This window comes from Podarcis filfolensis, assembly GCF_964270895.1.
Source record: "Podarcis filfolensis genome assembly, chromosome: 11".
Taxonomy (NCBI): domain Eukaryota; kingdom Metazoa; phylum Chordata; class Lepidosauria; order Squamata; family Lacertidae; genus Podarcis; species Podarcis filfolensis.
Genome location: NC_139613.1, coordinates 48,828,331 through 48,937,091, shown reverse-complemented (window position 1 = coordinate 48,937,091; position 108,761 = coordinate 48,828,331). Strand labels below are relative to the sequence as shown.

Sequence of the window (108,761 nt, the reverse complement as noted above, 5' to 3'; positions counted from 1 at the left end):
TGGAACATAGCAAAAGGCAAAGAAGTGCAAGCACAGCACGTTCTGTTTCTGCTCAGACTAATTATGTGGCAGGAACATCCACTGAGAAGCCAGAGAGCCAGTCTCAGAGCCTCTAGCCATAGTACTAAAATCTCACAACATGAAGAGCACCACTGTCATGTCTGATGCTTGGCAAAAAGTAACCCAAGTCATGGAACTTGGGCTCCATTCAGTTGGTGCACAGCATATTTGTGGTTGAAGGCGGGAGACGGCACATCCAACACATTAGATATCCATATTGATCTTTAATTGTGTTGGGTTTTTAAAAAAATAAAAAGTCTCATATTTTATTGTATTACAATTTGAAATACAGCCATACCTTGCTTTTCGAACAGCTTAGTTCTCGGAGGTTTTGGCTCCCGAACACCGCAAACCCGGAAGTGAGTGTTCTGGTTTGTGAACTACTTTTGGAAGCCTAACGTCTGAGGGGACTTCCGCGGCTTCCAATTGGCTGCAGGAGCTTCCTGCAGCCAATCGGAAGCCTCGCTTTGGTTTCTGAACATTTTGGAAGTCGAACAGACTTCTGGAACGGATTCCGTTCAACTTCCAAGGCATGACTGCATGTAAGAAATGAAACGAGCAACAAAAGTACAATTAAAAACCATACAGCGTAGCGTTCAGCTCATTGCAATTGCTACAACTGGCATCAAGAAAGAATCAAGTGGTCCACCAAGAATCAAGTGGTCCACTCAGCTGTTTTCAAGTGGTCCGTGGAAAGGGGATAAGTCACCACTGATCTGTGGGCACAGAAACAAGTGCCTATGCATGGATGCAGAAGAGACCAAGCCCCACATATTTAGCCCTGTGGGGAAAATGGCTGCCTTTCACCAAGTAGTACAGCAGAGATTTCTACTGAACAATTTTCTCTGCCCCACCATCTCCCTTAGCATGAGCATCTAATGCATAGCACAGTTTTATAGCAACACACCCAGGCATCTGGTAAATCCTCTTCTTTTTCCAGACGGGTGTTCTCCAATTCACCAGCATCCCCCCCAAAAAACATGTGTTTCAAGAAATAGCACATGAGCTTTGCTATCCGACAGCAGAAAATACAGAACTAGCATAAATGTTATTCCCCCCTTCCACTGGTCCATGTTTTCTGTTAGAGTTAACTTAGATACTTCTCACAAAGGTTTACTGATTTGTAACTCACCATTCAACAATAAATCCAAGGCAGCTTACAATAAAAAGCATAGTAAACCAATAACCAGCAATTAAGAAATGATGAAACAAAACAATATTCATAAACCAAGAGGCATTACATCTAAAACATAAAACTCCAGTGACCTAAGGCTCAAAATCATGGACAAATAAAAACTTCTCTTATGTGTGTCAATTGTGAGACCATGGCAGGCGTTATTTGGGGGGAAAGCTGTACAGATAAGGGGTCACTATCAGAAATACCACAGTTTTAATCTCAATTTAGGTGGTTGGTAATGAAGAACCTTATTACCACATCTTAGTTCCAGGAAGTACATACATGTGAGAAAACGCAGCACCCTCCATGTGTGGGTCTATCCCAGACCCAGACCATTTAGGACACTAAAAATCTAAACCAGCATCTTTTAAGACTGGTACTATAAGCTGTGTAAAGTATTGCCATAGATTTATAGGTGATAGAATGTAATTAAGGTCTGGGAATGTCAAAACATTCCTTGGAGGAAATTGCCAGAGCCAAGTGTGTATTAGGGCCAGTAAGGGGTTTGGTGGACCTGCTGATAAGCCTCTGTTATCAGCACAAGTAAAAGCTTGTTAAATAGGCGCACACTTCCTGGGTTGTGTCTTGGACATTGTAATCCTAGCCAAATCAGCAACTGTTGATGAAGTGAGGCAAATGTCTTTGTGAGGTGACCATGGGGGGGGGTCGGGGTGTTAACCATTAGGAATTCAAAGTGTCAAAGAAAATAGGTGTGTAAACAAAAGGGGGTGGAAGTGATGTGACAAGGAAGCAGAGAGGAACAGCTGAGCTGGGATGGGCCTGGCAGAGCAAGTGAGGCTACCGAGAAAGGATGCTGATGCTGAAACTAAGGAATAAGCTGGCGTGTGTTGGGGTGCTGCTGTTGTGAGCCGCTTGAAAGCTTCAGGTCATATATATGTGAAGTGGGAAGCAGTGTCCAGACATGTTGTTGTTTAGTCGTATCCGACTCTTTGTGACCCCATGGACCAGAGCACACCAGGCACTCCTGTCTTCCACTGCCTCCCACAGTTTGGTCAGGCTCATGCTGGTAGCTTCGAGAACACTATCCGACCATCTTGTCCTCTGTCGTCCCCTTCTTCTTGTGCCCTCCATCTTTCCCAACATCAGGGTCTTTTCCAGGGAGTCTTCTCTTCTCATGAGGTGGCCAAAGTATTGGAGCCTCAGCTTCACGATCTGTCCTTCCAGTGAGCACTCAGGGCTGATTTCCTTCAGAATGGAGAGGTTTGATCTTCTTGCAGTCCATGGGACTCTCAAGAGTCTCCTCCAGCCCCATAATTCAAAAGCATCAATTCTTCGGCAATCAGCCTTCTTTATGGTCCAGCTCTCACTTCCATACATCACTACTGGGAAAACCATAGCTTTAACTACACTAGCTCCACAGCTTAGGGCAAAACTAAAAAAAGAGCTCAACAACGTTTACATCCAGATTTTCATTTGTTGCAATATGGCAACCCTATCATAAAGACACTATAGCTACCCTTGTGCCTAATTTCCCAAAGGAAACACAAACGCGGATTAAAAGCAAGTGCCCTGGATTCTCCTCCACTCCTTGCTCTGAGTCTCGGGTCATCTACCCTTGTTGTAATTATTCCATGCCTGTTTCTGCATGATCAATAGTATCAATGTGAATAAACAGCATCATATCAGACAACTCTTATAGGCTGAGGTCCCTTCAGCCCCCCCCTAAAATATTTGAGGGGGCCGGGGCCCTCAAAGTTTATGTACATTGCCATTCAAATGGCATGTGTGCACCACATCTTGTGATCAATTACGGAGTGTGGGCCTTACCTGCCCCCCAACATTTTATTCAACTTTGCACCCCAGAACAGCATCCCTGTTTGCACTGCACAATGCTCAGAAATAAGATTGCAGGCTTAGCTTGTCATTCCTTGATTTTCTAAACTTAAGTCTGAAAAGTTAAATTAGAGTGCAAAAGCTTGTTTCTTTAGACACTTCTGACGATTAAAACTTAAAAGCTGTGAGATGAGGGAATGTGGGCAAAGCTATGATGTGACCCCAGCTATGTTGTCCTGCAATGCAAGACAACTTGCAGACTAAAAGTGCACAAGCACTCTGTAGCTCATGTTAAAAAATGCATGTTGCAAAATAATTCTAGACTAGTTTTAATTTGCTTAACGCTACTACCTCCTGCTGGCGAATTTGAATAATTTACAGCATTAGCCAGTTCTGATATTAAAACAAAGAATATTTATTGGGGAAATGTTCCATTGCACTATACACATTTGTTTGTTGAACTGTCCAGTCCATGACCCTGGGATTGCAACTGAACACTAACAGTGTGAAAGATGTACAATAGCTTTTCAAGGTAAAGAAATGGTCAAGAGTGTTGACAGCAAGGAGACTCTCTGCAAATATTCCCCTCTACTGCGGCTATGCTTTTCTTCATTTGTTTTTAAAGCATTGCTGTAAACCAGACCGTTGTTTCTACCTTACAAAATGTTCAGGTTAGAGGAAGGAAGTATGTCATGGTATGCTAAGCTGGTACTCATTTTTTGATTGTCTGTGCTTTATTCAGAGGAAAGAGTTACGCGGCGAAAAATTTATAAATAACAACCACCAAGTCAATTTCGTAGAGATCTTGTGAGGCCAGATTTTACATGTTGCTATAACAGCCTGGAAAGCTAGTAGCATATTTTCTATAGATTTGACATAAGTTGGAGGAGGGGAGGAGCTTTTTTCCTAGATGGGGTGGGGTAGGGAGGAACCTCCTCCTCTAATAACTATAGTACACACTTTAATAGTAATATACAATGTGCAAGAGTTTAATCATTCTTTCAAAAATTTGCATACCACTTAGCCCCATGATTTCTAAGTGACAATGAGGTTACAATGAGATAGACAAGATAAGCCAGCTTTAAAAAAATAAAATAAAAATTATTGCTTTTTTCAAAATGCAATACAATTACCTAAAGGCAAAACTAAATATATAACAAACCATTAAGACTAAAACACTGATTCACAGAGTAGAACAATACACTGAACAGGTAAGACACACAATTTCTTCCCCACCCTTATGACATATATAATATATCAGTACCTATGGGGTATTACTGATGAGAATCAGTAAGAGGATATATTATTAATTAATTAATTAATTAATTAATTAATATTCACTAAATTAATTGTATTTAATTATGCATGTAGGCTAACAGCAAAGGCAAAAACAGGTAGTGCCTGCTTTTAAAACTGTGGTCCTAGCTCAGAGAGCCCCAGTAGCAGACTATTAAATCCCATCCTTAGGTAGACTAATGAAGCATAGAAATAGGCCATTAAACCTTATTTGATTCTGCTCAGCAGCTGACCCTCCATCTTGACCCCTTTTCAGTGAAACAGATCACACAGCAAGTTTAAAATGAACTACTTACGGTTTCTAGGTCTCAGACATGCATCTTTCCTTATGCAAAGGCAATACAATATTCTGAGTAATACAGCAAAGCAGCCTCAGACACGTGTCTGAGAGGCACGTCTGCCTCTGCTGCTTAGTGTGTGAAGAGGCAAGTGGGGAAACAGGAAATAGGCTTTACTTCCTCCCTCTCAGGAGAAGAGGGGGCCTGACCTCAGTGACCTTCTAGCAATCAGAACTCTGTGGTCCTTAACCCCTTCATGCACTAACTAGTCCCAAAGTGTGGTGCTGTGTAGGGATAGCAGCAGCAAATGAAAAACAGTGAGAGTTGGTGGAAAAAATTGCCTGCTCTGCAATTCTCCTGGCTGCTACTCCTCTCCTGCCACTGCTGGATGGATGGAGATAGATAGATCAGTTAAAAGGCATAGATAACTACAGTGGTACCTCTGCATGCGAACGAGATCCGTTCCAGAGCCCCGTTCACATCCAGAAGCGAACGCAACCCATGTCCGCACATGCGCGGGTCGCGATTCACCACTTCTGTGCATGCGCGTGACGTCATTTTGACCGTCTGGGCGAGTGGCGAAACCCGGAAGTAATGCACTCCGTTACTTCCAGGTCGCCGCAGCACGCAACCAAAAAATACTTATCCTGAGGTATGGCTGTATCTCTGCCTTAACAAAATAAAAAAAAATCCTTCCAGTAGCACCTTAGAGACCAACTAAGTTTGTTATTGGTATGAGCTTTCGTGTGCATGCACACTTCTTCAGATACACACTTCTTCAGATACCTGAAGAAGTGCATGCACATGAAAGCTCATACCAATAACAAACTTAGTTGGTCTCTAAGGTGCTACTGGAAGGAATTTTTTTATTTTGTTTCGACTACGGCAGACCAACACTATACCTACCTACCTACCTATAACTATCTCTGCCTTTTAGCTGCATAAAAAGCAAAAACTGAAAACATCCTGATTTGCAAAATACTGCAAGTTTACCCCTAGTCATTGTGTTTCTTTGTGAATGCCCCCCATGATGGGAAAACATTTAGCTTAGTAATTTTCTTTACAGCATCAGGAAGTTATCTGAATCATGTATGAAGCATCCCTAAGGTGTCTCATTGCCCTGTCCTATCTTGCCCTGCTGGCTCGGTGCATGGGAAGCTCTGGGCATTTCATCACAAACCATCCTCTCCAGCTGCAATGTTTAATGCCACACCTTCCCCGAGGCTCCGTTTATTACATAACAAATGGACCTTTTGTTCCCAGGGCTCGATCATGTGCAATCTCTGCAGTGCAAAATATTGATTAGCCAGGTCTATTAACAGCAGAGAGCTTCTAAAAGCTTGTATGTGGAAACTGGAATGACTCCAGTCCAGTTTCATGACACGCATTAGTTAGGCCAGAGCTCAGGTCCTAGAAGCTATTTAAGTGAGATTTTTTTGCAAGCTCCTGTTTCTCCAGAGGAGTCATTCATATGGGTAAAAATATTTCTTAATGGAAGGAAGGAAGGAAGGAAGGAAGGAAGGAAGGAAGGAAGGACAGTTTGTTTACGGAGCTTTCAATGCAATTCATGTGCTTAGTTTCCCCCAAAAAAATCTACCCTGGAACCAGTTAAACCTCCCCATGGGGGTGCAGTAGGTTTAAGATCACAAGGAAGAAAAAATCCATCAACCAGGAGACATGGGAAACGTAGACTACAGTCATGTGTACATCTACTGGAGAATAAGCCTAAATGGGATTTCCAAAGAAACTTCCATAGTTAAATTAGCTAATTTAACTGCACTTGACTATGGTGGTACCTATTGCTATGTACTTTTAAATATCTTTTTTAAAAAATTTGTTTATTAAATTTGTATACTGCCCTTCATCCGGAGACCACAGAGTGGCTCACAACATAAAAATGCAAAATGTGAACTCAAAATACATAACAAGAACAGGAATAAGAACAAACCAATAACCTCCCCCCCCCCCCATGAACACATTTTAACAGACATAGAATGCTAATCAGCCAAAGTCTAGGTTAAAGTAAAGGTAAAAAAAGGTAAAGGGCCCCTGGACAGTTAAATCCAGTCAAAGGTGATTATGGGGTTCGGGCGCTCATCTCACTTTCAGGCCAAGGGAGCTGGTATTTGTCCACAGACAGCTTTCCAGGTCATGTGGCCAGCATGACTAAACCACTTTTGGCACAACTGAACACTGTGACAGAAACCAGAGTGCACAGAAACGCTGTTTATCTTCCCACTGCAGTGGTACCTATTTATCTACTCGCACTGGCGTGCTTTCGAACTGCTAGGTTGGCAGGAGCTGGGACAGAGCCATGGGAGCTCACCCCGTTGTGGGGATTCAAACTGCCAACCTTCTGAGTGGCAAGCCCAAGAGGCTCAGCGATGGAGGTGGTGCTGTGGCCTGGTTAAAGATAAACGTGGTTACCTCACGCCTAAATATATTTGATGAAGGCAGCAGGCAAGGCTCCCTGGGGAGAGCATTCCACAAACAGGGAGCCACCACTGAAGTCCCATTCTCGTGTTGCCACCCTCTGGACCTCTTATGGAGGAGGCACATGAAGAAGGGCCTTAGATGGTTATTGCACGGTCCGGGTCAGTTCATATGGAGAGATGTGGTCCTTGAGATATTGTGGTCCTGAGCCACTTCAGGATTTATAGGTCAAACCAGCACTTTGAATTGGGCCCAGAAACTAATTGGCAGCCAGTGCAGTTGGGCCAGAATTGGTATAATATGCTCAAACTGTCTTGCCCCAGTGAGAAACCCCTAAATGATTAGGGCAGATCAGTGTTTAGGCCAGAGGAAGCCAACATGGTGCTCTTCAGACGGACTATGGGGGTTCACCCCAAGTATATGGAACTCCCTTTCTGCAATACTGGGTCAAGCACGATTTCTTTACAGTTTCCATCTGTTGCTAAATTTGTGCCTCTTTCCTATGGCCTTTGGAAACGGAATAATTTAATCTGGTGTCCTCCTTTTAGTATTTTACCTACACAAGAAGCAAAGCATTAGACAAATCAATTCCTCACATTCTTTATTGATAAGTGGAACATTTATAATGGAGCAACACTGGCAACAAACATTGTCAGTACCATCTGCTCAACAGAGGGCACTCTAAGCCTGCTTAAATATGGGGTGCATATGGCTTTATTTTCGTTTATAGTAGGGAACCTGTCACTTTCAGTTTCTCTCACTCTTCCTTTTCCCCATCTTCAGTTATCCACATTTCCATATCAGTTTGTGAATTATTTTTAAGATCTCCTGAAAATTCAACAGCATTTTAGTGCGAATTTATCCTAAAATGCACATTTTTGTATGCAATTTTGCCTAATAGACACATATTTGCAAAGCATTTTACCCATATTTTATGCACACTTTACCATAGTATATTCATGTTGAAACACATTATTTGGCTGGAGAAGCGCACTGCAAAATTCTGTGAAGTGCAAATTTCAAAGGACGGCAGTGTTTCTTTTGCATTTTGTCTTGGAAGTGTGAACTAGGTAGGTTTGCCTTTAAACATAAACTGAGTCAAATTATGCCACTTTGTACTTAATCTGTGATTAAATATCTCCCATAAAGATATCTAATTCTGTAAACTCAAGTGTAGGGAACCTCAGGTCCAGGGTCCAATTTCAGCCCGCTTTGCTTGAATTTCAGGACTCTCCATAAGCCACACACTTCCCCTAGGTCACACCATTCAGTCACCATGCCCTGCCCTTCAAGCACCTTCTGCCTGACGGGAACGAGTCCTTAAACAATGATAATGCCGTGCTTGCGTTGATGGAGAGGTTAGTGCATGGGTAAAGCCCTCCGGCTTCTGCATGGCTGAGATGTACAGCCTATGTTCAAAGGTAAGAGTGACATCCCTGGCTCCACCCACCCCTGGAATGGTAGCCCTCTGGCTGAAACAGGTTTTATGTTATTGTTTGAAGAAAAATGAAATAATAAATATATTTTTTAAAAAGAAAACTTACTATTCCAAAACAAGTAGGCAGTTTATGGAAGCTATATACTCCCTGCTACCCAGGTATATAAAACAAAAAGCTCCCCCCGAAACTATTACAGCTTTTTACAGATTGGACATCCTGATGTTCTTTCACCTATGGCACTTTCCTGATCTAAATTCAGGTATTGCATCTTGAAGCTATAGGCATCAAAGGCGTTACAGGTGTGAATTAGATTAGGAAAATAGCTTGGTTGGTGGAGGGAGGGGAACAAACTGTTAACCAGCTCCCTTTCCCCTCAGCTTCATTTGAATAAAAGAAAAAAATGTCTGGTGATCCAATCTCCGATATTCTATCACACATATAAAAAGGTATAAGGGCCCCTGACCATTAGGTCCAGTCGTGGACGACTCTGGGGTTGCGCACTCATGGTGCTCTATAGGCCAAGGGAGCCGGCGTTTGTCCACAGACAGCTTCCGGGTCATGTGGCCAGCATGACTAAACCGCTTCTGGTGATCCAGAGCAGCGCACGGAAACACTGTTTACCTTCCCATCGGAGCGGTACCTATTTCTCTACTTGCACTTTGACGTGCTTTCGAACTGCTAGGTGGGCAGGAGCTGGGACCGAACAACAGGAGCTCACCCCGTTGCGGGGATTCAAACCACCAACCTTCTGATCTGCAAGCCCTAGACTCTGTGGTTTACACCACAGCACCACCCGTGCGGGTCCCCCCCCCATCTTAGGTGGTTATAATTGTTTCACATAACGTGCAGCCAGAATTTAAGAATCTTGAATGATAAATTCGGCACATAAGGCACGTTTTTCATTTAGCCTTGTGTTTGAATAATCTTATGTGGATGTTAAGAAGCCTGGGGTATCTTAACAATTTCCCCAGTAACAATTTCACCTGTTACTAAAGCTTAATTCATCTGGCCTGCTTTATCTCCCCTTCTACTTGATCATAGGAAATCACTTTATACCAGATCAAATAATAATAATAATAATAATAATAATAATAATAATAATAATAAATTTATTTATATCCCGCCCTCCCCGGCCAAAGCCGGCCTCAAAGTATTTATCTGGTCCACTATCATCTACTTACCAGCAGGAGTTCTTCAAAGGCCTGGTTCACAGTCATGATAAGCCATGCAGTGGCAGATTTTGGGCTTTAACATTTCTGCGGGGCCCCGGCTCTCACCTTCCATTGTTTGTGGTTGTTGCGATGCCTGCTGCAGCACCCTCTCAGCTCAGTGTACACTGTGGGCAAACTGGTTGTGCTCCCTTACATCCGCCTCTGTGCATTGCTCCCATTTATAATCTACACTGAATCATGTTATTTAGAATTGTAGAGTTGAGAGGGAACACAAGGGTCATCTGGTCCAATCTTCTGCAATGCAGGAATCCTCTGACCAACGTGGGGCTCAAACCAACGTCCCTAAGATTAAGAGTCTCATGCTTTACCAACTGAGCTATCCCTCGGATGATGTGTTTGAATGCAAGACTATAGTTACATTAGGATTCCCACAAAGCAAATAATCATGCCTAATGCTGCTCAGCTCCACCAACTGAACACTGGAAGAACACAGGTCAAACTACCGTATTTTTCCATCTATAAGACGCCCCCATGTATAAGATGCCCCCTATTTTGTGGGGACTCAGATTTAAGAAAATGGGGGGAGATGGCCAAGAGTGTAAGACGCCCCCTAGTTTTTGACATTATTTTTTAGAGAGAAAAAACCTAGTCTTATGCACGGAAAAATACGGTATTTGTATATTGATCCCAATAGGGTCTGAAGCAGAGTCTTTCCCATTACCTGCTCCTTTTCACCAGAAACATCAGGCATTGAACCAGAGAGCTTATGAATGCAGGGCATGTGTTCTACCATTGCAAGTCAGATCATATTTTACCAAGTGACGCTAGCGCTTTCACTCTTGCTATATGCTTGGCCTTGCCCTCACTGGTTCTGGAAGGCTACTATAGAAGAGTCCCATACGCACAGAGACTTTGCGCCTGCCCATTAGGGGAAATAGGAAGCCCCAAACATATATTTTTTAGATGTCCTTTTTATGTTGAGATTCGTAGAGACACCAGTGATCCTTTGCTGAAGAGGCTCGCCAATCTTTCAGACAAGTCTAAACGTAGTTCTCTCCTCTTAGGCAAAGATCACAAGACGACCTGGCTGATAGCCAGATTTTGCGCCCAGATTTCTAGGCACAGATCATCCTCTAGAATAAAATAGCTTACTAGGGAAATGCTGAAGTCGCCCTTTGGGGTGCCTCAGGGTCAATTTTTATGGTAGCCCAAATCTCAGTTGTACGGGTATATGTATACAGTGGTACCTCATGTTACATAACGCTTCAGGTTACATACGCTTCAGGTTACAGACTCCGCTAACCCAGAAATAGTGCTTCAGGTTAAGAACTTTGCTTCAGGATGAGAACAGAAATCGTGCTCTGGCGGCACAGCAGCAGCAGGAGGCCCCATTAGCTAAAGTGCTGCTTCAGGTTAAGAACAGTTTCAGGTTAAGTACGGACCTCCAGAACGAATTAAGTACTTAACCTGAGGTACCACTGTATATCTCAATTTTAACTCATGAGCTATTGTTGCAGTCTGCTCTGATTGTATATTTTATCTTTATGAATGCTGTTTTTATTGTGTTATGCGAGCTGGTCTTTGACCGTAATAAATTATCTATGAAGGTACCAAGTGACACTATTAAACAAAGCCTTGTGCATTTGAGCTTCTGGTCCAATTCCTGAATCTGGTAACATTTCGCCTGAGTCTCGTTATGACAACAGAACTATCTTCTGTCCCATTCTTACCTTTAGGAGGAACAGCGGAGCAAAGCATATGGTTAACTAAACAAATGCTTGCATGCATATAGAGGATTTTTAAGTAACACACAAAAAACCCTGTATCTGTTAAGATGTTCATAAGTAATAGAAGTAATTGTTACTGCTCGCCAGAAATTGAAACAGCAGCACCACTAATGAGATAATAAATTCCAAGTACAGCCATAGCAACCATCTAGTTTAAAGATAACGGCTCTCGTTTTCTACACAATTAGCAAAATGTGGCAAAAGAAAGCAAGCCAGGGGTGTAGTGCCTTTGGAGGCTGTGCACACAGCTTGCGTTGCTCTCCTGAAACCCAAATACTGCACGTTGCTGCCAATTACCTAGAGGGAGAATTGCACTGTGAAGGATTTACTCAGCCTACTGTCCAGTTTGGGTTTGCTTCCTTAAAAGGCACAGGTACACTACTTGTCTGTAAGCACTTACAGTATTCTCCCGAGTCCTCATTAAAATGAAGCAAACAACACAATTGCTCTTTTGAGCTTTTTCAGCTGCAGCCTCTTGCTGTTTTACTGAGAAAGAGCCTTAATACTTCAGGGGCATAACACTACCAGTCTTTGATATGCTTCGTGTTACTTCCCTTCGTGGCATCATGATTGCTAGTCTTTTTCCACCTTTAAACGTGTTTCTACCAGCCAGTAGTATCTACCCTTCCCTTCACCTCTGACTGCATTGTATACCAATTTTATCTACTTCTTAATTTTGCTGCTTCAGAACAGCTCCTGGTGTGTGTGTGTGTGTGTGTGTGTGTGTGTGTGTGTGTAAATTTATGAGGGTTTAATAAAGGAGGATACCTGCCTCTCAAATTCAGGTAAATCAATGGCATTTAATCTATAATTTAGAGGTGGGAAACAAATTCCAAACCAATATACTGAATCTCCGAATCATAGTTACAGGTAGGTAGCCGTGTTGGTCTGCCGTGGTCGAAACAAAATAAAAAAATTCCTTCCAGGAGCACCTTAGAGGCCAACTAAGTTTGTTATTGGTATGAGCTTTTGTGTGCATGCGCACTTCTTCAGGTATCTGAAGAAGTGTGTATCTGAAGAAGTGTGCATGCACACGAAAGCTCATACCAATAACAAACTTAGTTGGTCCCTAAGGTGCTACTGGGAGGATTTTTTTAGTTTTGTTTCTCCGAATCATGTCAGATCAGTGAATGGCATACAGTATACTAGTAAAGAAGGGCCTTTATACTCGCCAGAAGCACGGCTCTTCCCTCGCCGGCCCTGGATGGAGCCTTTAGAAAAGTCCCCTATGCCCAGAGACTTTGCACCTGTCCATTGGGAGAGATAGGAAGCCCAGAACACTTGTTCTTTAAATGTCCCTTTTACGAAGAGGCACGCAGTAAGTTCATTGATCCCCTACTGGTGAGGCTCGCCCACCTCCCGCAAAAGCAAAAATTTGACCTTTTGCTGTTAGGCAAAGATCAGAAGAAGACCTAGATGGTCGCCAGATTCTGTGTACAAATCTGTAGGTGCAGACCATCGCCCAACTCAAAATAGTCCGGCATGAAAATCCCCAAACTCGGTTCCATGGGTGGCTCTGAGTCAACTCCCTGGGATAGTTTATTGTTGCACATTGTTTCTAAATTTATTGTTGTACACTGTTTTAATTGTCTGTTTTAACCATATTTGCACATCAGTTTCTAATGCTGTGTCATCTATTTCAGAGGCTTCTACTCTGCAGCCTCTTATAGTTGTTTTAACTGTGAGTCTTTTAGTTCCTACGCTCTTACAGTTGTTTTAACTGCATGTTTTAATTTGTTTTTAGCTCTTATCTGTTTTAATTATCAGTTTTTATCCATCCATTATCCGTGTTTAATCTTGTATTTTAGTCAGATGTTTTATCCTATGCTTGTTTCTTTGTCCTTATTTGCTCCAACATTTATCAGTTTAAAAAAAAAATCCTAACTGCTATTTTATTTATATGTTGTTGTTTTTTTATCCTGGTCTGTGACCGTAATAAAGTTCATTCATTCAGTATACTAGTCACAAACCTACATGGTCCACATCCTCCGGGAGCAGAACTGTGGAGCAAAGTGGGCTGTGGATTGCAGCAAGTAGATCAACTTCACATTTTTTTGTTACATTCTCGTTGACCAAACAATCAAGGCCACAAAAACACACAAAATCAATGCCTGCTGGGATTTGAAAATGTGATATAAGCATTTACACTGCAACCCTGCACCCAATTAAATGCCCTCTGCACGTTTATTTGGAAGAATGTTCTACAGCAGCAATGTCGTCTGCTTCCAGGTAAATATATTTAAGATCAGGATGAAAATTCTACTGAAGTCAATGGGTTGTTTCCAGCTAGGTTCTACTCAAAGTAGACCTACTAAAATTAGTGAATCAGTCACGTATATTAATTTCAGTGGGTCTACACTGAGTATGACTAATGTTAGATACAACCCAGTAAGTATGTATACCATTTTAACACACATACCTGAAATTTTGTGTCCTATCAGACTACTCAGTGGGCTTCCAAAGAAATAAAAAGGTATTATTATTGCAGTTTTGAAATTAAAAAGTGGGTCTTCCTTGCTTTCAAGAAAGTCAGTTTTATTTACTGACTGAATTCAGATTCTGCCCTTCAAATTAAAAAACATTTCCAGGGCTTATAAAAATATGCTAAAAGCAACAGTAAAAACCACTAGATAAAATATAAACAGAGCAAGAAACAGCAGGATGAAAGTGGCAGTTAAACACAATTCTGCCAGGTTTTGGGTTTTTTTCAATGTCTCAGGGAAATAAAAATAACTTTGTCTGGAAATTTTAGAATACTTTTGATTAACCAGTTGGCTAGGAATGGTATTTTAAATGCAAGTTAACAGCTCAAGGTGTGAATATTCTAGCTATAAAAATAGCCTTTCTTATCTAGAGTGGCATATCCAGTGAACAGCAACAGACCTCTGTGTGAGAGCATATCTTAAGCATGGACTGGTACTAATGTTCAGCACAGAACAATCACCTTATTTATTATAACATGCAAGTTTCCTGGACAACTTCTTCACCAAGGAAAAAAAAAATCCTTAACATATTTTTTTCAGGTGTGAAAAGGTGACCTCGACTGCTCCTGTTGAACAGGGTGAAGAATGTAAACCATTTCACATGAAAAACAACAGGTAACAGCTCACCTTGATTTTCACTTGTGCTTTGAGTGGCATTCCTACAAATTCCTTCTTGTTAAGCATCACTGAACCTAGTGGGAGTCATTTGTGAGTAAGTATGTATATGATTATATTCCCAATCAGAGGTAAGGGGTGACACAGAGCTTAAGTATCAATGGGCTACATTAATTTTGTATTTGGGACATTGCATTCTGCAATGGTTTATCCCTTATTCCAGGAAATGAACAGCTTTGTCGTTCTGTAAGATTTTTATAAATATGGCTTGAAATCTTACAGAATTGTAAAACCGACAGTTAAGATGCACAAAAAAACCCGTTAGCAACAACCCTTTTCCTCAGCAGTGAAAGAAGAGATTTATACTGTATATAAATAGCCTAAAAACTGCCACCTTCCTGTCTCCCCACACAGAGCCATTAAGTCCTGTAATGACACGGAATGCTTATGAGAATTTTTTTAATGGGATTTGTGGAGCAGGGATGCAAATGTTATCAGCATACAGTGGTACCTCGGGTTACATACGCTTCAGGTTACAGACTCCGCTAACCCAGAAATAGTGCTTCAGGTTAAGAACTTTGCTTCAGGATGAGAACAGAAATCGTGCTCCGGCGGTGCGGCAGCAGCAGGAGGCCCCATTAGCTAAAGTGGTGCTTCAGGTTAAGAACAGTTTCAGGTTAAGTACGGACCTCTGGAACCCGAGGTACCACTGTATTGGTCCAGCAGCACAACGGTGTGTGTTTCTCAATCGAAAGCTCTTCCTGCTGAATTGAAGACCACTCGAGGAAACTTCACAGGCAAAAATGTGATTTGGCATAGGTGTCTGTTGTTTGGTTGGATGGAATATAAACTCTTGCAGGTTATAAGCACTATATCTAGGGCATACCTAACAATAAATTGCATCAGTGATTGATTTGAACTAGACAATCAAATCTTTGTCTACAGATGTATCTGGTATATGGTGTAATATATTAAGATGTGTTTTCAGTTTGGTTCGAATGTTGTTGGGCTGTTTCTGCTCTTTGACAGCTGTTCCTTTATACTTTGCCCTGCTTGAAAGCACTAATAATAAGACATTAAAAAGTAGGTCACTAATGTGGGGCAGTGATTTCTTCAACTCTTTCGTCTTTTGTCTGCAGTCACATCTTGTGCTTGTTCTAAACTGTGACAAGTTGTTTTCGTTTTGTTTTGCAGAAAATGAAAAACAAATTGCTTTCATCCACACGCTTCCCTCCACAGACAGAACATAACTTTTGAAAACACAATAAAAGGAAGTGTAGAATGAAGACTGAAGTTTTATATCACAACAAGACACAGTAAACATCTGCATTTATTTGAACATACCACGATCATTTTAAGAGTCAATGTTTGTGGGAAATTTAAGAACTTTCCATCAATGCATGGTTTTCATTTTTTTAAAAAAACACATCGGTATTATTACTGTCATATTGCAAAATATATTCCTATAAAGCCACAAACATACTTGATACAAATCCTAGAACAATTTGAACTCGGTTCTAACATGAATTAATTGGCCTGTATTAAGGGCACTGTTATTCAAATTTACTTCCAGCTATAAAATTATAGATGTCTTTTTCAAAATATACTATTACACCGGACTCCTTTTAAAGCCTATTTAGCATCCATATTACAGAATACTGCATAAAACTGAAGAAGCTGATTCCCCCCACCCCAAAGCTTGCTTGAACTAATGCAGAAGCCAGATGGAGTTCATTAAATCTAGGCATACAGGGATTAAAAATAAATCCCCCAACGCATCCAGAAAAAAAGTTATTTTAGTACTTGGAAATGAAGAGTTTGAGCATCTTACTTTGAACTGTCTACAAGTGAATTAACGTCACTCACTTCAGTGTCATCTGTCACTCACTTACTCCCATTAACAAGCTGACAGAATTGCTCTTTATTTGAAAGTGAACATCAACTCGCAGACTTTTTTTTCCAGTTAGAAAGGACTTTGTAACACCATTTAGTAATAAAGTCTCGGATAATCAAGAATCAGCTTTGCTAAGTTACCTTCTAAAGTACTACATCTATATTGCCTGTTCCCTTAGCTTGTTCTTCTGACTATAAAGCACCATTCCCGCCCACCCAAAGAATATATATATCTATCTCATTTTATTTAAAATATGATTCTATTTGTAGAATGGCAAAACGTTATGTATCACATTTATCTATGTCATTGTATTATTAGTACAAAAAGTAAAACAATTCCAAAGTACATTTGCACAATCGAGGTTTCACAAAAATATGCACTTTTCTGAACTGTGTTACAATCAGTGGGTACAGTAGAGACAAACAGGCACCTCTGTTTTAAAAGTTTGTTTGACAACAAAAACGATCCTATGGTACCCAGAGCCTTGGGATGACTGTGACTAACAGAATACACTCGCACCTGAACAGCGTAACCAAACAAATTCTGCTAAGGCAAGCACAATTACATCGATTTGCAGGTGATGTGTGTGTGTGTGTACGCGAGTGAGAAAGTTTACATCTTTGACTCTCCGTTACCAATGGTCTTTCAAGAACGTCGTCTTTTACACTTTGGAGAGGAGCCCAGACTCTGGAGCACTTGCCTTAATGAGGTTCTGGATTTCTTTGAATTTGGGGTGGTCTTTGTCGGCTATTAGCTGCAGCAATATAGCTTCACTAGTGGTAACGATAATCCCGGTGCGAGCTAGACGCTGGGGAAAAAAAAAAGCAAAAGACGACAGCTGGGGTGAGTATACGCTGCGTACCTAGTGAGAAACTTTTCAACCACAATACCACTGCCTCTGCAATTTCTCATCACAGGTGAGGGAGGTCCCAGGTAAGGAGGATTGGCAACTTAAGATGATAGACTATGCGGAACTAGCTGGCCTAACGCACAGAAGAAGAGAGCAAGAGGAACGTATATTTAAAGAGGAGTGGGGAATTTTTTGCCAAGTATATGGAAAACCATTGCGCACAGCTGGAAACGCTGGCAGCGTTAAGGTAAATTCAACAGTGTAACAAATACTTGAGCAATGTAAGATGGGGGAATAAAACGGTTATGGCAAAATATGCAGGAATGGTGGATAAAAGTAAATGAACCATGGAAGGGAAAGGAGGGAAGTCATCAAATGTATGGTACTATGCAAGACGCTTATTCTGAGATGTAAAACTGAAAACTTAATAAAAGCTACAAAAATAATACAATTTCTCAGCACAATATATTACAGTTCGTTATTTTAAAACAAGAGAAACATCCATTACCATTTGCGGGGGGAAACTTCTGTTCTCTTTCACTGCAATGTAGGTAGGCTGGATTAAAAATCCAAATGGCTAGGACTTTAAATCACTTATATGGAATAGTAATACACAGGGCTTTTTTTCCTGCGGGAATTCAGTTCCGGCATTTCTCAGGTGGGCGCCATTGCCATTATAAGATAACAAGGGAGGCATTACTAGTGAGTTCTGGAACCTATTTTTCTAGCAAAAGGGCACTGATAATACAACATTACCTATGTCCTTGGTGAAATTAAACAGGATTTAACAGCAGGAGGTCATATTCCATGTAACATATTAAATTTGACAGAGCCTTATTAGAGGAATACCTATTTCCCTAATATCAATTTATTTTTGTCCTGTCACTCTTCTGAGACAATCAAGATATTTTAGCTGCTGGTGGGAGAAAAATATGCAGAATATATTAAAGAATTCTCGATGGAAACACTGAGATCAGATGCACACCTTTGCCAATGAAAAATAAGATTTGATTTAGCATGATAGGTTTGTCAAATGGCTGTAGTCGTGGTAAAGAAGTGGGTGAGAAATTATACAAAAAATGCCTAGTTTCTAGAGAGATGCTATGCTACTCTGGAACAGCAAAAGAAAGCCTTGTGGTATCTTAAAAACTAACGTTATTTATTATTACAGCATAATCTTTCATGGCTCAATCAGATGTGATACCTGGATACTCCTAACCCTTAAACATTCCAAATATCAACACAAAAACACACACAAGGAACAAGCAAAAATGAGGAAGCACTAAATAATGCTTTCATTCAGAAAATGAGGCAGTAATTAAAAGAACAAAGAAACTTGCAAATGCAAACTTCAAAAATGTTTGGTCCAGGTGACATTTAAAACAAATAATGACACAAAGTCAAAGTTGGGAATTATCTTCTTTGAATATGCCCGGTTTACAAGACCATAAGAAATCATCCTAAATCCCCTATAAGAACATGACTGTTGTCCAGTATGTATTAGAAAAGTTGAGGGCAAATGGCTTTGCACTGAGAATTAGGCAGAAACATTTGTCATCACATATAAAAATTGCTCTCTGCAAGCGGGAGGATAGGAAATAAGTATTACTTAGTGCAGACTTATTTAAAATTAATGGACATAACTTAGTCATGTGGTCGGGGGATCAATGCTTATGATGGAGAAACAACAATTTCCTTATTGAAAGGAAAGTTAGGAAAAAAAGTTTAGCATTTTGTTTTTGGTATAGCTGGACAGTTCAGTTCTAATAGTAAGATGGTTAAACAACATGTCTTAATAACATTTAGTTCCAATGATCTTTATTACAGCAGTTGAATGTTTTGTACCCAAACAGAAAATCATAGAAGTATTTATTAATACTTTATGACATCAGTCCGATAAATACTTATGTCTGAGTAACCCACTGAAAACAGCAGAATTACTTCTCGTTAACTGTGCATAGCATTGTACTCTAGGGATGATACAATGAAGAATCAGAGAGGGTTGATTATTTTAATGCTAGACAAAATCAGAGGATGAGTCAGTTGTGGTACAGAAAGGAATTTTTATAGTAACACTATTAGATCGGCAGTCGAGACAGAAAGTCTGGAAAAACACATCTATTATAACCCAACCATCCTGCTATGGTAGAATTCCCTAAATCAAAAACCATTCTTGATGGCATACTGACCGACTTCCCCTCACAAACTTCCAAAAACAATTTCTTATTGAGCTTTCTCCATTGTTGGTCCGGTCATAATATTAAAGCTTAGTAGTTAAAAACAGTAGTGTACAAAACGATCAGCCAAAAGCTTAAATAAAAGAGGCTTTACATGTTTCCTGAATTCAGATAAAGAGGGCAACTCCTAGATATCCCCAAACTGCATGACTTGGACAAAATAAGCAAGACATATGGATCTTATCGGATTTTCTACCATTTTTGGTTACGATATGGTTCCCACTTCTCTTCCATGTAGTATGAATCCTAAAGTCTATCAAAAAGTTAGTGGTTATGCCCGTCTTGTAACAATTAAAGAGATCAACCTCATACACATCCCCATCTCAAAGTAGTTACCTCTAGGGCAAACATTCTGTCCATCATACTTCTTGAAGATGTTGCATCGGCCACAATGTGAACTTCGAGACCTCTGCCTACCAATTCCAGAGCTGTCTGTTGGATGCAGACATGAGTCTTGGAGAAAAACAAAAATTAATTTCATCAACCATCACATAAACAGAATATCAACGACTTCAGGACAAGCTAGCTGCTTGTGTATTTGTTTTCCACACAGTTAGACAAAATGTTCCGAATACAAGTGTATATAAGTGATTAGAGGAAGTTTGGCAAGTTATATTTACAGATAGCATGTAAGCTATTTGTTCTATTATGGAATAACTTATTGGTTTTCATATATCTGTTCGTCTCTATGTATATAAATATTTTATAGGATTATTGCCGTAACACTAAATATACGAAAACATCACTTTTATCTAAATAATAATACTTCTGCAGAAAGTCTATAGGCAAGTTATGAATGTAGTACTTACTTCTACCCCAAATAAAACAACACTGCGAACTCCAGGAATCTCTGCTATTGCAGACTCAACTTCAGGCAATACCATAGAAAACTTTGTTTTTGGTAAGACAAGTTTAGCTGCAGTTAAATCTATTTCTTGCACTGTGCTTCCAAGACCTTTAGGATACTGTTCCGTTACAATAACTGGGATTCCTAAAATTCGTGCACCTTGAAGCTGCAAATGGAAAAAGCCGACACAAGAATTAAACTTTTATTTAAGCAATAAAATAGTCCATAACAATAAAAATTATACAGCAGCAGCAGCTGATAAAATTAGAAACCAGGTATGTTATACTAAGAAACCAGGTAAACTTACTAATCGTTGGCCTACGCTGATGATATCTCCAAAATACTTGATAGCAGGTCTAAATCTCTCTTGCATATCACAACAGAAAAACACAGTGCTTGAAGGTGTGAGGTTGCCCAATGTGGTTAACTGAAATAAAGGAAAAATCAGAAATCACAGGTCAAACAAGTCCTATTTGAGGGGAAATATTTTACATTGGCTAGGAGCCAAATACCCACTTTAGGTGAGTCCAAAGGGCTAGGTGTGTCCAGCAGGATATTGGACTTTTTTTTCTTTGAACAGCATGCCCCCATGTCATACAGTCAACTCACAAATCCTCCGTTTCAAAACCAAGATGTAACAGCAAGAGGAAAAGGAAAAATCAAAAGCTCCTTCAAGTGTGTTGAACTGGTTACACAATTCTTTGGATCCCAGTCATTATCTGCTGGAATAGCTCTGGCATGCAGTCTTCCAGTACCTGAAGACATGTGCAATCTAAACACATTTCAAGATAAAGGTAACAGGCATCGACACAGATTTGTAAATACAGCAACACCGAACATGACGTATTGCAAATATTATACTTGATAAATTAAAAGCTTAATTTAAAAAACAACTAAGTAAAAAACAGCATTCTAAAGTGAATCGCACTAGGTTCTTCCCTATTATGTGATCCCAACTTCACTGTTTACATTCAGACGACTAGGACTGGAAAATTGTTCCCCATTCTAAGGAGCTGTGTCAACCCAACACTTTTGCCCCAGGCAGACTGAACCCTTTCTTAAAGTTGCTCTTTTGAAGTAGCACACAGAGACACAGACACACACACCCTTCACCATAATGAAAGTCCCCCCCCCCAAAAAAAAAATAATCACAAAAAGTTTAAATGCAAAAAACTGGCACTCGATGCAGAAGGCTTCTCTCTGAAAATATACAAAACAAGTTTTTCATTTTCCCGAAGCTAGCACAGGACACAGAACTGAAGAGGGCGGAGATAGCACTCTAAAACCATCTTCACCATCCTTTAAAGCGCTGTGAGTCTTTATCCTTACTAATGTCACTCTGAATACGGGAAGAATCTCTGCTGACCTTTACTAATACAACCATGTTAACCCCTATGCATAATTCTGCAACTCACACATTCTAACGTATGTCTATTTAAGGAGAAGGGTTGCAGCTCAGTAGTAGAACTCAAGTTTTGTGTGTGGAAAGACTCCTGGAGATCTACAGCTAGTCAATACCCAACTAGGTAAACCAATGTCGGTGTAAAGACAGCTTTTTTTGTTTCTAAAACATAGGATGGAATCCAGGGAACTGTGAGCAATATTCTCCTCATGCAATGGGGCTTTCCCAGCTATTCCATCTCACTGCAGTCCCTTGCACCTTCCCAGGGGCTGCAGCTAGAAGAAATCAAAACTCACCTCCCTTATGTTAGTGGAAGTGGCTCTTCGGACTGCACTCGTAATTTTTCAACGGTGTGAGCAACTACTTGGGAATTATTTTATGTCCGTGATAAGCATACGTAAAGTTGCTTAAAAGATGAAAGTTTAAGCTGGAGCTGACTCACCATCATTAAATGCAGTGTGGCTTGACTTTGTAACACCCTTCCAAGTACCCTTTTTGTGCACACTGGCACAGTTTGTACATGACATTTAGCTAAACTTTAGAAGAAACTATGGTTTGACATAAATGAGAAGCAAGCTGGTGCCTGCTGCTCAAAGCTTCCCTGGCACTGCTTCCCCCCGTTCCTATCGCACTGCAAAGCAAGCCAGCCTGACTTCTTGCGATGTCAGAACACAGGTTTGTGGCTTATTTCCCTCAAACAAACCATAAGCAACAGGCCCAGAACAAACCTTGTGGTTTGTCTGAAGAGAAACAAACTACAAGCCTCAGTTCAAAGGACAAGTCAGACAGAGCAGCAGCCGGAACACTCTGAGAACTTGCTTCAAACTACGGTTTTAATGTGATGTCTGAACAGGGCTAATGTGTGCTATCGAGTAAGGACAGCAAACCAAAACAAATGTTTAGCATGGTCTCCTACACCCAGTCTGTTCTGCATCTTTCAGTTCAGCCTCCCTTTCATGAGCAGCAGCACACTATTGATTGTTACTGGGACTTAAAGCTTGCAGCCGTGACAGGATGAGAATGCCTAAATACTGATCAAAATTGGGTAGGGACAAGTAGAGGAAATGAGCGCTTGCACCTCTATTTTGACCAAATTTGTGGGATAGTTAAGTGCAAGTGATCCGAAGCAATATGTTTAAACTAGTCTGTTTTTTAAATAATACGGTGCCTGACTCTGCACAAGATGAGGCTGTTATTGTTCCTCAAAACACGTTCCCTAACTGACAAAGAGGCATTACTGAATGTACAGTTTGTACTTGTATGCTGTGGCGGTGGATGAAAGTTCCCTGCATTCTCCTGAGGTTACATGCCTTACACACTTGCTTTCTAGAGACGTATTCTGCACTCAGCTATGTTTCCAAGTGGATGCTTTGCGTAGATTTTTTATATAACTAGTCTCACATACCTAGTTCAAACTGAATGCATTACCAAATGCCCTTTCCTAAATCTCCAAACTCTTACTTTAATTTTGGACTGAGAATACTTTCCTTGCCAGCTTCAGGATAACATCAGTCCAAAAGAAGGCTCTCCTTCGTATTGCCTTTGAGTTCATTTCCGGCTTTCTGGGGCAGGAGGGCACTTCGTTCCTGGCTTATCAGCTGGGTGAGGTGAAAGGTACTTCCAATTCTTAGTTGAGGTTAGTTGAGAAGCCCTTACCCTCATCAAAATTGAGTAAGCCGAAGTTGAGACATGTCAGGAAAGTCATGCTCCACCTGCCAACATCATTCTCCTGCCTTCTGGAGGTGGGAAGAATCCGATTTCTCCTCCCATCTTCAGGGGATTTCTTGCTACTCTGGCCAGTATTTTAAATGAGGAGATGGAAGCAAGCCCCATTGAAATCACTGGGTGGCGCGGTCTTAAAATTAAAAATGCTTTGGACCCGATTACCTGATGGGCAGTGCAATAGAGCCCCCCTTCACATTTCACCTGAGCCACAAACACCTTACATGGCTCTAGGAGGAAAGCCCTCCTCTCTTTTTGCCTCTGCTACCCAAGCGCATACCAACATTTCTCTGATGAAAATAGGGAAGTCCTATTCCATGATGATGATACAAAATAATATAGCCACTCAGGGCAGCTTCCAACTTATGTAAAATCCTAATAAAACATTAAACATTAAAAAAAAATTCCCTATACGAGGCTGCCTTCAGATGTCTTCTAAAGGTTGTCTAGTTACTTATCTCCTTGGCTCGGGGGTCACATAACTCCATACCCTCCAACATTTCTCTGATTAAAATAGGGATGTCCTACCATACCCTCCAATGAAAATAGGGACGTCCTAAGGAAAAGTGAGACCTTCCAGGATCAAACCAGAAACTGGGACGGCTTCTGTAAACCTGGGACCGTCCCTGGAAAATAGGGACACTTCTGGGTCTGCAAGCGCCATACTGGCATTGGCCTACCCTCCAAGGTACACATGAGCGTAGCCAGGATTTTTGTTTGGGGGGGGAGGGACCGATGCGACGGATCAGTTAGTTATTTCCAGTGTTTTTTTCTGGGGGGTTACGCAGACCCCTAAACATTTTGTGCATCTAAGTTCGGCCTCAACGAGGGGCAGTATTTCAATATCAATAGGAAATGAGAGTACTCCTAAACATTTTTTAAGGGAAAAAGCACTGAGTATTTCTATTGTTTTGATGGGGGGGCAGCTGCCCCCCTCTGCTACGCCCATGTCACTACCCTCTTCAGACCTGCACCTGGCAGCTGTTTTTATAAGAGAAAAGGAATGAGAGAGAGAGAGATTTATGCTTTTCTCTCTGGGCAGGAGGCAGACCTGGAGTTTGTCCCGCGCGTTTGGGCGGCAGGGAACCAGCAAGCTGCCAGCCGAGAGAGTTCACCACCTCCATCTCCTCCTCCTCCTGCAAACGGGAGAGGATGGTGGGGGCGAAGGGATCTCCCCCTTTCCATGACGGGGAAAGTGAGCAGGGGAGACCCACAAGGCGCCCAACCCCGCGCCCCCCGCCCAACCAAAGCGCAAAGAATTGGGTCTGGGTGCACAAGGCTCGCCCCCCTGCAGGCTCCCCCCCCCCCGCGCCCACCTGTATCTGCAGCGGCACCAGGCGCACTTTGCAGCGCTCGCCCACCAGGAAGCCCTTGGGCAGGTCGATGTACTGGCTCCACTCGTCGGAGAAGAGCTGCACCACGAACTTGCGGTGCATGTCCAGCTGGTCGCCGTAGAGGCTCAGGAACTTCTGGATCAGCACCTCGTAGCCCGAGCCGTGCGGCACCGTCGAAGGCCTGGCGAACACCGAGAAGCAGAACAGCACCGGCACCGCGCCGGGAGACGAGCCGCCGGCGGCGGAGCCTTCCACCAAGGGCTGCTGCTGCTCCGCCGCCGCCGCCATGTTCGCGGGCAGCCGCTCCAGTTCCGCGCCTCCGCTGCTCCTCCTCCTGCTGCCGCTGCTGCTGCTGCCGGTGCCGCCTCCCGGCCAGACGGGGCGCGCCGGCGGCTCCCAATCGCGGCTCCTGCTCCTCCTCCTCCTCACCATGGGAGCCAGCCCTGCCTTGGCTCGCCCGGCCGGGGCGGAGCGCGCAGGTGGCCGCCGCGCTTCGCTTCCCCTCGAGCCTCCCGCGCCCGCCCTCAGGCCGCGTCCCCGTTATCGCCTCGCCGGGAGCCGCTCCGTCGTCTCCTTCGCCCCCCACGCAATCCACGCGCGTTGTGCTGGCTGGCGCGGAAGGATACGGGCTTGCGCTATGGAGAGTGGCGGGCGGGGGGGGGGGAATCTGAGGTGGCCAGTGACGGTGCTTAGAGGCGGTGGCCGCGGGGAAGCAGGGCTATGGCGGCTGCTGCTGCTGCTGCTGCCGCCTGGCAGTCTGAGGGGAAATTCGGGATGGGGTGGAAATGCCCCTTCCCTCGTTTCCTCTGCTCTTGTGGTTTCCATCTGCCGGCGAATAATTGTACCACGACAAGCAGATGCCAGCACCACCCGCGCCAAAAAGAGAGAGAGAGAGAGGCTGTGCCACTTTGGGGTTTTGGCCAGTCAAGTGTTTTCATTTCCTCCAACATTTCCCTGATGAAAATAGGAACGCCCTATTCCAGATGTTTTTGGGGTCCATGGCTCCCCCGCCAGTGCTGGGTTTATGTATAAGCTAAACAAGCTATAGCTTAGGAGGGGCCCCCCAAAAAAAATTAAAGGGGGGAAAAACTGGATGTACATTTCAAAAATATAAGATAAAAAACAAATAGAATAAAACCTACCTACAACAACAGTGTTTTGTGTTGTGTGGGCTCCTATGATGTAAGTCATGGGCCCTGCCTGCTAGCCTGCTCCCTAAAATATCACAGGTTTGCTCATTTCTGTATATAAGGGTGCCTACATTCTGCATGTGCAAATGGCTTTAGATATCTAATAGGTCCATAAATTACCATATAGCATATTGTTATGTTCTGAAGTTCTCACCCTGGGCCAGCAGGGGGATACCGTAGATAATTTTCACTCAGGTCCACATATGCAAATAAGGGGTTGAAAGTGACGTTCAGTGATTGGATAGTTACAGAAAGTGGTTACAGTTGCATTGTACTGGAGCTCTATATAAGCAGGCTGGCTGAACCCTTCAGTTCAGTTCAGGTCTGGCCTGTGAATAAACAAAAGCTGTTTGAAGAATCCTTGTGTCGTCTGATATGTTCACCCACAACTTAACACATATATTCAACACAAAAAAACAGTGGCAATTTGTTGTTGACAAGGGACAGTTGGATATACAGGGTGAGTTTTTTTAAAAGAGGCCCCGTGGAACATGTGTACTCTGTATCCACGGGGCCTCTTTTAAAGGACTCGCCCTGTATAAAGGGCCCCATTACCTTCAGTAGGTTAGGGCCTCATCAAACCTAAATCCGGCCCTGCCCTTGACCAACTGCATTCTTTCTGTGGCACCCCTGTGGGGCAGTTATGCTACCCTTTGCTTGCAGAGCAGGCAGCCTCTCGCCCTTTTTCAAACACCCTCCCTTGGGGAGGGTTCCCTCAGCCTCCTCTCCTTGGGAGTCCTCTGGGCAGCCGCTGCCAGCACCCCTGGTCTCTGAGCTGCCCTCCCTGCCCCAAAGAGAGGTACTGCCTCACTCTGCCCCACAGGGGCCTGGGATGCAACCCCTGGCCAGCCCCAGAGGCACCATTTGCCTGGGGAGCTTGTAGCCAGGGCTGCTGTAATAAACAGCTGTGGAAGCCTTTGGGAGGCAGAGATGCAAGAGAGCATTAAAGGAGAGAGGGAAGGAAAGAGGGGCAGAGGCCAATGTTGCCCATGGCACCCCTAACCAAAATTCAAGGCACCCCAGGGGCCACAGCACACTGGTTGAAAACCACTGTCCAGATTCCATTATTATTATTATTATTATTACTACTACTACCCTGCCCATTGTATTGAGTTGCCCCAGCTACTCTGGGTGGCTTCCAACATACATAAAACATAATAAAACATTAAACATTAAAACTTCCCTATACAGTTCAGATGTCTTCTAAAGGTTATCTAGTCACTTATTTCCCTGGCTTGTGGGCCACATAATTCCATGCTCTTCAACGTTTCTCCGAGGAAAATAGGGACGTCCTAAGGAAAAGCAGGACATTCTGAGGTCAGATCAGAAACTGGGTGGCTTCTGTAAATTGGACTATCCCTGGAAAATAGGGACATGGAGAGTCTGAAATGCATCAATTTTTTTCAGTGGCCAGCTTAATTACTCAACAAGGCTTATCCTAATGCTGATTGAGTTCATGACTGCAGCCAATAATTTAATGCTGTTATGACAGAAGCTCCTGAAGTGGTCAGCTGTATGAGCTAGTCATTAACCAACTTGAATCAATTCCAGTTCCTTAATTAAAATATGATAGTGTCAATCCTATTTTGCTCATTTGATTTAATCAGCCTTAATTTGCCATGTGTTACTTTTAAAGACTACTGTAGTAATTTAGCATTTAGGATAGCATAGTAATGACCAGCGTTTTACAGTTTTATTGTACATCTATTGCAATTCCTAATTGCAAATATAGTGTAATGTATTTTGTTGCTCCCCCCCCCTGCCTTTTCTAGCTATGATGCTAACATTTTGGATTGGATGCAATGTATTGTGTCAGTGCAACAAGAAGTCTGGAATGACTCAAGAAGGGCTTGGTTAAACATAATGTACTACACAGGCAGTCTAGGGCTGTGGCAATATGAAGTATAATCCAATCCATGCTAACCAGCCCAGGACGCCCTTTGCACTTGTGCAGTGATATTTTCACAAGGGATGTTTAACTCAGGGTCAACTTACCTGGAGCTAATAACCAATGACTCATACATCACACAAGATTGGCACCTCCCATGTTCCCTGGGGACAGCTTTCCACAAAACAGAAATAAATGTGGGATACAGGATGGAGAACGAGATGAATCTTTTGTCTGATCCATCAGGATTCATGTTTTTGATTTTGACAGCAGTTGAACTGGGAGCAAATGAGCCTCTACAATATTTAGGACAGATAGTCAACCAGCCCAGAAAAGGCCAAGAGTGGTTCTAGAAGTGTTTAATATGGAAATACCTATCTCTTATTGAGCACCCTATTTCCAGGTCAAGGTGGGTGGTAGAAGCGATTGCAGACATTGCCCAGCATTAATTCAATAACATGAGTACCTATTTGACCAAATAGACTTGCTCCTCTGCAAATGCTGATATAGCAGCACACACATGGATATGTATGTTCTTGAGAAAAGACTTGCTTGCATCATTCATCTCAATTGATCTCTCTCTATTTGTCCATTGAATACATGTACTAAATATTTTTTGCAGCAGAATATTTTTATCCAGCCTGCCTTCCACCTAGAGTTTAGTTTCTTTTTTAATCAGTCTTTTCCACAAGTCAATTAAATTATAACCATTGAGTTTAAACCAGGCTAGATTCATGGTGTCTGGTCTGACATCTTAGTGGATAACATACTGAAGGCTGCTTCAAACACACGTAAGTCTCCTACAAGTATATTTTTTGTATAGCAAAGTACATGTACATTATGCTGTGAAGGTACATCTCTCTCCCCCCCTCCCCCGCTTTCACAGGACATGTGTTTTCCCTTATCTGTCTTGCGAGAAGCAACCCTGACAAAATTTTGTTCCTTTGTCCAAGAAAAACTTATGCAATCTTCCTGAGGTATTTTTTTCAAAAACAGTCTTGCCTTTTTTCCCCCTTCCTTCCACACATTCATGTCTAGATTCAGAGTTATTTGCTATTTTCTGCTTTAGTACTGCTGAGCCACTGTGACCTACTCTTCTTCCTTCCATCATTCAATGTCAGCCGAGGTCTGAATTGATATCCTCATTTTGTCTATAGTCTCTGGAGACCTGTCAAGAGCTTCCTCAACAAGCTGAGCTCTGCTCAACAAGATTTTCTTCCACCCAGTTTCTTTAGTGTCCTGAATTTTGAATTACAGAATTATATAAAGCAGTGACTGCTGTCGAGCTTATTTCCCCAATTATTGTATAGTGATAGTATAACCTTTCAAGATGTCATGAGTCTATCTCATATATTAGTTTTACCTTACATTTGCCCTGCTAGCTCCACTGAACTTTTTAAACCATGTGAACTTGTCAACTTGTTCTACATACTTTCCACTGAATGATACTTCTGCAAACTTTTCCTCATTAATTTCAGCCACTGTATTACCAGCTTTTATTATGAGACCATAGCTGTATTATCCTCTCCATCCAGGTAGGTATATTATTGTGATGGGAGCACCATTAGGTTCTTAAAATTAACATTGCCTTCTGTGCCCCAAGATGTGGCAGCTGGGCCTTGGTAGATTCTGTACATTTTGTTTAATTGATTACTGCATCCATTACTTTGCATTGTATACCACCTTGGGAGTTCAATCTGAAGTTGCAGAGCCACTGGCTGGAGGAGATTTGGATGGCGTGGAAGTATTCCTTTGCTAGCAGAGAAAAGTGCTGCTGGGAAGGCAGATCTGTGGCGGATCTCAGCACACCTATGGAAAGCTTAGTTGGGTGTAGATCTACCACCGGTGGTTTCTACTAGCAGCAGGCCCTGAAACAAAACATGTTGATATCTGTTGAGTCCAATACCCCTTCATTCCCCCATCTACTGTTGGCAGAATGCTTCTGAATACAGTCGTACCTTGATTTTCAAACAGCTTAGCTCTCAAACGTTTTGGCTCTTGAAGGCCGCAAACCCAGAAGTGACTGTTCCAGTTTGTGAACTATTTTTGGAAGCCGAATGTCCGATGGGGCTTCCATGGCTTCTGATTGCCTGGCAGGAACTTCCTGCAGCCAATCAGAAGCCGCGCTTTGGTTTCCGAATGTTTTGGAAATCGAAAGGACTTCCAGAACAGATTCTGTTCTACAGGTGAAACTCGGAAAATTAGAATATCATGGAAAAGTTCACTTATTTCAGTAATTCAACTTAAAAGGTGAAACTAATATATGAGATAGACTCATGAGGTGTTATGCTTCTACTTCTCAGAGGTCCAATATCGCTCTATTTGCAGTTCTTGTTTTGCTGATTTCATTTAATATTCTAATTTTCTGAGATTGTTAATTTGGGGTTTTCATCAGCTGTACGCCATGATCATCACAATTATAACAAATAAAGGCTTGACATATCTCGCTTTGCATGTCATGAGTCTATCTCATATATTAGTTTCACCTTTTAAGTTGAATTACTGAAATAAATGAACTTTTCCACGATATTCTAATTTTCCGAGTTTCACCTGTACTTCCAAGGTATGACTGTACTACTTTGCTGGGAATCACAAGTGAAAAAAGTGCTACTGCGCTCAGGTCCTGCTTGCAGGCTCCCTATAAGAAGGTGGTTGGCCACTGTGGGAACAGAAGGCTGAACTAAATGGGACTTTGACCTCATTCAGGCCTTCCTTGGCTTCTGGGCAGGGGGTTCAAAACAAAGTTGGAAAGGCTTTGGATGCAACTGTAGCTCTGCCATGTCTCTACCCACTTCTGATTGCTGTGAATGTCTTTCCCTCAAATGCAGTTTCAAAATTAATAAACAAATAACTGAAGTTTGTTTATTGAAGGGATTTTTACGTTGCTCCTCAGCCAGAAAAGGGTCCCAGTTATCTTCCCACAAGGGTCAACAGTGATGCCGAAATCCAGCATCACCTGAGCTCTGTGACTGAAGTGCAAAGTGTCTGAGGACTACGACATTCACAGCGAAACCCAAAATGCTTGTTTACAAAGCTATTGTACTACCAACCTTACTGTATGCTTGTGAAACATGGACCACATATAAACGCCATTGCCAACTCCTTGAAAGATTCCATCAATGGTGTCTCTAAAACAATTTACACGTCACTTGGGAAGACAGGCAAACTAATGCCAGTGTACTGGAAGAAGCAAAGATCACCAGTGTCGAAGCAACGATTCTTCAACATCAACTTCGTTGGACTGGTCATGTTGTTCGGATGCCTGATTATCGTCTTCCAAAGCAACTACTCTATTCCGAACTTAAAAATGGAAATTTTTAAAGTGTAACACTGGTGGTCAACAACGGAGGTTTAAAGACTCTCTCCACGCAATTCTTAAAAACGACTGAGAAACACTGGCCTGCAAGCGCTCCAATTGGAGAACAGCCTTTACCAAGGGAACATTCACAACCCCTCTATAGTTTCTAATTTGACTGAAGTGGTACAGAAATCAAAATTGTTCCTGAAATAATGTGTTTTGTTAAATCTGGCCTTATCTTTAAATTTTGTGCATTACTTTAGGCAAAAAGCAAAATGTATTATTATTTTTTGAACATGGAGATAGAAAAGGGAAGCGCAGTTCTTAATTTGACAGCAGGCTTCTTGCCTCTAGAAATATATTATAATTGGGAGCAGGAGGGTAATTGCTTTAGGGAATTTGTGTAGAAAGCTGAGTTGCTGGCTCATATCAGACTCCTGAGCTTGAATTACTTTTTAATACATATTCCTGCCTAACACATTAGCAAAAAGAAAAACTCTCATGCATGCAATTGGTGTATTTCTGAAACAGCTTGCCTATTTAGTGTTAGACATAAAGATCCACCACGCTGATTGTTTCTGCAATTATTTGGGTTTCGATTCATTCATCTTCAACTACTTTGCATTTCTTATCATTTGAATTGATCTAAAGGAGTTTCATCAGTTCATTTTTTGGGAGGGGATTGTAGTATGGTAACAAAGGGAAAGATTAGAATGTGAGAGCTAAGCTTGTATTCAGTTAAGAGTCTTCCCTTTCATACTGCTTAAAACTGAAAAAGCAACAGTTAATTCAGGCCCATTGCCATTTTTGTAAAGTATGGAAATCCTAACAAAAACACATTTATATAAATAGATTGGTACTGGAAAAAAATGAAAATGAAGCATTAACAGAGGGGATTGTTACAAATGTGCTTTATATCTGATGATCGTATTGTATTTGTACAATTCTTACTTGTACTAAATGGAAATCAGATTATCTTCTAGCTTTTCCTTATAACCATAATGAAATGAATGGGGGAAATCCATTAAAACTGAACCACTGAACAGCCTGCAGATGGACAGCAGGATGTAACTGTTTAAATAAAACAGTGTAGGCATGATCCAGTCAAATATAAGCACTTTTAAGTCCCATGCTTAACTCTCTTCCACTAGAGTCAACACGACTCTTAACTTTGGCTAGTGCCACAAGTATTTTCTTCGTACCTTGGGAATAAAACAACACAGCATGGAGATATAAACTGGTATGCTGATATGCATAATATACAATTACCATTAAGAATAGAAACTATTTGTAGAAATGTATTATTATTTGACTCGGTCATTATTCAATAATAACTTGAGTCTCATTTTTATTGACTGAAAGTCTAGATAGAGTTCTCCCAACCAATAGATCTGCTGTTCCATAACATGATATTTCAGGGAAAGTTTGTACATCATTAAAGAGGGGCATATTTTCCTCATAACTAATTTGGAAGTTTCTCTACTCAGAATTTGGTGGGAATTTCCCATATATTCCTGAGCCACAAAATTGTAAACATACCATAAGTGAGAGCTGGACCATAAAGAAGGCTGATCGCCGAAGAATTGATGCTTTTGAATTATGGTGCTGGAGGAGACTCTTGAGAGTCCCATGGACTGCAAGAAGATCAAACCTCTCCATTCTTAAGGAAATCAGCCCTGAGTGCTCACTGGAAGGACAGATTGTGAAGCTGAGGCTCCAATACGTTAGCCACCTCATGAGAAGAGAAGACTCCCTGGAAAAGACTCTGATGTTGGGAAAGATGGAGGGCACAAGGAGAAGGGGACGACAGAGGACGAGATGGTTGGACAGTGTTCTCGAAGCTACCAGCATGAGTTTGACCAAACTGCGGGAGGCAGTGGAAGACAGGAGTGCCTGGCGTGCTCTGGTCCATGGGGTCACGAAGAGTCGGACACGACTAAACAGCTAAACAACAACAACAACCATAAGTGCATGATTAAAACTGAAACAAAAATACGTTACGTTTTAAAAATTCTGGTCCTTTATTATTTATTAAAGCAGCTTATTAATACATTTTGTACAATAAAAAAAATCACAGGAACACAGGAAGCCTCATACCAAACTGAACCATTTGTCCATCTTCGTCCCATACCACCTACTCCGACCAACAGCATCCTTTCTCAAGCAGAGAGCAGGAACATCATCCTTTTAACCTGAGGTGCCAGGGAATAAACATCAGGCCTCCTGCCTGAAAAACATGTACTCTACAACTGAGCTATGCTCCCACTCCTTTATCTTCTACCTTTATTTTTTTATTAAAAAACCAAACCTCTACAACTGAGCTATGTTTCCACTCCTTTATGTTCTACCTTTATTGTTTATTTAAAAAAACACCAGTTAATGTGTTTGTAAAATGAGAAAGGAACTTGCTTTTAATAAAGTCAAGAAAAACAGCATTTACAGAATTGGTATTTTAGTTAAGATCTCAGAGATCCATTGTTCATCACTTACAAGGAGTTAATGGGCACTTCTGACTCAACAGCACTGGACCAAGGGTACGAGGTGTTTCTATTGGCTCTCAGGCTCTGAAAAGCTTACAAAGCAATCATTGCGGAATGGTAGGAAGGGAAATGCAGTATACTTCTTTTTAAAAGGTGCTGAAGTTTGTGCACGGGTGTCTTCTTACTGTCTGTGATTGCTAGTTCTATGCTCACTCAGGGATTTTGGCCTGGATCCTAATTTTCGTTCTGTGAATGAAGCTAGATGTTCCCAACAGCCCCTTTCCTCTTAAACCCTCTCTATCCTCTGAATCTCTGCTTCTGAGGACTGGGGGGAAACAACCAAAACAGAATGGCATATGGCAGGTGGGGATGGCGAACAGCAAGAAAGTGAGGCTGCGTGGGCAGAAGAGCCTCTTTACTCACACAGAAATCCTTTGGATCCATGCCCTATTTCAGGGGTAGGCAACCTAAGACCCGGGGGTCAGATGCAGCCCAATCACCTTCTCAATCCGGCCCCCAGATGGTCTGGGAATCAGTGTGTTTTTACATGAGTAGAATGTGTCCTTTTATTTAAAATGCATCTCTGGGTTATTTGTAGGGCCTGCCTGGTGTTTTTACATGAGCAGAATGTGTGCTTTTATGAAAATGCATCTCTGGGTTATTTGTGGGGCATAGGAATTCGTTCATTTCCCCCCAAAAAATATAGTCCGGCCTACCACATTATGTACTGAAGTTCTCACCCTGGGCCAGCAGGGGGATACTGTAGATAGTTATGCAAATAAGGAATCGAAAGTGACATTCAGTGATTGGGTAGTTTTAGAAAATTGTTACAGTTACATTGTACTGGAGCTCTATATAAGCAGGCTGACTGAACCCTTCAGTTCAGTTCTGTCCTGGCCTGTGAATAAACAAGAGCTGTTTGAAGAATCACTGTGTCGTCTGATATGTTCACCCACAACTTAATACACATAGTCTGAGGGACTGTGTACCGGCCCACGGCTGAAAAAGGTTACTGACCCCTGCCCTAGTTTCTAGGGCAATAGAAATTTAAAGGTACAGAAAGTGGATCAGATAGCTAGTTTCTACAAGAATGGGACTGTGTGCCAGGTGGAGTGTCATGATGCATAGTGAAGAAATTTTGCAATCATTCATTGTGCACTGCCATGAGTCTGGCACAGAAGAATGGGACTTAAAAATGTATTAAAATAAATAAGAAGTATTGCTTTACAACTAGGAACACCTTCAAGCGAGGGCTGCTTTACAAATGGCAATTCTCTTAGGGGGAAGGGTTTTGGTTTTTTTAATGAACGAACAAAAACGTCTGTTGCGTACATGTAAAAAAGTTCTTGTTTTACTACAGGTATATGATAGGAAATTCCTAATATGCAAGATACAGGTACCCAGTGTGCAAAAGACATCTGCACAACCTTCTCGTATTATTGCAGACAAAGGTATTCTTCCTGTATATTTGCATAGGAACATAAATCAACGTGTTATCTTTGTTTCATGCTCAAAAACAGAACACTAACAGCACAATCCTATGTGTGTCTAGTCTGAGGTAAGCACGTACAGGACTGCAATTTAATTTATTCAGTTTTTGAAATAAAAGCATTCAGAAGAGTTCTGTGCAGAGAGGGACTACAAGCTGGTACTAAGTTTTTAAACAAAGAATACTACTGTGGTTCAGAGGCCATTAAGATTAGAAAACATTAAAATAAGGAGGATGTGAATAATTTCTGTTTCAGTAAAATAAATAATGTTGCAGTCCTGCGTGTCAGAAGTAATAGCACAATACTGAATATGTCTACTCGGAAGAATGTCCCACTGTATTCAGTAGTGGCTTGGGCCCAGGTGTACAGAATTGCAGCACTAATTATCACAGAGGTATGGTTTTTGCAGAGTTAACAAATCAAAACTGTGGCACGATTCTCTCTTTTCAACTGTTTTTTAAAAATAAATGTTTATAGGCATAACTTGGATATATGGTAAGTTCCGTTCCAGACCACTGCAATAAAGCGAATATTGCAAAAAAAGGGAGTCACACTGTTATGTACTGAAGTTCTCACCCTGGGCCAGCAGGGGGATACTGTAGATAGTTCAGGTCCACATATGCAAATAAGGGATCAAAAGTGACATTCAGTGATTGGATAGTTACAGAAAATTGTTACTGTTGCGTTGTAGTGGAGCTCTATGTAAGCAGGCTGGCTGAACCCTTCAGTTCAGTTCTGTTCTGGCCTGTGAATAAACAAGAGCTGTTTGAAGAACCGCTGTGTTGTCTGATATGTTCACCCACATGGGAACTGTTCCTGAAGAAATGCTTCTCACAGGCAGATGCTCCCTCCGACCATCTGATGCACCTGTTTACCCACCTACCTATTTGGCCTCCCACCGATCCTGACGAAATAGCCAAGTTAATAGCTCAGCTGAAACCGGGCAAAGCCCCTGGGCCCGACCTGATCCCTGCTGAAGCCATCAAACTACACCCAAAATGGTGGGCCGGCATCTTGGCCAAAACCTTCGATGCAATCAACGCTTCCGGTCTCATCCCCAAAATATGGAAGGAGGCCATTATAGTACCAATTCATAAAAAAGGTTCTCCAACGGAGCCGGAAAACTACCGTAACATCAGCCTCCTTTCGATCATAGGGAAAATTTATGCCAGCTTTTTGATGACTAAATTATTGCGATGGGTAGATGAGACTAACCAGATTGGCCATGAACAAGCAGGGTTCAGAACTAAACGCTCTACAACCGATCATGCGATAGTTCTTTATCATCTGGCACGGAAGTACTCCTCCCCTCCCCGGGGCTACCTCTGTGCTGCCTTCTTAGATCTAAAGGCAGCCTTTGACAGCGTTCCTAGAAATATTCTTTGGGAGAAACTTGTGAAACAGGGCATTGATAGAAGACTCTTATGGCTCATAAGCCAGCTCCACGAAGGTACCCTTGCCAGAGTGAGATTCACTCCAGCGGGCGACCTTACAAATTCGATACCAATAAACAAGGGAGTGCACCAAGGATGTATATTGGCTCCCTGCCTATTCAACCTATTCATCAGCGACATGCGAGCACCCCTAGTTAACTCATCTCCAAGTACACACGCGCCTAGACTAGCGGATTACCGCTGCCCACTCCTTTTATATGCGGACGACGCGGTAATTCTATCTTATACACGTGTTGGACTAACCAGAGCTCTGAAGATCTTTGCCACGTATTGTCAACTCAATCAATTAACCATCAACCATGCTAAGTCCAAGATTCTGATTTTCTCCAGAAGCCGGAGATTATACAAATGGAAGCTTGGTGGAGCAAAAATAGAGCAAGTCCTAAAATTTCAATACCTAGGAGTTATTTTTCAATACAATTTGGGGTGGAAAGCTCAAATTCAACACCTACTTAACAAGGCCAAAACCTTGTCATATGCGCTCCTCCGATTCTTCTTTTCAGACGGAGCTTTGCATGTTCCCTCGGCCTTAAAGGTGTTCAAGGCAAAAGTGGTTGCCGTGCTTGCTTATGCTGCCCCGCTCTGGGCCGTGATGACAGATCTTGCTCCCCTTGAGACTCTGCAAAGCCAATTCCTACGTCGGCTCCTAATGCTCCCCCTGTGCGTAAGCAACGCAGCCATGCGACTAGAATTGAAGGTAGCATCCTTAGAAACTTGCCTGTGGAAGCAAGTCTTCAATTACTGGTTATCATTGTGGCATAGATTACCAAACCATTACCTTGTCCAATGCTTATGGCGAGACGAATTCTCTAGCCTTTGGACTAGTAGAATTCATGCCAAACTCCTGAGTTATGGAATCTCTCCCTCAGATTCCCTAAAACTAGACCAAATCACTGCTCAAAGACTGATCCGCCAAAGACTGGATGACATCGATTTACAGCAAAATTATACGCTGGGGGGAGGTGTTTGTTTGCCCCAGAACATTGGTATCACTTTAACTTACTGCGTTCCATCATACCTCTCCTCCCTTTCGACTGTTGCCCATAGACTGGCCTTCACCAAAGCAAGGTTTAACGTTTTTCCCTCCAATGTCCTGAGACATAGGTTCTCAAAGGGCCAAGCCCCCGCCGTGTGCGAATGTGATAAGGTGACGCTGGAGTCGCTCCAGCACATTATGTTCACTTGCCCCTTGTTTAATGTGCCACGGGCAAATTTGTTGGGATCAATCATACAGAAACTAGAGGGTACCCCACCAAAATTCCACCTTGCCCAAATCTTGCAGGACAAGGATACCCACACGACCCTGAAGGTGGCTAGGTTCCTAGTTGCTGTCCTTTCCCAAAAGCGACGCCAAGGAGCACTACAAGCTAATTAAGGCGTAGTATGCCTTTCCATTTTATAGTATTTTATTGTTATAGTGGTGTTTTAGCGATTGCTTTTTTTCCCCCTACGGCACAAGCTGTTATTTATGTGTTGTTTTTACCTGTATGGGCCTATGGCCGTAATAAATGAAATTTCAAAATTTCATTTCACCCACAACTTAACTTTTATTTTGTTTCTCAGTGCATATGAGTGTTATGTTTACACTATTAAGCAAAGACTCCCTGGCTGCAGGGGCGGGAGGGGAAAAACCTGGCTCCAGCCCTGGCCAGCTCCATTCTCGAGAAGAGAGGCAGTAGTAAGGAGGCCTCCATTCCCTGGCTGGGCTTCTTGCTGCTGCACCGACATCCTCACAATGATAAATTTCTGTAAAGCACAATAAAGCACTGTGCAATAAAAAGAGGTATCCCTGTGTAGTTAGGAGGTGACCATTAGGAACAACAACCATCTACTGCTAATAGTGACCAGTTTTTGTCCAGCAGAGGGAGATTATACTATAAAATATGCAGCGTAAGACAGCGAAAGATAATTTCACTGTAGCTTTGTTATTCTCTCAATGTCACTTGTTTATGTTGATCATAAACAACATTTAATTAGGAGATATTTATACAGAAAGTATAAAATACTGAACCAATGATAGTCTAAGGCTAGCCTTGGAGTAAATCTTACTGAATTCGATAGGACTTACTTCTGAGTAGACATGCCTAGGATTGCACTATAAGAGGTAGATTAGTATGCACTGATGGTCAAAACAGAGAAAGATTAATAAAGCATAATCCCTCCCTAATATTTACTGTAAAATTCAACAGTGCACATCTCTTCACCAGGAGACCGTACAGAATATAGCTGACAAACATGTTTAAAGTTTTGTCTTGTCTTGTGCAGTAGCTTGTAAAATCCTTATTAATAAACACTAAAGTTTCACTTGTCCAGATAAGATTCTATCGTGCAGTTCTTTAGTTAATAAAACATAAGACTTCTTACAACTGTCCAAAAAATATAGTGGGTCACTGATTTCAGATGGATTAAATCCTTCCTGGACCAACTGAAATTTTTGTTGCTTGAAAGTTCCTGTGACTTCCATTACTTCCTAGAGGCAAAAGAGAAGATTTTTAGTTTAGTTTGTTTACTGTAAACAAAACAGGCTCACCAAGAGATGTGTTTCATCTTCATTTGGGAGGGAGATGAATATCTTCAGAGTCTGAGGCTACCTTTGAATGACTCATAAAACCATGGTGCAGCATGATGAATCACAATGACCTTGGGTTGCTTATAAGGCCAAGAATCTGGGAGGTTTTGCCTCTGCTTTTAGTTATCCACAATTTGCCATATCCTCCAAACCTGGAATTCTGATTAACACCAACTGTAGTCAGTTTCCACAAACTAGTTCCATAACCCTCGGTTTGAATTTGACATGTCTGAAATTAACAGTTAACGTTAATGACATATATATTTTTAATGTCCCATGACATTACAAACCAGAAGCAAAACTAAATGCTTCTTTAACTCCTCAGCCACAATGCTGGAGGAGAGAGAGGGAGCACATGATTGCAAGGTTTGTTCTTGCTCATGTACATCACAATAAACCATGGTTTAACATGAAATGCAAAATGCAGGTTCATTAACTTGGTTCACACAAGAAGGAAATCCAAATTATGGCTTACTGAGACCACGTGAGCTATGAGTTGTAGTCAATAACAAACCTTGACCACAGCTTGTGATTAGTGAGGAAATAAATCCTGGGAGACTGCACATTTGAATTGTCTCAGTAAGCTATAGTTTGCCTCATGGAGTTCTGAAGTTTGTGTATGGGATCTTTGAAGCAGAATTTATAAAAGTAGCTTTATAATATACCCATATGCTATAATTTGCTGAACTTTTAAATCTATAAATTTGTTTGGAAACTGTAAAGACTATATTACAAAAAATTTAAGAGATAATATTTGATACAAAGATTGATACAAAGGGTTTTAGCTGCCCACATAAATTTCCTCTGACTCATACAACTGTCACAGAAATCAAAGATGGAAAAGGCAGTGAGGCTCATCTCTATACTGACACATGGCTTATTCAATTTTTTAAAATCCTTTGCTCAATCAAAAAGTGTTCTGCAAAAGCCAGTAAGGACAACTAGGTATATCTACCAAGGCATGTGGTCATTTATAATTTCCCTGATCTTATTTTTCTGCTCTTTCTCTTTTTCCTATTGCACTGTGTGAGGAAATACACAGAGATGCATTTGCTCAATTCAAAAGCAATTCTTAACGGTCTTCCTATTAGAAGCACAGCAAAGCTAAAGTCTTGCAGGATTCAGTTCTTAGTATGTATCTTTCAGTCTCACCCAAGAGCAGACTTTATTACCTCCCAGTACCCCTCCCTACCAGATATTGATGCAGGCAAGGACCCCCCCAGTTCCCCTGGCTCACAATATTCCCATTTACAAAATCCAGTTATGAAACGTGGTGGCCAACAGATGTAAGCTGAGACTGTATTTATTTTATGGATAGCCAACACAGTGCATTCCATACGTTGTCGGATGACAACTCACTCCTGCCCATTGGCCATGCTGGCTGGGGTTGGTGGGAGTTGGAGTCCAACAACATCATCCAGAGGGCACCATGTTGGCCAGCCTTGACCCAACACTACAAACAACTGTCTAACTGACTTCACTTTTCAAAGAGTCACTAGCAACCTGGTGCCCCCCTCCAATGTTGCTGGAACTGCTGACCATTGGCAATGCTGGTTGAGGCTGATGGGTATTTTAGGTCAAAGGATCTGGTGGGCACCAGCTGTGTGTGTGGGGGGGTGAGTCTGCTATTATGTAATTCCTAATATGCTCTGTTCTAGATGCGGAATCTCTGCATTCCAACATTATTTCTTTTCCCAGTTGAAATTTCATTTTGTTATTCCTGATTCATGTTTCTAATCCCACTAATCCCTTTATATTATCTTTCCTGGGGTACACAACTCTTTCCAATTTAGCATAATCTGTAGTTTTCATTAGTGTGCTATCTAATTCCAACTTGTTAATGGAAATGGTAAAGAGGACTAAATGTACAACTGATTTCTGAAATACCCATTAGGTAGCTTTCTCTGAAGTCATCACTTAGTGTTCAGTATGTGTGGCTTAGTAGATCGCTGAGCTGATTTCCTGCTAATGATTAAGAGGCTTGGAGACATGCCTACGGTGCTTTGTATATTATTACCTGGAGTCTTATAAAGAGTGGACAGGCATAGCTGGGCAGATACATCACCACATGTTGATAAAGTTGTTCCAGATCTAAAGACTTATTAGGCTTTAAGATGACAGAGGCCATTCCTGCTTTTCCTTCATAACCTGTAGGGGATTATTAATGTTATATTCATTAAAATTCAAAAATGCCCAGCTATCAAATGATATAGTCAGTGCTTCTGATATTACACCATAGTATTGCTTTTGGATAAATGAAGAAAACACCATAATATTTCATGGTTCTGGTCGCACATCACCCCCCTGTTTGTCTGAGCTTCTTTCCATAACTGTTTAAGCCCAGCTTCTGCTGGGGAGGGTGGGATATAAATAAATTTTATTATTATTATTAAACCAGAAAGTTGTATGGGTCACTTAAATCTGTGCTTGCTACAGTGAAGCATATCTGGTTCAGATTCCAAGCTAGCATCACAAGGACAGACTTGCGTTAATAGAGTGCACAGTCTGTTGTTTCTTTTTCCATAAGAGCCCTTCTAAATGCCTATTCTAGTTTTCAGTATTGGGAGCTAAAAAAATGCATTTTATATTAAATGGATGCTCCAGAGCTTGAGGAAGAAAAGGGGAAAAAATGAACAAGAATTGTTTTACTAATACTGCAGGGAGATGGTATTCTTGCTGGTGCATGGAATCTGTTTCCAAACATTTTAAATAGCTATGTGAGTGCTCCTATAGGAATAGTAAAGTTGGGAGCATTCAGGCTTCAGCAGTTGACACAGTGACTCCTACTCATGGGAAACAACTGGGGTTTCTCTATGGTATTTTCGAGAGCTTATGGCAATGAGGCAGCAGAGATGGCATTAAAGCGAAGGAGCATAAGACTTGATTGTGACTTCATAGGTTAGAGCTATGTGAATGTCAGACCTGTAGCAAAGGCAGCAGTTAAGAAACTGTACTTCTCTTTCATTCTGTAGTGCTCTGTTAGATGCTTAGCATAAAACAATGCTAATTTCAAATGCAACTCCCCCCTCTGCAAAACTGTCATAATGATCCCAAATACATGTAGTGGTACCTCTGGATGCGAACGGGATCTGTTCTGGAGCCCCCTTCGCATCCTGAATAGAACGTAAGATGCAACTGCGCATGCAAGGGTCGCGTTTTGCCGCTTCCGCGCATGCGTGTGATGTCATTTTGAGCGTCTGTGAATGCGACGAAACCCGGAAATCTGGGTCGCCACGGAGCATAACTTGAAAACGCTCAACCTGAAGCACATTTAACCGAAAGTATGACTGTATTGTAAGCTTCGTTCATTTTAAGTTTTCTAAGCAAATATTTCCCCTGCTGATTAACAGAATTAAAAATCTGCAAATTACGGTAGGTTATTTACATTTTAGCTAGCTCTCTGTGTTGTTTAGTTTTTGTTTAGTTTTATGCATGCAACATTCAATGCATGTGTGAACATTTTCTTTCGTCCTCCATCCCAAAATAAGGCCATATCACAAACTACTTAAGGCTAAAATACTATATGCACATTTAATGTGGCTCACTTCTGAGTAAACACGCATACAGGATTGCATTGATAAAAACTGGTTTCCCGGCATAGGAAATTTTCTCTTTTGAAAATAGAAACAAAGCCTCTGTATGGAAGTCTGGCACACTTAGGAGGCAATATAAACCTCATTGGAGGATAGTCACCAGCACATCATATACAGACCTATTACTGATGCTGGCCAAGGTGGAAGGTGGGATGGCTGGAAAAATGCTGTTTTGCTGTGCTAGTTCCTTGGCTGATGTACTGACAATACCTTTATCAGGCCTGTTGCTGCTACATGATGACAGCAATGGTGAAGCTGCATCCCCAAATGCCCCATTTCCATTTAGAGGAGTTCCACTTTGGGGTTTTCCTTATTGGTGGGTCAGCCTCACTGTCAGTGAAACCCCTCTGGCAGATCTAGGTGGGTTCGGTTGAGGAATGTGTACACCTCGTCAAAAAACCCTCCAGCAGAGCTGACTGGGAATTTAGATAAGTGTCACTTCTCTGGATCATATCATAAGCTTGTTTGTTACACATTGATGTAAGGTAAAGGTAAAGGGACCCCTGACCATTAGGTCCAGTTGTGACTGACTCTGGGGTTGCGGCGCTCATCTCGCTTTACTGGCTGAGGGAGCCAGCGTACAGCTTCCAAGTCATGTAGCCAGCATGACTAAGCTGCTTCTGGCGAACCAGAGCAGCGCATGGAAACACCGTTTACCTTCCCGCAGGAGTGGTACCTATTTATCTACTTGCACATTGGCGTGCTTTCAAACTGCTAGGTTGGCAGGAGCAGAGCCCGAGCAACGGGAGCTCACCCCGCTGCAAGGATTTGAACTGCCAACCTTCTGATCGGCAAGTCCTAGGCTCTGTGGTTTAACCCACTTTCAAATTTCATTATTTACTTCATTTTTTAAAAAGCTTCCTTCCTAACGAATATCCCTTCAATATTAGCAGATGCCATTTGCATCGACACTATTTACGAAGTAAAATGCCAAATATTTTCCTTACCTTGTACAGAAACCCCATACACGTTGGCTTCCTGTATGAAATCCAACATACCGATGACATCAGAAACCTCGGTAGTGGCAACGTTTTCCCCTTTCCATCTAAAATGAAAAGTGTGCAGGTAAATATGCATAGTACCTCATGATAGCTTGCAATTCTGCTTTTTTAAATTTTAACCATGCAGAAAAAACACCAAGCTTGCATTTCTTTTAAGGACTGTTCTCCGCAAAACAGGAATATTGCACTTCATTTGGGATTTTGGCAGTATCTGCTCATTACTGATAAAACTATGATTTATCATCACTTCCAGGCATGATGAGCTTTCAGGCATATGCACTCCCCTCTTCCTTCACGGTCATGTGAAGATTGGCTAATTGGAAATAGATAGGGGGGGATTGAGAGCTGAGCATTCATGTTCAAAGCCTAAACTCTGGTTAATAACTATGGATTTTTGAAATAAATTTTGCTTAATTTTTTAAAAAGTTGGCTTGTTTCAGTAAACCATAGTTTACTGGACCACGATTGATCTGGTCCAGACATAATGCTTAACTGCAGTTAGCTAAAAATGGAAGTGAAAGCTTACAATCTCCCAGAGAAGGAGAGAGAATGAGTGTGTGGGATGAAGGCTTGCCCAGGCTTTTGTGAATGTAACAAAAAAACCACTGTTGTAGCCAATGTCAGTCTTACTCAAAGTAAACCCACTGAAATCAAAGGACAAGTTATTTTTTAATCGTTCTACACTGAGTAGGACAAATACCACCATTTATCATTACCAATACACCTTTTGACTTCAATATCTTGAGGAATTAAACTTACAAAGGTTAGCTGTGAATTTAATTGTTAGAAAAATCAACCTGTAAACTTTAAAGCAAAGCATATTATTAGAGCATACAGGTGGTGTAGTAGGCAAATGTATTCCCTGCTTCTTACGATTAGCTATTTCCAAGGATTTTTATTTTTAGGTAAAATATTCCCCCCGCTCGGTGAAAATGTTTGTAGTCAGATCTAGAGTGCACTGGGCATAGAACAAAAGTAAGTGTAAGCAGAACTATCTTTCACACACACACACACACACACACACACACACACACACACACTGAGATGGTTTAAGTTTTAATAGTAGCTGTACCTGAATGTATCTCCTGTCCTGTCCCAAAAATAAAGAAAGTTATCTTGATCTTGAAATATCAGGTCCCCTGTATTGAAATAAAAATCTTCCTTCTTAAACACACCACAAAGTAATTTCTTTTCTGTGTCTCTCTTATTTCCAGCATAGCCAAAGAATGGATTCTTTGTGTGTACTTTGGATATTAAGAGGCCAGGCTCACCTGCGTGTAAAATTGTGGAGAAGAAGATAGATGCAAGTTAGCTCAGCACAATCTGTAATTATTTACCAAGCTGTCTAAAACTATCAAAAGGACAGAATGCCTCTTGAAGCATCGTAGCAAAAAGTGTTTGTGTGTATGCGAGTTTCTCTTGCATTGCCTCTCTTGTCAATCCAAAGTGATCACAAAATGCTGACCAAGAAGCATGTTGATTCACTCTAAAAGATCCTAAGAAAAATATAAAGGCAGCTTTACTCTACTCTAAATTATTATACTATGGCCATGATAGATCAAAAGCAGACTGTAGTCAGCATACAAACTCAAGACTTCTTAAGAAGGAAAATATGATGCCACCCATGTACAGAATCCAACTGGACTAGGAGTTAAATCTCACTTTAACACTGGTGATGGGATAACATTCTCCACCAGACCTGAGTGCAGCAGAATAACTTAGGGAGCAGAGAGAATGCTATTTTGGAGAACTCTGTGAGAATGGTTCTGTCACCTGGCATTTAACAACTGAAGCAGGTGCTTCATTCTGCCTACTGGTAGGGCAGGCCATGCCAGAACTCTTCACATCCAGATGTACTGCAATTTGATAACAAACTATGTCTCTGATATATTTGGCCAAAAAAAATGGGGGGGGGGGTAATTCGGAGAGAAATAGAACTTAAGGTGGACTGCTTAGCTCTAAGCCAGTGTGGTTTTAAGGCCTCATTTGGGTTGAAAAAATAATAATTCTGGGCCATTTAGAAAGATTGAAGGTTCTTTCTACATACAGGAGTTTGAACATTTCAACATGCAAATTTCAGGGCCTGTGCATTATGCATGCTACCTTGGTCTTCACATAACTGAGTATGCCCTTGCAGTGTTGTTGGGTTTTTTGGGGGCGGGGAGGAAATAGGACAGAATGGATATTATAGACATGGATTTCCCAAGATCAGGTTGTGTATATTAAGCAAAATCAACACACAAAAGGGAAATTCTAATCTAGCCAAAAAAACCAGTCTAGTTTTTCTAGCAAAAATGTCAAGTGGAAGCTTTAGGAGATTGCTTTCCTGTGGTCTCATTATTTTCCTTAAATATGGATTAAAGAAGAAATAACAAAGAATCAATATGAACTATAAAACAATATGAGCTATAAGCTTGTTAGAATTAAATAATTGTAAATATGTAAATAACATACAAATAAAAAGAAACAAAATTGTTTCACAATCTGGCCACCAGATGACAGCAGTGGCTTGGCGTTATTTGATCCTTAGCTATGCATTTTAAAATTCTGGAGACTTTTCTAGCAAGTACAATAGCAAGTATGAATAAAGAGTAAGGCTTTATATCAGAGCAACTGTTAAGAATTTGCATCGCTGACAGCATGGAAACTGTGACAGGCTGGGCAAAGTACTCAACACTAGGGTCTCATAAGCACATTCAGTTGTGATGCCATCTTTGCTAGAAGTAAACTCATGTAACACAGTGGTTGTAATATAACTGAGTTACACATGGACTCCACTAATGCTTTTCTAGTTTATTAAGTTCAACAAGCAACGTGACCAAAACATTTTACCAGAACTCCACAGTGTTTTTCTGATATTTCAAATCTGTCAATTTCTGTCTCCTTGTGCTACGGAGCAGCACTTACCGTATTTTTCCGTCTATAAGACGACCCCATGTATAAGACACCCCCCATTTTTGGGGACTCAATTTTAAGAAAATGAGGGGAGATGGCCCAAAGTTGTTGAGCTTCTCACTCCCTAGATTGTTTCCCACGCACAGCGGCATCAGGTGGAAGTTGCGATCCCGCCAACTGGCTGGTTGGCAGGCGCGCTGCTTCTTGCCCCCATACCGCTATCCGTGTATAGGACAACCTCAGTTTTTTGACATGGTTTTTGAGTCAGAAAACCTCATCTAATACATGGAAAAATAGGGTATATAATTGTGTTGTAATGTCTATGTGCATCTCTGTGTACAAACAAGCCCTACACCTTTAGCAAAATCTGCCTTATAATATTTAAGTTTTTCTCAGCAATCCTTAAAAATTCAAGCTAAGATTCTCAGCATCCTGAATGATACAGCTTGGTCCAGGGATCCACAGTACAACAATGGCCAAGGTGGTTTATCTCGATACAACTAAGGAACAGTGACTATGCCTGTTAAGAAGCTGCAGTCCTATTAAAGTTTGTGTTCTTGTTTTCATTTCAATTAGGCATCCAGTACCTCTGGAGTATCTATTGCCATCAAAATTCAGGATAAAATCCTTACCTTTCTTGACTCTTTCACACCATCCATGTTTGTTTCTGATTGGCTCTCCTTTTTGCAAATCATACTTGATTAAGTCGAAAGGGAAAAAGAGCTTAAAGTAGAAAGAAAAATGGGCTCAGTAATGTTTACAGTGACATCTTGTGGCAACATTCAATAATGTACATTAAATGAGTTGTGTGCTCTACTCAATGATTGTACTTACCTAAAAGTAAGCTTTTATAAAGATGCAACAAATACATTTTAATTGTAATATTCATATTGTAAACTGCTCAGACTGCTTTTGCTATTGTCTGTATATTTGTAAATAAATAAACATGGGGAATATGTAAACCCTTGGGCACCAATGCTATAAAATGAAGTAATTTCATATACCACTTTCAAAAGTTCTAATGTGCTTACCAAGTTATACAAAATGCATTTCAAAACTTTCTCAAATGTCAGATTGTGAAATTCAAAAAATGTTAGAGGTAAATCAGGGGTGGGAAACCTGTGAGCCTTCAAACATTGCTGAACTACAAACCCTATCATTAGATCATAGCTGTCAACTTTTCCCTTTTCTTGTGAGGAATCCTATTCGGAATAAGGGAATTTCCCTTAAAAAAAGGGAAACGTTGACAGCTATGCAAATAGATATGCTGGTTCAGTCTGATAAAGAGTTCAACAACATCTGGAGGGCCGCAGATTAGTCACCCCTGGAGTAAAGGAATAGATAAAATTGTGGCAGTCAAAATATAGATCCACTAGCTATAGAAAGCTGCATTCTCATGTTACATTTGCATGTGTTTCTAGACAAGAGGCTCTTCAGAATATTACAAACGGTTATAAATAGTCAATGAGTCAAAGTATTCCTTCAATGACCACCTGCTGACTTGCTTCCCTCCTAGCTCAACAGGAAGGCCACTTTCAACCTACACAATTACATACACTATATACACTATGAAAAGGGAGTCACCTTACAGTATCAATGACATACAATAAGATACATATGAGTAAGTTTCAGATATAACATGCAACTTTGGATCCATGTTAATTTGCAGAATATATTGAAAAATGTCCTGTTTCACAACTCATGCTAGATTAAAACAAAACTAAATAAAAAAATGTTCTTCCATTTGCAGAAGAGGATGTGTATTTTTTCCCTCACAAATGGAATCCTAACAACTGTTACAGAACTTCCCTCTCATAAAGGTAAAGGTAAAGGGACCCCTGACCACTAAGTCCAGTTGTGACCGACTCGGGTTGCGGCGCTCATCTCGCTTTATTGGCCGAGGGAGCCGGCGTACAGCTTCCGGGTCATGTGGCCAGCATGTGGCGAACCAGAGCAGCGCACAGAAACGCCGTTTACCTTCCCACCGGAGCGGTACCTATTTATCTACTTGCACTTTGATGTGCTTTTGAACTGCTAGGTTGGCAGGAGCAGGGACCGAGCAACGGGAGCTCACCCCGTCGCGGGGATTCGAACTGCCAACCTTCTGATAGGCAAGTTCTAGGCTCTGTGGTTTAACCCACAGCGCAGCATGTAAAATCTTCTGCAAGCTCTTGTGCTGGTATTGCTAAATAGCACTAGCATTTATTTTCCTTCCACTCATTCTTTGAATCCAATCCATTCAGTATGACTATTTGAAGCAAACCATGTTTGTGAATTGGTGTATAACAGCATAAAACATGCCAAGAACTATGTTACCTCCATCTTTAGAAATGAAATTCTAAACACACTTTCTAGGGAGCAAGCCCCATGAAACGAAATGTGACTTACTTTTGAGTAAGCATGCACAGGATTTCACTCTAAATCTATTAGGATTGTAATAAGATATTACATCTCAACCATCTGTGATACATACTACAATATTTTTAAAAAGTTGCAATGGCTGCATTGGCATGTTAAGGCAAGCCATGGTTAATGGTTTCTGAAAATGTGCAGAAGAAACCTTGGCTTTGAGATGGCCTGCCATAACATGTAGATACAGCCAGTGCATTCTCCCACCTAACACAACTGCTCTTCTTCTGGATTCCTGTTGCTATTCCACTCCCTTTCCTTAAAAATAAAATAAAAATCAATTGACATCTCATGATAACTAATTCACTTGTTGTGAGCATGTGCCTTATTTGCAAAATCATAAAAATGAATCTCATCATTTGACAAACGGAAAAAAGATTCTGTTTTGAAAGTTCAGGGTACCCATTGTCTTCCAGAACTTCAAGCGCTTTCCGGAGTCAGAAAGCCCTTACATCTTGGAGGTTGAATTACTCTCTTTCCTTCCTGCTTTTCATTCCAGTAAAATAATTTTGTCTGTTTGTTTTAATCTCTATTACTATTAATTTTAATTATTTGTAAATGCTTTAATTGCTTTTATTGATAATTTTAATATTTCCTGTAAACTGAGTTAAAGGTATTACTACCATCAAGAGTTACATAGGTAAAGGTAAAGGGACTCCTGACCATTAGGTCCAGTCATGGACGACTCTGGGGTTGTGGCGCTCATCTCGCTTTACTGGCCAAGAGAACCGGCGTTTGTCCGCAGACAGCTTCCAGGTCATGTGGCCAGCATGACAAAGCCGCTTCTGGCAAACCAGAGCAGCACACGGAAATGCCGTTTACCTTCCCGCTGGAGCGGTACCTATTTATCTACTTGCACTTTGACGTGCTTTCGAACTGCTAGGTTGGCAGAAGCAGGGACCAAGCAACAGGAGCTCACCCCGTCGCAGGGATTCGAACCACTGACCTTCTGATCGGCAAGCCCTAGGTTCTGTGGTTTAGACCACAGCGCCACCCGCGTCCCTCAAGAGTTACATAAATTATGTTAAATAAAATGATCTTGTCATGAATCTTTTTTTCTTTTTCACAATGAAAATCCAGTTAGGAATCAAGCTTCAGGAACATGTTTCAGATAACACAAAACTGTAGGATCACAGACATAAAACATGCTTTTCCAGATGTAAAAGCATAAACATTTCCTAATTGTTTTGCTGTTACTAAATGGAAAAGTACCCCCCACACAACACTGTGAAAACTTTTGGCTATCCACTTCCATTTAATAGTTGCTGTCCAGAAAGTTGCAGCTTGTACTTGTTATCCAACACCATCAAAAGAGGTTCTTCTGCAGATGTGTGTGTGGAGGATCAAATGGAGAACAGCTTGGATAACACTTTAACAACTGTAACTCATCATGGCCTTCAGATGCTAGCACCACATTTTTTTAAAAAAACTGAAGCTGAAGTCAATTCCTCCACAGCCAGACCCTCTTTCACCAGTGTCAGAACAGGGAAGAAGAGGATTGTTATCAAGGAAATTATATCTTCCAACCAACAGCACACAGCAGCTTGAGCGCTGAACAAATGTAGTTCTCCTGAAGCGGATATACCATCTGGGAAAAGACACCTGGATTCTCTCGTTGGATTTTCCCATTAACAAGGCATTGAAGAATGACCCACTTCATATCTTTGAATACAGCAGCGGGAGTTACTGGACTGGTTGACATGCAATGCTAAGGTAAACCATGGCTTAGCGTAGAAGTGGGAAACCTTTGCCCAGTAAGTCAAGATTGGACCGCCAAGGGTCCAATTTAGCCCACGAGGCCATTTCCCCTAAAACAGGCCTACTTGCCCATTAGCTGACATCACTGGTGATATCAGTTGATGGGCAGGAGGACAAATTCTGTATTGATTATGCAGAGCTTGTTATAGGTTTATAGTTTACGGTTTGCCTCCATCGTCCAAGTGGCCAGCCCTTTAGATATTTGAAGATGGCTGTCATATCGCCTCTTGGTCTCCTCTTTTCTAGATGCAGCCCTTTTGTATAAGGCTTGGTTCTAAGACCTGTTATTATCTTGGTAGCCCAGGCTTGAAAGGGGTTAATTTAACCTCCGGTTTGCTAGTAAAACTGAATTGCTGTGTCATAAAATATGATGCATGTCCAAAAAGTGTGTCACCAGCCTGAAAAGTTTGGAAAGCTCTGTCTTAGGATCTCTCATCTGAACAAAATAATTTAATATTTCTTTAAGCTGAAAAACTAACATTTTGGAATGTAAATGTAAATAAATGTAAATAAAATGTAAATAAAAAAGAAAAAGAACTATTTCTTGCATTATCCACAGGATGGGGTAAAACTGCATTGTTTTATTTGGTTGAAATATAATGCTTATTAGAAACTCAAGAAGCCCAAGACCCAAATCATACAGCTGTCACTGAAGTCTTTTAAGTACCCCCTGCTACTAATAATGTCCAACAGACAACAAAATCAAATAACTAATATTTTAATTCATAGAAAGCCTCAGCTGGCATAAATTAATACTCCCAGATGGGAACTGACGAACCCACTAATTGAAAAACTAAGGAAATAATTATTCCTGCTTCTGCTTTAGATGACGGGAAAAGGAAATGTAGCATGACTAAACTATGCTACCAGGATATTTGGTTTGAGGAAAAGCAGAAGAGTTGCGCCATCCAATGGCCTTGGGAAAGAGAAATGTTTATTCTTGGGCTCAAATTTTCTCAATTTCTGGTGTTCTGGTGCTCATCTAACCAAAACTGCACAATCTATAAACAACAGGAGGGTTACGGAGCAGCATGGTAAACATCTAGGAAGTATGTGTCTACTCAGAAGTAAGGCCCCCACTGAGTTCATGGGAACACACTCCCAGGTTAGTGTATTTAGAATAGCAGCTGAAGGGGAGAATGTCTCAAAACCAGCCTAATGCAAACTGAGCATGCTCAGTGGCCATGGAATGATGACTAACTGGGGCAGAGGGCAAATGGAAAACTAGAGTGGAGAGAAAGAATGGAATGGAGTGGACAGCAGCACTCCACACTGCAACATTTCACTGTAGATCTCACTTGTGTTTTCACAGCACACAGGAACTGTTGTTGTTGTTTAGTCGTTTAGTCGTGTCTGACTCTTCGTGACCCCATGGACCAGAGCACGCCAGGCACTCCTGTCTTCCACTGCCTCCCGCAGTTTGGTCAAACTCATGCTAGTAGCTTCGAGAACACTATCCAACCATCTCGTCCTCTGTCGTCCCCTTCTCCTTGTGACCTCCAACTTTCCCAACATCAGGGTCTTTTCCAGGGAGTCTTCTCTTCCCCTTCATGGATCACTGCCTTGCCGTGGCGAAGGGGCTTGAATAACTCAGAGAAGCTATGAACTATGCCAAGCAGGGCACCCAAGATGAACAGGTCATAGTGGAGAGTTTTGACCAAATGTGATCCACCTGGAGGAGGAACCGGCAAGCCACTCCAGTATCCCTGCCAAGAAAACTCCATGGACAAAGACACAGGAACTACTATAGTTTAAAGCCACAGCCATTTCTGTGGTTTGGAACAGATGAGCTCCCTTAAGACCAAATTGGTTAAGGTAGGTCAAAGGGTTCTGGAGCGACATACACACAGAACTAAAAATAATGTTAAAGGTAAATTTCCCTAAAAAACCAGAAGCATTTCTTCTGGGTATTACTGGCATTGACATTCCGAGGGGTATAAGAAAATTCTTTTTATATGCAACCACGGCCGCGAGAGTGCTTTTTGTGACATATTGGAAAAATGACAAACTCCCTACCAGAGTCGAATGGTTACTCAAATTGACAGAATACGCAGAATTAGCCTCCCTTTTGGAAAGAATCAGAGATAAAACAGACAAGAGTTCATTCTAGAATGGGATAATTTCAGAAATTATTTGAAAAATAGCTGTAACTTAAACACAGTAGTTGCCTTTGAATGGTTTCTGTAAGTAATATATACAATGGAAAATGATACTGAAATAGAAAAGAGAATTTTTATAAATTAATAATTACAAATCAAAGCAAGATGTTTAATATAAAGGAAACATGGAGAAGACAGGAAGTCATGGGTTCGTGTAGAAAGCACATAGTTAAAACTGCATGTATCATTTGTGATATTTTTATTGTACTGATGATAGTGAGGATGACTAGGTGTTGTATATATATGGAAAATGAATAATAAAGCTTGAATAAAGACTGGGAAAAAAGACTAAACTGGTTAACTTCTATCAAGAGAAAGAGCAATACATTAATTTAATGTGAGGGGGGAAATATTGCGTCTTTTTTTAGAATGTAGAGAATTTAAATATTATGAATAATGTATGAGTTCTTATTTCAGCAGAAGTCTGGCAGCCTTATAAACTCTCAAGATTTTTTTTTTTAAATCACAAAAATACACACGTTTTAGAAGTGATCTTGCACATACTGGATTCAATGGGAATGAGTTGTCAACGATATGAGTTGGCTGCTACAATCCTTAGTTCAGAAATATCTATTTCACTATTTAGCTTGTAGTGCAATGTATTTCCACACAGGACTTTTCAGTACAAGTAAAAAATTACTGAACAAGCATGATTGTCCAGAATGCAGACTTCTCAAATTTCATTGTCAAGCTCTTAGACCATATTCCTCAAACCCTGCAATTACTTATCCCTTTTGGACTTACAAAGCTTGTCACTTACTACACAACAATACCCATTAACTGGGAAGAGATCCAAAATGAAAACTAGTTGAGTAACTGTTCAAAAGACTTGTAGTACTCCAGGAAGTCAAGACACTCAGAATGCTGAGCATGTTGCTGATTCAATCGGTATCTTCTTTTCAATTCCTTTGTGAGAAGGGGGAACACACAAAAAGTACTAAGAGCCTTCCATTGGCCCAACATCCTTTGAGTGTGCAGTCTTTCTTGCTTCACAAAAATGAGCCACTTTGTAAAAGAGGCCCCAGGAACTTTAATCCTTATGTTTTATCCACAACTAAAGTCATTCCAATATTAAGCCATTGCAGGGTGTATAAAAATCCATATGTTTAATGAAAGACTCTTTGATTATATGATTGCTCCCTTTGAATGGAAGCAGGGGTCTAATTTTCTTCAATTCCTGCTTCCCTTTGCAACTCCCTGTTGTTGTTGTTTAGTCGTTTAGTCGTGTCCGACTCTTCGTGACCCCATGGACCAGAGCACACCAGGCACTTCTGTCTTCCACTGCCTCCCACAGTTTGGTCAAACTCATGCTGCTAGCTTCGAGAACACTATCCAACCATCTCGTCCTCTGTCGTCCCCTTCTCCTTGTGCCCTCCATCTTTCCCAACATCAGGGTCTTTTCCAGGGAGTCTTCTTTTCTCATGAGGTGGCCAAAGTATTGGAGTCTCAGCTTCAGAATCTGTCCTTCCAGTGAGCACTCAGGGCTGATTTCCTTAAGAATGGATAGGTTTGATCTTCTTGCAGTCCATGGGACTCTCAAGAGTCTCCTCCAGCACCATAATTCAAAAGCATCAATTCTTCGGCGATCAGCCTTCTTTATGGTCCAGCTCTAACTTCCATACATCACTATTGGGAAAACCATAGCTTTAACTATACGGACCTTCCCTGTGCAGTCCCACAAATCTGCTCCAGAGTTTGGGGAAACCCTCCAAAACAGTATGGTGAAATGAGAACTGAACAGGAAATGGGAGGAAATCATCTCCTTATTTTCATAGAAACATTTGCTGGACCAAGGAGCCTTCTGTTAATGGATTCAGACTTCTCATAGTTAATTTTTAACTCATCAGGCCAAGGCTGTGTCACCCACCTTAGATAGCTTCTCCAGAAGAATACCATAGGTGATGGAATCAAATGTTGCTGAGAGTTCAAGGAGAAGCAAGATAGTACATTGTGTGCAGGAGGGAATATTGACTTCAACATGTGGTGTTATTCCTCATTTGGTTGGCAATGCAAAATGACCATTCACTGGCCACCATCTGAATGATAGATGGTGGGAAACCCACCCATTGGTATTATTACCGTAGCTTTTTGTTCTGATACTGTTGCACTTTCCACCTCACTGCTGGGAGTGCAGAGGATTAAAACTATGGTACATTGGCACTGGTCCGGGCATAGTAGCTGTTAGCACAGCAGAACCACATTATTGCTCTGTTAGTCATGATCACACAAAAATAAGTGGATTTTTGAAAGAGTTTCACAATGAGTTGTTGTAAGTTGGGCTTGTTTACTGCTTGCTATGCTAATGCATGCACTGACAACTCTCTGTTCTTAGTATTTATACATCCACACAAAGGGAGCTTTCTATACACTGATCTAAATGTATCCCTATCCCACAGGAGTCATGCTACTGGAGGGTTTCATTTTATTAAAGCTAAATGACAGCAAGCCCTGAGAAGAATTTCAGTGATTTATGAGCAGAATCCCAGTTGTCTACAGACATGGACAAAGTATTCAGTGATCCCCAAACCAAGTTTTTCAGTGAAGCATCACTAGCAAACAATTTTTTAAAAAATCCACCTCCCCAAAAAGGGAATTTAGAAAGGGAAGGGGAGTAAATATTTAGATCTGTTTCATGATTAAAACCATAAAGCAAAGATTCAAACAACTGCATATATCATAGGTAAAGGTAAAGGGACCCCTGACCATTAGGTCCAGTCGCGGACAACTCTGGGGTTGCAGCGCTCATTTCGCTTTACTGGCCGAGGGAGCCGGCGTACAGCTTCCGGGTCATGTGGCCAGCATGACTAAGCCACTTCTGGCAAACCAGAGCAGCGCATGGAAACGCCGTTTACCTTCCCGTTTACCTATTTATCTACTTGCACTTTGACGTGCTTTCAGGGACCAAGCAATGGGAGCTCACCCCGTCGCAGGGATTCGAACCACAGACCTTCTGATCGGGAAGCCCTAGGCTCTGTGGTTTAACCCACTGCGCCACCCGCGTCCCTGCATATATCATATCTGACCAAAATAACGCAATTAATAACCAGATTATGGATTTAGGGCTTGATAGAGAGCTAGGTTTAAAGCTTGATTTTGTATGAACAGCAGCTTCCCACCGAGTGATTCAGATACTGAAGTTGCTATAAAAAGTTGCTACTGTGCTATAAAAGTCATGTTAATCTGGCATTCCTTCACACAGTATATACATGTAAATAGTCACCTTATAAAAGAAATTAGTTCGACCCACAGATCCAATTTTGCCCGTGTGATTCATGAAGCAAATGTTTCCTTCCGTTGCACCATAAAATTCACATATCTTGATGTCACCAAATCGGTGTAAAAATTCCTTCCAGATATCTGTTCTTACTCCGTTCCCAACTGCTAGGCGAACTTTGTGATTCCTCTCTCCCTCTTTCTGAAAGACATTTTAAAAACACACATAGACATCCTTAAGATGAACCCATCACATTTTAACCTACAGCAGATTCCAAGCTCGCATTTAAAAAGAAAATTAAAATCCAGCCCCCGTCTTGAGTTTATCTACAGATCAGAAACCAGCTGCAATGTGACCCATCATAAAAATCACAACCAATTCCTTGGAGGTTCCTGAGGGCAGCCCTGGTATGGGATGGCTGCTTGTAGAGTTCGAAGGGACTCAAGGGTCATCTAGTCCAACCCCCTGCAGTGCAGGAATCACAACTAAATCATCTATGATGGATGGCCATCCAACCTCTGCTTAAAACATCAAACGAAGGAGAGTCTCCCACCTTCTAAGGGAGTCCATTCTATCACTCTATACCTAAGGCTAGAGACAGACAATAGGAGTGTTTATTTGTGTGCGCGTGTGTTTGTGTGTTGAAGTTAGTATGGTGAAAACACCATTAACAATGGTATGTACAGTCATACCTCGTGTTGCGTTAGGTTCATGTTGCGTCTCTTTGGCTTGCGAATGCAGCAAACCTGGAAGTGTATACTTCCAGGTTTCGCCACACAGGCATGTGCAGAAGCATTCTACACGCTTCACACATGCGCAGAAGTGCTCTATCGCACTCCACGCTTGCGCAGGAGCACCACTCCAGTTGCTGACTTTTCGGGGTGTGAACGACACCCTGGAACGGATCGTGTCCGCAACTAGAGGTACCACTGTATACTTATTCCACTTTTTAGTTTCTCAGGTTTTTATAGTGTTTGAGAGCCTGCAAAAACTCTTGGATTAGAGATGATATCAAGACCACAAAGAAGTATATATACATCACTAACAATGTAACCTCTGTTTGAACCACAATCAGTTCTTAGGAACAGCCTATGTGTTTATGTACTTGTCAACTCATCAACATTTTTAATGCGGTTTTTTTTAATCTGCAGAATTTACACTGCATTTGACTATGAGAAATTGCCATAAGTGACAACCAGCATATGCATTTTTAATCATCACCACCCCAGCCTAGCTAGTTAGCTTTAAATAAGGGTTTATCCACATTTACCTTTTGCTGCACTCTTTCCAGGCACAGGTTCATGCTTTAATGCTCTTGCTTTCTTTTCTTTTTTGGCCTGAGCTCTCCCTGTGAAAACCCACTCTTTAAAGCTGAATAGGAGCAAACGTCAATCTGGGTTTTCTGAAGATTGACCTTTGCTCCCATTGAGCTTTAAACAACCAGGCAAAAAGGAAGTGTGCATATGCCCTAGGTCCCGCTGTGAGCAATGAGATTATAGTTAGTTGTTTCATTGGTTTCAATAAAGATTTATGCTGCAATTCTAAACACGCTTACATGGCAGAATGCCACTTATATGGCAGAAAGCCCTGTTGAGAACAATCAGACTTGTTTTTATGCAGACTGTACAAAGAATTGCATTCCTAGCCACAATTCCCTTTAGCTGAATCAGGACAACCATTTTTAAAATGTGCAGAAAAGTCATTTAAATCATGTTGCTTTTTTGTTTATCCTGCTTATTTTCCTCCAGGCAATCAACTAAAATAGACTTGATTTGAGCACCTACTTTTAAAAGCACCTACCTTTAAAGGAATCTGATTCCTTGCTAATTTCAAATTGGCATGTCATCTGCACCACTGCAGCTACCCTTTGCTGAGGTCACTGAATTCTCTGTTATTGAAATGCAAATCCTGGTAACACCAGACTAAAAACAACAACAAAGACTTTTATTGTGACCTTTTGTTCAGTGATGAAAAAAGACCAGTAGAGAAACCTGCTCAATTCAGACTGAATGGTTTATTCATATCCCTGCAGAAACCGAAACTCTCTAGTAGCCAGTTTGACATGCAGGTAAACTTTGTTTCCATTTATCCTTTTCATTAACAAAAGAAAGCTTTGTTTATTGTAGATATCCCACACAAGGAGACAGATTAATTCAAAGCTGCTATGGCATTGTTTGCAACATCACAGTTGCTGTCACAAATCCATGCAAAGTAACTAAACCAATTCAACACATCTCAAGGCAGAAAATACTTTTGAGGCAACAGCCAGGGCCAGGGGCAAGCATTTGGGATTAAGAATGTAGAGTAAGGAAACAGACCTATAGAGGCAAGTGCAAAGTTGCAAACACTGGAAATACCCTGAGGACATCATGGAAACCTCATACAAATCTGAAAGCTATTAAGTGAGCAAGATTGGGCGAGATGGCCCTACAGAAACATGACAAGAGCTAAGCAAGTCATGCAATTTCATAAATATCATATCAGTCGACTTTAGAAACTTTTTTTTAGAGCAGCTTGGTTTTATTGTTTATGTGAATACACTGTTACTGAAGTAAAGGTAAAGGGACCCCTGACCATTAGGTCCAGTCGTGGCCGACTCTGGGGTTGCGGCGCTCATCTCGCTTTATTGGCCGAGGGAGCCGGCGTTACAGCTTCCAGGTCATGTGTCCAGCATGACTAAGCCGCTTCTGGCGAACCAGAGCAGTGCATGGAAACGCCGTTTACCTTCCTGCTGGAGCGATACCTATTTATCTACTTGCACTTTGATGTGCTTTCGAACTGCTAGGTTGGCAGGAGCTACTGAAATAGTTTGCTGTTATTACTTACCTGCCTTTCACCCTAATATCCCACGGTGGGTTGCAACAATTAAAATACACTATTAGACTAATTCTATGCTTTGGGCGAGATTCATCTAAAGCAGGGGTCAGCAAACTTTTTCAGTAGGGGGCCAGTCCTCTGTCCCTCAGACCTTGCGGGGGGAGCCGGACTATATTTTTTTGGGGGGGGAAATGAACGAATTCCTATGCCCCAAAAATACCCCAGAAACGCATTTTAAATAAAAGCACACGTTCTACTCATGTAAAAACACCAGGCAGGCCCCACAAATAACCCAGAGACGCATTTTAAATAAAAGCACACGTTTTACTCATGTAAAAACACGCTGATTCCCAGACCGTCCGGGGGCCGGATTGAGAAGGCGATTGGGCCGCATCCGGCCCCCGGACCTTAGTTTGTCTACCCATGATCTAAAGAACACCGTCAGCGGGAAGCCCTGCACTGGGACTTCCACTTGTACAATGAGGCTTTCCCCCTCTCCTGTGTGCCCCCTGGAATTGGCTCAGGGGGAGAATCCTCAGACCAGCATGTGGGGGACGGGGGGTGGGGTGTTGTTCCATCTGGCAAGCTAATAGGTTTGAGTATACAGAACATTTGTAATAGAATGACGCTGAATTCTATCTACCTTTGTTGTTTTAAATTATACTAGTTTGTTTCTTTCTACTCTGTTAGCTGCCTTGGCAACATACATTATGTTGAAAGTGTGGGATGTGTTGTGTAAATAAATAAATAACACAACATATTGTTGCTGTTTCTCCTTCAGCAGTTATGACGGCCCTAATAAGAGGGAGGCAGCTATTACAAAACAAAAAGAAAAAACAAAAAGAAAACTGGCCTTCAACCAAAGCTTTAGCACTCCCAATGAGACCTTGTTTTATTTTCTGCACAAACCCCATCTTCAATCTGTCAATTGCTATTCTCAGTTCTACACTGAAAAATATGCAGACAGGGCTCATACTAGGGTGTCAACAATCCGATCTAATCCACATCCTTCTGAATATAATAGTGTAGTAAAAAGAATGGGAACCTACTGATGCTGATTAACACTGGGTGCATATTAGGAATTTGTCTGGCTGGAGTGGCTGTGCCTTCAAATATTTTTTTGTAATTCTTCATCTGCAATATGAATTTGTAGGTGCTCTTACACATTTATATAGGACGGTGGTGAGAACCAACAATTTGTATTTCTCTTGCTTTGAACTTCCCTATTGTTCTCTCTTGATTTATCTTTTACAGATTTATCTTCTTAAGTTTTTACTTACTTACATGTTAGATTTATAAACCCCTCTTCATTAGCAGATCTCAGGGCCGTTCACAATATAAGATGACAGACAACACATTTTTCGGATGTTTGTGCATGACATGGCAGTAATGCTGTGAGTCCCAATACAGGCATTTCCATAAATAACTAAGGAATTGCCATTTTGTGGGGAAGTTGCGGAGCCAGAAACTAACTACAGTGGTACCTTGGGTTACATAGGCTTCAGGTTACATACGCTTCAGGTTACAGACTTCGCTAACCCAGAAATAGTACCTCGGGTTAAGAACTTTGATTCAGATATTGTGCTCCGGCGCTACAGTGGCAGCATTAGCTGAAGTGGTGCTTCAGGTTAAGAACAGTTTCAGGTTAAGAACGGACCTCCAGAACAAATTAAATACTTAACCTGAGGTACCACTTTATGAGAAATCTGAATCACTCTGCTTAAATATTGGCCCCAAAGTGCAAATGCATATCATGCATGCCATGGTAAAGGTAAAGGGACCCCTGACCATTAGGTCCAGTCGTGGCCGACTCTGGGGTTGTGGAGCTCATCTCGCTTTACTGGCTGAGGGAGGCGGCGTACAGCTTCCGGGTCATTTGGCCAGCATGACTAAGCCGCTTCTGGCAAACCAGAGCAGCACACGGAAACGCCGTTTACCTTCCCGCCAGAGTGGTACCTATTTATCTACTTGCACTTTGATGTGCTTTCAAACTGCTAGGTTGGCAGGAGCAGGGACCGAGCAACGGGAGCTCACCCCGTCGCAGGGATTCGAACCGCCAACCTTCTGATCGGCAAGCCCTACGCTCTGTGGTTTAACCCACAGTGCTACCCGCGTCCCTGCATGCCATGGAGACTGCGTCTAACTCTGCTTTCACGTGTAATGTATTTTTCCGTGTACAAGACAACCCCTATTTTTGGGAGTCTAAAATTAAGAAATTTTAAAATTAAGGAAGTTGTTGAGCTTTTTGGCGGAAATCACAAGAACAGTTGTTGAGCTTCTTTTGTAATTTTGCTGAGCAGTTGAGCTGTTTTTCGATGACACCCCTCCCCGGCAACTGTTCCCTGCTACCTGCTACCAACAAGGCTCCAGTCTTATTTACCATATTAACCCAAGTATAAGACAACCACCAATTTATCACTAATTTTTTATAAAAAGGCTGTCTTATACATGGAAAAATACTGTCCTTTAGAAGCAGGTAGATTTCTTTTAGAAGCAATAAGATAAAAGGAGGCAGGCAATCCTTTCAAAGAGATCCTTGCCTCATAATACATTTGGCTGGGATCCTTGGCTCAAGAGAGATTTATGGATGCTTAGCATGACTGAAATTCCTGCATCACCCATTTTTTCTTACTAAAAAATATGTTGACAATCTTGCAATCTTGGGGACAATTCCAACGCTGTTTACCCAGGCTAGATACCCAGATAGCAGGAGTGTTCTAACTCATTCAAAATTGTTCAGGTACCGTATTTTTCGCTCTATAAGACGCACCAGACCACAAGACGCACCTAGTTTTTGGAGGAGGAAAACAAGAAAAAAAATATTCTGCATCTCAGAAGCCAGAACAGCAAGAGGGATCGCTGCGCAGCGAAAGCAGCGATCCCTCTTGCTGTTCTGGCTTCTGGGATAGCTGCGCAGCCTGCATTCGCTCCATAAGACGCGCACACATTTCCCCTTACTTTTTAGGAGGGAAAAAGTGAGTCTTATAGAGCAAAAAATACAGTAAATCGCAACCATTAATGGAAGTCAGAGTTTTGTGCTCTGAGGTTTTCTGCCACATATGTTTTAAGCATGGTTTTAACAATTTTATGATGGTATCTGACTGTGTTTTGTATTGTTTAAAATTGTCTTTTGTAAACTGCTCTAGGGTCTCATTAGATGAAGAGTGGGCTATAGATAAAACTAACACATAATTATATTATTTTAATTGGACTTACCACAGGCTGCTTGCAAAGGTAACGACACAGTTCCCCAATGTATTGAATAACTGTAATATTATACTTTTTGCAATCAGTCCAGAACTGGCTAGCTGAAAACTTCTTTCTTAAAACACATGTCGCACCTTGGGGAAAAAACAAAACCACCGTTTCAGGATTAACGTTTGGCTGACACTATGCACAGTACCTACTGGATAATCTTATTTAGGTCTAACATCCTTAAGAACAGATTTGAATTTAATTGATACACACTTGGTTTAATTAAATATATATATATATGTACATGTTGCAATACATTGGGGCAGGGAACCTCAAAGTCTTGGGGGCTGAATGCAGATTTCCCGTACCTCCCCATCTGGCCCTTGTACTCTCCTCAGGCCACACCTCTTAGTGTCTCTGCTTTGCACACTATTTTTGAATGATGGAAATGGGTCTTTGAACTCTGATCATGTGTCCTGCTTGTATGGATGGCTGATAGTGGGGTGAAAGGTAAAGTTGACATTTGTTGCCCTACCCAGTTTCGCCTCTTTACCCACCTACCACTGGTATGTGGCCTCAAACGGCTTAGAAGGGACTATGGCCTCAGGCTGAGATGGACCCCACCCCTAAAACACACTGTGCCTTTGCATGAAGGCTGAACTGGGCCCAGTGACTCCGCTCTGTTGCCAGAGGAGAAGTGTGTTAGTCTGTTGTAGCAAAAGCAGCAACAGATTTATTATGGCACAAGCCTCTTCAAACACTTAATTGGATGCATAAACAATAAACCTATCCTTCTCTTGGATGTTTTCACACTGCTGGCAGGCCACGATTGGGGCAAGTCCTTGATATCAGGGGAGCAGGGTGAACTGGGCTGTGCATTTTGAGCCTTTTATGGTTGGTGGGTTGTATCTCAGGCGCTGACAGTGCTAGCTAGGCCTGTGCACAGCACCCTGTCTCCCACAACCAGATTGATCACCATGCCTGAACAACATGTTCTGTGTGCCTTTGAAGTACCGTATTTTTCGCTCTATAAGACGCGCCAGGCCATAAGATGCATCTAGTTTTTGGAGGAGGAAAACAAGAAAAAAAATATTCTGAATCTCAGAAGCCAGAACAAGAGGGATCTCTGCGCAGTGAAAGCAGCAATCCCTCTTGCTGTTCTGGCTTCTGGGATAGCTGCGCAGCCTGCATTCGCTCCATAAGACGCACACACATTTCCCCTTACTTTTTAGGAGGGAAAAAGCGAGTCTTATAGAGCAAAAAATACGGTAATTGATTCTACCACAACACTTGTAATGCTAAATATCCCTTAAACTAGGATAGGCTACCCTACTGGCATGGCCAGATCCAATAATAATAATAATAATAATAATAATAATAATAATAATAATAATAATAATATATTATTTATACCCTGCCCATCTGGCTGGGTTGCTCCAGCCACTCTGCGCAGCTCCCAACAGAATATTATTATTAATAATAAAAAGCGATAAAACATCAAACTTTAAAAACTTCCCTAAAAATGCTGCCTTCAGATGTCTTCTAAAAGTCAGGTACTTGTATATTTCCTTGACAAATGATGGGTGTTCCACAGGGCGGGCGCCACTACTGAGAAGGCCCTCTCCCTGGTTCCCTGCAATCTCACTTCTCGCAGTGAAGGAAACTGCCAGAAGGCCCTCAGAGCTGGACCCCAGTGTTTGGGCTGAATGATGGGGGTGGAGATGCTCCTTCAGGTATACTGTGCTCCCAGGCTGCGCTCCTGGTCCTTCAGGGGCACAGTTACCCCGTTCAGGAACTAGGGACAGGCAGACCGCAACCATGCAAAACGTATTTCTGATCTTAGCAGTTATATATCAAGCTGTGCTCTGGGCCAGGCCATATTGGCTGCCGCCCTTCTGGGAAGTACTGGTAAATTTCCCTTGAGGTGAAAATGCCAGAAACGTGCAGAATGCTATATGAACCCAGAAGGGATGTTTAATTTGTTTGCTGCTCCTTAGAGTTTGGATACCCTGCTTATCCAACCGCACCAAAACTGAAACTTTTTTGTGCATCCAGGAGTCCTCTACGTATCAGAAAGTTACGACATGGTATTAGTGTGAACTTTCATCCATTTTATGCAGAGGAAAAACCAAGACCCAGCTTTTCAGAGTAATTCGTTTGGCTGATTAGGAAAAAGTGAAACTGCAGTAAGTCCCCTCCCCCCTTTTTTTTAACAGAAGATGCTTTCATCTCTTTTTCCCAGTGGATCACGGAAACAAATTATGCTTATCACCATATGATCTGTAGCCAGTACAGAACATAAAGCTCTCAACAACATAAAGCTATCCTCAGAGACCTGTAATGGAAATTCTATGAGAGCAGCATGTATCAGGTGGAAGAGGATATTCTCCAGAGCTTCTTACAGCTGCCCTTTCCCATAACCCAGGGCTCTGACTCTCCATCCTTATAGCACTGGGCCCTTTTAAAAGTAGCTCTGCTCACAAGCAATGGGACTCAACTGCTCAGAGAAAGCAGCAGTCCTATTTAAGGTTCAGTGTAGGGTTCCTGGTTGTCATAGGGATATTAAGGCCTGCACTGACTGACCTGCAGCCCTAAGCTTCATTTGGATCTATCCAGATGATACCTGTACTGGTTGCCTTTTTGGAACTTGACCTCTGCTTTGCTTGACCTTGCCTTGATGGAACCTAACCTGTGATGGAACCTAACCTGTAACTTTGCATTCCTACAATATGCTAAGCACGGACCCGAAACATAGAATAGAAGCTGTCCCCTGGCTAGGACAGAATGCACCCCCTGCACATAATTCTGTAATAATCAAGGGAATTACTGAGCTTCTCTAAACTGGTACCACTGCAAAATGGCAGAATGAGATTTGAAATGTGACTTAAAGCAACTACAAGGCACACCCCATTAATGTGATTATTGACTGAGGGTCTTTTCTTAGCTTATTCTAACTATTTCAGTGTAGAAGTTGATCATTCATCTCCTTTAGAAACACTTGTACACGCTTTCCATAAGCATGACTAAAGACTGTCGACATGCAGAGGGCCGGGAGGCCAACTGGCAAGCCCCAGCTGTGCCATCTCCTTCCATCGGCCCGTGCTCAGACGTAAATCAGCGACCAGGGCACGCTATTAGCAGAGTGTACTGCGCATACAGAATAGTCGTGAGGCTTGTGAAATCATTCTACAGCTACAGATTTATTAAACATAAATCAGGACAAAGAAACATGTTCTCTCTCTCTCTCTCCCTCTCTTGTGTCATCTCAGAGAGAACAGCAAAAGCAAAAGCTATACACAAACGGAAGTTCCCAGCAACCTGTGCTGGAATGTAAACAGACATGTGACATGCAACAATCTCATGCCTGTTCCTTAAGGTGGAATGGAAATGTCAACTTGCCTTACCCAGTTCAATGCATCCACCTATGCCAAGTAGAGCGGCTGCACTGTGGTAAAGAGGGAGAGTAATATAAATTATGTCATCAGGAGTAGCACCAAATGCCCATAATCCAGCAGCTCCTTTTAGAACTTGCAGATGACTGATAATTGCAGCCTTTGGTAAACCTGAAATAAAGAAATAAAATATACGCAAACATATTTTTTTTCTTTCAAAGGAAGTAAAAAAAGCTTAATTACAAAATCAATGGCTACTTTTTGCACTCCAGGGTGAAATTTTCATCTATATGCTAAAATAGGTTATGTAATTTGCACAAATTGTTCTGGGATATTACTAAGTAACATCCAAAATAAATAAACAAACCAGTTGCTCCTGCTGAAGCCCATTCACTATATATTCTGCGAAAAGGTTAAGTTAAAATAACAGGTAAGTCAATGCATTAAGAAAACATATTATTTTGAAATGGGATACTGAAATTTGATGTAAAATTATGTTATTGTTTGAAGAAAAATGAAATAATAATTTTTTTAAAAAGAAAACATTTCAAAACAAGTAGCCAGTTTATGGAAGCTATATACTCCCTGCTACCCAGGTATATAAAACAAAAAGCTCCATCAATGATTCCGCCCCCCCCCCCAAAAAAAAAACTATTACAGCTTTTTACAGATTGGACATCCTGATGTTCTTTCACCTATGGCGCTTTCCTGATCTAAATCCAGGCATCACATCTTGAAGCTATAGGCATCAAAGGCGTTACAGGCGTGAATTAGATTAGGAAAATTGCTTGGTTGGTGGAGGGAGGGGAACAAACTGTTAACCAGCTCCCTTTCACCTCGGCTTCATTTGAATAAAAGAAAAAAAATGTCTGGTGATCCAATCTCCGATATTCTATCACACATATAGTTGTAATAATTAGATAGTCTAATTATTCCCTTGGAAAAGAGCTTCTCTTCTGGTCACACTACCTGCTTTGCTTGAATTATAAAAGTTGCAAATTTTTAGGCAAATGATGCTATTGCAAATTCTATATGTAACTAAGTAAGTTAATTTTTATTTATACTTTGCCCTCCCCGGCCAAGACAGGGCTCAGGGCAGCTAACATCTAGTGTCAAATACATTAAAACACAATCAAACAACTGATTAAAATACAGTTTAAAAATTAGAATCAGGATCAAATTAAATGACTGTCCATGAAATCACAACAATAGGGGTCGGGAACCTCAAAGTATTCATCAGGGCCAGCTATCTATGTTGGTCCCACATGAGCCGATAAAAGGGCCAGAGGTAACTTACAGGGTCCCATAGAGGGGGGTCAAACTGGGCCTGGACCAAAGGCCAGGCAGAACAGCTCCGTCTTGCAGGCCCTGCAGAAGGATGTCAAGTCCCACAGGGCCCTGGTCTCCTGCGACAGAGCGTATATATGCAGCATGAATTAAACTGACTTATGCTTCAACCTGATCCTGGAAGATGTGAGAGGTTGTTGTTGTTTTTTCCATTTCAACATTCTGCATGTGCTGCTGCATTCATTTCAATAGGGACCATGAACACAAGTGTGGCTTTACATGTATGTAAAATTAAGATTAAGATCTAAGCACTTGACACTTGGTTTCAATAACACAAGTTAAAGGGGGGGAATGTGTGCTACATCATTGATCAGGAAATATTATAGGTAACGGAGATAAGACATGTTCTGCAAGCATCAGAGAAGAAAACGAAAAGGCATCTATAATATTGGTATATGACACAGACACACAAATTAGCCTTTGCTGTTAATCAAAATGTAAGGAAAATATGGCAAATAGGGCCTCTTAAATAATATTTAATACAAAAATAATCATAAAATTTAACAAATAACAATAATACTATGAGTGGAACATTTGTTTTTAATCAGCTATATAATGTTGCTTTTCATGTCCTCCGATAAGGAGTGTTTCGAAACAAGCACATAAAGATCTTAGCTTCTTAGCATCTGTACCAATGGCAACAAACCTGGCCATCTGCTTGAAAACTAAAGGGCTAGTTAGTAACTTAATCCTATTTTCTTTCTCCACAATGACCTGTAAGCTCAGCAAGCTTGGACAGGAAACATTTCATAACAGATGTATAACAACATGCTAAGAAAGGAGATTATAAAGCTCACGAAGCCAAATTCCAAAGCTACGTCACATGATCAGAAAATATGCTGCTATTTCTTCCAATGTTCAAAGTAGAATTAGTAGGTGGTGGGTGTTGTTTTGCAATATTAAAAGGTAAAACAAAAAGTAGTTATTTCTTAAATGAGTAAGTTTAATGTCCTGGCCATCTGGAAAAACTGAAAAGCTTACTACGTACTATATAGGTTTATGGGGTCAGAAGTATACAGTAGGCAGCTGGCCTTAAAAAAGAAAGAAAGAAAAGTTTTACCTTCCTTTTTTTTATTGGTTTTAATTCATTTTACTACATCCAACATTAAAACAAGTGAAGAAATAAACATACATAACACATACATACAAAAAAGAGAAAGAAAGAAAAGTTTTAACTGTTTTCCAAGCCAAGAGCTTTTCGAGGTGGGGCCCTCCCATATCAGTGTAGATTTATAGTGTGTTTGCACTAGGTTAATCATTAAAAACCAACAACACCACAATCACTTCTGACTGTGTATTGAAAACCTTTATAGAATGTTGTACCTGTTGTTCCAGAGGTAAAAATGTAGAGGTGAGGATCCTTCAAGTTATTAGCAGCACAGAGATTAGCTGGTACAGGATCATCAGAAGCAACTTCCAGCTTGTCCAAAATGGTATCAACATGTGGCAATGTGGATTCTTTCGCCATCACCCAAATCCTGATATCTTCTTGGAGGCTAGGAAGAATTTCCTCTAAGGTTCCAAGCATATCTAAAAAATAATATTGCAACATATTAAATACAATACTGGATTCATTAAATAGATATCAGTAGTGAAATGTCTGTCAGGATTGGAGACTGGGGCAGGAAGCAGGTCAGGTATGTGTCCCAGATTACAATCTTCAAGAGAACCCAAAAGGAGCCACTGAGAACAAAATATACTACAGTGGTACCTCAGGTTACAGATGCTTCAGGTTACAGACACTTCAGGTTACAGACTCTGCTAACCCAGAAACAGTACCTCGGGTTAAGAACTTTGCTTCAGGATGAGAACAGAAATCGTGCGGTGGCAGCAGTGGTAGGCCCCATTAGCTAAAGTGGTACCTCAGGTTAAGAATGGTTCCAGGTTAAGAATGGACCTCCAGAACGAATTAAGTTCTTAACCTGAGGTACCACTGTATCATCTAGAAAGTACCATTCTGCTTTTCATTTCTTCACTGCACTAGGGTATGAGAAAGACATGATGATTAGCTTTACGCAACACTAATCCAAAGTTTGACAAAAGGGTAACTAAGCTATGCCTTCCCCTAGATGTTGTCAGACTACCTGACCATTAGCTATGCTGGCTGGGGCTGGTGGGATCCAACAACTTTAGCAGGGCCACAAGTCAGCTAGTCCTGGCTTAGCATTATGAGGGAAAACACATGAAGAAGAGTTTGGATTTGGAGTTGATATCCCGCTTTATCACTACCCTAAGGAGTCTCAAAGCAGCTAACAATCTCCTTTCCCTTCCTCCTCCACCTGTGAGGTGAGTGAGGCTGAGAGACTTCAGAGAAGTGTGACTAGACCAAGGTGCATGTGGAGGAGTGGAGACGCGAACCCGGTTCACCAGATTACGAGTCTACCACTCTTAACCACTACACCACACATGCACATGCATGCATCCCTGCTTCTCCTCTGATGTGGCTGTGAAGAGGCCAGAGGATTCTCCTTGGCAGATCTTAAATATAAGCTCGATTTGTACTGGGAGAGGTGGTTTGCTAGGTATCCTTGTCCCAAGTGGTTTAGGCTTTAAATGTTAACAACAAAACCCTGAACTTGCCTTGATGTCTAATTAAGATGTGCCACATCTTTCAAAACTGGCACAGCACCTCTACAGCTGTGTGTCCCACTAAGCACTCTAGCAGCTGCATTTTCGGCTAGCTGCAGTTTGCAAGCCAGATGCAAGGGTAGCCCCATGTACAGCACATTCCTGTAGTCTAATTGGGAGGTTACCAATGTATGGACCATCGATGCAAAGCTCTCAGTGTATAGAACTGGTTGTAGATGGAACACCAACCAAAGCTGTTAATGGGTGCTTTGAGCCACTGAGGCCACCTGGGCCTCTAATGAAGGCAATGAATCTAGGAGAAGCCCCAAATTACACACCTGCTCCTTCATATGGAGTACAACCTGATCTAGAGCTTGTACGAAACTCAATTTCCAGACATGGCCACTATCTTGTCAAGATTAAGTTGCAGTTTATTAAGAATGTATTGTCCCTCCCGATTCAGATGTTACAGAGAAATAGAGCTTGCCACCGTCAGCATACCAGTGTCATCTTGACCCATTGCTTTTAATGACACTCCCAGCGGCTTCATATGGACATTAGATAGTACTGTGGACAAAATTATGCCCTATGGCACACCACAGAGGGTCAGGGCACAGTAATCCAAGAGCATTTTCTGGAATCAATCCTGTAAGCAGAACTAAACCCACCATAAAATGGGGCACTCATCCTGTGACTCAGGGACATCCCAGGAGGATACCACGATCAACAGTATCAAAACCTTCTGGAAGTACGTAGAGTTCACAAAGAATTGGCAGATTGCAGCTGCTCCCATTGTCTTGATAGAATAGCATTTCAATGATGCCTAGTGATTATGTTTCCGTATCATCTTACATCACTTCCTAAAGTACAGTACTTTTCAAAGCAAGTTAATTTTGTTAAATAAAACCCATTTCCCCTGATTCTAAACACACATTAGTTTCTCCTTACTTTTTCAGAATGAATTTCATCAATGCAAGAACTTACTCCCATCAATCTTTAATTTAAGACAGCTGCATTCATCTGGTAATATCCAGGCTAATAGAACTTTCAGAAGAAAGACTTTTAAAGCAAAATATTAAACTGAAACATGCTAAAAGAATAAACAATCCAAGTACAACTCCAGATGTCATTCATTTCTACTTCAATTTCAGCATAATTTTTTAGAGTACAGTCAGTCTCACAGTGATCCTATAAAAGTCAATTCAGTAATTTTTGTGGAGATTCAACAATATTTACCGAACTGTTCCTTAAAAGACAAATTGAATTATCTAGTGATTTTTAAAAATGCATACATTTTCTCCTGCTCTTAATAACTATCTCATAGAACAGCGAGTCATGCTCCACATAAGCACGACAAAACAAGACACAAGTCTATTTACCATATGCAACAAATGACACATGGAATTTGTACAGTGTTAACAAGGAATTAACTACCATGCAAGACCACTTAGTCTTGTGTTAAGTGGTCAAAGAGACAATGATCAGGATTCTTGAAATACAATTAATCTTCCGGAGAGTTTTTACTGGTGACATTTTACAGAAATCTTTAGCATCAACTAAAGTTAAATTTAAAAATTATGTTATTCATGTGCCTTCTATATGATAATCCATATGTATAGGCCTATATGTATCAGCTATTTCAGGAAAGCATGTTATACATGCTCAGGACCACAATGCCCGAAGGACCACCTCTCCTCATATGAACCAACCTGGACCCTGCAATCATCATCTGAGGCCTTTGTCATCTGCCATTCCATCTGAGGTCAGGGGGGCAGCAACAGGCCTTTCCTGTGGTAGCTCCCTGTTTGTGGAATGCTCTCCCAAGGAGGCTCACCTGACACCTTCATTACACATCTTTAGGCGCCAGGTGAAAACGTTTTTCTTCAACCAGGCATTTGGCTGATTAATATTCTATGGCTTGTTAAATGTGTTTGTAAAGGTAAAGGTAAAGGGACCCCTGACCATTAGGTCCAGTCATGACCAACTCTGGGGTTGCGGCGCTCATCTTGCTTTATTGGCCGAGGGAGCCAGCATACAGCTTCCGGGTCATGTGGCCAGCATGACTAAGCTGCTTCTGGCGAACCAGAGCAGTGCACGGAAACGCCGTTTACCTTCCCGCTGGAGCGGTACCTATTTATCTACTTGCACTGTGTGCTTTTGAACTGCTAGGTTGGCAGGAGCAGGGACTGAGCAACTGGCGCTCACCCCGTCACGGGGATTAAAACCACCGACTTTCTGATCGGCAAGTCCTAGGCTCTGTGGTTTAACCCACAGCGCCACCTGCGTGGGAGGGGTTTATTGGTTTGTTTTTGTTTTATTATGTATTTTGTATTCTTAATTTGTATTTATCTGTGTGAACCGCCCTAGGATCTTCCGATGAAGGATGGTATGCAAATTTAATAAATAATAATAAAGTAATTCTCAAATACTTATGCCTGTCAATGGAAATCAGCATATACTGTTTTCAATAATCAAGATCCTTATTGATCACTGTATTCTTTCCCACTTGGTAATTCTGCATCAGGGAGAGGCTTTCATATTGGAAGGCAAGTATGCTGGGAGTCTGCAAACCTTCTAGGAAGCTTTCTTTAAGAGGCTGGGTGATGGGAGATAATTTGGACACTGAAACTTTTACAGCACCGTGGAAGAGTTTTTTATTATTATTTATTTGTAGTCTGCCCTTCTCACAAGAGTTCCAGAGTAGCATACGATAACATTATAAATCATAACTGATAAACATGTAAAACAAAACAAATCAAAGAGCATCATAAAATTAAGTTAAAATCACGGTATAGAGGGGTTAACAATTGCACGCATGTGGGGATAGCCGACACTACAAGGCACCATCCTCTGCATTCTGCTGTCCATGCAACCATGCATAGGGAGACCGTAAATGCTGTCTTCAAATATCTGAAGGGTGGTCCATACGGAAGATGAGGCAAATTTGTTCCCTGCTGTTCCAGAGAACAGAACTAGACTCAGTGGGTGGGAACTGCATGAAAGCAGAATACAGCTAAACATCAGGAGATGCTTCCTAACGCTAAGAGCTGTTTATCAATAGAACAGGTTAGTATTGACTCTCCTTCACCAGAGGTATTTAAGCAGATCTAACCCACTGGGCCTCTTGGGCTTGCAGTCTGAATCTGCATGACGGTGGTGAGCTCCCGTTGCTCTGTCCCAACTTCTGCCAACCTAGCAGTTCAAAAGCACACCAGTGCAAGTAGATAAATAGGTACCGCTGCAGCGGGAAGATAAACAACGTTTTCGTGCACTCTGGAACTCATCACGGTGTCCTGTTGTGCCAGAAGCAGTTTAGTCATGCTGGCCACATGACCTGGAAAGCTGTCTGTGGACAAACACCGGTTCCCTCAGCCTGAAAGTGAGATGAACGCTGCACCCCATAGTCGCCTTTGACTGACCTTAACCGTCCAGGGGTCCTTTACCTTTTTACAGCATTGAACAGGGGAGGTTCAATTACATTAAAGAGAAGAGAAATTTCTGTATTGCAGGGGGTTGGACTAGAAGACCCTTTGGGTTCCTTCTGCTCTACAATTCTATAATTCTATGAGTCTATATCCACAGTGCCTCCCAATTCTACTAATTTCACCCTGCAGTCACGCCTCTATAAATGCCCCTCTTCATCCACATTACCTTAGCAAACCCAGGTTTGGAACTGCCAAAGACACATTTGCTGACTTAACATGTATTTTATTTAATAAAATCTGTATACCACCTAATTGCAAACAAAGCCTCTGGCTTATATTGAAGGTAGTGCTAAGGTTCCATAAGTGCAAGGAGTTTCCTTGAGGGATGGAAGCTTATCCTCTGTCCTCCCTCTGTATGCCCCTAAAATCTGTTCTGGATTGCCCCCCAGACCCTTCAGAACAGATCTAGGAATGGGATGGGATGCAGGGAACAGGAGAGGAAGTAATTCCCATTGTGCTAGCAGGAATCCTTGTGCTGGCTCCTGCTAGCACAATAGGTTAGCTGAATATAGCTTTCCATATTGGAGCCATAACGAATAGAATAAACTACCACTTGCTGGCTCATGCCGGTATTCAACAAGACATGTAAGAATAATCAATCCTACAGATTCCTACACACAAAAAATGCTTATGTCCCTGTGGAGATGGCAGTACCGAATCAGTGGTGCATTCCCTTCTGGCTAGCACTCTTTATAAAGACTTGAGGAATGAGATTATCACCCCTCTCTTATTGTCCATTCCAGGTCACCCAACCACTGCCACAGTGTCCTCCTGGCAGATCAAGAGTAGCAGATGACAGCAAAGGTTTCAAGGTTTTTAGCTAGGGCACTTAGAGCAAGGTCCACTATTTGACTGCTGATTCAGGACCCGGAAGTGTGTTTTGTATATTCAACTTTTTATTTCTGTTCTTTGTATATTGCATTGCTGTTTTGTTGCTATGGCCAACGGCTGATGCAAATAAAGAGTCATTCATTCACTCATTCATTCAAGACTTCTAAATTGGCTGCTAAAGCATAACTGAGACCAAGTAATGTTGAGAATCTGCCCCAAACCCTTAAGATATGAAGAAAATCGCTGTGCATGCTGCATGCAACTTCTAGCAAAACATGGGACCTCTTTGTTGCTAAAGCACGTTGTCCTTGTGATTACAATTTAGAACACCCTCACCTACCGCTATAAGTTTATATATTCAGAATAGTGCCAAAGCTTTTTCAGGACTCTCGTGTGTGTGTGTGTGTTTGCATGCTTCTATGTAGCATACAGTCTCCACGCACATGCAAAACTAGACTATCAAGGAGAAGGCTTTACGCTATCAAACCATTTTCTATGCTCATAGACCTTTCTACTCTAAGAAGTATTCAAATACAGAATCACTGATCTGTATGCAGCCTGAATTGGTATCACAGGAACAAACTCGGAGAAGCTAAGATCCATTCCCCCCACACCAATATTTGAGGGGGCAGGACTCTTGCAAAGTTGACAGACATTGCCATTCATATGGCATGCATACAGCATGTCATGCGATTGATTATGTGGGGCGGAGCTTAACCCCCGCCCCACCCCAATATTTTATTCAAGTGGGCATCCCTGGTTGACATAACCACCCCCCCTTCTAGATACTCTAGAATGAACGTGGGTGTAGCCAGGATTTTTGTTAGGGGTGGCAGAACCGATGTAATTGGTCAGTTAATTAATGAGAAGGAATAAACTACAGGGCACGTTGAGGAGGAAGAATGAAGTGTGCTAGGATAAAGGGGCGGGCAATGTGCAAATATCAGGTGCAGCGTTAGAAACAGATATGAAAGCTAGGAACAAAATGGCGCCTTAAACTTAGGTTATGGGCACAACAACGGAATGTCTAGGTGCACTTTTTTAAAGAACAAGAATACAAAGCTGAAAATGAATGAACCACAGCTAAAATATTTTGTTCATTTTTCACATGGTCGATCCCACCCTCCTAATATTCTTCAAAGGGTCTCTTTGTTTTTTTAATTTTATTTTGACAACGTAATAATCATAAATAAGAATAAAAGGTGCACACCACCACCAAGGCCATTCTTAACTCCCGCCCCGCCCCACCCCAATATTTTATTCAAGTGGGCATCCCTGGTTGACATAACCACCCCCCTTCTAGATTCTCTAGAATGAACGTGGGTGTAGCCAGGATTTTTGTTAGGGGTGGCAGAACCGATGTGATTGGTCAGTTAATTAATGAGAAGGAATGAACTATAGGGCACGTTGAGGAGGGAGAATGAAGTGCACTAGGATAAAGGGGCGGGCAATATGCAAATATCAGGTGCAGCTTTAGAAACAGATATGAAAGCTAGGAGCTAAATGGCGCCTTAAACTTAGGTTATGGGAGCAACAATGGAATGTCTAGGCGCACTTTTTTAAAGAACAAGAATACAAAGCTGAAAATGAATGAACCGCAGCTAAAATATTTTGTTCATTTTTCACATGGTCGATCCCACCCTCCTAATATTCTTCAGAGGGTCTCTTATTTTTGTTTTTAATTTTTTAATTTCATTTCGACAATGTAATAATCATAAATAAGAATAAAATGTGCACACCACCACCAAGGCCATTCCATTGTAACTATCCAACCTCCCCAAATTTCAACACCTCTTGTGATGTTTTGACCCCTTTCCATTTTAACAGTACAAATTCTACAGACACCCTCCATATCTCCTCAAAATCATTTCTCCTGCATATTCCCCATCTCACCTTAATGGCACATGTTAATTTATCATTAATAGCTATATTCCACACCACTTTATACCGTCCTTCCATTTTATATCTTACTTGCCCCTTCCACTTCCTGGCTATAATGATTCATGCAGCTGTTGATAAATTTGTGAGGAAGTCCTTCACGGCCTGTGAACAGAGGGTGACTTCTCCAGTCTTCAGAGAGCAGCTGGAAGTGGGGAGGCAGAAAAAGCTCCTCCTCTCCTTCCACTCTGCAGTTTTAATCAGAAATCTCAGGGGCAGTGCTGCTCCCAGAAACTGCTCTCGCTAAGGAAATTCCCTGTCGCCAAAGGCGCCTAGAACAACGGGGGAGTTTCGAACACGGATCGGGCGCGTACTTTACCTGCTCCCACCACCAGCATCTTGGGCGCGCAGCTGGCGATGCAGTGCAGGAGGGACCTGGCGCGCACGTTGCAGTTGAGGAAAGCCACCACGCAGCCCAGCTTGGCCAGCCCAAACCAGGCGTGGATGAAGTCGGGCTCGTTGCTCATGAGCAGAGCCACGGTGTCGCCCCTGGCCAGCGCCCCTTCCTCGAGGAAAAGGCGCGCCACCCGGTTGCTCCTCCGGTCCACCTCCCGGTAGGTGTGCACCTGCTCCTCGTAGATGAGGAAGGGCTTGTCGGGCTGCCGGCGGGCCAGCGCCCCGAAGCGCTCCAGCGCGGTGGAAACGCTGCCGCGCAGCCTGTAGACCTCGACCCTCAAGCCATAGCGCGCCACTTTCAGCAAGTACTTCAGGTCGGCCCAGAAGTAGGGGAAGAAGAGCTTCTGGAGGAAGTGCAAGGAGACCAGACCGGCCGCCACTGCCGTCGCCCAAGAGGGAAACATGAGCTCGGCGGCCGGGGCAAAAAACAACGACGGCGGCGCGCGGTTTGGGAAGTCTTTTTTCGGGAGACCAAACAGGCGGACAAACAAGCGCACGCCGCCCGCCTCCGCCCGGCCAAGGGAGCGGGGAGGAGCCAGTCACCCGAGGCGCCCGGGCAGCCTCGTAAAGGAGCCGGGAGCGGCGGGAGGGCGCTCGAAGGAGATGAAGACGCAGCGGCTCTCCTCTTGAAGGGGCTTCGGGCCCCGCACCTGCGCCTGCCCCTGAGGAAGCGGAGGGTCCTCGTTCCCTCAGCGGACTTGAGCGAGCGGCAGCGACTTCCCCCGGCAGTCCCAGCAAAGCGCCGCCGGCGAAGGCGTGGAGAGGCTGTTGCGCGCGCGACTCCGTCGTCGTCTTCCCCTTCACTACCTCAGCCCTTGCATAAGGCGTCGACTCCGCCCCTTCGCCCGAGGCGGCGGAAAAAGCGAGCGGACCACTGCCCGCCTCTCGCCTCACGATACGGCGGGAGCAGAGGTGCCAACTTGCGCGCCTGCGTAGCAGCGAAGGTCCCTTCGCTCCCCCCCATAAAGTATCTGAGGGGACCGCCGTCCCCCAAAGTTCATGAGCATTGCCGTTCCAATGGTGTGCGCCATCAGTGATGTGGGGCGGGGCTTACCTGGCCCCCAATATTTTATTCCAGTTGGTACCCCTGCCTGTGCACATACGGTCACCCCTCCACCATGCCATGCCCCCCATCTGTTCATGCCACTGTTGCCACCATCGCCCTGCGGGACCCCGCTGCTTGTTAGGATATAGTTCCATTCCACCTTTAGACCAGGCATGTGGAGTTGTTGTATGTCACATGTCTGTTTACTTCCAACGCAGTCTGCTGGGAACTTCCCTTGTATATAGCTTTTGCTATACTGTTTTTTGCTTGGACACGAAGGGAAGCAGACATGTTTTTCCTTTGTTCCTAATGCTGAAAAAAGGTAAAGGGACCCCTGGCCGTTAGGTGCAGTTCTGGCCGACTCTGGGGTTGTGGCGCTCATCTCACTTTATTGGCCGAGGGAGCTGGCGTACAGCTTCCGGGTCATGTGGCCAGCATGACTAAGCCGCTTCTGGCGAACCACAGCAGCGCATGGAAACACCATTTACCTTCCCGCCGGAGTGGTACCTATTTATCTACTTGCACTTTGACGTGCTTTTGAACTGCTAGTTTGGCAGGAGCAGGGACCGAGTAACAGGAGCTCACCCCGTCACGGGGATTCAAACCACCGACCTTCTGATTGGCAAGTCCTAGGCTCTGTGGTCCTAGGCTCTCTGGCGAACCCACAGCGCCACCCAACGCTTGTAAATATGCTTACATATGCCTCTGTCCGCCACTTCCGTTGTGAAGAGTTATTCACTCTGCTGATTAGAGCATGCTCAGTTTCTGAAGGCTTCTGAGACTTGAGTTGCTGATTGATGCTGTTCCGAGAACCGAAGTTTGCCCGGATGCCGGCCGGTGGCTGGAGCCAGCTGGGGCCTGCCAAATGCCACCGTCTCCCTGGACACATCCCAACACTGCTCACCTCCCTGCCCCCCCATACAACCTCACCGCTCACTGCCGCTACCCACACCGGTCCACTGCTGCCACACGACCCTGACGCTCGCCTCCCTGACGCATCTGCCAGACCACGTGGCTCTGCCTTACCTTCACCAGCTGAGATCTTTCTCTGCCTGCTCTGTCACCGAGGAGTGCTGTGGCGAGACCTGGCAGGCCGCTGCCGCCTCCCACCACGAGGACTACCAAGCCACTGCCACCACATTGCGCAAGGCCTGCCACGCCGCCAGCCTGCTTGCTAGGCTGCCAACACCGACGCACTTCTGGAAGCCGGCGCTCCTCCTGTCCACCGCCTGGTAGGTGTGAACCTGCCCTTTGCTGATGCTTTTGGCCCAGCTTCACAAAGCGCTCTAGTATGGCATGAATCCTGCCCCGTGGCCTGTAGACCTCCACGGTCAAGCCATGGCACATCACTTTCAGCAAGTACTTCAGGTCAGCCCAGAAGTAAGGGAGGAAGAGCTGCTGAACCACCCTTACCTTCACTGGCTGACCTCTTTCTCCACCTGGCGGGTCCGGCATTCCTGCCGCCACCTCCTGCCGTGGCGAGTCCTGCCAGGCCGCTGGCAGTGCTGTGAAGCTTGACAGGCTGCTGGCAGGCCTACTAGGCCGACAATAAGCAACCTAGCAGGCCAGACAGCAGCCTGGCAGTCCTTGTGGCACCACTGGCGGCCTGGCATGCCTCGGAAGCAGCATTTCGGATGGAGGCTCTTGTGGGAATGTTCAGGAGAGGATATATTGTTTAATTATAACCTTTCCAACTTGTGTAAACAAGTTCACAGTTTAGCAGAGTAACATTCTCCTTTTTAAACTCACAGCGGATGCATTTGCTCAGGCTCACTAAAGCCTCTATAATAACTGTTCTGGTATTTTCCCCTTGTTCCCTCATAAAAGATAAGACACGACACAGACGTCTATAAAAGTATAAAAAGAGTTTACTCACATTCTGTTCACAGTCGGATCCCAGAAGGCAGACTTAGCTTAGAAAAGTAACATACACCTGGAAACTATCCCATAAAGAGACAGTCCCTTTGTCCTCTCTTGGCTGGAGGCCAAGAGAGCATCTTTGACTAAGCAGATGTTACTTCTTCGATGCATGTAGTCAAAAAGAGAGAGATGGCTGCCCTGCCCTGTGCTTTTGTTGTTACCTGCACAGGTGAGGCCACACCCTCTAGTCACATGCAGAGGAAGTCTGTCCCAGCCTAGAAGGAAACAGGAAGTTTACCTGCTGGCTGGACAAACATTCCTCCCCATGTGTAAACATGTTCACACTAGTAATGTTGTACTTGATTGCTCTTTTGTTTCACATCCTACATCTAGGATACTAGGCCCTCAGTATTGGGGGGGACTGAGCACCCCGCTACAAAATATTGAGGAGACAGAAGACACCTCCGCTCATAGGAGTTTGTGCCCCTGGTTGAGAGGGAGAGGGACTGGTCCAAATTCACCCACTGAACTTCAGGGCTGAGCAGAGATTTGAACCCTGGTCTCCCAAGTCCTTGTCTGACCACTACACTGCACTGGCTCTTCACATATGAACAACAATAAAAAGTAACACATTCCAGGCTAAACTACGTTTCTAGTGTAACTTGCGAAATTTCCTTGCTCCTTTCACAAATGTGGTGGTGGTTCCACTCCATAATATCATGTGGGATAAAAGACACAAAGACAAAAAAGGGGCCTGTGTAAGCCCTGTAAAAGTAAAGGTAAAGGGACCCCTGACCATTAGGTCCAGTCGTGGCCGACTCTGGAGTTGCGGCGCTCATCTCGCTTTATTGGCTGAGGGAGCCGGCATACAGCTTCCAGGTCATGTGGCCAGCATGACTAAGCCACTTCTGGCGAGCCAGAGCAGTGCACGGAAGCGCCGTTTACCTTCCTGCCAGAGCGGTACCTATTTATCTACTTGCACTTTGACGTGCTTTCGAACTGCTAGGTTGTCACCCTGAGGGGGTGACAAAAGGCACACCACGGGGGCGGCACTTACCACGGGGCCTGGCCTGCAGTGCGCCCATCTCTCCTGGGAGTGAGGCAGTGGGTTGGGGCCCTGAGCTGCCCGAAACGGCAACGTGGGGCTTTCGTCCGCCAGGCGGACACCGTGGGTGGATTGCCACGGCGCCCCCCTGGGCAGATCGCCCTGCCTCTGTGGGCGGCTTGCCCCGCCCCCGGCGCTCTGTGTGCCAGAGCGGCTAGCTACGCCCCTGCCTAGGCATCACAAAAGTATCACTTGTGAATAGATTCTTTTTTAAATTTCCGATTTACAGTCCGTCTTTGAGTAAGATCACTGCATTGCCGCTTTCATGCTACGTTTTCCCTGAAGAAGTCCAGTACAATGTGTGAATTGATCATAAGTTACATATTTTTCCACCCTCCAGGCAGAAATGAAAAGCAGCGAATTGGGTAATGAAATTAAGCGCTTTGGTAAGTTCATTGAATAACAAGGGAGCAGCCCAGGGTAGTTGAGTGGAACTTGAAAAAACAGCTAATTCATACAAAACCTCTTATATATGCAGGTCTGGGAGCTGCTGGATACATTGTCACACACTGCAGTTTAAAATGGTTGGTTGTGATGATGCATGTGATTTTTTGTGAATATTTATTATACCATCTGACTATCATCAGATAAATTACCCATTTATCTGATAAAACAGGCTGACCTTCTGTTGCATATTGGACAGGTTCCAATATAATGTTTTACAGTTAGATCATTCATAGATAGCATATAGGACAGTGTTTCAATATTGCCATATTTTCTTGAAAGCAACTGTAATTAAATTCCATTCCACTTCTCTATAAGTAAGTTAGTTTAAGATCCACATGACAATTATATGTGTATCAGCGGGTCTGATAATTATTGCAAGAATAACTTGTTACAGTTTTTCTAAAAAGTTCACTTACCTTTTGAAGATAACTTTAAATGGCATGGTGGTTTGTACTTTATATTGTTTGCAGTTTGTTCTGCAAAATGTAGGTTCATAGCACTTTTTTATTTTTTTTAGGCGGGGAGATAATGACACGTTATGAAAATGCATCTTGGTCAAGTGTTGAATATAAATATTATTTCCCTCCTTAAATAATTCAATTTCATGCAAGTCATGCTGCAAACATATACTATTTTTCAGCTGCCTGTTTTGAGGTGTATAGAAGGCGTCTGATTATTGAGCAGTCAGGGGCCTCACACTTGAAAAATCCTTTTATCCTCTTCTTATTGTTTAAGCTTCAGATGAAAGAGGGCTCAGAAACAATTAAGCAGATTTTGTTTGTCCATTCAGAACACGTCTTGCATTGTGTAATCGTGTCCCAGTTCTTTGAACTTAGGAAGTATAAATGATAAGGATTGCTTTTTTTGTAGATTATAGTTTTATCTGTAATTCAAAGCCTTAAATGAATATATAAGAAAGTTAAAAATGTTAGATGTTTGTGAAGGTAGCAACATTGCTACCTGTTGACACTGCTGTTTATAGAGCTGGCATTTGTTTGGTTCTGAACTAACTAAGGGTAGAAACATCAGGTTTCAAAATGCTTATAAAAGGTATAGAGAAAATTAATAATAGGTCACAATGAACCATGGGAGCAGAGATTAAATCAATGGGTACCAATGGGATAATTTTTCCTACAGTTAATAGCTGGAGGGGGGGGGATTCCATGACCTGCAGGAAGGTTGTGATGAAAATCATCATCCAACAATTATTACTATTATTTCGTAAAACATGACATAGTTTCTAATAAAGCATTTAGGGTCACAAATAAGAGAAATTTCATTTCCGCCACATCAATATGACTTAAATGTAGTCAGCAACATGAACAGGATGGTCACCTCAGCAATTGTGCAGTGCCTGAACCCATGATAAAATAAACAGTCGCAACATCACAGTTCACAGATGCAAGTGTATATATTTTTCCTACACAGAAATTATCACTATGCAGGAAAAGTATTATGGGGAAAGTGGTCAGAATCAAAACAAAAGTTTACACAAATATGAAATGGGGTGGGGGTGGGATCAGATAATGGCTTTAACTTTTCATTTTTGATTTGCATAAGTTCAAATCTAAAAACGAAAGTTACATTAACAAGAAGGTAAAATGTGATGAATTTAATGTGAATAATGTTAAATATCAAAAAATGTATTTCTAATGTTCCAATATCCAACCACAGGTTTAACAGAGAAAACATTTCAGTTGGTAGAATCATAAATGTACATTTTTGCAAGTTCAATTTTGAAAATCTTATATTCCTCCCCCCTATTCAGTTCATATTAGTTTTAGAAGTGGCATTTTGATTCAAGTACTTCCTGACTTCATTAAACCCAAGGCTGCAATCCTAACCAAACGTTTTCAGGATAAAGTTCCATTGAACTCAGTGGGACTTAACCTCTGAGTATACATGCTTAGGATGGTTCTGTAAGTTATGTTCAGGGGCAGGACAAGTCTGTGTTTTCTTATGCTGAGGGGGAGATAATGCCACTACGAAGCCAATGGCTAACTCTTTTGCCAGTTGCCATGTTTTCTGGCCCCCATCCTTCATGAACTTTCCTCTACACTGAAGAAGGCGAAGAGGCACCACCTAAGAAAACATCACCCCTCATTTCAGGCCATAGAATATTATTTTACACAACATCTCAGACACAGAGAGCCCTGGCACCTCTGTCTTCACTGCCTTGACGCTAGAGCCCCTTAAGAAACAGATCCTTGGCGGGGATGGGGTTAACAGGAGATCCAGAGCAGGCAGGCCACAGGAGGCCCCAGCATGCTGCTGAGACAACAGCTCTCCTTGGGTGAGTTACTGCCAGTCTTTGCCACAGAGATCTGTCCAGGGTTCTGAAAGATCTTGCCCCTTGCAACCCTGCACTTTCATCTTGACTGCTGAATGTGACCCTTGCTCCAGCCCAGCATCCCTTAGCTTCCCTGAGCCAAGCTCGGACAGGACACCAAGGACTCATTGGAAAGAGTTAGGGCACAGAGCAGCAGACAGGCACCAGACTCATATTTCAGCCCGTTGCCAGTCATAGATGTCAGGAGTTGCAGGGGGAACACTAGCCAGGCAGAATGGTTGATATTTTGCAAGAGGGGTTCCTAGATTTGAATCCAGGGCCTGGTATAGCTCCCTCTCAACTCAGGCACACCTAAGCCAATTCAGAAAGACCAAATGCCAACCAGTTCTTTTGGCCCACCATTCCCTTTCCCTTTCAGTTCTTCGCTGTAGTTTAATAAAACTGTTTTTTAATATTGGGTAATAGTGTTTTGATAGTAACATTGGGTTTTAATTGTTGTAACCTGCCCTTGGATCTTAGGGTGAAGATCAGGCAATGAATGAATGAAATATTTGCCCTTAACTTGGGTTTTCTAATCTACCTGGTATCCTCCAGATTATGCTGAACTGCAGCTCTTATCGTCCCTGACCATTGCCCATGCTAGGTGGTACTTATGGAAGTTGTAGTCCAACACACTGAATACCCCTGTCTGAGCTGAAGAATACACTTCAGATAAGAATATAGGTAAACAGAGACTGTGGGTGCATTTGGGTTAGCCAGGAGCTCTTTGGGCACATTGGAAACACAGGAAACTGCCTTATGCTGAGTCAGCCTCTTGGTCTATCTAGTTCTCACTGGTGCCAACTCCAGGGGGCCCGGGCACCCACTGCCATCACGCACTGCCCACCATTGCCACCAAGTTGGTGGCTGTGATTGCCTCCTATGGGACTGAGTTCTGTACTTTAATCTGTGCTGAATCTTCCAACATTCAGTTTCATTGGAAGTTCTAATCTTATGAGAAAGAACAGATCTTGGATTGGCAACTCATACCAGATCAGGGCCGGATTCCTCCTACTGTCTGTACCCTATTGCTTAGGAAAATCCTTGTTGTTTCCTCATCTTGTTTGCCAGACAGAGAAATTCACAAACAGCTGTGGGTTTGCTAAACTTCCATATAGGCTCTATTTGTTTGACACATTTTTGTAGTTTCTGGATCTGGGTGGATGAGAATTTTATCTGCTGGTATCTTTTAATTCTTGCTTCATCACAAGGGAATGAGAGGCAACAAAGATAACATAAACAATAGGCCTAGTGTATGCAATTATGAGGGATCAGCGTTACATTATGAATAAACAGCTACATTTTTGTTTTCCAAAGGATCTTTCCTGCCAAAGAATTTGACTTGGATTTGGTATAACAACTGTGTTTATATTCTACGTAAATTGTCATGGTCCACGGTATCTTTTATGGCAAGAGTAATTAAGGCTGGATTCCTGTCAAGTGAAAAATCCTGGGTACAACAACCAAAGTTTTGAAAAATGGACACAAACCCTTAAGCACTAAAAATGCATTTATTTGTTTTTGTAGCTGTTTTTTTTTATTTCACAATGTGTTTTATGCATAGGAACTCCTAGTCCAGCTTCCCTACGATGGTTGCTGTTTCCCAGAGCCAGGAAGGAATTTCCCTGCTTTGCAGGTTTTGCCTTCCCCGTAGCAGCTGTCACAACTTTGGCGGTTTTAGGCCTTTAGGTATTCTTTAGTCCATCAACGGAATAGAGGGGGAGCGTGGTTACGCACCCCTCATGCGGTGATGTTAGCAGGACCCATTAGAGGGGTTTTGACAGGGAGTCACTAGCCATGAGTGTTCAGTGTATGGTCAAACTCACAGAACTGAACTCAATTTCATTGATCTGTATGGGACAATGACAATAAATATAAAGATAACGTATCGAGTGGGGGGCCAGCTGTGTAAGCGTCCATTTTGCAGTGCCCCCCATATTTCCTGCCTTGCTTCTGCTCAGCCTCGGTCCCCAATTGGGGGCTGAGAGGGACACCTGCCTAATGCCTAAAGATGCACACCAAACTACAATAGAATTAAACTGAAGTTGGGGAGAAGGGAGCGTCTCTTCCAACCACTGGCTCTTGATACAATGGAACGGGTGATCAAACTAGGTCATACTGAGAGCAGACCTACTGAAATCAATCGATTCAGGCCTGGTAATTTCTATGAGTCTACTCTGTGTCTGGAGAACATTGCATATTATCCAAGCAGCAAAACTTTGTCTATTGTGGCCAGTGATGAGGGATGTTGAGAGCTGTACTCCAGAAACATCTGGAGGGTTGCAGGTTTCCCACCTAAGGGTCAAGGCTTTTCCTTCAAAATGAAGAAGGGCAGGCGCTGGCCAGAGGCAAAAATGCCAACCCACAGAAGCAGCCCTTCCACTGATAGTCATTATTGTTATGTAGTCTGGCATCCGTTTGGCAGAACATCCTAGGATGCACTAGGGGGTTTCCCTTATTGCAGCCTGCCCTAGTGAGCCCCACTTGTGAAGGAACAATTTGGAGCTCACTTTGAAGCCATGCCCTTCTCTGCCCCACATATATGGCATTAGATGTGGGGCTAGTAGGCATGGTTTGGAGAAGATGGCCTTGAGCACTAAATTGGGGCATTATGGATCTTTTTCAGTTTTCCATTTTAGCCTTCTTGGGTCCCAATCGGGCAAAAGGTGTGAGATTTATAGCCTCAAACTGGGTATTACATCTTTTAAGATATTTTATAAATATGAAAGTTAATCACTGATGGCCAACATGGTCAACCATTTTTCCAGGGTCATAGGCTATAAAAATAAAACCTTGTTTCTTCACTTAATTTTTTTAACCCTTGGCCCATTGCCTAATATTTCCATAGAAGCTTACAGTCCTTTATCTAGTCCATTGAGATAGTATACTAAGAGCAGCTTTTTTTCAGCCAGAACTCACTCCAGAGCTCAGTTCTGGCACCTCTCAGGTGGGTGCCATTGCCATTACTGTATAAGAAAACAAGGGAGGCATTTATGAGTTCCGGCACCTCTTTTTCTAGAAAAATAGCACTGACTAAAAGTATTTTCATTATTTGTAAAAGCCAGTTAGAGTAACTTAAGCTTAAAATGCAGCAAGGTCATTTTTAATATTGTGTGTGTGTGTGTGTGTGTGTGTGTGTGTGTGTGTGTGTGTACACACACTAGAGACAGGGAATGAATGAATGAATGAATCTTTATTTGCATCAGCCATCGGCCATAGCAATAAAACAACAATACAATATACAAAGAATAGAAATAAAAAGTCAATTATATAAAATACATTTTAGGGTTTTGAATCAGGGAATGTTTTATGAATGTTTTATGAATGAATCTTTATTTGCATCAGCCATCGGCCATAGCAATAAAACAACAATACAATATACAAAGAATAGAAATGAAAAGTCAATTATATAAAATACATTTTAGGGTTTTGAATCAGGGAATGTTTTCACCCAGTGTGCATTACCCCCAATTCAGTGAAGTTGTCACCGGCACATGTGCAACGGCTTTCTCAAATGTGCACACCTCAGCTTAACAGTGGGTTACATTTTCAAACCTGCCAACCTAGCAGTTCAAAAGCACGTCAACGTGCAGGTAGATAAATAGGTACCGCTTTGGCGGGAAGGTAAACAGCGTTTCCGTGCGCTGCTCTGGTTTGCCAGAAGTGGCTTAGTCATGCTGGCCACATGACCCGGAAGCTGTACGCCGGCTCCCTTGGCCAATAAAGCGAGATGAGCGCCGCAACCCCAGAGTCGTCCGTGACTGGACCTAATGGTCAGCGGTCCCTTTACCTTTTACATTTTCACTGGATTGCAGCTAATGTTATGTGTACTTGGCTTCAAACACCAGCAGTAAACAGCAATGTGTACACTGTGTCAGATGTCTGGACTTAGACAAGTTTTTTGAGGGGAAAGCTCAACAACTCTGGGGCTTGTCTAACAAAAAACTCAACATTTTTGGAGTGTCCTGGTTTTTGCTTTTTGAAATGTGGCAACCCTAACAATGAGCAACTGTTCCCTGAAGCTCAAAAGCTTCCCTTCTCTTTGATCAACAACAAGTTTTCAATTATACAGCCCATGTTTCACTTTGTAGTAAGAGTGGGTCTTTTTTTAAATATCTAATTTCAAAATAAAAATGAAGTTTTTAAATACTGCCACCCTGTGGTGGTTGGGAAACTTAACACAACTTTCAGTTCAAGTTCCACAGTATGCCATATTTATTCCAAACTTTCAGAGCAGTTCCTAATTAGGAGTGATTCTGTCTTGCTGATGTCAGCACATTTTACATTTTTTGGCTCAAAGAATCCACACCTGTGTACAATAAAAACTACAACGGATTCTTTATAAACTTGCCCAACTTGCTTGCAACCACCCAGGCCTTTTGCTCCCACAAAAGTTTCAAAGATGCCATTTCATAATATTGCATTTCTACTTAAAAGCCTGTTTCCGAATGTATTAGCAATTGTTCTGTCACCAATTACCTTTTGTATCCATCTTTAATCGAAATAGTCCATCCCAATATTCTCTTAAATATTATATTCATAAAGATAGGTGCTGTTTACTTCTTAAGCAGAGGCAGGGAACCTCAGACCCAAGGACTGGATGTGGCCTTCAAGACATGCCCCCTGCAGGGCATGTCCGCCTCTCCAGGGCTCACACATCCTATCACCAAACAACACCTATGGACCCTGCTCTGTGCCCTCTTAGTGCTTTTGCCTGGCTGGAATGCTTTCTTAGTTTGTGCATGGTTGCATGGAAAATACTGAGGGTATCAGTGGGGCAGGTGGGCCAGAAACCTCTTACTTTTCCATGGCTCAAATGTAGCCAATTGTTGAAAACTAAGGATCACAAAGGTCCGTATAGTTAAAGCTATGGTTTTCCCAGTAGTGATGTATGGAAGTGAGAGCTGGAAGATCTTGGTTTTCCCAGTAGTAATGTATGGAGGTGAGAAGGCTGATCACCGAAGAATTGATGCTTTTGAATTATGGTGCTGGAGGAGACTCTTGAGAGTCCCATGAACTGCAAGAAGATCAAACCTCTCCATTCTGAAGGAAATCAGCCCTGAATGCTCACTGGAAGGACAGATCGTGAAGCTGAGGCTCCAATACTCTGGCCACCTCATGAGAAGAGAAGACTCCCTGGAAAAGACCCTGATGCTGGGGAAGATGGAGGGCACAAAGAGGAGGGGACGACAGAGGACGAGATGGTTGGACAGTGTCCTCAAACCTACCAGCATGAGTTTGACCCAACTGTGGGAGACAGTGGAAGACAGGAGTGCCTGGTGTGCTCTGGTCCAAAGGGTCACAAAGAGTCGGACATGACTAAACGGCTAAACAACAACAACAAGGATCACATCTGTTCTTCTGCCATTTTTTGCCTCTGGCCACATCCACTTTTGCACCTGACCTGGCATGTGTCCCCCAGATGGTTGCCATAAGGGAATGTGGGTCCGGGCCTGAAAAAGGCTTCCATCCTTAGTTTATTAACAATCTGAATGCACCTCTGTCCAGCCATTCCAACAAATGGTCTTCTGTTTTCCTATGTAAGGTCTGGCTTTAGTTGCTTAGGGATAACCACTCTTATGTTGCTCTGTGTAGCCATAAACGCAGTGGAAAAGGAGACCATTTATAAGGAGATACTGTGCCGCCCTAATGAGAAGATTAGGAACACCTGTATTCCCTTCCTCCCCTCCAACCTGGCTTCTATATATGACACCGTACCATAAATGGGCTTGTATGTCTCTGTGTAAATCTAGAATATGTTAACGCACGCCTTTCCTTCTCCATTTCCTTGACTGCTGTGCTGAGTCTGCTAATGTATTTGCCAATTAGCTCACTTGCACTGGCAGGGTTGTGTGATAAGGGCCATGCTGAGAGAGACCACCCAGGTATTTCACTGGCTGCTGAACAGCTCTCCATCTGGCCAGCTGGTAATAGCTTTCCATCACTACTAACCTGCGCCGGATTCAAGCATATTACTCAAAGCAGCTTTTGCTTTAGATGTCAACATTATTCTAAGGTATTCACTACTCTATAGAGAAACCTTAATGAGAAATTCCCCCTTAAACATGTTGCTTTAAGCTTTGTAATGAACTTTGCTCTCCCCACTTTATTGCCAATGAGCCCAGCCATTATGCACCAGATCAGTGACCTTTAACCTTTAATTTTTACAATAGCAGATATAGACTTTATCCCTGATCCTGGTGTGGACTTTGGTATTATGGTGCCCTGAACGAGGACAAAGTTTGGTGCCCTAAATATTTATTTTGTGCACTCTCCCCTCTTACCTTCCATTCTGTGCATCCTCTTAAATGAACCACGTCTTAGTTGTGGCAACTCAGTCATCCGTCTGACTGGGCCTATCTTTGAGCAGACACCTGTACCCCTCAGCTCAGCACCCTATGCAGAAGAATCACCTGTACTGGCCTAAATCTGGTGCTGCCTGATCCAAATATTGTTGCATACAGATCTACTCAACAGATAGCTGAAGCCAGTGTTGACAGCGCAACCTATCCAGGGATGATGAGGGGAAGTTTGTGGTATCCTTTTCCTCCCAAGGAGATGATAAATATAGATGGAGTGGACCAGTTCTGTATTCACAATCCTGATGCAACACTGGCAAAGTCCAGCAAAAATAATAATACTTCAGATAGGGTTTTTAAGTGTTCAAAGTGCTTCACAAGTATTATGTTGTAATCACTGCACCAATAGGTTGGGTTATATTTGAGCTCAGATTTATTTTCTGTGCACTCATCCAGGATTCAAAGGTCTACAATTTATTAATGCAGATGCACATTCGTTCAGATACCAGTGCGCTATCACAGTTTTAATGCTGGAATACTAGAGTATCGTTCAAGTGTGTTTCTAAAGTGGTTTGCCACTAGAGGGCATTGATGTGTTAAAATAAAATAAAAAATGGCATGGTAATGAATATGAAAAAGCCCAATCTGCTTTATTAAGTGTTGCAGATTTCTGCATCTAGAACTCAAATTAACAAATGCAAGGGAATGCAAGCTTTGGCAGCATTTTTTGGGGGGGGGGGGTTATGGATTGCATAATAAAATAAACAACAAAGAATCTTTGGGAATTGTGATGACGACCCTTAATTTTATTGTAGCATGTACATTCCTAGACTTTGTCAGACGGAGAGTTCTGTCTGGTGAAGGTTCGTAAAGTCCACCGCACCATCATGGGTCAGTAGCTTTCACTGTCAAATATAAATCAATCCCCTCTGCACTACATCTCTTTTTGAGCTGCTTTTAATCTAACAAGTATGTGAGTATGTGGATACCTCTCCAAGAATTTGCATGCATTCTAGTAATGCTTACTGCCATTTATTGCCACACTGGATCAGGCAGTCCCTGAGTGACCCTCACAAAGTTGCTTAGCTAATCCAAAAGGGTAGTTCCCTGAACTTCAGGAACAAAGCTTTCCAGTGGATGTTGAGCGGAAAGCTTGCTCAGAAACCCAATCAAACTGGCACAATCAGACTGGATAACATTTCCGGCCATGTCACCTTTGGCCAATTCAGGCATTGTTCAGTTTCCTTCATCCCATGGCTGGGCAGCATTTTCGTCATGGCTCTTTGGTGTTTGCTTGAGGCTGGAACATTAGCACCCATAAAACAGCTTCAAAAAATGCCAAACTCCTTTGCCTAACTTGCCATTTATTTATCTATCTATCAAGGTGTTAAAACGAATATCAAAACCCACAAATACCTGAGCCTTAAAGTTAATATTGCAGATGCTAATTGAGAGGCAAAACGATCAGTTGTAACATTTCAAAGCATTTTTAGTGAGAGGTCAATCACTGGCGGATGAACATGGGGGTGGGTGAAGCTGTCCACCCCGGGTGTCATCCTGGGGGGGGGGGAAAGTGCCATCGTGGCTGCCCCCCGGGACACGCACCACTTGCCGTGCACCCCTGGGACATGCGCCACGCCCTGCACCATGCCCCCGTGATATGCACCACGGCCCCGTGACATGCACCAGCCACATCCCCGCCTGTTTGCTGCTCCGCCATGTCGCTCCGCCATGGAGGTCAAGTAATATTCCGTGGAATAGTTGTGGGTATCCATCTGTTTTGGGAGACAATGGAAACGTGTGCTTTTGGGACTAAAGTCAAACCACTGGAGAGATACAGCACCTGGCTGTAGAGACTGATATGGGAGAGGCATTGTCACGGTCCGGTCTACGGGCGATCGAAGTCCCGGCTGAGGACGTCGGGACCGGGGGCAAGATGGCAGGGTGGGAGCAGGAACAAGAGTCCAGAAGTCAGGGGTCCGAGGGTCAGGAAGCAAGGAGTCGCGAAGTCAAGAGTCCGAGGATCAAGAAGCAGGGAGTCAAGAAGCCAAGATCTGAGGATCAGGAAGCAAGAAATCAAGAAGCCAAACACAGCAAGGCAGTAAGCGTGTTGCTGTGGCAAAGAGCCAAAGGGAAATGCTGACCTTATATCCCTTCCTGTCTCTTGCCGCCAGGTGCAGTGAGTCACCAAGCGGCCTCACCTGTGTGGCCGTGCCTTGCCTCTCCAGAACAAACTTAGGAAGGCCCCAGTCCTGCGAAGCCCTACTGGTCACAGGGCCTGGCTCCTGCACGCACTCCTGACAGGCATGCTTTATTGCAGCTGGAGCAGATGACGGTGTCTGGTTTTGCTGCCACAGATGCACCACGGCCTTCCTTCTCTCTGTGCTGCTCCCAGCAGTAGCAGGCTCCATGTCCTTAATGCCGGTCTCAAACCAATTAGGGATCTGCTGTTCTCTTTTGTCAAAAGCTTGCATCTTTGATGTGGTTCCACCTTGGTTCAACGCTATCTCTGGGGCAGTTCAGTAACCAAAGAACCATTGTGGGCAATGTTCTCCATGCTGCTAAAAGGCAGATAGAGCCAATGAACCTGGAAGTTCCACTGCTGAGGGCAGACAGTTTCATACAGTGATCCAACCCATACCTGGAGATAATATGTCAAGGGGATTGCAAGGCTGTGTAGGCCAGTCCCATTCTCGCTTTCGACGCTCTGATTATGGACCTCCCTTGCATGGGGCAGCTCTTTTCACATTCCTCAGCATACACACAGAGCCCATTCATATACACACAACACATGGCAGCAGCTGAACTAACCTGTGCTCCCATGTTATTTCAGTGATTAGAGGATGTTCATCTGAGCCCTCCCCACTTTTGTTAGTGGTGGGAGAGTTTTTCCACACAGCCAAATATCAATAGAATATGCACTGTTCTGCTAAGTGTACTGATCTAATGTTTCCAAGAACCAACTGCTAAAGATGTCGCTTAGACCTTTCTGAAAGGAGCACCAGTATTTGCCAATGGTTCTTAGGGTTGTTCGTAGTGGTGGGCTGTGTGTGTGTGTGTGTGTGTGTGTGTTTAAACAATCAAACACTATATAAACTATATGGTATAATTAAAGTTTCCAGAAAACTTTGGTGTTCACCCGGTATCAAATATGCCACCCAACACTTGGATAATGAAACCAGTAATTTAGTGTCAGTAAAGGTGAAGGTAAAGGGACCCCTGACCATTAGGTCCAGTTCGTGGCCGACTCTGGGGTTGTGGCGCTTATCTCGCTTTATTGGCCGAGAGAACCAGCGTACAACTTCCGGGTCATGTGGCCAGCATGACTAAGCCGCTTCTGGTGAACCAGAGCAGCACACGGAAACGCCGCTTACCTTCCCGCTGGAGTGGTACCTATTTATCTACTTGCACTTTGACGTGCTTTTGAACTGCTAGGTTGGCAGGAGCAGGGACTGAGCAATGGGAGCTCACCCCGTCATGGGGATTCGAACTGCTGACCTTCTGATCGGCAAGTCCTAGGCTCTGTGGTTTAACCCACAGCACCACCCGCACCCCTCTTTAGTGCCCAGTATGTGTTGGCAATTTGACATCATTTGGCAGCAATGTCACAGCTTGACAAGGCATCATAGTGTGATGAGGCTGTGGTGCAGGGGAACCAATAACTAAAAAAACACAAAACATGATGGGGATTACTAGGTGCTGATGCAGGAGACTTTATGTGTGTGAGAGAGACAAGTTTGACTAGGTGTTGGTTGATTTCTCATCAAAAAGAAAAAAAAAAACCAAAATAGTTGCAATGGATACATTTCTGCATTTTTAAAAACTAGCAGCTTTGATTCTGACTCTTTTTGAGCATGCTATAATCGTATTTTGAAGTTTCCCCCTGTTATAGATATGCAGGTTACATTATAGTTTTAAATGAAAACAGATAGATTCTGTTTTTGTTTTTTTTAAGGGAAAAATCACCAGGATTTTAGGCTTTTCGAAGTCTCCAGAGTTATGAGACACAGGAATTGTCCACCCTGCCAATTTGCTTGGATTCTGTGTTGAAAAGCTAGCCTTTCTGTCTGGGTTGTCTTCTTGATGAAGCCTAGTTATAAAAGCAAATAAACGAAAATGCTTTAAGTCTTTTGCCATCTAACATTTTCCTTTCTGTGCGTTTCTGCTGGGTGTGATGATGAGGAGAGAAACATGCAGAGGCTGATGTACATAAAGCAGGTTCTTGTGGCGTAATTCTCTCCTGGAATGTATGATAAATATTTTTCCCAATGGCCTACCTTAAGACAAATGATCTATGCGGTTGGATGACATAATTTCTGTAATGGGATGGGATGGGGGCAAAGAAATGGAAAATATGACTGCGGCTGCCAACGCATAATGAATACCCTTTTGAAAATGCGAGGTAAAACAAGCTTGATTTGCAGTCACTAATGATGACTGCAAATGATCATCTTATAGACCTTGCAGTTTCTGTCTTTCTCTCGTATTGAGAAATCTCACGCACGTTATTGAATTTATATTCTGCCTTTCGTCTGTCATGACACTCAAGGCAGAATACATAGGGTTCCCAGGTGGTTTCTCATCCAGTCACTGACTGACCCAGATCCACTTAGATTAAGCAAGGGGGGCACATCAGGTATCCTCAGACCACGCCCTGGGACCACATGCTGTTACTCTCAGCACAGAGGTGTCCATAAACAAAAGTGACTTTATCAGCAGCGGCCCCCCAGATGTGTGCACCCTCCCTTGAAAAGAACGAGGCTCCACATTGGGCACAGAATATATTCCGATGAGCGCACAAAGTACTTTCATTTTCCACTTTAAAACTCAGTATTAATTTGTTCAGTATTGTATGATCCAATTCAAATTTCTGAATTTGGCCCACATGGATGGTAGCATGTTCTGAGGTCTGGTTTTGTTTCAATCCCATTATTTATTGTCTTTTTTAAAGCAGTTTTGCTTTCATGTTAACTCAGAGCAGCTAAAATAAGATTTCCAGGTTTTTTCTCTGGGCCTCTGCTCAGGATCACACCTGCTTAGTTTTATCAGTTTCACTGTATCCTGTGCTTCTAGAACATTCACTAGACTGCTCTTAAATCATAATCATAATCATCATAGACAGTCTCTAACTTGTTCCACCAGCTCAATACAGTGGTACCTTGGGTTACATACGCTTCAGGTTACAGACTTCGCTAACTCAGAAATATTACCTTGGTAATATTTGCTTCAGGATGAGAACAGAAATCGTGCTCCGGCGGCAGGGCGGCAGCGGGAGGCCCCATTAGCTAAAGTGGTGCTTCAGGTTAAGAACAGTTTCAGGTTAAGAACGGACCTCCGGAACGAATTAAGTTCTTAACCTGTAGTATTTTTTTGTACAACAGAACCGGCAGCTCCCTGCCCTGGTCTCCTGTCCCTGTGCATTCACCACACCCTCCCTAAATCTGCTTTGGAGGTTGAGGGAAAGCCCATAACAGATTTAGGGGGCATGGGAGGAAGAGAGCGGTGAGTTCTTTTGCTCAAGCAGAAATCCTTGCACTGATGGAACAAGTTAGTTGGATTCCACTCAATATTATTTATTCACTTATTTAACTTGTTAGTTGCTTGCTGCCCAAAAGGTCTCCAAGCAACCTGCAACAAATTGAAAACATAAACATAAGTAAAAAATGTTATATATGCAGTTCAGGAAAAAAAAATCACAAAGCATAAATACAACTATACAAGCAGTTGGTGTAGTCAACCGTTTATCACAGTGAGCAACAAATCAATTCACAGCTCCTTTCCGTGGATTGTTTAGAGCCCAGTCCTGCTCCAGTTTAAGACAGTCTTTGTTGCGTTTTTGCTTTTATCCAGAATAAAGTTCACTTTCCCCGACCTCAAATTATTCTGATGTAGTTTGGTTTTCCCTTTCTGGGACATAGTCTAAATCAAATAGCTGTATGGTTCTCTGCCTAATTTAAATTCATCACTTTGAAAATAACATCACTACCTTATGTAATTCTGGATACAAAGGGAGATTTGTATTTCTTAGACGTGTCCTATACAGAAATGGTCTTTTGCTGCCACCATAGAGAAGTTATATTGTAGATGAAGCACCTATGCCATCACCCAGTCCTCCAGAAATCCCTCCATGAGAGTTATCTCCATCAAAAAGAGATGGGAAGGTGGGTGGGAATTGCACGAGCAGATCCATAGGGCCACATAATGGATTGTTTTAATTCCTTAGCAGGTGCAAAGGTTAGTGCAACCCAGTACATGTGCTGAAGTCATACTGACTTAGCCATTGATGGAAATGCAGAAGGAGGGGAGGGACCAGAATAGAGGCTCAGGCAACCACACCCAAAATATTTATGTTCCAGGCCAAGCTTAACAGCACTTGCTTAATGATTTTTAAAATCACAGTCCTACCAGACCTGCAACTGCAGAGGAGAAAGGAGAGGGGAATAGCTGTTCATGCTTTGAACAATGATACACACATGTCCACAGTATGGTGTCTTAACCTCTAGCTGAATATCTTTCTCCTAATTGCCATTTTCCAGCTACATAGTCAAGAATTATCCACACATGCAGACAGAATTGTCTCGCTTAGAAAAACATACTTTTCAGAGGTTCTCTGATTTGGATTTAAAAAAACACACCAAAAAAACAAGTCTGCATTACATTCCAGTGTAAACAAAACCCCAGATGTTTTAGCACATGGATGTGAAGTAAAAACTTTCTATTCTTTATTTACACATTCTAGAAAATATTTTACCAAGAAAAAGTGGCGAATGTTGACTTTTCACCACTTAGGCCCCAGTTGGAACAACATCCTGTATGCCACAATGTCAACATTCCTTGTAAAGTTTTCTTCACATAAATCTTTGGGGACAAACACCTGACACTTCTCCTTTTCGGTCAACAATGGCGATTACCTTTTAAAGCACAATGGCGAAGTGAGCCCAAGAACAAAATAGCTTTTCTTATTCATTCTTTCCCCAATGTTATTTCACCTGGGGGGAAAAAAATCTCAGCCTGGCCTCAATTTCTCCTGTTAAAATCCTTTCCCACTGTCTGTGAGTGTATGGAATTTGATAGGAAATGTTACTTTGTCAGATTGCGGTCTGTAGTCCATTTGCTTCAGAGGAGGTCTGCTGAAGTGAAGGATCCTATTAGTCTCAGAAATGTCCTGTGCTCAAAAAGTGAGACTTCGGGGCAACGGTAGCAATGGCTGACCTACTTCTGTCTTAATAGAAGCTCTACACCTTAAACACGTACATTGCATCCTGAAAGACCTACACTGGCTCCCAGTACGTTTCCGAGCACAATTCAAAGTGTTGGTGCTGACCTTTAAAGCCCTAAATGGCCTCAGCCCTTTATACCTGAAGAAGCATCTCCTCCCCCATCATTCAGCCCGGACACTGAGATCCAGCTCCCAGGGCCTTCTGGCAGTTCCCTCACAGTGAGAAGTGAGGTTACAGGGAACCCGGCAGAGGGCCTTCTCGGTAGTGGTGCCCGCCCTGTGGAATGCTCTCCCATCAGTTGTCAAGGAAATAAACAACTATCTGACTTTTAGAAGACATCTGAAAGCAGCCCTGTTTAGGGAAGTTTTAAATGTTTGATCTTTTATCGTGCTTTTAATATTCTGTTGGGAGTTGCCCAGAGTGGATTGCCTTCTTGTCATTTTGAAAAGTTGCCAAGGAATTGGCAAAGGAAATGGCGGGGCAGCTGATGCCCATCATCATGGCAAAGGTATGGGACAGCTGGGGAAACCTGTGGCCCTCCAGATGTTGCCAAGCTACATATAATTCCCAACAGCCCCAGCAAGCATTGCCATGGACAGGGATTATGGGAGTTGTAGTTCAACAACATTTGGAGGGCCAGAGGTTCCCCACACCTGGTATAGTATCTGAGTTGGAGAATGTTCCTTAGAGGTAGGAGAGGTTAAGGCTAAAATCATGTACATACAAACATAAACTTCATTGAATGTGGAAGGACTTACTTCTGAGTAGACACATAGGATTTCACTGTAAAATTAAAAAAGTTGTTCCCAAACATGGAAAAAATGGTGGTTGCAGGATTAAAAATGTGCTACAGAAAAATGCATCTATTCACAGGTTGACACCAGACACACAGGAAGATTAAATGTGATGGTAAATCCACCTTTTTACTTAAACAATGGAATAATTTATACAACCTCATTCAAAGCTCATACAAGTGCATGGCAAACTGTGTTTCTGTCTTTCACCCAGGCACAGCAGCGTTAGAAAAGAAGCTCAAGTATTTTAAATGAAAACTGATCCATTTAAGTAGATCATATTGAACTTTACTGACAAGGTTTTGCTTAATTTGGGGGGGAAATACAACAGGGAACAGAACAAAGAATAAAACCAGAGTAAAAGGAACTGTGAATAAGTGACAAATTAGAGGGGGGAAATTCAATCGACGCTTTATGCTTTTGGAATACTTTTATGAAAATGAAGTGCTATAACACATCATCAAAAAGCTTTGGAATGTTAGAGAAGTATGTCAAGGTAGGTCAGGATAGGTTAACTGTGTCCTCATTGTTTTAAGTGCTGCACTTTTGCTTTAGCTAAGTATAAAGTTTGTGTACACACCATACATTGAAAGCACATTATTTCCCACAAAAAATCTGGGAACTGTAGTTTATCACTAACAGAGCTGCTAAAGCCCAGCACCCTTAGAAACTACATTTCCAAGAATAGTTTTTTTGGGGGAAAATGGGAAATAATGTGCTTTTAATATATGGCATGTATGCAACCCATGTAACTGTTTGATTAGTGCTCTAAAACCAGACATCTCTGGCTCAAAATTCAGTCTTCAGGGCTCCCTCTTGGTCTACTTGCTGCCTGCTAAGGTTCTTTTTGCTCACATGAGTCCTTGCCAAACAGACATGGAAGATTAAGAAAGCCAGGAGGGAAGAAGGATGTGAAAAACGAAAAACAGCGAGAAAATGGGGAATGAGAGAGAAAAGAATGTGTTAATGATGGAGGAAATGAGTGGGAAAGTTGTCCTGACAAGGCTTACCCCAAATGACACACAGTCTCTGCTGGTGGAGAGGGGAGTTGCATGAGAAGTCTGGAAAAACCTCTCAAATTGGAGTTACCAGGTCAGCAACGTACTATTCCCAGAGGTTCAAGGGCTGGCAACATCCCATTCCCTAAATCTCAAAGCAGGGCCTGGTGATGTCACCCAATGTGTTTCATCTCTGTGTAGCCAAACCAACAAGTTCCTTGGCCACCTCTCCTGCAGGATGGCTTGCGCGGCAATTCTTTGGCATGCTGGAGGACACTGGTGTTTCCCACAGGAAAGGCTAGCAGGGAGACTTCCTCAAAGGGGGTAAAACTCGAGGGTCACAATTTTCAGTTTGGCCAGCAATGCTAGTCACAGATTTAAGGACCATGTTGACAAGTGTGTTGATGTGCACCAACATACACCCATTTCCCCAAGCCACAGCAGTTCACATTTAGAGGGCAATGACTGCATGAATTTTTCCAATGAGAGGAGTTATTTGGGAAAAGGGTGTCTCACAAATGTTGTACCAACCACATATAAAGTCCCATACATGCCATTTGGACCCACATGTAATAGCTTCCTCCTCGGAATTGTCATGCCTTCCTTGTTCCTTGTATTTTTAATTCTAAAGGTTTATGCTTGTGTGGCCGCCTTTGCAAAGCTCTCCTATCTCGGAGTCCTTTTCAATAAAGAAAGGAAAAGGGGGAAGAAAGAAATATTTTTCTATGTGTTCCCTCTTGACCACTTTTTGAAAGTGCACATTAAAAAAAGTTACCACTAGGCTATAAAGGGTCATATGGGGTTGTATTCAGCACAGAGAATTTGAAAATTTTCCAAACGTCAACATTTCTCAATATTTAATTTCACTCTCATTTTATTATGGCGTATTGGTTGTCGAATGGAATCCATTCTGCAAGTCAGTTCGACTTCTGGAAACATTCAACAACCAAGGCACGGCTTCCAATTGGCTGCAGGAGCTTCCTGCACTCAATCGAAAGCCGTGGAAGCCACGTTGGACGTTCGGCTTCCAAAGAACGTTCGCAAATCGGAACACTCACTTATGGGTTTGCGGCATTCTGAAGCCAAAACGTTCGACTCACAAGGCGTTTGGCTTCCAAGGTACAACTGTACTGCAGCAATGATCACTGGTCTAGAAAGTCATTGCCTGGCATGTCAGCAGTGCATCTGTATGAGCCAATGCTGGGCTTTCCCCTAACATTAGGCATAGAGTGAGATGGCCATCTCAGGCACCAGATGTTGGGAGGTGGAAAGTGGTGGTCAATTGTTGTCATACAGATTTGTGTGTGCCACACAACCCAGTCTGCTGCCTTCAGTTGCAATGGAGGTTGCTGTCCCACTGTCAGTGTTGAAATAAGATTCAGCTGCCATGACAGTTGGCTTCTGTACATGGGTTGGGGCAGAGATGCCCTCTTGTCCTTTACCTCGAGCAATCAAATGTCTTGCTCCATCCCTGAGCCACCGCATGCAGCAACAATATTTGAGATGAAAACCATAAATGCATGAGAAAGCAAGGAGTCAGCACCAGCTTCCACATTTCCTCATCACTCATTTTTCAAAACTGGCCCCATGAAACCTTGGGACTTTGGGCTCCGGCCAGTTAGGAAGAGAAAGCCGTGGCTACAGTGCAAAGGCAAATGACAAAGCAAGAACATGCAGGTTAACTAAATACTATTGAGGTCTGCCATTTGCTTTGCAAATGTTATATTTATTTTGCTCTGTAGCTCAACTGTTTATAGGGCACAATTTATGATGCAACTTCTCACATTCGGGACAACGAAGTAACTGAGGGAGCAGAAAATAAATGGAAAACAAAAGAATATCAATGCAGTGAAAGTTAAATAAACCGTTCAGCTTCTAGCCAGCTATAGTGCTGTGTGCTGGGATTTATGACTTGGACTTAAACATGCCCTGTGGAAGCCAAGTATAAAAATCAGACATTTACTCTCCTGTGAAAAAGTTAAACGGCTAAATTTTCCATTAAGTAGAAACTATCTAGATGTCCAAAGAAAATGCATCCCATTTGGGTTACAGTTCAATGGAGAAGAGCAGGCATGTAATTCCTGCTGTGACACTTCAGGCTGCATAAAATCCAGCAGCGTAAAGACATAATAAGGCAAGGGAGTCTCACAAGAACTGCATACCATTGCATACATTTCACAATGTGGAAAGAAATTTATACCAGTGAGAAGTTCAGTGCAAGCCAGTTATCATACCAGGAGGAGTATCACTGGTACTCCTTCACTGCTTTATAACACATCTGTTTTGAGAGCAATATATTCCCAGTTCTTCAATGATCAAAAAAAGACTTATTAGAATTTAGTATTCCGAGATACTTTCCAGTATAAAGTTTGGGGTGTGTGAGTGAGGAGCTAACAACAAACACTAAGTGTTGTTCTCGGCTTCCCCTAAAGCGCAGTGGTCAGGGCCGGATTTAGGTTTGATGAGGCCCTAAGCTACTGAAGGTAATGGGGCCCTTTATATGTCCAGCTGTCCTTTGTCAAAAACAAGTTTTCAGTGTTTTTTGTGTTGATGTATGCTATATGGCAATTTATGGACCTAAAAGGTATCTAAAGCCATTTACACATAGCAAAATATGTATTTTATCAAAGTAATTGTTGAACTGAAGTACAATTAAGAAGAAACATAATTATAATATATACTGTATTTTTCGCTCTATAAGACGCACCAGACCACAAGACGCACCTAGTTTTTGGAGGAAAAATTTTTAAAAAAATTCTGAATCTCTCTAACTGTTTTGGCTTATGGGATAGCTGTGCGGCCTGCGTTCGCTCCATAAGACGCACACACATTTCCCCTTACTTTTCAGGAGGGAAAAAGTGAGTCTTATAGAGCAAAAAATACGGTATATATAGTATTATAGTAGCAATAGGGAACTGTACTAGTAAATAATAATATAGGCCTACCAAATAATAAAGATGAATATTTTTCTAAAGTAATTTTATAATGGGATCAAAATAAATAAATTATGTATTACATGAAATCAATCAGTAGGCAGAAGACTCATACCCTTAGTCTATGCTGCCTGATCATCAGTCTACAAGCACTCTTTAATATTAGATAACAGGTACAACAGCTTGGCCTACATTCAACTGTGCTGCACTGCAGTCTGCAGCTGCATGCTACATGTTGCCTTGCAACCAGTCCATGTAGAATGTAAGCACCCTATATATAGAAATGAGCAAACCAGTGATATTTTAGAGAGCAGGCGCGGCCCATCACTTACACCATAGGAGCCTACACAACACAAAACACTGTTGCTGTATGTACGTTTTATTTTATTTGTTTTTTATCTTATATTTTGGAAATGTAAATTCAATTTTTTTCCTCTTTAATTTTTTTGGGGGCCCCCAAGAGAATATAGCTTGTTTAGCTTATACGTAAATCCGGCACTGACAGTGGTTTATGACTGTATGTCAGGGGTCAGCAACCTTTTTCAGCTGTGGGCCAGACCACCGTCCCTCAGACCATGTGGTGGGCCAGACTATATTTTGGGGGGGAAATGAACGAATTCCTATGTCCCACAAATATGCACCCAGAGGTGCATTTTAAATAAAAGGACACATTCTACTCATGTAAAAACACACTGATTCCTTGATAGTCCGCAAGCCGGATCGAGAAGGCGATTGGGCCGCATCCGGCCCCTGGGCCTTAGGTTGCCGAACCCTGTTGTATGTGAACCCTGAAAGCAGGATTAACTATACTGGTAGCTCCAGTCATTATTGTCCTTGTTATGTATTGAAGTTCTCACCCTGGGCCATCAGGGGGATACTGTAGATAGTTATGCAAATAAGGGATCGAAAGTGACGTTCAGTGATTGGATAGTTTTAGAAAATTGTTACAGTTACGTTGTACTGGAGCTCTATATAAGCAGGCTGACTGAACCCTTCAGTTCAGTTCAGTTCTGGCCTGTGAATAAACAAGAGCTGTTTGAAGAATCGCTGTGTCATCTGATATGTTCACCCACAACTTAACAGTCCCCACTCCTAGCAGGGGAGAAACAGCTCAGGTATTTAACCCCCCTTTACCTGGTTCTGATGTTCACACGCATTGCACAGCTGCGTGGGATCACACGACAGAAAAAGCAGGTCTTGTGCAAATGCATGTTTGCCTGAAGAGGGTGTTACTACTGAAAGTATAATTTAGAAACTCAGGTTTCAAAGTACAAAATTAAGTTTTCAAAAACCGTAGTCTGCTGTATACAGTCTAGGAAACTGAGCCAGACCGCATATTTGGAGGAAGGCTATATGGCAATATTTTTGGTTTGGAAGCCGGAGGGTATTTTATTGAAGCTGGTCCAAGGAAATCTCCTTGCACTTTCTCAATGATCATTAGAAAAAAATATATATAGTCAGCTACACTCATCTTGTTACGGAGCCAGTTACATTGTGAGTGCCATATCCCTACAGACCTCCAGAGCCATAAATACCACTTCCAATTAAACTAATAAGGATGCTCTCCATCAAGGGCCATTGTATTAAAAAGTTCTTTGTGCGGGGGAAAGGCAAATTTCATTTCAGGAATTTATTTCTACTCTTGTCCAGTGTGAACTGGAAATCTGCTTCTTTTTCAAAAAATAAAAATGGTAGAAAGATCATATTTTGTATGTTCATTCCACTCAAGATACGTGCATTGGAGAAGGTCTTATGGCTCCCAATACTAGTTCCTGTGTACAGCCAAAATACAAGAAACAGCATTACTGGGAAATAAAATATGATGTGGCACGTGCGTTTTCACACCCACTTCACTGATTCTCTCATGCAGTCTTCTCAGGCCAGGGCAGACTGAATTTCTGGTTGTGTCAGGCACTTTGTCACAAGCAGGCATCTGCCGAACCTGTGCTGGATAAATTCAGAATTAAATCCATATTCTGCCATGAATAGGGTTGCCATATTTAAAGAAGTAAAAATCCGGACACAAAAAGTTGTTGATGGGAAATCACCCAAAGTTTCAAAAACCTGGACATTTTGCCGATTTCCCGAAATACACCCCGGATGCTAATTCCGTCTTTGGAATCCCAAACATATGGCAACCCTAGTCATGAAAGTACCTACAGTATATAGCTTTGGGGCAAGTTTCTGCAATAAACAGCCCCTAAGGGGGTTGTTGTGAATATCCAAGTTCCACGAACCCCTAGGAAGAATCTCTCTCTCTCTGTATAATTATATAAATATATATATGAGAATGAGAGAATATTGGCCTGTTCAGCACCACACATGCTATTTTACTTTGTCTTAACATGGAGAATATTTTGGAAATCTGTTACAAAAACTTGTCTGGATTTTTACTTCTCTTTAGAGCGCTGTGGTTATTCCATTTGCTTCCTAGTAAGAGTAAAAAGACTGGTCCATTTTGTGGCCTGCACTCAGCTGAATGGGGCCAGTAAAATATACACCAGAACTGGTTTTCTTCTATGTGTTTTTAACAACTCGGGTGAATACACCATTTCCTCTTCCTTCACCACAGAAGTGCCTTGAAAAGGGATCTGAAGGAAAAGCGTTTCTAGGGATTTGTTCTTAGAAGGATGACGAAAAAGGAGAGGGAGGGGGAATTCCTTTCAGTTTAAGGGAAATTGGAGGATCATGGCATCTTGAGGTTTGGGACAGCTAAACCATACTAATCCTCACACTAGGCCTCCTGGCAAAATTCTTAAGGCTGCTGGAGCAGCCAGTCGTGGAGAAAGCCAGAAGCAGAGAGTGGAATCTGGGCAGGAAGGCTACAGTTCTTGATATCAAGATTGTGAGGAAAGGGGAGGGGGTTACATTCCGAGTTTTGGCATCCATCTTTTGACGCTTGCCAAACACACCCTAAGAATGGCCACACATGCGCTGGTGTCCATGCCAGAGCACACCAAGGAACAAAATGAAAACAGGAATACGGCTGACGCCACAGTGCCAGCAATAACAGCTACTAGGGAGCCAGATTTCTGCAAATAATATGTGTAGGTGCCTTTTCTTTCCTGTTCCCTTGTTACTTATTTCTTTCAGCAGGTGAAATATCATAGATGTTGTTTCTTCTTTTCAATTAGAGAGAAGGTACATTTATTTTTTAAGACGTCGAAAGGAACTTTATTTTGGAATTGTAACCGAGGAATTGTAACTCCTGGACTTCAACTGCAATTTTCTGCCATTCCCTCAGGCCAATTGATTTTAGCTCTTCTAAAAGTGAGTGCTGAAATTGTGCCCTTTAGTGAATCCCCACTTTTTGTTCTTTGGTGCTGGGATAATTATCACTTTATCCCAGGGCTTTCCCCCCCCCCCAGCCGGAACACACTGGAACACAGTTCCAACACCTCTTAGGTGGGTGCCATTGCCATTATAAGAGAACAAGGGAGACATTCATTGTGAGTTCTGGCACCTCTTTTTCTAGAAAAATAGCACTGCTTTATTCTAACTGTGCATTACCATTATAAATCGGACATTTTCTAGTTACCCGCTAGTCATAGCCACATTCAATAGACTGAAAAATCATCCTTCCACAAAGACAGGACTGTTGTTGTATGGTTGCATTGCAGATATTAATATTGCACAGAATTAAGTGACTGGATGCATAAGAACGGACTCCTTTTGGAAATAAATAATTTTCCAGACCTATAAAATATTGTTCAAAGATTACTTGCAGAACTTCCTTCAAAAGCATAATGAAATACAGTAAATGATACCTCCAAAATAACCATAAGATCTTGTGCAATGTCCAGCACAGGCTCAGCATCTTTTTAGAAATAAAAGATACATACAAACTGTGTCTCTCCCCCATTCCAGCATGCACTGGAGAGTCATTCACACCCTTTTGCTCTCTGTGGCATTCAGAGAATGACTAACAGGCAACTCCCTTCAAAATGGCGATTTGCAGTTCAATACCTTTGTCACCTGATCTAATGTTACAACACTTACATGTTAGCTAGCAAAAAACAACAATTCATTAATTATCAACTCAGCAAGAGCTCAGAGGGCTCTTCTTGCTTTTCTAAAGCTTCAGTGGAATCTCCTCATGTTAAGCCTTCATTAATACACAGACATTTTCCATTTCTGTGTGAATTAAACCAATTCTACTTAACAGTTTGTTTTCATTGTCTGAAAGCATCTGAATTCTGCTAAAGTTATAAAGAGTTGCTTTATACTGAGTCAGACATGTAAATCATATAGGCTTTCCGAAGTTTAGAGCATAAATCTTTACCGGCTCTTCTACCTGAGATTTTTCTAACTGGACATATAACTGGACTGTAGCTCACACTTACAAGTTGCAACCATTGTGCTACTGATACTTTGAGTCGCTCACACATTTAATGGGATGGGGCAGTTGCCTTTATCATTTGCTACTTTGGCTTCTTGGAGGCAAGTGCTTGGGCCCCCAAGACCCTTCCTCTCCCTCAATATTTGTGAACCACAGTCCCCCCCCCATCACAAATCAAATCATATAGCATCTGAATAATAGCATGAAAAGCATGTGTCCATTTGAGGGTTTTTACTTTTCTGTATTTGCGTTTTGATAATACACTGAAGGAAGGGTTTACAAAGGGATAGCATTCAGTATCTGTTCGCTGGCAATAAATTGGCTTTTAACTGTTTCACGCAGCTGAAGTTGTTTGAGTTGTGCTGTGTATCTGCACATGCAAATTATGAGAGAATCAGATCCTGATCCGCTGACAGCCGTAATCAATTTAATTACTTCACTAAAGTTTAACGATGAAGTTAATTGCAAGTGAGCCATCAAAACCGTTATTCCATTAATTCATGCAAAAAAAGTGAAGGAGTTAAAGAGTTCAAACCAAATGCCAAGATTTAAAATTCAGGTGTGTGTTGGCTACGCATAGAGTTATGTTACTGTTTCTCTCTAACTCTATTCCCACATTATTTTATGTTTAAGTTTCACTGAACTTCTTCATACTTTTGTGTAAGGGCCTATCATTCTATATACACAAATTGAAAGTGACCTAGAATAAATTAGAGTGATACAGCAAAATAGCACTTTTAAGTTGAGCCGGGTATCCTAGAAAACATCTGTGTTCAGTTAAGAAGTCCTCTGTTTTACAGTAGACCATGTTCTTTGTACTAAAATGAACTTTTGTTCTGGCAGTAGGCAGATGGTGTTAACAGTGTTTAATTAGGTGGCCTTCAAAACTTGTATACCTCCTCTTGCCTCAGACAATATTTGCCAAGAGTTTAAGGTTATTATCAGAGGAAAGTGCAGCAAACTGTGTTGCACAACCATTTCTCATCCACTAAATCATGTTGAAATTCAGGATAGTAATATAAAATAGTCTGTGCGTATTTATTGCTTTAGCAGCAAAAGGACAAATGTAAGAAATACAAGATACCCTATAAATACCTCCAACCTTCCTGTGTCCCATGATTCATGCAGAAATGTCAAACACAAATGTAAAGACCCGAACAAAAATCAAAAGTGATGCTTTAGCAAAAAAAGCTTAAGATGCAAATTGAATGTTATGTCTAGTTCTATTATTTTCTATTTATGATCCATTTACATATGAATTGTATGCATGTATATTATTAGATAATCCATTTCCATACACACACAAAGAAAAGTACTAGTGCAGAACAATCAAACATGTTTACTTGGAAGTAAATCTAACTATATTCCATAGGGTTTACTCTCATGTAAGTGTGCAAAGGATTACAGCCTGAGTTATACACTTTTTCCTCCATGGTGGAATCCATGTAAATACCACATATACATGAAGAATCTGTGGACATTTCCCCGAAGGTTTTACAAAAGAAATTGGGTTTAAAAAAAAATTGTTGAAAGGAAAACAGGTGGTAGGATTGTGAGCAAACCAAATTTCACTTTCAGGGAATCTGGTTGTACATCTGCTAAAAACAGTTTGAAATATTTACACTGGAGTAGATTTCGCTGCAGCACAAAAATGCATGCTTTCCTATAAAGTCCAAACCATCCACATGAAAGGTCGTTACAGTTCCACAAAATCCTTTCACAAAGTCTAAGACAAGGATTTCCGGAATATTGGCCCTGTTTCACTGTTCTGGGGTTCATCAGTAGTTAAAGCTCATATGTGATATTACAGGACAGTGGATCTTATGGCATAGTAATAGCTGCAGTGAGGATGGCGAAACAAGGCAAATATTCCTTATGGTTTGGACTTTATGAACAGACAGGTGGAATGGACACCATTACACGGATGGACCTTATGCATGAACTGACTATAGAATGATCTGATCCACTGGGTCTTTTGCCTTGTTCGTTTGTTGAACTTTATGAGTTACTTCTGTTGAAATTTACAATTTGATACTATGAATAGTATATCTTATTTATCTAAGAACACAGCCGGTTACATCTCATGTGTTTCTTGAATGTGCTAGTTATTGGCATCCGTCCATATGCAAAGACTTGGGTCACCACCCTATTTCTAGCACTGTGTTTCGTTTGTTATAAACCTGGTTTCCAGTGTTTCAGAATGTAGTTTTGACAAAGCAGCAGAGGTTGCATCCAACTGCACATTCCTTCATCTGCTATTTGAATACAGTGGCAATTCCACCCCACTCTGAATTCCTAGGCACTTCATATATTATGCAGTCGCAAACCTATTGTATGCGGTTATTTGTGAATATGCAACAGGAAGCTTCAGCAAATCCCACCAACCTAGCATGTGCAACTGTATGAATCATGCAGGTGAAAACAGATTTGTCATGTGAACGTATTGCGTTTTTAGGTTCGACAGCAAAAGAGTTTATGGGCGCCTGTTGCAAACGTTCCTGTGTGAAGTGGCCTTACAGAGTCTGTACGAACTTTGCTCATTTGTTCGCTTGGTGGAGTTTGCATGCAAAAGGGCCTTGGTGCATTTGTTCCTTTCAGCAGTTGGCTGTTCTTTCAACAGCTGATTATGAATATACTGTGTCATGGTTCAGGTCCAGGGTTACATCCATACAATGAATGTGGATAACATGCCTTAAAGCCAGTATATATATTTAGTTAGACTGTGTTTATGATGATTGTTACAACGACAGCTTTATTTTATTTTTGTTTTAAGGAAAAAAACCCACAAAGGAAATAGCGAAGATATGAATCATTTCACTAGTATTAAGGCTCACTAGACTGATACATGATTTCGAAGGGTGAAAGTGAAATGAGTTTAGACTCAAATTATCCTTCAATATTTCTGCAATATTGAGATCTTCTGTAGGAAGTCTCCTAGAAGCAGAAGAATGGGCCAGTGTTGTTACTGAGTGGCATTCACAGGATTCAGACTACAGTAGCTCCCATGCTGCTAAAGACATCATCAAAGAGGACCCTGAATCTACACAGGCAATGCCAGATTTAAGCACAAGCTAAGTAAGCTGCAAGGGACGCGGGTGGTGCTGTGGTCTAAACCACTGAGCCTCTTGGGCTTGCCGATCAGAAGGTCGGTGGTTCGAATCCCTGAGACGGGGTGAGCTCCCGTTGTTCAGTCCCAGCTTCTGCC

General features: G+C 42.2%; 2 protein-coding genes across 3 annotated transcripts; both read right to left on the bottom strand.

Annotated features, from left to right (window-relative positions):
• Nucleotides 1-15,846: 15,846 nt before the first annotated feature.
• On the bottom strand, nt 15,847-25,703 carry ISOC1 (isochorismatase domain containing 1). The gene is made up of 5 exons (XM_083577115.1): nt 24,803-25,703; nt 20,670-20,789; nt 20,325-20,528; nt 19,852-19,968; nt 15,847-17,236 (listed from the first exon to the last, which is right to left on the bottom strand). Exons 1-5 carry the CDS (start codon nt 25,250-25,252, stop codon nt 17,090-17,092), a joined length of 1,038 nt encoding a protein of 345 aa, XP_083433241.1. The 5' UTR covers nt 25,253-25,703; the 3' UTR covers nt 15,847-17,089.
• A 7,490-nt stretch (nt 25,704-33,193) lies between these two features.
• On the bottom strand, nt 33,194-77,008 carry SLC27A6 (solute carrier family 27 member 6). 2 transcript variants are annotated; one of them, XM_083576861.1, is made up of 12 exons: nt 76,111-77,008; nt 68,293-68,499; nt 65,635-65,793; nt 62,252-62,376; nt 56,225-56,419; nt 47,311-47,401; nt 44,856-45,054; nt 43,730-43,827; nt 41,207-41,337; nt 38,158-39,090; nt 34,348-35,976; nt 33,194-34,277 (listed from the first exon to the last, which is right to left on the bottom strand). In XM_083576861.1, the coding sequence occupies exons 1-10, from the start codon at nt 76,589-76,591 to the stop codon at nt 38,914-38,916; spliced, it is 1,863 nt and encodes a 620-aa protein (XP_083432987.1). In that variant the 5' UTR covers nt 76,592-77,008; the 3' UTR covers nt 33,194-34,277; nt 34,348-35,976; nt 38,158-38,913. The 2 variants fall into 2 exon arrangements, with proteins under 2 accessions (XP_083432987.1, XP_083432988.1); XM_083576862.1 differs by having other exon boundaries at nt 33,194-35,976; nt 76,111-77,003.
• Nucleotides 77,009-108,761: the final 31,753 nt, after the last annotated feature.

Coding starts and splice junctions, on each gene's coding strand:
- ISOC1 (XM_083577115.1), bottom strand. CDS start 25,252: ATGGTGAGGAGGAGGAGGAGCAGGAGCCGCGATTGGGAGCCGCCGGCG. Junction 20,790..24,802: donor TGGTGCCGCTGCAGATACAG/GTGGGCGCGGGG, acceptor CCTTTATTTCAG/TTAACCACATTGGGCAACCT. Junction 19,969..20,324: donor TTGTTTTATTTGGGGTAGAA/GTAAGTACTACA, acceptor TTTTTCTCCAAG/ACTCATGTCTGCATCCAACA.
- SLC27A6 (XM_083576861.1), bottom strand. CDS start 76,591: ATGTTTCCCTCTTGGGCGACGGCAGTGGCGGCCGGTCTGGTCTCCTTG. Junction 62,377..65,634: donor AGGTGGATGCATTGAACTGG/GTAAGGCAAGTT, acceptor TTTTTCCCCAAG/GTGCGACATGTGTTTTAAGA. Junction 43,828..44,855: donor AGGACAGGAGATACATTCAG/GTACAGCTACTA, acceptor TTTTCATTTTAG/ATGGAAAGGGGAAAACGTTG.